Here is a 121,896-nt window from a genome sequence, read left to right on the forward strand (position 1 = left end):
AGATACGTTGAACTCAACTTCTTGCTCTTGGAAGAGCAGGGGATGATACCTCATGGAGCATTCGAAAGGGGATGGCCAGTAGCCGAGCAAGGGAGAGTGTTCCTGGCATATTCCACCCAGACCAGTTGTTGACATCAGGTAGTGGGGTTACTGACAACCAGACACAGGAATGTTGTCTCCATATCTTGATTGGCTCGCTCCGACTGGCCGTTAGATTGGGGATGAAACCCAGAGGACAGGCTGGCTGACAAACCAATAAGAGTGCAGAACGCCTTCCAGAATTGGGACTAGAACTGAGGACCCCGGTCCAAGACAACGTCAACCGCAAGTCCATGGATACGGAAGACGTGCTGCACAATAAGCTGGGCCATCTCCTTGGCAGAAGGTAACTTAGGAAGATGGATGAAATGGGTGGCCTTGGAGAATCTGTCCACCACAGTCAGAATGGTGGTGTTGCCATCTGATGGAGGAAGCCCAGTGACGAAATCCAGAGAAATATGGGACCAGGGGTGATGAGGGACAGGAAGTGGCTGTAGGAGGCCAGACGGAGCTTGCCGCAGAGTCTTGCTTTGAGCGCATACCATGCATGCGGCGACAAAGGCCCGAGTCATCAGGAACCATGGTAGGCCACCAGAAGCGTTGACGGAGGAAAGCCAGGGTCTGACGAGTACCAGGATGACAGATAAGCCTGGAGGAGTGAGCCCATTCCAGGACCTTAGACCGGACCGCATCAGGCACAAACAGACGGTTAGCCGGGGCCCCCCCAGGGTCCAGCTGGGAACACTGAGCCTTGCAGACCAGAGCCTCAATTCCCAAACAACAGAAGCCGCCAAACAAGAGGCAGGGAGGATGGTCTCAGATTCAGAGGGAGTGGCAGTGGAACTGTATAGAAGGGAGAGAGCGTCCAGCTTCATGTTTTTGGACCCTGGGCGGAGCACACCGGGGCTGCCTGGAATTAAGGCGCTTGGCAGTGCAGAGATATTCCAGATTCTTGTGGTCTGTGCAGACCAAAAACGTATGTTCAGCTCCCTCCAGCCAGTGTCTCCACTGTGACTTTGTGAATGTTGACCTGTTTAAAGGTCTTGCTCACATCGGCTACCGAGAGCGTTATCACACAGTCTTCCGGAACAGCTGGTGCTCTCATGCATGCTTCAATGTTGCTTGCCTTGAAGCGAGGATAAAAGGCATTTAGCTCGTCTGGTAGGCTCGTGTCACTGGGCAGCTCACAGTTGGGTTTCCCTTTGTAGTTCGTAATAGTTTTCAAGCCCTGCCTCGTCCGACGAGTGTCATAAACGGTGTATTAGGATTACATTTTAATCCTGTATTGACGCTTTGCCTGTTTGATGGTTCGACTGAGGTCCTAGCAGGATTTCTCATTAGCGTCAGGATTAGTGTCCCGCTCCTTGAAAGCGGCAGCTCTTGCCTTTAGCTCGATGCGGGTGTTCCCTGTAATCCCTGGCTTCTGGTTGAGATATGTTCGTACGGTCACTGAAGCCGATGACTGAGGTGGTATACTCAATACCATTGCATGAATCCCAGAACATATTCCAGTTTGTGCTAGCAAAACAGTCCTGTAGCGTAGCATTCTCGTCATCTGACCACTTCCTTATTGAGTACCAGTCACTGGTACTTCCTGCTTTCGTTTTTGCTTTTAAGCATGAGTCAGGAGGATAGAATTATGATGAGATTTGTCAAATGGAGGGCAAGGGAGAGTTATGTATGCGTCTCTTTGTGTGGAGTAGAGGTGGTCTAGAGTTTTTTTCCCCTCTGGTTGCACATGTGACATGCTGATAGAAATGAGGTAAAACGGATTTAAGTTTCCCTGCATTAAAGTCCCCGGCCACTAGGAGCGCCGCTTCTGCATTAGTATTTTCTTGTTTGCTCATGGCCTTATAGAGTTGGTTGAGTGCGGTTTTAGTGCCAGCATCGGTCTGTGGTGTTAAATAGACGGCTACGAATAATATTTATGAGAACTCTCCTGGTAGATAGTGTGGTCTACAGTTTATCAGAAGGTACTCAAGACTTTAATATTAGACATTGCGCACCAGCTGTTATTTACAAATAGACACACATTCCTGCCCCTCGTTTTACCAGACGTAGCTTCTCTGTCCTGCCAATGCATGGAAAATCTTGCAGCTCTATATTATCCGTGTCTTCGTTCAGCCACGACTCGGTGAAACATAAGATATTACAGTTTTTAATGTCCTGTTGGTAGGATAGTATATCGTATATCATCTATTTTTTTTCCAATGATTGCACGTTGGCCAATAGAACGGATGGTAGCAGAGGTTTACTCACTTGTCTAAGAATTCTCAAAAAGGCAGCCCGACTTCCGCCCTCTTTTTCTTCGTCTTTTCGTCGAGCTGAGGAAGGAGATTTTGGACTGTTCCCAAGAAAGCAGTATATCCTTCATGTTGGACTCGTTAACGAAAAAATCTTAGTCCAGTTCGAGGTGTGTAATCGCTGTTCTGATGTCCAGAAGTTATTTTCGGGTCATAAGAGAAGGTAGCAGCAACATTATGTACAAAATAAGTACACAAATCAGTTACAAACAATGCGAAAAAACAAACAAAATACCACAGTTGATTAGGAGCCCGTAAAACGTCAGCCATCACCTCCAGCGTCATTTGCTATCACATTCTTGTCTGGAGATCATCTCAAACACTGTCAGGTTGGATGCTGAGCGTCGCTGCACATCTATTTTCAGGTCTCTTCAGAGATGTCCATGCCGTCCCTAGGAGGGGTGCGTCACTTGAGTGGGTTGAGTTGCTGACGTGGTCTTCCTGTCTGGGTTGGCACCCCCCCTTGGGTTGTGCCGTGGCGGAGATCTTTGCGGGCTATACTCGGCCTTGTCTCAGGATGGTAAGTTGGTGGTTGAAGATGTCCCTCTAGTGGTGTGGGGGCTGTGCTTTGGCAAAGTGGGTGGGGTTATATCCTGCCTGTTTGGCCCTGTCCGGGGGTATCATTGGATGGGGCCGCAGTGTCTCCTGACCCCTCCTGTCTCAGCCTCCAAGGGAATTCTCTTCGATTATAATCACAGCCGTATATATTCCCCCCCAAGCAGACACATCGATGACTCTGAACAAACTATATTTGACTCTTTGCAAACTGGAAACCACATATCCTGAGGCTGCATTCATTTTAGCTGGGGATTTTAACAAGGCTAATCTGAAAACAAGACTCACAAAATTGTATCAGCATATCGATTGCGCAACCAGGGCAGGTAAAACCTTGGATCATTGCTATTCTAACTTCTGCGACACATATAAGGCCCTCCCCCGCCCTCCTTTCGGAAAAGCTGACCACGACTCCATTTTGTTGCTCCCTGCCTACAGACAGAAGCTAAAACAAGAAGCTCCCGCGGTGAGGTCTGTTCAACGCTGGTCCGACCAATCTGATTCCACGCTCCAAGACTGCTTCCATCACATGGACTGGGATATGTTTCGCATTGCGGCGAACAACAACATTGACGAATACGCTGATTCGGTGTGCGTGTTCATTACAACGTGCATTGAAGATGTCGTTCCCATAGCAACGATTAAAACATTCCCAAACCAAAAACAGTGGATCGATGGCAGCATTCGCGTGAAACTGAAAGCCCGAACCACTGCTTTTAATCAAGGCAAGGTGACCGGAAACATGACCGAATACAAACAGTGTAACTATTCCCTCCGCAAGGCAATCAAACAAGCTAAGCCTCAGTATAGAGACAAAGTAGAGTCGCAATTCAACGGCTCAGACACAAGAGGAATGTGGCAGGGTCTACAGTCAATTATGGATTACAAAAAGAAAACCAGCCCCGTCACGGACCAGGATGTCTTGCTCCCAGGCAGACTAAATAACTTTTTTTCACAATTTGAAGACAATACAGTGCCACTGACACGGCCCGCAACCAAAACATGCGGACTCTCCTTCACTGCAGCCGACGTGAGTAAAACATTTAAATGTGTTAACCCTCGCAAGGCTGCAGGCCCAGACGGCATCCCCAGCCGCGCCCTCAGAGCATGCGCAGACCAGCTGGCTGGTGTGTTTACGGACATATTGAATCAATCCTTATCCCAGTTTGCTGTTCCCACGTGCTTCAAGAGGGCCACCATTGTTCCTGTTCCCAAGAAAGCTAAGGTAACTGAGCTAAACGACTACCGCCCCATAGCACTCACTTCCGTCATCATGAAGTGCTTTGAGTGACTAGACAAGGACCATATCACCTCCACCCTACCTGACACCCTAGACCCACTCCAATTTGCTTACTGCCCAAATAGGTCCACAGACGATGCAATCTCAACCACACTGCACACTGCCCTAACCCATCTGGACAAGAGGAATACCTATGTGAGAATGCTGTTCATCGACTACAGCTCAGCATTTAACATCATAGTACCCTCCAAACTCATCATCAAGCTCGAGACCCTGGGTCTCGACCCCGCCCTGTGCAACTGGGTACTGGACTTCCTGACGGGCCGCCCCCAGGTGGTGAGGGTAGGTAACAACATCTCCACCCCGCTGATCCTCAACACTGGGGCCCCACAAGGGTGCGTTCTGAGCCCTCTCCTGTACTCCCTGTACACCCACGACTGTGTGGCCACGCACGCCTCCAAATCAATCATCAAGTTTGGGGACGACACTACAGTGGTAGGCTTGATTACCAACAACGATGAGACAGCCTAGGCCCTACAGGGAGGAAGTGAGGGCCCTCGGAGTGTGGTGTCAGGAAAATAACCTCACACTCAACGTCAACAAAACTAAGGAGATGATTGTGGACTTCAGGAAACAGCAGAGGGAGCACCCCCCTATCCACATCGATGGGGCAGTAGTGGAGAGGGTAGTAAGTTTTAAGTTCCTCGGCGTACACATCACAGACAAACTGAATTGGTCCACCCACACAGACAGCATCGTGAAGAAGGCGAAGTAGCGCCTCTTCAACCTCAGGAGGCTGAAGAAATTCGGCTTGTCACCAAAAACACTCCCAAACTTCTACAGATGCACAATCGAGAGCATCCTGTCGGGCTGTATCAAACCACCTGCCCTCCAGGACACTTTCACCACCCGAGCCACTGCCTGTTCACCCCATTTTCATCCAGAAGGCGAGGTCAGTACAGGTGCATCAAAGCTGGGACCGAGAGACTGAAAAACAGCTTCTATCTCAAGGCCATCAGACTGTTAAACAGCCACCACTAAAATTGAGTGGCTGCTGCCAAAACACTGACTCAACTCCAGCCACAATAATAAGCGTAATTGATGGAAATTGATGTAAAATATATCACTAGCCACTTTAAACAATGCTACTTAATATAATGTTTACATACTCTACATTATTCATCTTATATGTATATGTATATACTGTACTCTATCATCTACTGCACCTTTATGTAATACATGTATCACTAGCCACTTTAAACTATGCCACTTTGTTTACAAACCCTACATTACTCATCTCATATGTATATACTGTACTCGATACCATCTACTGCATCTTGCCTATGCCGTTCTGTACCATCACTCATTCATGTACCTTTATGTACATATTCTTTATCCCTTTACACTTGTGTGTATAAGGTAGTAGTTTTGGAATTGTTAGGTTAGATTACTCGTTGGTTATTACTGCATTGTCGGAACTAGAAGCACAAGCATTTCACTACACTCGCATTAACATCTGCTAACCATGTGTATGTGACAAATAAATTTGATTTGATTTATGCTGCAGTAGTTTATGTGTCGGGGGCTAGGGTCAGTCTGTTATATCTGGAGTATTTCTCCTGTCTTATCCGTTGTCCTGTGTGAATTTAAGTATGCTCTCTCTAATTTTCTCTTTCTCTCTTTCTCTCTCTCGGAGGACCTGAGCCCAAGGACCATGCCTCAGGACTACCTGGCATGATGACTCCTTGTTGTTCCCAGTCCACCTGGCCGTGCTTCTACTCCAGTTTCAACTGTTCTACCTGTGGCTATGGAACCCTGACCTGTTCACCGGACATGCTACCTGTCCCAGACCTGCTGTTTTCAACTCTCTAGAGACAGCAGGAGTGGTAGAGATACTCTCAATGATCGGCTATGAAAAGCCAACTGACATTTATTCCTGAGTTGCTGACTTGTTGCACCCTCGACAACTACTGTGATTATTATTATTTGACCGTGCCGGTCATTTAAGAACATTTGAACATTTTGGCCATGTTCGGTTATAAACTCCACCCGGCACAGCCAGAAGAGGACTGGCCACCCCTCATAGCCTGGTTCGTCTCTAGGTTTCTTCCTAGGTTTCTGGCCTTTCTAGGGAGTTTTTCCTAACCACCGTGCTCCTACACCTGCATTGCTTGCTGTTTGGGGTTTTAGGCTGGGTTTCTGTACATCACTTTGATATATCAGCTGATGTACGAAGGGCTATATAAATACTTTTGATTTGATGTTTTATTGGGTTCAAGTCAGGGCCACTCAAGGACATTCAGAGACTTGTGCTGAGGACACTCCTCCATTTTCTTGGCTTTGTGCTTAGGGTCATTGTCCTGTTGGGGGTGAACCTTTGTCCCAGTCTGAGGTCCTGAGTGCTCTGGAGCAGGTTTTCATCTCATGGAGTCCTTCAGGTTCCTTTTGGAAAACTCCATGCAGGCTGTCATGTGCCTTTTACTGAAGAGTGGCTTCAACATGCCATGACTCAGAGCAGCGGTCTACCCTAAACCCTAAATCTTGTCATGAAAAATGTGGAAATTAAGCATGCTGAGACTAAACTGCTTGGTGTAACCCTGGATTGTAAACTGTCATGGTCAAAACACTGATGAAACAGTAGCTACAATGGGGAGAGGTCTGTGCGTAACAGCGCTGATCTGCTTTCTTGAAATTGCTGTCAACAAAACGAGTCCTCCAGGCCCTAGTTTTGTCACAACTGGACTACTGCCTAGTCATATGGTCAAGTGCAATAAAGAGGGACTGCAAATTACAGTTGACCCAGAACAGAGCAGCATGGCTGTCCCTAAAATATACACGGAGAGCTAACATCAATGACATGTCAATTTCTCATGGCTCAAAGTAGAGGAGCGATTGATTGCAGAGATTAATTGCATCACTACTTCTCTTTATGATAGGTATTGACATGTTGAAAGCACCAAGCTGTCTGTTCAAACATCTAGCACACAGCTCAGACACCCAAGCATACCCCACAAAACATGCCACCAGAGGTCTCTTCACAGTCTCCAACGAATGCGGACAAATATGTGATGAAAAAAGACTTTGCACGATTCTATGGTACAGGGTGTATAAGTTGATATATAAAACCATGATAGATTTAAGACTTTGTGCTTTTCAGCTAAAATTATTATACAGAATTCTTGCCACCAACAAAATATTGAATATTTGGGGAATAAAATCATCGAAGCTCTGACGATTTTGTTGTGAGCATACAGAATCAATAGACCATTTATTTTGGTATTGCCCTTAGGTAGCCTGTTTCTGGTCTCAGGTTCAGGAATGACTGAAAATGCATAGCATTGATCTAAAATTGACCCTAGATGTCACCTTCTGACCTTTATTTCCTTTGTTTTGTCGTTATTTAGTATGGTCAGGGTGTGAGTTGGGGTGGGCAGTCTATGTTTGTTTTTCTATGATTTTGGGATTTCTATGTTTCGGCCTAGTATGGTTCTCAATCAGAGGCAGGTGTCATTAGTTGTCTCTGATTGAGAATCATACTTAGGTAGCCTGGATTTCACTGTTTGTTTGTTCACCACATGGTACTGTTTTCAGTTTCGGTTATTCACGTTACATTTATTGTTTTTTTGTATTTTAGTGTTCAGTTTGTCTTTAAAATAAACATCATGAACACTTACCACGCCGCATCTTGGTCCGATCCATACTACATGGTGAAGAGGAGGAAATAGAACTGTTCAGAGATCTGGAGAGACCGGGTCAGTCAATTACTAATATACTAATACTCCTGGTAAAAGTATTTATCTTTAACTTGCAATCTGTGGATTCCATTCGATTAGATAAATTGAAATTGTACGTTAAACATCACAGCATAGGTAAAAAGATATATGTTGCGTAAAAATCCGAAGAGTGTGGCCAACATAGATAGGTGGGATGGGCTGAGGGTTGGGATGTGGAATTGGAGACAAGTGGGAGTGGAGTTGCTGTGCGGGAGATAGAATAATGGTCAAAGATAAAAGTCAAAAATAAAGTCAAAATAAAACATAATAAAAAGTATGTTTGAATGACACTGAGGGGCAGTGTTTTTACAGCTAATGCCAGTTTGCCTGAGGCTGATGCCGTGCAGGTGTTTGTACACATGCATATATGCACACTCTTGTTCAAATAAACGCATACAAGAACACACACACGTAATAGTGTCAGATATGCACACAAACATACAGTTGAAGTCGGAAGTTTACATACACTTAAGGTGGAGTCATTAACTTGTTTTTCAACCACTCCACAAATTTCTTGTAAACAAACTATAGTTTTGGCAAGTCGGTTAGGACATCTACTTTGTGCATGACACAAGTCATTTTTCCAACAATTGTTTACAGACAGATTATTTCACTGTATCACAATTCCAGTGGGTCAGAAGTTTACAGACACTAAGTTGACTGTGCCTTTAAACAGCTTGGAAAATTCAAGAAAATTATGTCATGGCATTAGAAGCTTCTGATAGGCTAATTGACGTCATTTGAGTTAATTGGAGGTGTACTTCTGGATGTATTTCCAGGCCTGCCTTCAAACTCAGTGCCTCTTTGCTTGACATCATGGGAAAATCTAAAGAAATCAGCCAAGACCTCAGTAAGAAAATTGTAGACTTGCACAAGTTTGGTTCATCCTTGGGAGCATTTTCCAAACGCCTGAAGGTACCACGTTCATCTATACAAACAATAGTATGCAAGTATAAACACCATGGGACCACACAGCCATCATACCGCTCATGATAGGAGACGCGCTCTGTCTCCTAGAGATTAATGTACTTTGGTGCGAAAAGTGCAAATCAATCCCAGAAAAACAGCAAAGTACCTTGTGAAGATGCTGGTGGAAACAGGTACAAGTATCTATATCCACAGTAAAACGAGTCCTATATCGACATAACCTGAAAGTCTGCTCAGAAGGGAAGAAGCCACTGCTCCAAAACAGCCATAGAAAAACCAGACTACAGTTTGCAACTGCACATGGGGACAAAGTTCGTACTTTTTGGAGAAATGTCCTCATCTGATGAAACAAAAATAGAACTGTTTGGCCATAATGACCATAATTATGTTTGGAGGAAAATGGGGGAAGCTTGCAGGCCGAAGAACAACATCCCAACCGTGAAGCACGGGGGTGGCAGCATCATGTAGTGGGGGTGCTTCGCTGCAGGAGGGACTGGTGCACTTCACAAAATAGATGTCTTCATGAGGAGGTAAATTATGTGAATATATTGAAGCAACATCTCAAGACATCAGTCAGGAAGTTCAAGCTTGGTTGCAAATGGGTCTTCCAAATGGACAATGACCCCAAGCATACTTCCAAAGTTATGGCTTAAGGACAACAAAGTCAAGGTATGGGTATGGCCATCACAAATCCGTGACCTTAATCCTATAGAACATTTGTGGGCTGAACTGAAAAACCATGTGCGAGCAAGGAGGCCTACACACCTGACTCAGTTACACCAGCTCTGTCAGGAGGAATGGGCCAAAATTCACCCAACATATTGTGGGAAGCTTGTGGAAGGTTACCCGAAACCTTTAACACAAGTTCAACAATTTAAAGGCAATGCTACCAAATACTAATTGAGTGTCTGTAAACTTCTGACCCACTGGGAATGTGATGAAAGAAATAAAAGCTAAAATAAATAATCCTCTATTATTCTGACATTTCACATTCTTGAATTAAAGTGGTGATCCTACCTGACCTAAGACAGGGAATTTTTACTAGGATTAAACGTCAGGAATTGTGAAAAACTGAGTTGAAATGTTTTTGGCCAAGGTGTATGTAAACTTCCGACTTCAACTATATAGTTGGCATTGCTGTAATGATTTTAGTTGTCCTTAATTTCCTTTGTTTTTATTCTTTTGCATTGTTTGCTGTTCTTTTTTCTTTTCTCTTTTGTTCATTCTCTTGGTTGTTGGTGCATTGGGGGGTTCTTGGGGGTGGGGAAAGGAATTAATTGTATTTTATTTTTCTTCTTCGGGGGGGACTGTGGGACGGATCTTGAATGGTTGAGGGACAGCTGTTGGGGAACTGTGGGGGGATCTTGAAGGGTTCGGGTTCACGTTTTTGGCCTGGTGGGAGATCTGTCAACGTGCCCTTGAGCAGGACATTGACCCTGGATGCTTCTGTGTGTCGCTCTGAATGGGAGTCTGTTGGATGACTGGTATGATGTAGTTGTTGAGCAGCTTCACTGCTAGTATATTGTTTATTTCGGATATTCAATAAAAACATTTTTAAGTTTGCCGATGACACGGCAGTGGTGGACCTGATAGCCTATAGGGAAGATGTCGGAGACCTGGCAGTCTGTTGCCAGGACAACAACCTCTCACTCATCGTGGACAAGACAAAGGAGCTTATTGTGGTCTACGGTAAGCGGAGGGCTATTCTCTCTGCTACTGCACAGCAAACTGTACTGGAGCACTAAGTCTGGGGCCGAAAGGTTCCTGAACAGCTTTTACCCCCAAGCCAAAGGACTGCTAAATAGTTTGTCTGGGTAGCTACTTGGTTATCTCAATTTCCTCGTACTGGTACCCCATGTATAAAGCCAACCTATCATTGCTCATAATGTATTTACTCGTGTTACTATTTTTTACTATTATTATTATTAATGATGCCCACTGCCTCCTTTTGTTCCGCAGACACACAATTAATCAGGACCTGGTCACTGATTGATCCCACTTTTCCCCGCACAAGATTCACCTTCTTTGAGACCCCAAAAGAAACAAATCCTTGTCTGACATACACTTATTATCCCCTTCAGTTTTCAACACCTTTATCATTCCATTATTTGATACTACTGTTCTTCATTCTTCTTCAACTCCACTCAACTCGCGTCTCGAAGTCTGATAGTCGAAATGGCGGCGAGTAGTGCGGAGGAAATGGAGAAGGTTGGAGAATCAACAGCTGTGCTGGAATGTGTATGGGTGTCAGTATGGGTGTCCATTTTTGATGATATGGAAGGGGAGGATTAGGGTCAAGGACCAGAATGGTCTGTAGTGGAAAGACATAGGAAGAAGAGATATCATGATACTGAAAGCAGTGGAGCGCATAGTAAAGAAAGTATATAGAAAGCCAAGGTAGGAAGCAAGAGCAATAATGTTTTGGAGTGGAAAGTGGTGATGGTGTTTGATAAGACCACAGGGCCTCATTTACACCCTATCTGACTAACCAACGTTGTAGAGAAAGAGATAGGTGAAGTCAAATTAGTTAATTGGAAATGGTAGATTGTTAATATGTTGCGTTAGCCAGGCGCAGCAAGGGAAGATTCTGCAAATGGAAAAGCTTAAAGGGAAGAAGATTAAAAGTCATGTTCTCTTATACTAGTGGAGTCATCACTGGTCCCAATATCTATTTCCATAGATAATATTAAAGAAAATGTGAATTGAGGCAGAGTTGAGGTTAAAAGGTTGATCAGTAGGAAAGAGGGTCAAAGAAGTGAAAGCTTATCAGTGCTGCTGAAGTTTGAGTAGGTTTTGCCAGGAAAAGTACAGACTTATTTATTTTAGTTTAAATTCCTGAGAATTTGTCCAATCCCCATTGCGGTATTTTAAATGCCAAATAATGGGACAGTGTAAAGGAAAGGAAATATGTGCCAAGTGTGGAGGTGGACATGATTACGGTGAATATGGGAGCAATGTGAAGGTTAAGTGTTGTAATTGTTGAGGGGAACATAGTGCAGCATTTGGTGGATGCCAGGTGCAGAGAGAGGCTAGAGAGGCTCACAGATATAGAATCAGTCATGATGTATTGTATGCAGAGGCTGTAAGATAGATAGGTGGAACTACAGTGCGGAATGATGGAGCTTCCATGGCGGCTCCTGTACTAAGTGGACCAAGTGTCGGGCTGGTGAATCTGCTGGTCCTGGCATGGTTTCGAGACCTTTTCAGCCATCTTGCACTCATTAATATGCTGTGTCAAAGGACACTTTGATAATAAATGAAGTTAACTTCATAGCTTTCATTGGTAAGGTTATCAACACGACTTGGGTTGTGGAAATCAGAAATGCCAGGTTGAAGGTTATTGTGGATACGGCAAAATAGTTACTGGGGGTAACAGATGTTACTTTTGAAAAGGTTGCAGACATGCTGAATAATCCTAATTGTTTCAGCATGATATAGATTAAGTTTAATGGGTTGGGGGACTTGGGAGGTTGTTGTTTCACTTTGGACATCCACTTCCGCCATGCTCCTTCACCTTGTATGGTGTCTTATTTCCATTGTTAGAGTGGTAACTAATATCTTATAGGGTGTCCAATCAAAAATGCATTTTTTTGACCAATGGGTAAAATAATATTTAAATTGTGTAGATACTACTCTAGGAAAAACAAAGTCCTGAACCTCATGTCTTTACCATAATCTGTTCAAAAGTTATTGGAGTTAACCCTTGTAGGATGGCCAGAATTAGGGTGACTAAATAATTTGAGGCCAGAATGAAATCAGGAAAATTGCATCGCATCAGCTAGAATGGATTCTGTGCGAGAATTAAGGCTAATGGCTACCTGACACGCCTACTTTCCTAATGAACTCCATGTTACTTTACGAATCTGCAGAATACAGAACAATATAGAGGTAAGATGGATATCGATTTTAATATTTTAGTAAACGCTTGTCCTACTAATTCGAAATTCCTGTTCTTTTTAGAAGATTTCTCACAAAAACAAGTGTCTCAGTGAAATGTCAACAGAGCACTGAGCATATCAAGCTTTTTATTTTCAAAGCCTTTTACATTTAATTCAGCTCCTGTCATGCTAATTTTGCGACCCGCAGAAACCTCTTTGAAGACGACGACTAAAAAATGTATAATCCTCAAAAGCTGTTACTAGAAACCTGCACCGCTACCGTCAACAGAGCTCCATGCTTATTTTCGGATGTATTAGGTTATGAAATTATTGCCCAAAAACACTTTTTGGATATAATGCTATTATGTTAGAGAAAGACCCCACTGAACGATTCAGAACCTTAATACTCATATCTTGCCAAAATTGATTTTATACCACAAGGAAGTTAAATTCCATTACTGAAAGTACCAGTACCATTCAAAGGTTTTTCATTATTTTTTTACTATTTTCTACATTGTGAATAATATTGAAGACATCAAAAATATGAAATAACACACATGGGATCATGTAGTAACCACAATTTCAAAGTAGCCACCTTTTGCCTTGACAGATTTGCACAATCTTGGCATTCTCTCAATCAGCTTCATGAGGTAGTCACCTGGAATACATTTGCAACAGTTTTGGAGTTCCCACATATGCTGAGCACTTGTTGACTGCTTTTCCTTCACTCTGCGGTCCAACTCATCCCAAACCATCTCAATTGGGTTGAGGTCGGGTGATTGTGGAGGCCAGGTCATCTGATGCAGCACCATCACTCTCCTTCTAGGTCAAATAGCACTTACATAGCACTTACACAAATTATAGTCCCACTAAGCACAAACCAGATGGGATGGCGTATCACCGTAGAATGTTGTGGTAGCTATGATGGTTAAGTGTGCCTTGAATTCTAAATAAATCACTGACAGTGTCACCAGCAAAGCACAATCACTCCTCCATGCTTCACGATGGGAACCACACATGCGGAGATCATCCGTTCACCTACTCTGCAGTTCACAAAGAGACAGGTTGGAACCCCCCAAAAAATCTAATTTGGACTCAGACCAAAGGACAGATTTCCACCAGTCTAATGTTCATTGCAAGTCTATTCTTCTTACTGGTGTCCTTTTAGTAGTGGTTTCTTTGCAGCAATTCGACCATGAGAACCTGATTCATGCAGTCTCCTCTGAACAGTTGATGTTGAGATGTGTCTGTTACTTGAACTCTGTAGCATTTATTTCTGAGACTGATAACTCTAAAGAACTTGTCCTCTGCAGCAGAGGTAACTCTGGGTCTTCCTTTCCTGTGGCAGTCCTCATGAGAGCCAGTTTCATCATAGCGCTTGATGGTTTTTGCAACTGCACTTGAAGAAAATTTGTAGTTCTTGAAATTTTCCGGATTGACTGACCTTCATGTTTTAAAGTAATGATGGACTGTCATTTCTCTTTGCTTATTTGAGCTGTTCTTGCCAAAATATTGACTTGGTATTTTACCAAATAGGCATATCTTCTGTATATCAACCCTACTTTATCACAACGCAACTGATTGGCTCAAACGCATTAAGAAGGAAAGAAATTCCACAAATTAACTTAACAAGGCACACCTGTTAATTGAAATGCATTCCAGATGACTACCTCATGTAACAGGTTGTGAGAATGTCAAGAGTGTGCAAAGCTGTCAAGGCAAAGAGTGGCTACTTTGAAGAATCTCAAATATAAAATAGATTTTGATTCGTTTAACACTTTTTTTCATTACTACATGATTCCATATTTGTTATTTCATAGTTTGTATTCACTCTTCTAATACAATGTAGAAAATAGTAAAAATAATGAAAACCCCTTGAATGAGTAGGTGTGTCCAAATTTTTGGCTGGTCCTGTATATATATAATAGACAATATTTTATTAAACAATGTTGTATTCCTGACATCACAACTAGGAAATAGTAACTTCGATGAGTATATGAACATGAGCGGTAGGTAGCCTAGTGGTTAGATCGTTAGGTCTGTAACCGAAAGGTTGCTGGATCAAATCCCTGAGCTGAGAAGGTAAAAATCTGTCGTTCTGCCCCCGAACAATGCCGTCAACCCACTCTTTCCCGGTAGGCTGTTATTGTAAATAAGAATTTGTTCTCAACTAACTCACTTGGTTAAAAAGAAACGCGCCAGTGACTAAGGACGTTTGACAGGGGGATGGGCGTTGTCCATCCAGTCATATCTGGAACGGTGGTTGACGTTCCTCGAAAGATATTCACTAGTTGTCATAATGATATATAAACCACGACAATGTCTACAAATTACCGTCTTAAACTGTGATTTCAAACCTAACTATAACCACTGCTAACCTTATATAATGATCAAAAAGTAAATGTCATGAATTTGTACGAGCCAATTTCGACGTTGTGGCTGGGGTAACTAGTGACAACCAAAGGAAAGAGTTTGTAGGTTTCTCTAAACTTTTAAAACCTGCCCGTAGACAGCGTAAACCCCACCCTTTCACTTATGAATAACCACCTCAATTCTCCGTTTTGATTTGCTTTCGCTCTGTCAGTCACTTTTTCCCGAAGTGTCGCCAGCAACAAAGTAGTGTGTACATCACACCGAGGGATGAAGGAAAAAAATTCAAAGGGAGGCGAAAAACAGATAAGGTCACTTTTGCTGTCAGTTAGGTTTTTGATAGCTAGTTTGAGTCTACCTAACAAGCTACGTTTTTGGAAAATGTTACCACAATGAAGAACGTTAGCTAGCCATATTTGGCGTTTTAGCTAGCTAAATGTAATATAAATGGCTAGCTATCCATTTTAGCCAGCTAGCTAACGTTACCGCTGGCGAGTAAGCCATATTTAGCTAGCTAGCAAAAGCAACACACGAGAGCCAGCTTGCTATCCTAGCTAAATAAATAAAACGATTTAAGGATTCTTTTTCGGTTTTTATTATTTTCCTAAATCTCCGTTGTGGTTTGCCGTTTGACAACTAGTTACTCCTTTAGTTAGCTGATGGACAGTTTCACAGACGTTCTTTGTCACTTCTCGGGCGTTTTAAGGTATTGGTTCTGGGGCGGCTAGGCGAAGCAGGAGACTGTACAGATGTGGCAGCCAAGTTTGTCCCCTTGTCTCCGGGACCTGGGTTGGTAAGCACACGGCAATTTAGATGCGTTGGAGTTGATGCTAGAGCTAACTACAACATTTGGCAAGAAATAGATTGTTCGTTTTTGGAGAGAAACGAAAAATATCTAACTCAGTTAGTTATCCAGATGACTGTCAAGTGTTAGCTAGCAAATTCAGTTGTCGTCGCTGGCTAGTTGCTGTCGAGTTTAGCAGAGCTAACTGGGCCTCATTATCTATATGTCTGCTTCAACTATATTTACCCAAACTTGACAGTTGCACGAGACTTGCAGGCTGTGAAATACTCTGTGTAGCTGCTGCTAATGCTACAGTAGCTCGCACACAGGCGTCTTCGAAGGAGGGCAAACTTAATCGTAGGTAACTGACTACATTTGTTGCATCCACAACACTAATTTGTTTTTACCACTGGACTGTCCATTCTGATTTACAAAAGGGATCAGAAAAATTATTTGCTACGAAGGCGCCCACGCCTCATTCAAGTCGGGCTTTTAAATACTGCGGTGATGACTTTAGAATCCATGATGGCTTGTTGCCTGAGCGAGGAGGCGAAGGAGTCCAAACGAATCAACGCCGAGATCGATAAGCAGCTTCGCCGAGACAAGCGGGACGCGAGGAGGGAACTCAAACTGCTTTTATTGGGTACAGTAACATTAAACCATTCTTCCTCCATACACACCCCTAACCCATAATTGAATTACGCAGAAAGATGCCTGAATTATTCAATTGCTGGAATTCGTATGTGATTGCTCTAAATGTCGGAGTCAATAAAGCATAATTGCTGAAGTGATACCATCAGGGCATAAATTATGCTGTTGCTATGTCTAATGATATGACAGTGTATTTGCTGTATAAAGATGTATAGTATGCAAAGCAAGTTGCCCCCAATTACATAACGACTGCTGAAGTAAACCACAGTTTCCATATGTTTAACGTTATCGATTTATATAAAGCCGATTTCACTTTATGATTTGAATGGCATTGAGAAAAACACTGTACTCGAAATCCTGCTACTATATAGGCCCAACACCTATGATTCTACACAAATTATGGTAACATTGAAATGGCCCATCTGTCAAAGCTGTACATTCAACAACCCCAGTGGTGGAGTGGTGCCTGGAGAAGTGTCTATACTGTAAAAGTATTTTCCTATAGTTTATTTTTTCTGATAGATCTTTCAGGTTTTCACACTCACATGTTTGTTGTATAGAAAAGGGACACGTGATGTAAGTCCTCAACAATGCTTCTTATCAAGAGACCATTTTTGAGGTCTGGGAAAAATGGGTAAAAAAATATTTGTTTTTGGTGTAGTTGCTGTTTAATACAATTGCTCACCTATCAAGAGACCCTTTGGCTAGCAGTGTTTGTGCTGTATTGTTGTCCCATTTTTATTTTTAAATGTAACCTTTATTTAATTAGGCAAGTCAGTTAAGAACTTATTCTTATTTACAATGACTGCCTACCGGTGAACAGTGGGTTAACTGCATTTTTCAGCGGCAGAATGACAGATTTTTACCTTGCCAGCTCAGGGATTCAATCCAGAAACCTTTCGGTTACTGGTCTAACCACTAGGCTACCTGCCGCTGTATGTTATGGCAGAGTTTGCAAAGCTAATGCCATCCCGATTGATACAAATCATATCCTTCTACCAAGTAGGCCTACTTTGCAGTCAACATTTTAATTTGGAAGGTTATTTTGGGGAATCCTTAAGACATTTTTATTCAAACAGAGGATGATGACTGAATTACGCATGGCAAAGATTCAACCAAGGCTTCGGACCAAACTTATTCAATACCTGGTTAGCATATCCTTAGCTACCATTCACTGGTAGATATCATTAGTTCAAATTACTTTCCTACCAACCCTACCGGCTACCAATGTCCTGCTGCGAGCTGCTCCATGCAATGAGAGCTGTGCACTCTTGCTGCCTAGATGCTAGTCTATTCCACTGAAACGGTGTGCATGTGAATGTATATTTCACGTGGTTTGTGTAGGCTACTTTGTGCATGATTTCTCTCTTGTACTACATTTTTAATACGGTGTATACCTCCACTACACTACTTTGGGATTAAGAAGTGAAGAAGTGCCCACTGGAAGAAAAAGTGGGTATACAGCATATAGCCTCAATGACACCACTGAACAACACACTGGCTCAGTTGACCTTAGTTCACTCTAGATTTCTCTCTGTTTACCAAAGATTAATTATGTTATTATAGATGTCTATAGTTTGAATGGCAAACTGAAATCAATGTTGCATGCATTACTAGAGCATAGGCTAGTTTACGCTGTTCAGTAAGTAAGCTACAGTGGGTTAAGTCTCATGGGTTCTGTAGTCAGAGCTAATGTCTCTTCAGATTGTTCTTGTGTTTTCATAGTTGGGGGGCAGCAATTTAAGAAAATAATTAGATCAGAGACATAATCTGGAGCTTGGGTCACAATCAGACATCCTTTTGTGCCGCTGTGCCTCCAGGGCTGACATAACTAAGCTCTATCACAGTGACTGTCAGGTTGATGACATGGTTGTAAAATAATACAACATAGTGGCTTCTTGGACAACATAGATTCATCACACAACTGACTTCACCTTGTTCATACTTTTCTCTTACATGCAGAGGAGTGTAGTGTGGAGCGAAGTTGCATAATTTAACCCATTGGTGATGGTAAGTAGGGCCATAAGTTTTACCTGACCTGATAACTTATAACTAGAAACCAGAGTTTTTCTTGGTGGGTTAGGAAAAACTAATGGCCCTAGTAATGGCTGGTTTAATCCTGATGTTTGCTGTAATAGTAGCAACTGACTTCTATAAGGAGTGACCAATGTACAGTATGAATACCAGCATGGACATAGTTTACTCTTACACAGCACTAAAGCTTGGATCAGCACAAAAGCTGGTGGAGTGGACGTTATTGTTGCGCTTATACCGAAACTGTTACTTTTTCAGTAAATTGTTTGGTAGTAGAGTTTGTTACATTCGGCACTTCAGTCAAATGTGTCTCACGTGAAAGACAGACTTGATCCTCTCAATCTGTGCAGCCCCTTTTTATAGTGCAAAGTGTCTACTCTACTTACTAATTCATTGCTAGAGCTGTCTGGGCTGCATTGTTAGCTCCCCACTCATGCTGCACAGAAGTTAACACACTTCAATAAATGCAACATGGCATGTAGAGATGTTGAAACTGTTCATTACTGTTTTCGAAACAATGTCCATACAGGATAGAACACTTTTTAAAGACATTTATTTTTTATACAACTCAAGACGATACCAGTAGCTTCCAACTTTAATTGTAGGCTAACTTTCCATGCTAGTTTAGAGATGAATTCACTACCCTAGTACTGTGATAATATTTCAACCATAATGCAAAATGTTCTGATTTCTAAGATCGTCACCAAAAAATTATTAATTCACTTAGTCTCTCTCAACAAACTCATTCATGTCTGTCTCCCTCTCCTCCTGTCTGGTTTCCACCAGATTCCATAGTCACATTCTGCCTTGGAAATGACATCATTACTTTCTTAGACAGCACACACTTTTATAAAATAGCTTTATTATGCAAATGTTGTTGATCAGTACAATAATGTTCTATCAGTTGCCTATAAAATAAGTCCTAAATGGAAGGGATTGTCATCTCTAGTACAATGAAATCACCTAATACAAGCTCTAACTCTGCAGGCACACACTCCTATTGAATAAGCAGCATTAGCCTGTATTGTGAATAGACCTAGACTACATCTTGATTTACCCAGTTTATGAATAGATGTACCATTGTTATGTAGTTAGATTTGTAAAAAACAAAGTCAAATTGATTCATTAATGCATACATTGCTGTCTCAAAAAAATGGACATACAATTTTTAAAGTGTAGTGATGTGGAACTCAAGATGCCCAACGATTGAACAGAGCAGTTGCTGTCCGGATCAAGTGCCATTCTATGACTTTGGGTAATAAACTTTTTTTCTTTCTTGTGGTATCGCAAAGGTCTTCCGTTAAAGTTCAGATATCAGCATTTTCAAAACGCGGACATCAAATTAACTTTTTAAACTATTTCGCCTGCATTTGAAAGTCTTTTTTTTGGTTCAATATAGGGATCAGGGGTATGCAAATAGTTTTCTTTTACAGAAAATACATTAGTGCAACACATTAGGCAGAAAATAGCTTAATTTTCATCAGATGATGACAGAAATGCAACCCTGTTTGCAACCCTAGCAGACACAAATTAATTGATAGTTAAAAAGCAAGGTAGTTTGTGCAAAATTGATGCGTGGCCATCATATTTAATGTTTATCATAATATGATAGTATGATATATATTTGTAATGCAAATTACAAGAATACTGACTGAACAATTATTCTAACTCAATACATCAATAAAAATCCATTTAGTCTCAAATAAATAATGAAACATGTTCAATTTGGTTTCAATAATGCAAAAACACAGAAGAAAGTAAAAGTGCGGTATGTGCCATGTAAAAAAGCTAACGTTTACGTTCCTTGCTCAGAACATGAGAACATATGAAAGCTGGTGGTTCCTTTTAACATGAGTCTTCAATATTCCCAGGTAAGAAGTTTTAGGTTGTAGTTATTATAAGAATGAAATGACTTTCTCTATACCATTTGTATTTCATATACCTTTGGCTATTGGATGTTCTTATAGGCACTATAGTATTGCCAGCCTAATCTCGGGAGTTGATAGGCTAGAAGTCATAAACATCGCTGTATTCAAGCATTGCGAAGAGCTGCTGGCAAACGCAGTAAAGTGCTGTATGAATGAATGCTTACGAGCCTGCTGCTGCCTACCACTGCTCTATAAAATATCAAATCATATACTTAATTATAATATAATAAACACACAAATACGAGCCTTAGGTCATTAATAGTTTCCGGATTTGACCATATCATTTCGAAAACAAAACGTTTATTCTTTCAGTGAAATATGGAACCGTTACGTATTTTATCGAATGGGTGGCATCCATACGTCTAAATGTTTCTATTACATTGCACAACCTTCAATGTTATGAATGAGCCAGGCTACCTAAACTGCTGCATATACCCTGACTCTGCTTTCGCTGAACACAAGAGAAGTGACAATTTCCCTAGTTAATATTGCCTACTAACATGAATTTCTTAACTAAATATGTAGGTTTAAAACATACTTGTGTATTGATTTTAAGGCATTGATGTTTATGGTTAGGTACATTGGTGCAACGATAGTGCTTTTTTTTCACGAATGCGCTTGTTAAATCATCACCCGTTTGGCGAAGTAGGTTGTGATTCGATGATAAATTGATTTATTTGCTATATTTATTTAGTTAAACTAGCTTGTTTTCCCACCAATTTGGGGTTATCCAATTGTTTTAGTAGCTACGATCTTGTCTCATCGCTACAACTCCCATACGGGCTCGGGAGAGACGAAGGTTGAAAGTCATGCGTCCTCCGATATACAACCCAACCAAGCTGGCGCTGCAGTACAGGGCCCTTAACTACTGCGCCACCCGGGAGGCTAAACTAGTAATATCATCAGCCATGTGTAGTTAACTAGTGATTATGTTAAGATTTGTTTTTGTTGATAAGTTTAATGCTAGCTAGCAACTTACCGTGGCTCCTTGCTGCACTCGCGTAACAGGTGGTCAGCCTGCCACGCAGTCTCCTCGTGGAGTGCAATGTAATCGGTCATAATGGGCGTCCAAAAATGCGGATTACCGATTTGTTATGAACTTGAAATCGTTCCTTATTAATCGGGCATGTCTCAAGTCCACAGTGCTCATTTGCATTTGTGAATAAAAAAATATTCAATTTTTTATAGTAAAATAAATGTTGCAGTAGATGTTTTCTCAGTATTTCTGCCATTTTCTTCATAGCTGGTAAATTAATCACAAGGAGTCTAAGAACTGTGAATTCTATATAGCCTATTCCACCTCGCGCTGCAACACTGCCTGGCTGGGGCTGTGTGCACGTGAAGAACTGCCCACTGGTGTAAAAGTTGGTCTAATTGACTTGAAACGGAAGTCTACTAATGTGAAACTTTGTCCTTGTGTTTCTTGCCCATTCTCATTTTGTTCATAAGCTAGGTAGTTTTTCTATGTTTGAGTTTCAACTGCTAGGGAAAAGACAGCGCTTCTACTAGTCAAGATTCAAATCTCGCAGGCTCAAACATGCCTGAGTCGTGTTACCACAGTAACCTCCTGCCCTTAAAGGGGAAGGTGAACATTCTTGTCTCATCTGTGATATCTTGGTTAAAAGAATCACATCACAAAAAATGAAATTAAACAATATACCATGTTACTTCTTACTGCTAATACATTTGTTTTAGAAACATTACAAAGCATGCTCATATTTTTTTGTGTTGGTGTAATTTTACCTGCAAGAAAAAATGTACCTAGTAAAAAAGTCTTAGTGGTAGGTTTTTAAATCTACCTGCCGCAGTGGCTGGTAGAACAAAAATGTAATTTTATGCCCTGGTGATGATATCGGGTATCGTGATTAGGGTTGCAAAGGGTCAGAAACATTCCGAAATGTTCCATGAAAGTTAAGCCCGGGTATTTTGCTTAAATTCATAAAAAAAGTTAGCTTACAACAGTGACCGAGAAGCTGTTTTTCAGTCTATCTCAAGGCCGTCAGACTGTTTAAACAGCCACCACTAACATTGAGTGGCTGCTGCCAAAATACTGACTCAACTCCAGCCACTTTAATATTAGAAACATTTTTTACATCAATTTATCACTAGCCACTTTAAACAATGCCACTTAATATAATACCCTACATTACTCCTCTCATATGTATATACTGTACTCTATACTAGAGGTCGACCGATTTTTATGATTTTTCAACGCCGATACCGATTATTGGAGGACCAAAAAAGCAGATACCGATTTTACTTGGCCGATAAAAAAACAAATAAAAAAAATCTAAATTTTTTGTTGTAATAATGACAATTACAACAATGTATGAACACTTATTTTAACTTAATATAATACATCAATAAAATCTATTTAGCCTCAAGTAAATAATGAAACATGTTCAATTTGGTTTAAATAATGCAAAAACAAAGTGTTGGAGAAGAAAGTAAAAGTGCAATATGTGCTTTGTAAGAAAGCTAACGTTTCAGTTCCTTGCTCAGAACATGAGAACATATGAAAGCTGGTGGTTCCTTTTAACATGAGTCTTCAATATCCCCAGGTAAGAAGTTTTAGGTTGTAGCTATTATAGGAATTATAGGACTATTTCCCTCTATACCATTTGTATTTCTGTATACTTCTGGCCCCTCCTTGGACACTGTTAACTAACCTCCAGACGAGCTTCAATGCCATAACTCTCCTTCCGTGGCCTCCAACTGCTCTTAAACGCAAGTAAAACTAAATGCATGCTTTTCAATCGATCGCTGCCCGCACCTGCTCGCCCATCCAGCATCACTACTCTGGACGGCTCTGACTTAGAATACGTGGACAACTACAAATACCTGGGTGTCTGGTTAGACTGTAATCTCTCCTTCCAGACTCACATTAAGCATCTCCAATCCAAAATTAAATCTAGACTCTGCTTCCTATATCGCAACAAAGCATCCTTCACTCATTCTGCCAAACATACCCTCGTAAAACTGACCATCCTACCGATCCTCGACTTCGGTGATGTCATCTATAAAATAGCCTCCAACACTCTACTCAACAAACTGGATGCAGTCTATCACAGTGCCATCTGTTTTGTCACCAAAGCCCCATACACTACCCACATTGCGACCTGTACGCTCTTGTTGGTTGGCCCTCACTTCATACTCGTCGCCAAACCCACTGGCTACAGGTTATCTACAAGTCTCTTCTAGGTAAAGTCCCGCCTTATCTCAGCTCACTGGTCACCTTAGCAGCACCCACTCGTAGCACGCGCTCCAGCAGGTATATCTCACTGGTCACCCCAAAGCCAATTCCTCCTTTGGTCGTCTTTCCTTCCAGTTCTCTGCTGCCCATGACTGGAACGAATTGCAAAAATCTCTGAAGCTGGAGACTCACATCTCCCTCACTAGCTTTAAGCACCAGCTGTCAGAGCAGTTTACAGATTACTGCACCTGTACTTAGCCTATCTGTAAACAGCCCATCTATCTACCTACCTCATCCCCATACTGGTATTTATTTATTTTGCTCCTTTGCACCACAGTATCTCTACCTGCACATTCATCTTCTGCCGATCTACCATTCCAGTGTTTAATTTCTATATTGTAATTACTTCACCACCATGGCCTATTTATTTCCTTAACTTACCTCATTTGCACTCGCTGTATATAGACTTTTTGTTTTCTTTTGTTCTACTGTATGTTTTGTTTATTCCATGTGTAACTCTGTGTTGTATGTTTCGAATTGATACGCTTTATCTTGACCAGGTTGCAGTTGCAAATGAGAACTTGTTCTCAACTAGCCTACCTGGTTAAATAAAGGTGAAATAAATACATTTAATTAACCTTTGACTATTGGATGTTCTTATAGGCACTTTAGTATTGCCAGTGTAACAGTACAGCTTCCATCCCTCTTCTCGCTCTTCCCTGGGCTTAAACCAGCAACAGTGACAACGGCCACCATTGAAGCAGCGTTACCCATGCAGAGCAAGGGAAACAACCACCCCAAGGCTCAGAGCGAGTGATGTTTGAAATGCTATTAGCGCACGCTAACTAGCTAGCCATTTCACTTCGGTTACACCAGCCTCATCTCGGGAGTTGATAGGCTTGAAGTCATAAACAGCGCAATGCTTGATGCACAACAAAGAGCTGCTGACAAAACGCACGAAAGTGCTGTTTGAATGAATGTTTACGCACCTGCTTCTGCCTATGCTTGTATGCTCAGTCAGATTATATGCAACACAGGACACTCTAGATAATATCTAGTAAAATCATCAACCATGTGTAGTTAACTAGTGGTTATGATTGGTTGTTTTTCTATAATTTAGCCCAAACAACGACCTCTTTCCCTACTGTATTAATTAATTATTTTGCTCCTTTGCACCCCATTATTTTTATTTCTACTTTGCACATTCTTCTACTGTAAATATACCATTCCAGTGTTTTACTTGCTATTTTGTATTTACTTTGCCACCATGGACTTTTTTTGCCTCTACCTCCCTTATCCAGTTGAAGCTAGGGGGGTGCTATTTCATTATTGGATAAAAAAACGTGTCCGTTTTAAGCGCAATATTTTGTCAAAGATGCTCGACTATGCATATAATTGCCAGCTTTGGAAAGAAAACACTCTGTTTTCAAAGCTGCAAAGATATTATCTTTGAGTGCCCCAGAACTGATCTTACAGGCGAAACCAAGATGCAACTTCAACCAGGAAATGAGCAGGATTTTTGAGGCTCTGTTTTCCATTGTCTCCTTATATGGCTGTGAATATGCTGTGAACGAGCTTATGCGCTCTGCCGTTCCTCCAAGATGTCTGCAGCATTGTGACGTATTTGTAGGCATATCATTGGAAGATTGGCCATAAGAGACTACATTTGCCAGGGGCCCACATTGAGAACTGAGATGGCAAAGATGATGAGAAACAAGTGTGCATCATTGAAGAGAAAAACACCTTGAGGATTGATTCTAAACAACGTTTGCCATGTTTCAGTCGACATTATGGAGTTAATTTGGAAAAAAGTTTGGCGTTTGGATAACTGAATTTTCGTTTTTTTTTTTTTTTGGTAGCCAAACGTGACACAACAAACGGACCGATTTTCTCCTGCACAAAAAATCTTTCAGGAAAAACTGAACATTGCTCTAACTGAGTCTCCTCATTGAAAACATCCGAAGTTCTTCAAAGGTAAAAGATTTATTTGAATGTTTTTGCTGGTTTTTGTGAAAATGTTTCCTGCTGATGCTAATGCTAAATGCTACGCTAGTTATCATTACTGTTACACAAATGCTAGTTTGCTATGCTTGAGAAGCATATTTTTGAAAATCTGAGATGACAGTGTTGTTAACAAAAGGCTAAGCTTGAGAGTTAGCATATTAATTTCATTTAATTTGCGATTTTCATGAATAGTTAACGTTGCGTTATGGTATTGAGCTTGAGGCTACGATTACGCTACCGGATCCGGCATGGCTCCACGCAAGAAGTTCTCACCTCATTTGCTCACATCGTATATAGACTTGTTTATACTGTATTATTGACTGTATGTTTGTTTTACTCCATGTGTAACTCTGTCGTTTTATGTCGAACTGCTTTGCTTTCTTGGCCAGGTCGCAATTGTAAATGAGAACTTGTTCTCAACTTGCCTACCTGGTTAAATAAAGGTGAAATAAAGAAATCCAATAAAAATAAGATTAATGCTAGCTAGCAACTTACCTTGGCTACTGCATTCGCGTAACAGGCAGTCTCCTTGTGGAGTGCAACGAGAGAGAGGAAAGGCGTTATTGCGTTGGACTAGTTAACTGTAAGGTTAACTAGTTGCCACCAATTGTGCAAGTTCATCTACTTTGTGCATGACACAAGTAATTTTAACAACAATTGCTTACAGACAGATTATTTCACTTAACTCACTATCACAATTCCAGTGGGTCAGAATAGATTTTTCTGGATATTTTTTCTGTCATAGTTGAAGTGTACCTATGATGAAAATGACAGGCCTCATCTTTAAGTGGGAGAACTTGCACAATTGGTGGCTGACTAAATACTGTTTTGCCCCACTGTACAGTGGGGAGAACAAGTATTTCATACACTGCCAATTTTGCAGGTTTTCCTACTGACAAAGCATGTAGAGGTCTGTAGTTTTTATCATAGGTACACTCAACTGTGAGAGATGGAACCTAAAACAAAAATCCAGAAAATCACTGTTTGATTTTTAAGTAATTAATTTGCATTTTATTGCTTGACATAAGTATTTGATCACCTACCAACCAGTAAGAATTCCAGCTCTTACAGACCTGTTTGTTTTTCTTTAAGAAGCCCTCCTGTTCTCCACTCCATTACCTGTATTAACTGCACCTGTTTGAACTCGTTACCTGTATAAAAGACACCTGTCCACACACTCAATCAAACAAGACTTCAACCTCTCCACAATGGCCAAGACCAGAGAGCTGTGTAAGGACATCAGGGATAAAATTGTAGACCTGCACAAGGCTGGGATGGGCTCCAGGACAATGTAACTCCAGCTTGGTGAGAAGGCAACAACTGTTGCCGCAATTATTAGAAAATGGAAGAAGTTCAAGATGACGGTCAATCACCCTCGGTCTGGGGCTCCATGCAAGGTCTCACCTCATGGGGCATCAATGATCATGAGGAAAGTGAGGGATCAGCCCAGAACTACACGGCAGGACCTGGTCAATGACCTGAAGAGAGCTGGGACCACAGTCTCAAAGAGAACCATTAGTACAACACTATGCCGTCAAAATGCTTTTAGGCGAAAGCATGAGAAGCTATTATCTGATAGCATGTAACACCCCAAAAGACCCGCAAAATAATTAGCATAGTCGGCGCTACACAAAACGCACAAATAAAATATAAAACATTCATTACCTTTGACCATCTTCTTTGTTGGCACTCCTAGATGTCCCATAAACATCACTATTGGGTCTTTTTTCCGATTAAATCGGTCCATATATAGCCTAGATATCGATCTATGAAGACTGTGTGATCAACGAAAAAAATAGCGTTTTATAACGTAACGTCATTTTTTAAAATTAAAAAAGTTGACGATAAACTTTCACAAAACACTTCGAAATACTTTTGTAATGCAACTAAGTATTAGTAAACGTTAATAAGCGATCAAATTGATCACGAGGCGATGTATATTCTATAGCTGTACGTCTGGAAATAATGTCCGGGTAAATCTCAACCAAAATATCTGGTCGGAGACCGGAAGAACTGCGCTGCCTTGTGTCTGTTTGACCAAGAAACAAATCGTAGGCAAATGACAAGACTGTTGACATCGTGTGGAAGCTGTAGGTATTGCAACCACGTTTAACAATTGGTTGAAGTGGCGTATGGATATATTTTCCCATTTTCAGTGATCAGATTTTCCTGCACTTTTCAATGAAACGCACGTTCTGTTAGTCTCAGCTGTGATTTAACCAGTTTTATAAACTTCTGAGTGTTTTCTATCCACACATACTAATCATATGCATATACTATATTCCTGGCATGAGTAGCAGGGCGCTGAAATGTTGCACGATTTTTAACAGAATGTTCGAAAAAGTAGGGGGTAGGAGTAACAGGTTAACTACACTGCTAAAAAAAATAAAGGGAACACTTAAACAACACAATGTAACTCCAAGTCAATCACACTTCTTTGAAATCAAACTGTCCACTTAGGAAGCAACACTGATTGACAATAAATTTCACATGCTGTTGTGCAAATGGAATAGACCACAGGTGGAAATTGTAGGCAATTAGCAAGACACCCCCAATAAAGGAGGGGCTCTGCAGGTGGCGACCACAGACCACTTCTCAGTTCCTATGCTTTCTGACTGTTTTGGTCACTTGAATGCTGGCGGTGCTTTCACTCTAGTGGTAGCATGAGACTAAGTCTACAACCCACACACCTGGCTCAGGTAGTGCAGCTCATCCAGGATGGCACATCAATGTGAGCTGTGGCAAGAAGGTTTGCTGTGTCTGTCAGCGTAGTGTCCAGAGCATGGAGGTGCTACCAGGAGACAGGCCAGTGCATCAGGAGACGTGGAGGAGGGCAACAACCCAGCAGCAGGACCTCTGCATTTGTGCAAGGAGGAGCAGGAGGAGCACTGCCAGAGCCCTGCAAAATGACCTCCAGCAGGCCACAAATGTGCATGTGTCTGCTCAAACGGTCAGAAACCGACTCAATGAGGGTGGTATGAGGGCCTGACGTCCACAGGTGGGGGTTGTGCTTACAGCCCAACAGCGTGCAGGACGTTTGGCATTTGCCAGAGAACACCAAGATTGGCAAATTCGCCACTGGTGCCCTGTGCTCTTCACAGATGAAAGCCGGTTCACACTGAGCACATGTGACAGACGTGACAGAGTCTGGAGACGCCATGGAGAACGTTCTGCTGCCTGCAACATCCTCCAGCATGACCGGTTTGGCGGTGGGTCAGTCATGGTGTGGGGTGGCATTTCGTTGGGGGCCGCACAGCCCTCCATCTGCTCGCCAGAGGTAGCCTGACTGCCATTAGGTACAGAGATGAGATCCTCAGACCCCTTGTGAGACCATATGCTGGTGCGGTTGGCCCTGGGTTCCTCCTAATGCAAGACTATGCTAGACCTCATGTGGCTGGAGTGTGTCAGCAGTTCCTGCAAGAGTAAGGCATTGATGCTATGGACTGGCCCGCCCGTTCCCCAGACTTGAATCCAATTGCGCACATCTGGGACATCATGTCTCGCTCCATCCACCAACGCCACGTTGCACCATAGACTGTCCAGGAGTTGGCGGATGTTTTCGTCCAGGTCTGGGAGGAGATCCCTCAGGAGACCATCCGCCATCTCACCAGGAGCATGCCTAGGTGTTGTAGGGAGGTCATACAGGAACGTGGAGGCCACACACACGACTGAGCCTCATTTTGACTTGTTTTGAGGACATTACATCAAAGGGATCAGCCTGTAGTGTGGTTTTCCACTTTCATTTTGAGTGCGACTCCAAATCCAGACCTCCATGGGTTGATAAATTTGATTTCCATTGATAATTTGTGCGTGATTTGTCAGCACATTCAACTATGTAAAGTAAAAAGTATTTCATCATTCATTCAGATCTAGGATGTGTTATTTTAGTGTTCCCTTTATTTTTTTAGCAGTGTATTTATCTGTAAATGGAATTGTATTTGTTTTTTACAAAAAAAAAATCTAATCTTTACAGGTAAATGCAACTGGCACTATCTGATGGGTAGACATTTCACTGCAGCTAATGTAGAAGGACAATCTGTGTAACGTTTGCAAATACTGTGCCAAATCATATGTGAAGAATGCAGCGAAGATGTAGAATCATCTGGCCAAGTGCATACAGTTCCCTCAGCTCTCACAACAAGCAACCTCTGACAAAAGTCCCTCTACTTCTATTCGAGGTGAAAATGATGAATCGGACACCTTATCGATAGCAACAGCTCATGTTCTTCCTGGAATCAGAAGTTGTTTTTGACTCAATGGAGGAATGTAGTCAGAATTGCTGATGAATGTCTTGCTCAAGCTTTGTATTCCACTGGTTCACCCCTGATGCTCACAGGCAATGTGTATTGGAAGATATTTCTGAATGTTCTTCGCCCAGCATACACTCCCCCCCCAACCAGATTTACTGGATACAGAGTTCAGCAGAGTTCAAGTGAAGGTCAAGCAAATCATAGAGAAAGGACAATGTATTGCAATCATCTCTGATGGGTGGTCTAATGTTCGTGGGCAAGGAATAATTAACAAAATCCTCTCCACCCCTCAACCAGTATTCTACAAGAGCACAGACACAAGGGACAACCGACACACCAGTCTCTACATTGCAGATGAGCTGAAGGCAGTCAGTGACCTTGGAACGTAGAAGGTATTTGCACTGGTGACAGACAATGCTGCGAACATGAAGGCTGCTTGGTCCTACCCTCACTTCACACCCATTGGTTGTGCTATTCATGCATTGAATCTGCTCCTCAAGGACATCATGGCACTGAAAACAATGGATACATTCTACAAGAGAGCCAAAGAAATGGTTAGGTATGTGAAGGGTTACCAAGTTATTGCAGCAATCTACCTCACCATGCAAAGTGAGAAGAATAAGAGCACCACATTGAAGCTGCCCAACAACACCCGTTGGGGGTGGTGTTGTCGTCATGTTTGACAGTCTCCTGGAAGGGAAGGTGTCTCTCCAAGAAATGGCCATATCGCAGTCTGCCGATATGGACAGCCCCATAGAGAGGATCCTCCTGGATTATGTATTTTGGGAGAGAGTGGTAAGCAGCCTGAAACTCCTGAAACATATTGCAGTTGCCATTGCATGGATTGAGGGAGACCATGCCATCCAGTCTGTTCAGAATCTGCTTCCCGATGTAAGAGAAGAAATCCGGACCACCCTGCCCACTTCACTGTTGCCCCAGGCAGGGGAAACTGCAGTTAAGAAATGCATCAAAAAGTGTGAAGACTTCTGCCTGAAGCCCAAACACGCTACAGCGTACATGTAGGACCCCAAGTATTCTGGCAAGAGCATCCTGTCTGGTGCAGAGATCAAGGCCCATGGTGTCATCACTACCGTGTCTTACCACCGTTGCCTGGATGAGGCCAAATTTGAGGCTTTTTGAGCCTAAAGACAAGCCATTCTCAACAAGGTTGGAAAGTGACAGTGAAGATGAGGCCTCGGTCTGATGTTCAAGAGGTGGACATTGAGGTCAAGGGAGAAGACATGGAAGCCTGAGAGGAAGACAACCAAAGCTTTTGTTTCTAGGCTATCATTTTACAGATGTATGTTGAAAATGTTTGTGGGAGATCATTCAGTATTCCCTTTTGTTGTTCAGTGAAATCATCCAATTTCATTAATGTTCAATTTGTAACTACATTTTATTTTTTCTAATGGAAGGATTTAATTTCAATTATGTCGACTTATGTTATATGGTAAATATATCCAATACAAAAAACATCTCAATTTTAAATGGTATTAATATTAATTTGCATATTTCTGTTAATTCCCATATTCCTTTTAGTTTCCACCTGAATTTTCCCACAAAATGTGCAAACCTAATTGTGATACTGAACCTGGTATCGAAGTCAAAATTCTGATATTTCGACAACACTTGTGTACGTAATGTGAATTTGAAAATCAGTCTTTTGTTCTTTACCAGGTCATATTTTTGGTGCTCAAGAATGAAGTATTAGTCTTATTGTAGATTTACTATTTTATACTAGGAAATGTACAGTATTTTGAAGGTGTTACTGAAATGTTAGACAAATAGGCTATGTTTTGCTACATTATCAGGTAGATTTCCCCTGATCCAGAATGTGTTAAACTTGTTCAGAAACTCTGTCCATGTCTCTACACACACTTGGAACTGCCAGTTTCCCTCTGTTTGCTGCTTATAATTGCATATCTTAATTGGTTCTTCTCAGTGTTAATGAGATTTGTTTGGAAGCCTATTTCTTAGTCTGTTTAAACCATAGGCTTTAATCCGGAAAATCTGGATCATCAAGGTCTTTGTACAAGCTGATCTCTGTCAAGGGGCATTGTTTAAGCATACTAATAGTTTAATATAGACAGCCGTGATTTCTTTTTTGACCACTGCCTTATTAATTCTGCAACAGTTATTGCCAATTCATAAGCCAACTAAGGCATGACGGCCTTTTATGAAAGGAAATTTGAAGAACAAGGCCTAGCTGCTACACTAGCAGTGTGTGAACGGAGGCCAGGAAACCTGGGCATTCTGGGAGATTCTTGCGACTCAAATCTTTTCTGTTTTTATGTTTCAGGTTAATTTAGGAGAGAATATAGTGTTTGGCCTATATCTGGATTAAGGGTGGCTTTTGGGAACATGGGTTTCCAGGGATTTGGATAAAGTTGGGCAAATTGTACATATTTTAATGAATGGCCTTAGGCTGAGTCTACACCTGACATTAAAAATAACTTCTGAAATCCAATTACATTAACAAACCATTCAGATGACAATCCATTCATGGGTGTTGTTCTGCAAATGTATCCCATCTCAAATATACACAGACCTGCCAACATGCACTCATTTTGCGTACCAACTACCCAATTCTCTGTCCATGTATGAGATCTGAGTTAAAAGTATGCAGAAATGAATAGGACCTGATTTTAATTTTTTTTTTCTTTTCTTTTGCTTCTTTGTATAAATAAATCCACTGAGTAAATCGAACATCCCGATTCTCGAGCTGCAACACACAGACATGTATGGAGTTTGTGTCAACGGAAATGGAGGTTAATACATTATTATTCGGCATAACTACCCAGTGTCTCCCCTCCTACTGTTTGTTGTGATGCTGAGTTTGCCGACTGTCAGCTGTACGTAAACGCATGGACAAATCCTTTTTCCACACCGTGGAAAGGTAAACCCCAATTCGGTGCGTGCAATTTTCCTCGTGTGTCTGGTACTCTAAAAAATTTGACAGGGTTGGCAGATCTCTATACAAATACATCTATGTTGTGATCGGCTCACACACCTAGATCTATACAAATACATCTGTTGTGATCGGCTCACACACCTAGAAATTGCTACAAAGCAGATTTAAAACATCCATGTCCGTCAGTGGAGGTGGTCAATCACTATTAGATCCCAAGTAAGTCTGACGATTATAGCATTTTGGGTAACGATTAGGGCTAGGTTTAATTGTCATGCATATGCCCACAGTTACTGTCATAATTATCATTTTAGCTGAAACGTGTTTTGAGCTTGTAATATATCATAATGCACCTTTTCAAAATTGGCTATGACATACCTAATGACTACAACATCGTTTTGGTGACACCCCTGTCTCAAAAAACAGTTTTTACCGCTTGGAACTTTTGGAAATGTAGCTTCTCCTGACTGTGCCATACTGCTGGTAAAATTATTTTACCAACTTTACACATGTAAAAATGGAAAACTGCTATTTGGTAAACTACACTGAGTGTACAAAACATTAGGAACACCTTTCTAATATTGAGTTGCACCCCCTTTTAAAATTTATATTTTTTTACCTCCGAACAGCCTCAATTTGTCGGGGCATGGACTCTACGTGTCGAAAGCGCTCCACAGGAATGCTGGTCCGTGTTGACTCCAATGCTTCCCACATTTGTGTCAAGTTGGCTGGATGTCCTTTGGGTGGTGGACCGTTCTTGATACACACCGGAAACTGTTGATTGTGAAAATCCCAGCAGCTTTTCCCTGTGGGACTCCCGGTCACGGCTGTTTGTGACACAGCCTGGGATCGAACCCGGGTCTGTCGTGACTCTTCAAGCACTGCGATGCAGTGCCTTAGACCTAGCCAGAAACATCCGATCTCATTGAATTTGGCAACTCTCCAATCATATGGTGCAGTTTCATACAAGGGTAACTTAAATAAGGCTTTAGACTGGCAAGCAGTGGACTGATTGTCTTGTCAGATAAGGTTTTGAGACACACCGGTTGAAATATACTCAACAAAAATATAAAAGCAATATGCTACAATTTAAACTATTTTACTGAGTTACAGTTCAAATAAGGAAATCGGTGAATTTACAAATTCATTAGGCCCTAATATATGAATTTCACATGGCTGGGAATTCAGATATGATGTAGTTTACGGAAGTTCATTCTTAAGAATGGTCTGAATGCTCATTTAACTTCATCCAGTAAGCATAACACAATTCATGTTGTTTCCTATTCTACGGGCATAGTGGGAATGAATACAAACAGATCAGCAGAGCTTCTTGTTTTTTCTCTTTCCTGTTATCCATGTGCACATTGTTATTTACCTTATAGCCTCTTAAGCACGGCATAATGCACATTCCTCATGCTAGCTGTTTAATCTATGGGCTTTTGCAATCATCACCTTTGTCTCTCATCCAATGTGCATAAATCTTGATGTATTTATGTCAAATTAACCTCGTTGTCTCATAAGGTGATTTTCAACAACAGTTTTCGAAAACAATCCACCTCCCCACCAGCAGCAGCTATAATAAATAACATTAAAGGCTTGTCATTGGAACTCCTTTCCCCCTCGAGGCCATTCCCCAAACTATTTTTATGTCATATTGCTTCTTTGTTCCGTCATTTAACCTCTTGGTCCTACCTGGCACGCAGGCGTCCCATCTAGAGCTCTGGAAATGCAAATGCGCTACGCTAAATGCTAATAGTATTAGTTAAAACTCAAACGTTCATTAAAATACACATGCAGGGTATTGAATTAAAGCTACACTCGTTGTGAATCCAGGCAGCAAGTCAGATTTTTAAAATGCTTTTCAGCGAAAGCATGAGAAGCTATTATCTGATAGCATGTAACACCCCAAAAGACCCGCAGGGGACGTAAACAAAATAATTAGCATAGTCGTCGCTACACAAACCGCACAAATAAAATATAAAACATTCATTACCTTTGACCATCTTCTTTGTTGGCACTCCTAGATGTCCCATAAACATCACTATTGGTTCTTTTTTTTCGATTAAATCGGTCCATTTATAGCCTAGATATCGATCTATGAAGACTGTGTGATAAACGGAAAAAAATAGCGTTTCATAACGTAACGTCATTTTTTAAAATTCAAAAAGTCGACGATAAACTTTCACAAAACACTTCGAAATACTTTTGTAATGCAACTTTAGGTATTAGTACACGTTAATAAGCAATAAAATTCATCAGGAGGCAATATCAATTCTATAGGTGTCTGTTTTGAAAAAATGTCTTGGAGAGATCTCGACCAAAACATCCGGTCGGAGACCGGAGGGAATCGATTCCCTTGATTCGGTTAGACCAAGAATCAATTGCGAATCAAATGACAAGACTCTAGACAACGTGTGGAAGCTGTAGGCACTGAAACCTCGGTCTCATGTAATTCGATTCACTTTGAACAATTCCTTGAAGTCGCGGATGGATATTTATTTCCATTTTCAGTGATCAGATATTCCTGCACTTTTCGATGAAACGCACGTTCTGTTATAGTCACAGCCGTGATTTAACCAGTTTTATAAACGTCTGAGTTTTCTATCCACACATACTAACCATATGCATATACTATATTCCTGGCCTGAGTAGCAGGGTGCTGAAATGTTGCGCGATTTTTAACAGAATGTTCGAAAAAGAGGGTCGACTTAACAGGTTAAACCTGAACTCGATTGAACTTGAGTTCTATCTAATTCATTCTCACTTCATTTGGAATCTATATTTACTACTGTTGATTCTGTAGTGCACTGTGCTTTGTCGTTACGTTGGCATTTGTGTCACTCGCCTTTGCAACCATTAAAAACACGTCATGTGTTTATATTGAACGGTTTATGATTAAACGATGCAATTCCTTTATACTGCAATTTTTTAACGTTATTTTAAGGTACTTTGTGCAAGCGAATTGGGTTGTTTTTGAGATTTTAGCATTTTATTTTTGAATGCTAGAAATGAAAGCTATTTTCTATATTGTATAGATCAATAAAAACAAACTCTATTAAAATACGTGTCCCTAAGTTGTATGTCATTCAGGGCTCAACATTCGGCTAGAGGAAATGTCTGAATTCAAAGTAGGCTGTTCCATGGTGACTGGGTTGCGCATTGCTAATGTTCCAAGACTTTTACATTTTTAAATACCTGGTTTGCATACCATTTCTGTCCTTAACATTTACTGGTAGATATAACTTGCAACATTTTCCCTACCCCTATCACTGTCTGTCTTTAGTGAGCTGCTCCACTCAACAACCAGTTTTTTTGAGCGCTGCGCTCTCTCTGCCCTACCGATTTTATTGAGGTATATGTGTGGCGCACGTGTAATAAACAGTCGACATAATTAACAGCTTCGGAAATCCATATTTTTAAAATTTATATAGCCTAGATAAAAATTGCAATATTTTTTATTTTTTTTACTGACTGGGATAATTGACTGGCCCGAAACATTTCTGAATCTTCCATGGGCCAGCGGGCAGCCCTGAATGTCGAGCCCTTTTCATTTGTGTTACTGCCTTGAATATCACTAATTGCAAATATTAACAAGGACCTTGAGGTTTCCCTTCAGTGGCAAACTGTTATCAGGGGAGGGGTCTATATTACTATATATTTGTTTTTAGCTAATCAGTCAAATTTGAGAATTACATTGATAATTTGTCTGAATAGTGTTCACTACACATAGGTTGACAGTCTTTGTTACTCAATTTTAATGAGGAAATTACATTGAGCAAAATGATTAAGCATTTCACTTTCATAAATAGTTTTTAAAGGGTTAATGCCCTTGGATTTGAGCATCTGTAAGAATGCCGATGTAGTGGTGGTTTTGTCGTGTTTCAGAACAAAATAAATGTGCTGTTCCTTTGTGCTCTTCTCGGGTGTGGCTGATTTGTGTTAGCTGTTTAGAGGAGCTGGCAGGCCGGCTTAGGAGGTGCATTCCTCGTTGTAGCAAATGAAAGTCACAAGTGAATAAATGTGCACAGAACTGAGCTGGAGAGGAGCAACAGCTGTGTATGAGGTCTACTCTGACTCGCGCGCACACGCGCACGCACGCACGCACACGAATGAAAGTGTGTGTCAGAGTGCATGTAATGTTCTTGTACACATGCCTTTTAGTTAGGTAGCTGTAATTATAGGTCAAGACAGCCACCTAACCCCCCCTGGTCCTACATTTTTGGTGTTATGTAAGACCCTGCTCTCTGGAACAGAAGGAAGTGTATTTAGGCTGCTGAGCTCCAGACTCACATCCCAGGCAGCTTAACTTGTTGATATCCAGGACGAGCTCTCCTCTGGCTAATGAGAGGCTGCTCTGCTGTGAGTGGATTTGTGTCTCCAGCCCCCTCTGCCTCCCACTGGGTGGCCCACCTCTACCTCCCTCCACCGCCACTGTGCCAGGCAGCACATCCACTGACGCACTCCGTCCCTGTGCTGAAACCCTCCAAGGTGTGTGTGTGTGTTAGAGCTGAGTGCCAGGACTCAGAAGTGTGCGTGTTCTCATCTCTCTGCTCTGTGTTCCAGCTGACACATCGACTGCAGAATAGGGATGTAGAGATTCGCCGATATCTATTGGTCCCCGATTTAGAACATTTTAAGATACAGTGCATCAGTCTGCAGACTCCAAACCAATCCAAATGTAGCATGCATCTGTCAGAAAAGCGATTTTCATTGTACCTTCCCAAATGCCTAATATTTTGTGACAACTGATGCGTCCTCTCTGTTCTCCTTCAGTGACAAACTGTGTGTAATTGTGTTGAGTCATTGATCTACAAGTCATTTTGTATGTCAAACAGCCCCAGGCAATATCAGTAGGCTAGTCAAACTGCTCAGCTTCAGGAGCTGACCAATGTGAGGTAGGTTGCCTGTTCCTGATCTCCGTGGTACTTTCAGCTAAAATGGCTTATGTGATATTGGGCTTTATTAGTTTAGAAAGATGTGTAATATGCTATCTACAGTGGCATGAACAAGTATGTGAACCCTTTGGAATTATCTGTATTTCTGCATAAATTGGTCATAAAATTTGATCTGATCTTCATCTAAATCACAGCAATAGACAAACGGTCTGCTTAATCTAATAAAACACAAACAATTATGTTTTCATGTCTTTATTGAACACACTACTGTGTAAGCATTCACAGTCCAGGGTGGGGAAATTGTGAACCCTTGGATTTAATAATTGATTGACCCTCCTTTGGCAGCAATAAGCTCAACCAACGTTGTATGTAGTTGCGGGTCAGACCTGCACAACGGTCAGGAGGAATTTTAGACCATTCTTCTTTACAAAACTGTTTCAGTTCAGCAATATTCTTGGAATGTCTGGTGTGAACTGCTCTCTTGAGGTAAGGCCACAGCATCTCAATCGGGTTGAAGTCATGGCTCTGATTTGGCCACTCCAGAAAGTGTATTTTCTTCTGTTGAAGCCGTTCTGTTGATTTACTTCTGTTTTGGGTCGTTGTCCTGTTGCATCACACAACTTCTGTTGAGCTTCAATTGGCTGACAGCCTTACATTCTCCTGCAAAATTAACGCAGGAATTAATTTCTATCGATTGCAAGTTGCCCATGCCCCGAGGTAGCAAAGCAGCCCTAATCATGTTGCTCCCTCCACCATACTTAACAGTTGGAAGGAGGTTTTGATGTTTGTGCTGTGCCATTTTTTTTTCCTGCACACATAGTGTTGTGTGTTCCTTCCGTACGACTCAACTTTAGTTTCATCTGTCCATATAATATTTTGCCAGTAGCGCTGTGGAACATCCAGGTGCTCTTTTGTGAACTTCAGACGTGCCGCAATGTTTTTTTTGTTTGTTGACAGCAGTGGTTTCTTCCATGGTGTCCTCCCATGAATACCATTCTTCATTGATGTTTTGCGTATCGTAGACTCGTCAACAGAGATGTTAGCATGTTCCAGAGATTTCTGTAAGTCTTCAGCTGACACTCTAGGATTCTTCTTAACCTCATTGACCATTCTGCACTGTGCTCTTGCAGTAATCTTTGCAGGACGGCCACTCCTAGGGAGTGTAGCAACAGTGCTGAACTTTCTCAATTTATAGACAGTTTGACTCACTGTGGACTGATGAACATCAAGGCTTTTAGAGATCCTTTTGTAACCCTTTCCAGATATACGCAAGTCAACTATTCTTAATAGTGATGCAACAATGACATTTTTGCCGATACTGATATCCGATATTTTCCTTGCCCCCCCCAAAAACGATACCGATATTGAACATTTGAGCCCTTTTGCATTCTATTACAGTTAAATAGTTAGACCGCTGCATCCGTGTGTATTAAGGCACTGCATCTCAGTGCAAGAGGCATCACTACAGTCCCTGGTTCGAATCCAGGCTGTATCACATCCGGCCGTGATTGGGAGTCCAATAAGGAGGCGCAAAATTGTCCCAGCGTCGTCCGGGGTATGCCGTCATTGTAAATAAGAATTTGTTCTTAACTGACTTGCCTAGTTAAATAAAGGTTACGCACCACACTGACCAAAAAGCTATGTTGTAGGCATTTACGTATGTCCCCATTACCAGTAAAACATAATCAAAACTAATTACTTTCACTTAGTTGCTGTTCTGTTTCTTTGTTCAGTCATTTCATATTCAACCTGGATTTCTATGGAATGCCATTTGGGTCTTTGCATGTAAAAAAAAAAAAAAAACATTTCAAATAGCACTTTGTCAGAAGCTTGTTGACCAATCAGGACCTGGAAATGACTGCACGTCACATAATTTAACACGTTCATCATTTAACGTAATTATTTCACATGGATTACAATCATATTCCATATGCCACAATGATTCATCGATACGTATGCTATGATCCTGGTAAAGTTTTCCCACGCACCTACAGTGCTGGTCATTAAAAGAAAAGCTAGCTCGTTCATGGATCCCCAAAAACATAGCAAAACGACATTGTTTCAGTAGCTATATAGTTGTCTAGCTAACTATATAGCTAGGTGTTGTGTAAAATAACCTTAATTTATAAGACGTTCTTATTTGATTAATGGCGGTCGGCCCCGTCTATGTGAAGCTAGCCACAATAGTGGACTTTGCGGTTAGCCTTCAAAATAAAAGTGTGTTATTGACAGTGATGCAAATCAATACAAATGGTAGAATTATGCCATAATTTAATAGATCATGCTAAACAAGGTTGGAATGTTATATAAAATCAACAAAAGACAATTTGTTAATTGGACAAATCTGCATGTATTATACTTTAGAATTAAATGCGTTGGGGGCATACTTATTTCACTGTACAGTCTTACCTATAGATTGTGGCTCAATGACATGGTTTCAGTCTACTCCGTGACACCCAGAGAACATTAGCATTGTAGCAGGACTGTGAATTGAGACACATTTATTGCCAACCTATGTGTATTGATAACACTATTCCAGAGGAAAAATAATACTGCATGGTTGTTTGAGAACGTTAGGCAAAAATATATTGGGCATTGAGTAGGCTGATACCGCATTTCATTGTTCCCCAATCCTTAGGCAAAGCTGTACAGTGCAATATGAATGTCAATTGTAACCTTCTGCATCACTTTCAAAGAGGTACTTTTATTTGGAATGCAAACTGCAAATTCCACTATTGTGCCTAATCCTCATTGTGGCTAGCTTCACAACACAACCCGGTCAGGTCGAGCCTCACTATCCAGGTGAAGCTAGCTGGCTGCTTATAACGTTAGCGTTGGGCAACAGGGTTAAGTATCTGGCTAGCCATTTATTTTTATGAACTGAAGTTCAATTTCAATAGGCGAACAAGTGGCTACAAAGCTAATACTTAGTCACAAGGATTTTTAAATCATTGCTAAGAATAGTGAAGGCTCCGGAGGCTGCATTCATTGTAGCTGGGGATTTTAACAAGGCTAATCTGAAAACAAGACTCCCTAAATTTTATCAGCATATTGATTGCACAACCAGGGCTGGAAACCTTGGATCACTGCTATTCTAACTTCCGCGACGCAGATAAGGCCCTGCCCCGCCCTCCTTGCGGAAAAGCTGACCACGACTCCATTTTGTTGCCTACAGACAAACTAAAACAGGAAGCTCCTGTGCTGAGGTCTGTTCAACGCTGGTCTGACCAATCTGATTCCACACTCCAAGACTGCTTCCATCACGTGGACTGGGATATGTTTCGTATTGCGTCAGACAACAAAATTGACGAATACGCTGATTCGGTGAGCGAGTTCATTAGAACGTGCGTTGATGTCGTTCCCATAGAAACGATTAAAATATTCCCAAACCAGAAACCGTGGATTGATGGCAGCATTCGCGTGAAACTGAAAGCCTGAACCACTGCTTTTAATCAGGGCAAGGTGACCGGAAACATGACCGAATACATACAAACAGTGTAACTATTCCCTACACAAGGCAATCAAACAAGCTAAGCGTCAGTATAGAGACAAAGTAGAGTCGCAATTCAACGGCTCCGACACAAGAGGAATGTGGCAGGGTCTACAGTCAATCACGGATTACAAGAAAACCAGCCCAGTCATGGGCCAGGATGTCTTGCTCCCAGGCAGACTAACTTTTTTGCCCTCTGAGGACAATACAGTGCCACTGACACGGCCCGCAACTAAAACATGCAGACTCTCCTTCACTGCAGCCGACGTGAGGAAAACATTTAAACGTGTCAACCCTCGCAAGGCTGCAGGCCCAGACGGCATCCCCAGCCGCGCCCTCAGAGCATGCGCAGACCAGCTGGCTGGTGTTTACGGACATATTCAATCAATCCCTATCCCAGTCTGTTCCCACATGCTTCAAGAGGGCCACCATTGTTCCTGTTCCCAAGAAAGCTAAGGTAACTGAGCTAAACGACTACCGCCCCGTAGCCACTTTAAACAATGCTACCTAATATAATGTTTACATACCCTACATTATTCATCTCATATGTATATACTGTACTCTATATCATCTACTGCATCTTTATGTGATTTGATTTGAAAATGACTGCAGTTTCTACTGGTCATTGTTTTCAGGCTGGTTGTATTGGTGCTAGCTAGGTACCAAGCTAAAGCTAGCTAGCTACCCCAGAAGTTGCAGTCGAACAAATAACGCTTTCTTGCCAACGCGGTATTGTAAGTCCATAGTTTGCTTGTTTGCAGACCTTTTTGTGTTCAGCTTTGACAGTGGTACTGATAGCAGTGATGGTGCTTGGCTTGCACTTGCAAATTCAGAAAACACAACATTCTATAATCGAACGGTGTTTGATGTGTCACATTTTTCAAGAGCTTATTTAATGTGTCAAATGGTGTTATTTGACATGTATATTTTTTGACACGCAAAGACTCAAACGGCGTTCCATAGTATGTGGTGAAGCTAATAGCAGTGACACTATTACTGTAACTCTGGTAGGGCAACATCTGAACAATAGCGCACTTGGTAATGTTAGTGTGTATCGGTGCTCGACCAGTCGCGAAAGCCAACATCACCCATGAGAGAATGGTTGATTATCAAGGGCAATGAATTCCGTTATCTTGGCATTTAATGGATTTTGCCTTTGAATTGTCTCGCTGAAATTATTTTACAAATTACATCTCGACTTGTTGACTGCTCGATCCACACAGCAGACATTGTGGGGCTAGGTTAGGAATGCTGTGTTGCACGTGTAGTGCAACGTTTTACGTCATGTACCTATGTTAGGTAGGTATGTACGTCAGCTTTGACATCGGATTTTCACATTGGCGTTAAACTAGACACCGGGCCGATACCGATGTTGGCATTTTTAGCTAATATCGGCCAATTTCCGATATGTTCACCGACTATATCGTGCATCCCTAATTCTTAATCTTTGGTCTTCTGAGATTTTGTTCGAGGCATGGTTCACGTCAGGCAATGCTTCATGTGAATAGAACTTTTTATATTACAGGGCAGCTCTAACCAACAGGGGGGTTAAATCCAATGTTGTGCTATAAGTCAAATGAAATGTGATTGGTCGTGAACACATTCTGTACCAGGTCAAACCCCCCTTAGCCTCCACAACAATTCTTCAGGGTATGGAAAAGTTTCACAGGGATGTTGGTCCAGTGGTACACTACCTCCACCAGCCTGTACCATTGACACCAGGCAGGATGGGTCCATGGACTCATGATGCTTATGCCAAATCCTGACTCTGCCTTCAGCATGACACAACAGGAACCTTGATTTGTCCGACCAGGCAACGTTTTCCACTCCTCAATTGTCCAGTGCTGGTGATTGCGTGCCCACTGGAGCCGATTGTTGTTTTTAGCTGATACGAGAGGAACCTGGTGTGGTCGTCTGCTGCAATAGCCCTTTTGTGACAAGGATCGACGGGTTCCAAGATGCCGTTTTGCACACCACTGGTGTACTGCCGTGTTATTTGCTGTGGCCACTGTTAGCTTGCACAATTCTTGCCATTCAATTCAAGTGGCTTTATTGGCATGGGAAACGTGTTAACATTGCTAAAGCAAGTGAGGTAGATAATATACAAAAGTGAAATAAACAAACATTACACATACAGAAGTTTCAAAACAAAGGCATTAGAAATGTAATATTTGTGTTGTAACAATGTACAAATGGTTAAAGTACACAAGGGAAAATAAATAAGCATAAATATGGGTTGTATTTACAATGGTGTTTGTTCTTCACTGGTTGACCTTTTCTTGTGGCAACAGGTCACAAATCTTGCTGCTGTGATGGCACTGGAATTTCACCCAGTAGATATGGGATTTTATCAAAATTGGGTTTGTTTTCAAATTCTTTGTGGGTATGTGTAATCTGAGGGAAATATGTGTCTCTAATATTGTCATACATTGGGCAAGAGGTTCGGAAGTGCAGCTCAGTTCCCACCTCATTTTGTGGGCAGTGTGCACATAGCCTGTCTTCTCTTGAGAGCCATGTCTGCCTTTCTCAATAGCAAGGCTATGCTCACTGAGTCTGTCCTGGGGCTCTGTGGGGTGTGTTTGTGTTTGTGAACAGCCCCAGGACCAGCTTGCTTAGGGGACTCTTCTCCAGGTTCATCTCTCTGTAGGTTGATGGCTTTGTTATGGAAGGTTTGGAAATCGCTTCCTTTTAGGTGATTGTAGAATTTTCTGGATTTTGATAATTAGTGGGTATCGGCCAAATTCTGCCCTGCATGCATTATTTGGTGTTCTAAGTTGTACACAGGATATTTTTGCAGAATTCTGCATGCAGAGTCTCAATTTGGTGTTTGTCCCATTTTGTGAAATCTTGGTTGGTGAGCAGACCCCACAACCGTAAAGGGCACTGACTGATTCAAGAATTTTTAGCCAGATCCTAATTGGTATGTTGAATTTTATGTTCCTTTTGATGGCATAGAATGCCCTAGAGGTCAACCGATTTTTAATTTGGGCCGATTTCAAGTTTTCATAACAATCGGAAATCTTTTTTTTTGGACACCGATTTGGCCATTTAAATTATTATTTTTTAGCACCTTTTATTTAACTAGGCAAGTCAGTTAACACATTCTTATTTTCAATGACTGCCTAGGAATGGTGGGTTAACTGTCTCGTTCAGGGGCAGAACGACAGATTTTTACCTTGTCAGCTCAGTGATTAAATCTTGCAACCTTACAGTTAACTAGTCCAACACTAACCACCTGCTTTACATTGCACTCCACGAGGAGCCTGCCTGTTACGCGAATGCAGTAAGAAGCCAAGGTAAGTTGATAGCTAGCATTAAACTTATATAAAAACAAGCAATCAATCATAATCACTAGTTAACTACACATGGTTGATGATATTACTAGTTTATCTAGCATGTGCTGCATTGCATATAATCGGTGCGCATTCGCGGAAAAAGGACTCTTTGCTCCAACGTATACCTAACCATAAACATCAATGCCTTTCTTAAAATCAATACACAGAAGTATATATTTTTTAAACCTGCATATTTAGCTAAAAGAAATCCAGATTAGCAGGCAATATTAACCAGGTGAAATTGTCACTTCTCTTGCGTTCATTGCACGCAGTCTATGATTTGATAGAGCAGTCTGACTGAGCGATGGTCGGCAGCAGCAGGCTCTTAAGCATTCATTCAAACAGCACTTTCGTGAGTTTTGACAGCAGCTCTTCGCTGTGCTTCAAGCATTGCGCTGTTTATGATGTCAAGCCTATCAACTCCTGGGATTAGGCTGGTGTAACCGATGTGAAATGGCTAGCTTGTGCACGCGGGGAGCGCTAATAGCGTTTCAAACGTCACTCGCTCGGAGACTTGGAGTGGTTGGTCCCCTTGCTCTGCAAGGACCACGGATTTTGTGGAGCGATGGGTAACGGCTGCTTCGAGGGTGGCTGTTGTCGATGTCTTCCGGGTTCGAGCCCAAGTAGGAGCGAGGAGAAGGACGTAAGCTATACTGTTACACTGGCAATACACTAAAGTGCCTATAAGAACATCCAATAGCCAAAGGTATATGGAATACAAATGGTATAGAGAGAAATAGTCCTATAATAACTACAACTTAAAACCTCTTACCTTTGGAATATTGAAGTCTCTTGTTAAAAGGAACCACCAGCTTTCATATGTTCTCATGTTCTGAGCAAGGAACTTAAACGTTAGCTTTTTTACATGGCACATATTGCACTTTTACTTTCTTCTCCAGCACTTTGTTTTTGCATTATTTAAACCAAATTGAACAGGTTTCATTATTTATTTGAGGAAGTTAAAATAAGTGTTCATTCAGTATAGTTGTAATTGTCATTATTACAAATAAATAAATCGGCCGATTTAAAAATTTTTTTTTTATTTTTATAAAAAAAATATATATATTTGGGACCTTTTTTTGACATTTTTGACCAATCAGATCCATTTTAGACAGTTGGAAAACTGAGCTAATTTGGGAATCCCGTCTTGAGTCATTTTAGGGAAACACTGGTGCAAGTCCCGAGATCCACACCATTATTGGATGTGGTTGCTGCTTTGTCAGTGATGACCAGTGCATTTATGTGAGTGAGTCAGGCTATTCATATTTACTTTGATAGGGCATATGTTAATTCTGTGTTATTTTATGGCTGGTTTAATGTTTAATTTGCACATACAGCACCTGTTGAGATGCAGAGGAGATTGGGTGGTAAGACAAAGTGTTTGTTTTTCGGCGCACCCAAATAATTGTCTTTGATTTGACACCCATTTTGTATTACCAGCAACTGTACTGACTAAGGCACACCACTATTGAGCACCTGGCTGCCACTGAACTACCTAATTTACTCATCCATAGCTGCTAATGTCCCACACACAGGCCCGGTCCTGGCTGTTCTGCTGCCCCCACGTGAGACAAAAATAATTGCCGCCCTCATGACATTGTCATAAATTTGATCTCCAGCCTATAGGCTACAGAAAGCGTTAGTCTTTCTATTGTAGGCTATTAGCTACATGATTTGTAAATTTGGTGGAGAGGTGTCTTTCCAACGGAATGCTGTTAGAGGGACACTGAGCATGTGTTTTAGCCCCTGCTTTTGATAGTGGGTAGACCTACTGCTTACCCAATCGATAGTTTCATATCGGGAAATGTATTTTTGACAATGTATTGTTTGGACAATATTGCAATATTATTACTTTTGAACGTAGCTTTAGTTTAAGTTCAAATATACATGTGAACTTTCTTTGAAATCATACTCTGCGCTACTTTGCTGTACCTGCACCAAAATTCCAGTATTTTTTACTTCATAGCTTTTTCTCCATCTTTTTAAATAGGGAGACAATTTGTTTTAAGCACTTATTTCCATGACATATCAAAACTCGTTTTCTCATGACTCTCTTCCCATCTGCAGGAGAAATATGGTGAGCATTATGTCTTAAACATTTAATTGCAATCAAATCACAGTATCAAATCGCATTGTGTAGAATCACAATACATATCGTATTGTGATCATATTGTATCGTGAGTTTACTGGCAATTCCCAGCCCTACTAAATTCTATTTTATGGCACACAACATAGAGAATCCTAGATTTGTATTTAATACAGCTATCTGCTTCAGCCAACCACATGCATTTGTTTTGTGTACCAGTAGTCTCACTTGCCATTAAGTATGGCCCCATCTCTCTTGAATGCTCTGAATTGTTTATCATGTGTGAGCTAACTGCTGCTGCCATCAAAATGAATACACCTGATTTTTATCTATACAGAAGCTATCAATAGGACGTTCAAGACAATCTCCACCCAGCTATTAATGGGATGTAGGAAATCTTAGCAACATGTTAATCCTGACCCCGGGATAGCTCAGCTATATCTAGAGTACACCTTTGCCCACAGTTGGGTGAGCTCAGTCTTCCACAGAGGGATAACTCAATCTGTTGCAGATACAGAGACGTGCCTCTCTTTTGAGATGGGAAGCAGTGGCATTGTTTTTTTCAAAGTGGTGTATTATCGCTGTGTTGATGTTAACTGGTGGTGGCTACACTGAGATGAGACCAGTTTTTTGTACCATTGTAATTCTTTGGTGGACCGGCTAAGCATTTTTATTCGGGTCGCGTAAGTCCAAAGTGTACAAATTGGTTTCAATATTTTTTGCATTTTCGGGATGGAAAATGCTTTGTCTACTTAAAAGTTCACCAAAATAAAAGCTATACAGTCAAGGAGAATTGGAAAAATCCCACAGCAATGATTTTATGTTTGGGCAAAAAAATACTGCATTAGCCATGGCAAAATGTGTAGAATTGCAGGAAAGTACCTTTAAAACTGCACAATTTTCTCTTTTCGTTGGCAGAAATATGTAGAATCACAGGAAATGTGCTGTAAAACTGCAACCTTTCTCTCAGCTGCATAGCACAATGAGTTGAATTGCAGGATATTGGCTAAAATAAATGTTTCTCCACACCGCCATGATGGGGACTTCTAAAATTCAGCTGTGCTGACCGCACCCCCTGCCACGCCCACCACATTTTTGATCCAGAAAAACCCTGGAGACTAGAGGGTGTTTGCATTGGAGCTTTATTGCCATGCAAACTAGTGGCCACAGGATTTCCATGTATAATAATCATATTAATCACTAGCGTCCTAGACAGAGCTGAGACTGACTGGCATAGAACAGTTAGTGGTGGAGGCTGTGAGGTCTGCTGCTGCTGAGGTAATGACCGTTCCAGTGGCTTGAAATGAGGTGTCAACAGCTGGCAAGTTGTGGCAACACCATGTCACCAAGGTTGTGGGTTTAATTCCTGCCTGGGCCTCCTACTCAAAATACTGTACAGTATCGCTTTTGATAAAATCGTCAGGTTTTAACCATATTATAGGTTCACCCACATATTATAGGTTCACCCACATAGGTATAGGCCTAAAATATATCTTATTTTCCACTGTAATTTGCACATAAATTCATTTAAAATCCAACAATGTGATTTTCTGGATTTTTTTTTCTCATTTTGTCTGTCATAGTTTAAGTGTACCTATGATGAAAATTACAGGCCTCATCTTTTTAAGTGGGAGAACTTGCACAATTGGTGGCTGACTAAATACTTTACATTTTCAAATGTATTCCCGTTTCTAGTTTGTCACGTCCTCTGCATCCATTTTGCTGTTACGGTGTTCAGAGTTTGTTAAAACCTATTTATTTATTTCAATTTTACCCCCTTTTCTCCCTAATTTTGTTGTATCCAATTGTTAGTAACTACTATCTTGGCTCATCGCTACAACTATCGTACGGGCTCGGGAGAGACTAAGGTCGAAAGCCATGCATCCTCCGAAACACAACCCAACCAAGCCGCACTGCTTCTTAACACAGCACGCATCCAACCCGGAAGCCAGCCGCACCAATGTGTCGGAGGAAACACTGTGCACCTGGCGATCTGGTTAGCGTGCACTGTGCCCGGCCCGCCACAGTCGCTACTGCGCGATGAGACAAGGATATCCCTACCGGCCAAACCCTCCCGAAACCGGACGACGCTAGGCCAATTTGTGCGTCACCCCATGGACCTCCCGGTCGCGGCCAGCTGCGACAGAGCCTGGGCTCGAACCCAGAGTCTCTGGTGGCACAGCTAGCACTGCGATGCAGTACCATAGACCACTATAACCAATTTATTGATATGATTATTATTTGCTAAATGTCAGGCCCTATTGTGCCCTATTCAGACGTGATTAGTTTTACTGTGGGAGGTTGGGTAATGTAATTATGCAGTGTTTTGTGCTCGTGTACATCTGTCATTTTAGTCCCGTCCGTATCTGCTTTGTCAGTTATTTTTTACATGGCAGGAGAGTAACAATTCCAGCCAGAATCGACATCCCTGTTTTTTCTTTTTGAAATTTCAGAGTTTGAAAGGTGTTCCTAGCAGTTTGCTCAAGAAAACAATAACAGATTTGATAAAATGATCTAAGTGCGCCGCATAAGTTTATATATGAATAGGCTACATGTAGCCTATCAACTCTCAGTGATTGCTTTTGTTTGTTTTGTGTGTATGAATTGACCAGTAAAAAATATTGAGCCTATTTAATGCAACCCTTGCTGTTAATAGATTGCAAAGCAGCATACATCTGACCTCTTTAAAAAAAAATATGCATCTAAAGTGCAATTGCACTGTTTAGCGCACGTCTGAAGCCTGGGGGATTTTAGGACTTAAATATCCTAATGATTATGATCACACTTCCTCAATTCAAGTATTATGGTGACACTATAGGAAAGATGGTTTAGAATCTTGGGAATCACCTGGACATTTTGAAATACTGTATATTCACGCCTAGAATTAAAAACCTCCAGGCTTACATCATAACTGTCCATTTGTTGGGGAAAAAATAAAGAATTACAGGGTCAGTTTAGAAAAAAAGAATCCTGGACATTCTGGAGTAACAATTACAACCAACGTTCTCTAGTAATACTAGTCCCGTGCGACTAGGTCTTTGGTCACGTGCATTTGATGCATACATTGGTCAGGTAAAGGGAGCAAGGGTTGAGGGAATATGAAATGTTTTAATGAAATCCCTAATTTGTTTAGTTAACAACTTTTCAATCAGAAATGGCTGTAATTATGTTGTAGCTTCAGCAACACAGACAGCACGATAAACACTTATGTGGTGGTTGCAGCAGTAGGGAGTAGACTGCTAGTCAGCCACTCAGTCTTATTTTTTTATAATTTAAAAAAACATTTTATATATATTTTTAAACACAGCGCACCAAGTCGGAGCCCAGCCCGCACAATCAAATCAATTGCTGGTCGGACTCCCTCTAGTCATTTGTGTCTTAATTATTTAATCAAACTGTGTGCTTAAAGCATCAGACAAGCTCAGTGAATATAGTTGATTAAAAACACAGAGGATGTGTCAATATATGGATAAAAATGCACATTAAATGTTGACCAATCAATTGGTTGAAAGAACAGATGACTCTTAGTCAACCAAGATTTTTTTGTTGTCTGGGACAGCCCTAGTTGTGACAACTGCACTTTTTAGTGGCCTTTTATTGTCCCCAGCACAAGGTGCACCTGTGTAATGATCGTGCTGTTTAACCTGTAGTGACACCCCATCCCGTGAACGGGACCGTTGTCATCTGACACTAATTAGCATAACGCAACGGACAAATCTTCCTAGAAAATATTCCTATTCATGAAAATCACAAGTGAAATATATTGGAACATAGCCTTTTGTTAATCACCCTGTCATCTCAGATGTTCAAAATATGCTTTACAGCCAACGCTAGGAATTTGTAAGTTTATCATGGCCTAGCACAGCATTGTCTTGCTAGCAGCAGGCAACCTTGTCACGGAAATCAGAAAAGCAATCAAATTAAATCGTTTACCTTTGATGAACTTCGGATGTTTTCACTCACGAGACCCCCAGGTAGACAGCCAACGGTAATTTTTTCCCAAAAGATTATTTTTGTAGGCGAAATAGCTCTGTGTTCTCTCTTTTTTTTTTCACCTTTATTTAACCAGGTAGGCTAGTTGAGAACAAGTTCTCATTTGCAACTGCGACCTGGCCAAGATAAAGCATAGCAGTGTGAACAGACAACACAGAGTTACACATGGAGTAAACAATTAACAAGTCAATAACACAGTAGAAAAAAAGAGAGTCTATATACATTGTGTGCAAAAGGCATGAGGAGGTAGGCGAATAATTACAATTTTGCAGATTAACACTGGAGTGATAAATGATCAAATGATCATGTACAGGTAGAGATATTGGTGTGCAAAAGAGCAGAAAAGTAAATAAATAAAAACTGTGGGGATGAGGTAGGTGAAAATGGGTGGGCTATTTACCAATAGACTATGTACAGCTGCAGCGATCTGTTAGCTGCTCAGATGGATGATCAGTGAGATACACCTGCTGGAACGCGTGCTACGGATGGGTGTTGCCATCGTGACCAGTGAACTGAGATAAGGCGGAGCTTTACCTAGCATGGCCTTGTAGATGACCTGGAGCCAGTGGGTCTGGCGACGAATATGTAGCGAGGGCCAGCCGACTAGAGCATACAAGTCGCAGTGGTGGGTGGTATAAGGTGCTTTAGTGACAAAACGGATGGCACTGTGATAAACTGCATCCAGTTTGCTGAGTAGAGTGTTGGAAGCAATTTTGTAGATGACATCGCCGAAGTCGAGGATCGGTAGGATAGTCAGTTTTACTAGGGTAAGCTTGGCAGCGTGAGTGAAGGAGGCTTTGTTGCGGAATAGAAAGCCGACTCTTGATTTGATTTTCGATTGGAGATGTTTGATATGAGCCTGGAAGTAGAGTTTGCAGTCTAGCCAGACACCTAGGTACTTATAATGTCCACATATTCAAGGTCGGAACCATCCAGGGTGGTGATGCTAGTCGGGCATGCGGGTGCGTTTTCACGTTTGGCTGAGAAATCGCCCGAAAATGTTCCAAATGAGCTCCATGATATCGACAAACATGGCATACGTTGTTTAGAATCCATCCTCAAGGTGTTTTTCTAATATCTATTCGATAATATATCCGTCGGGACAATTCGTTTTTCACTAGGACGAATGGAGTAATGGCTACCTCTGTATTTTACGCGAGAATCTCTCTCGGAGCCACCATGTGAACACTTACTCAATGTGGCCGCCTACGGCTATTCTTCAAAATGAAATGCGTAAAACTACGTCACAATGCTGTAGAAACCTTGGAATATGTAGAAAGCGTAAGCTCGTTGATGGTACATTCACAGCTGAATAGGGAGTCATTAAAACGCAGTGCTTTCAAAACCTGGGGCACTTCCGGATTGGATTTTTCTCAGTCTTTCGCCTGCAACATCAGTTCTGTTATACTCACAGACAATATCTTAACAGTTTTGGAAACAGAGTTTTCTATCCAAAGCTGTCAATTATATGCATATTCTAGCATCTTTTCCTGACAAAATATCCCGTTTTAAAAGTAACGTTTTTCCCCCAAAAATTAAAATACTGCCCCCTAACACCAAGAGGTTAATCTGCTTCTTGATATGCCACACCTGTCGGATGGATAGATTATCTTGGCAAAGGAGAAATGCTCACTAACGGTGATGTAAACAATTGTGTACACAGAGAAATAAGATATTTTTGCAACAGGAACATTTCTGGGTTATTTTTTATTTCAGCTCATGAAACATGGGACTAACCCTTTATATGTTAATATTTTAGTTCAGTATAGTTCTAACCTGTGTTTGACTGCTCTGTTGGTTGAGCAAACAGTGATATTGACACACCTGAGTTTCGTCAGTTCTGTGGCAGCTTGTGAAAGCCTTAACCAGATAACCCTCTCCTATGTCACTCCCAGACATGGCATTGCTGCACACTTGTGTGTCCCGTTCTGATCCTCCCTATTGGATCTGTGAGTGAGTCTCCAAATGTTAAATTCATTTAGGATTATGATGTTATGATACCAACACACTATTACACGACATGTAAGATATGGGGCTAGGCCACCCCTTGTGGCCTAGAAAGGCCTAAACCTTTAAGACCGTGTCTGATATGTGTCTGTCTGCGTTGTCAGGTGTCACCAGCGCGGGCTTCGCTTGCTCAGTCCCTGTGTTGCTTTCTCTAAGTTCCAGAAAGAGAAGTTAGACGGTCGGAGCGCATTTAGATTAACCCAAGGAGAGATTGCAAAGCCCACTAGTCCTTTACCCAGTGGGAAATATGTCTATTCCAGTACTGCTAGTTCTGATTAGTTGGGAACCAAAATAGGCAAAATATTAGATTGACATCTAAGTCCTTTAGAAGGAAAAGATTGTTGGGAACGCTCTCCAAACTGGAATAGAGCTGCTCTCCACAGAGAGAGATGCTCTCCCTCTGTCTCGCTCTGCTCACTCAGTGGATACTCAGATTACTCCTCTGATCAGTCAGCGGAACAAACAGAATCTGCTGAAGACAGACGAATCCACCCGGATGGCGATTTCTCCTCTCCGACCCACTCCCTCCCTCCTACCCTCCTGATGCTTATCATTGTGTGAGAGGCACGGGAGAAATGACTGTCATTTGGTCTTGTGGTAAGGCTGCAGCCTGTAGGATCCATGTCCAGGGCCTGAGGAAGTGCCTTGGCAGCGGGTGGTGAGGCCGAAACTTCATCTTAAGTCTTAAACAGAGGCTATGTGAATATGGAGGATGTCTACCAATTTGGTTTAGCCTGTCTAGGTCTTTGACCTTAGTGCATATGAAGGAAAGGAGACAAGAAGAATACACAATGGAAGACTATTGAGATGTAGGCTACCTAGTGCCTACAAGTCTGCTCCACGCAGGCAGGGACAGGAAGCAGCCTTGACCAAGCTGCTGCTGATACACTAGCACAGACAGAGGGGGAGGAGGGACTGGGGGAGGGAGGGATCATCTTGTGACAGGGTCATGGGAAATGAATAAGTAAGAATTGTATATATCAGTACTGCAAAACTTGTTTGGAGCAGCTGTCCAACATTAAGATGGTAATCTTAAATGCAAATCTCCCTGCTGGGTGGGTCCCCAAGTGTTAGGGTTTTGAGTTCCTTTAAAACCTGGCCTGCTAACCGCCAAACCCATTGAAGCCTCCCTGTGAACACAGCCTGGGGCCTCGTATCCAGCCAGTGTCCTGATGACATTCTGTTGAACTGGCTGCCTCATCGCTTCGCATGGGAACATTATGGGAATAATTTACAAAAGGGGGCCTTACTCCTCTACTCTGTCAAATTTACTGCCATTTTTTTTCTCCTCAGTGAGGTAGCCAACCGCAGCCTCAAGTTATTGCCCTCCGTTAGTTTGGAGCAGAAAAGCATCCCTTTGCCTTCGGCTACCACCACAAAATGAAATGGATCTGTTTTGACTTTTTTTTTTATCACTCCAAGCTCATGGTTATCAGAGGTTGAAGCCCGGTTCTGTGGCATGATGCGTCTCTGCTTCACTAATCTCTGTTAACCCCGAAGTAAAAGCTTGTGTAATTTGGTCAGCTGCGTGATTAACTTCTGTGCTCATAAGTGTTAGAAATTGAGAGAACCGGCAACAGTCTCTACCATCACACAATAATCCTTCTTCCCGATTCGTTTGATTGCTCATGCCTTGTCCAGTTCTTCTAATCGCTGACTCCCACACAGTACCTGGTATGACATCTGGACATTTTTACTAGGTCCCTTCACTTCCCTCCCTGTCTCCCTGGGCTGCCTCCAGGGTTCCATTGAGTATCTGAGGTTCTTCTTCATTCAGGAGGATTCAGTGAGAGAGCGGTTTCAAGGACAGTGCGCATGTGAGACTAATTGTGGCCCTCATTGAAGTCAGACCGTCTGTAGGAAACACTGTCTTGTCTGAAAATGAGTTAACTGACCAGCAGAGCTCCTCTCTGAGGAAGACAAACTCCAGTCAGGGCTTTGATACATCAATGCAGCTTTATCACAGAGAGGAGAGTAAAGCATACAGCACTACAACGCACACACCAAAGTATATGTGGACACGCCTTCAAATGAGTGCATTCGGCTATTTCAGCCACACCTGTTGCTGACAGGTGTATAAAATCACGCACACGGCCATGCAATCTCCATAAACAAACATTACCAGTAGAATGGCCTTACCGAAGAGCCGCTGACTTTCAACGTGGCACCGTCATAGGATGCCACCTTTCCAACAACTCAGTTCGTCAAATGTCTGCCCTGGTCAGTTGTGAAGTAGAAAAGTCTAGGAGCAACAACGGCTCAGCCCTGAAGTGGTAGGCCACAAGCTCACAGGACAGGACCGCCGAGTGCTCAAGTGCGTAAAAACACTCACTACAGAGTTCCAAACTGCCTCTGGAAGCAATGTCAGAACTGTTCGTCGGGAGCTTAATGAAATGGGTTTCCATGGCCGAACAGCCGCACACAAGCCTAAGATCACCAAGTGCAATGCCAAGAGTCAGCTAGAGTGGTGTAAAGCTCACCACCATTGGACTCTGGAGCAGTGGAAACTCGTTCTCTGGTGTGATGAATCACCCTTCACCATCTGGCAGTCCAACAGATGAATCTGGGTTTTGGCGGATGCCAGGAGAACGCTACCTGCCCAAATGCATAGTGCCAACTAAGGTTTGGAGGAGGGAGATATATAATAGTCTGGGGCTGTTTTTTTTTCATGGTTAGGTTAGGGCCACTTAGTTCCAGTGAAGGGGGACATTTTGGGGGGGGAATTTTACCCCCTTTTTCTCCCCAATTTCGTGGTATCCAATTGTTAGTAGCTACTATCTTGTCTCATCGCTACAACTCCCGTACGGGCTCGGGAGAGACGAAGGTTGAAAGTTATACGTCCTCCAATACACAACCCAACCAAGCCGCACTGCTTCGCATCCAACCCAGAAGCCAGCCGCACCATAGCATCTCCCACTTGTAGCACACGCTCCAGCAGGTATATCTCTCTAGTCACCCCCAAAACCAATTCTTTCTTTGGCCGCCTCTCCTTCCAGTTCTCTGCTGCCAATGACTGGAACGAACTACAAAAATCTCTGAAACTGAAACTGGAAACGCTTATCTCCCTCACTAGCTTTAAGCACCAACTGTCAGAGCAGCTCACAGATTACTGCACCTGTACATAGCCCACCTATAATTTAGCCCAAACAACCACCTCTTTCCCTACTGTATTTAATTGATTTATTTTGCTCCTTTGCACCCCATTTTTATTTCTACTTTGCACATTATTCCAATGCAAATCTACCATTCCAGTGTTTTACTTGCTATATTGTATTTACTTTGCCACCATGGCCTTTTTTTGCCTTCCTTATCTCACCTCATTTGCTCACATCGTATATGGACTTGTTTATACTGTATTATTGACTGTATGTTTGTTTTACTCCATGTGTAACTCTGTGTCGTATGTGTCGAACTGCTTTGTTTTATCTTGGCCAGGTCGCAATTGTAAATGAGCACTTGTTCTCAACTTGCCTACCTGGTTAAATAAAGGTGAAATAAATAAAATAAATACAAATTCTAGATGATTCTGTGCTTCCAACTTTGTGACAACAGTTTGGGGAAGGTCCTTTCCTGTTTCAGCATGACAATGCCCCCATGCACAAAGCGAGATTCATGCAGAAATGGTTTGTTGAGATCAGTGTGGAAGAACTTTACTTGCCTGCACAGAGCCTTAACCCAATCCAACACCTTTGGGATGAATTGGAACACCGACTGTGAGCCAGGCCTTATCGCCCGACCTCACGAATGCTCTTGTGGCTGAATGGAAGCAAGTCCCTGCAGCATTGTTCCAACATCTAGTGGAAAGCCTTCCCAGAAAAGTGGAGGCTCTTATACCATCAAAGGGTGGACCAACTCCATATTAATGCCCATGATATTGGAATGAGATGTTTGACGAGCAGGTGTCTACATATTTTTGGTCTTTTAGTGTACGCACACACGCACACGCGCACGCACACACACACACACACACACACACACACACACACACACATTATATGCCTATTGATCATTCCTGTTATTAGAGGCTGTAAAAAATTATTCCAGATTAAATACAAGAGGCCCTGGTTGGCACATGGTCAAAATGGACAATGTCCTAAAAAAAAGGCTTATGTCCTCAATCCATCCACCTGACACTAGGCCTATCCATTTTTAGGACTTTCCTCTGACACCGCCTGGTATAGAGGTCCTGGATGGCAGGAAGCTTGGCCCCAGTGATGTGATGGGCCGTTCGCAATTCCCTCTGTAGGCCGAGCAGTTGCCAAACCAGGCAGTGATGCAATCAGGATGCTCTCGATGGTGCAGCTGAAGAACCTTTTGAGAATCTGAGGACCCATGTTAAATCTTTTCAGTCTCCTGGGGCAATTGGTTTTGTCGTGCCCTCTTCACAACTGTCATGGTGTGCTTGGACCATGTTAGTTTGTTGGTGATATGGACACCAAGGAACTTGAAGTTCTCAATGTGCTCCACTACAGCCCCATCGATGAGAATGGGAGCGTGCTCTGGCCCCCTTTTCCTGTAGTCCACAACCATCTCCTTTGTCTTGATCACGTTGAGGGAGAGGTTGTTGTCCTGACACCACACTGCCAGGTCTCAGCCTACAGGGAGGTGGTCAGTCTCATCGTTGTCGGTTGTCATTGGAAAAATTAATGATGGTGTTGGAGTCGTGCTTGGCCATGCAGTCATGAGTGAACAGGGAGTACAGGAGGGGGCTGAGCATGTACCCCTGTGGAGACTTTGTGTTGAGGATCAGCGTGGTGGATGTGTTGTTACCTACCCTTATCACCTGGGGGCAGCCCATCAGGAAGTCATGGATCCAGTTGCAGAGAAAGGTGTTTAGTCCCAGGGTCCTTAGCTTATTGATGAGCTTTGAGGGCACTATGGTGTTGAACGCTGAGCTGTAGTCAATGAATAGCATTCTCACATAGGTGTTCCTTTTGTCCAGATGGGAAAGGGCAGTGTGGAGGACAATAGAGATTGCATCATATGTTGATCTGTTGGGGCGCTATGCAAATTGGAGTGGGTCTACAGTTTCTGGGATAATGGTGTTGATGTGAGCCATGACCAGCCTTTCAAAGCACATCATGGCTACAGTTGTGAGTGCTACTACAAGTCAGTAGTCATTTAGGCAGGTTACCTTAGTGTTCTTGGGCACAGGCACTATGGTGGTCTGCTTAAAACATGTTGGTATTACAGACTCTGAGAGGTTGAAATGTCAGTGAAGACACTTGCCAGTTGGTCAGCGCATGCTCGCACTACACGTCCTGGTAATCCGCCTGGGCCTGAGGCGTTGTGAATGTTGACCTGTTTAAAGGTCTTACTCACAACGGCTGAGCAGAGTGTGATCAGTCTTCTGGAACAACTGGTGCTCTCATGCATGTTTGTTATTTGCCTCGAGGTGAGCATATAAGTAGTTTAGCTCATCTGGTAGGCTCGTGTCACTGGGCAGCTCTTGGCTATGCTTCACTTTGTAGTCTGTAATGGTTTGCAAGCCCACTGCTTGCCTTGTCTTGCTGCTCGGGCTTCTGAGGTCTGAAAGGAGCAGCAGCAGCCGCCATGCAGCCAAGTCTACGGAAACAAAGAGAACAGGTTTTAATGGGCTATTTCATGTTGCTCCCCAGCCTGGCATGTGTGCAAAGATGGCAGAACAAACAGGGTGAGCGGGTAGCACTCAACTGAAGAGGCAGAAGGACAGCGGGAGAGAGAGTGGAGGAAAGGATGGGTATTGAAGAGGAGACTACGTAGAGGGAGAAAGGAGAACAGAGAGCGAGGAGAGCTGCTGAAGCGGTGGAGACAGCCTGGGTACTGGGAGTGGAGAGGATGGCTTGTTGGAGTGGGTGAAGGGCTGATCCTGCCCACTACACATTTTCATTTGAGGAGGCTTTCCTGACAGAGGTGCGACGGTTTCCGTCATATGGATTCTAAATCTCTGGTGGAATGGGGGTGTCTGGTTTGAAGCATGTCTGTTTAATGGGAATATATTTTCAAATATTCTTTTAAGCTGTGTCCACTGAACTGACATGCATGATAGTTACTGACACTGATGTTCAGATGAAGGGAATTCTTTAATACCCAGTGGCCCTCAACTCAAACAGGGGTGTAAAGAATACTAGCTGCTGGCAAAGTAATTAAAAACTTCTAAATTATCACTCGAGTCAGGATGCAACTTTTCAGTGTAACCGTTTTTGCCATGTAATGTTGTATAAAACAAAATCTGACAACCGCGTAGTAAAATAGTTTACCAAGTAGGCTTGTTTGTTCTATGTGAGAGATTCTTATTTCGGTGTATTCAAGTTACAATAGGGAGGGAAACAACATGTATTCTGACAAGCAGTCCATGCACAACAATTTAATATGCAATTGCGGGATTAAACTTTTGAATGCAGTTTTGGAAAATCTATTAGACTTTTGGACTTTGTTTAAAAAATTGGGGTCCCAGTTTTTTTCCCATTGCTACCATTTTATTTATTTACTCGTGCAAGTGGCAGCGTTTTACAAATTCAGTTACTACCGGAGTTTCAAGCCTGGTTTAGAAGCAGCTGCACAACAATAGTGATGGGTCGTTCATGAACGAAAGTTTATTTTTGGGGAATGTCGGGAACCGAATAGCATATGTGAAAGAGCTGTTCATTTGGCTCCCTGATTTGCATACTTTTAATATAGCTTTTTTTACTCGAGACATCGATTATCTGCAGATAAATTGTAAAAACATTCTCTGAAGATGGTAATTCCTAAGTGCAGGAACAATATAGTGAGGTGAGAGCCTCATTCTGTTCCACACTAATTTTTTCAGTGCGTACATTGTTTTTGCAAGGCATCTAATTTTGTCAGGTAAAAATGTCTTAACTCACATTTCACCATCTGACATAACGGTAGGCAATTGTTTAGGCTTTAAATGTACATTTTTTTCATGTTTTTTAAGTTCTAAGACTGATCGAAGAGCTGTTTGAAAGCTAAATGATCCATCTCACAAAAAAGAAAGGGGACAATGGCGTCTTAAAAGGGCAATGACATAATTTGTAGTAGAAACTAAAAAAAATCTAATTTTTCAAGTGAATAACACTGATATATTTAGAGTAAAATTACTAATAATCACAATCAGATGTGTCCAATGGGGTAAATGTAGATGGACAATCCCCATGCTTCAGCTTACAGTGCATCTGGGAAGTTCAGACCACTTTCTCCACATTTTATGTTTACATCCTTATTCTAAAATGTATTAATTGTTTTTACCTCATCTACACACACTACCCCATGAGGACAAAGCAAAAAAAGGTTTTTTTTTGCAAATCTATTTAAAATTAAAAAACAAACTTTTTTTACATAAGGATTCAGACCCCTTGCTGTGAGACTCAAAATTGAGCTCAGGTGCATCCTGTTTCTATTGATCATCCTTGAATTTCCACACATTGGAGTCCACTTGTGTTAATTCAATTGATTGGATATGATTTAGAAAGGCACACACCTGTCCTATGTAAGGTCCCACATTTTGACAGTGCATGGTCAGAGCAAAAACCAAGCTGTGAAGTCAAAGCAATTGTTCGTAGAGCTCCGAGACAGGATTGTTGAGGCACAGATCTGTGGAAGGGTACCAAATTAATATCTGCAGCGTTGAAGGTCCCCAAGAACACAGTAGTCTCCATTCTTAAATGGAAGAAGTATAGAAGCACCAATACTTTTCCTAGGCCAAACTGAGCAATTGTGGGAGGAAGGGCCTTGGTCAGGGAGGTGACCAAGAACCCGATGGTCACTCTGACAGAGCTCCAGAGTTCCTCTGTGGAGATGGGAGAACCATCCAGAAGGACAACCATCTTTGCAGCACTCCAGCAATCAGGCCTTTTATGGTAGGGTGGCCATATGAAAGCCACTCCCCAGCAAAAGGCACATGACAGCGCTGTTGGAGTTTGCCAAAAGCCACCAAAAGACTCTGAAATCATGAGAAACTAGATTCTCTGGTCTGATTAAACCAAGATTGAACTCTTTGGCCTAAATGCCAAGCGTCATGTCTGGAGGAAACCTGGCACCATCCCTACAGTGATTCATGGTGATTGCAGCATCATGCTGTGTGGATGTTTTTCACCGGCAGGGACTGTGAGACTAGTCAAGATCAAGGGAAAGATGAACAGAGCAAGTACTTTAGAGATACTTGATGAAAACTTGCTCCAGAGTGCTTAGGACCTCAGCCTGGGGCGACGGTTCAACCTTCTAACAACCCTGAACACACAGCCAAGACAATGCAGGAGTGACTTCGGGACTACTCTCTGAATGTCCTTGAGTGGCCCAGCCAGAGCCCGGACTTGAACCTGATTGAACATCTCTGGAGAGACCTGGAAATAGCTGTGTACTCCCCATCCAACCAGACAGAGCTTGAGAGGATCTGCACAGAACAATGGGAGAAACTCTCCAAATATAGGTATGCCAAGCTGGTAGCATCATACCCAAGAAGAGTCGAGGCTGTAATTTCTGCCAATGGTGCTTCAACAAAGTACTGAGTAAAGGGTCTGAATACTTATGTAAATGTCATTAACTTATTTTAGCTTTGTCATTATGGGTTATTGTGTGTAGATTGAGGGGGGGAAAACAATTTAATCCGTTTTAGAATAAGGCTGTAACGTAACAATGTAAAGTCCAGGGGTCTGAATTCTTTCCGAAGGCACTGTAACTAGGAATAAAGTGGCCTATTCTGCCCTTGAATTGCGTTCCCATGCAAAACTAGACAGATAGCTAACAACTAAGTCTTCAATAAAACTCCCAAGGCGTGACTTTTCTTTAATTAACATATTGAAAACGCTTGTGAAACGGTAAAATACAGAAAATAATATACTTTATTATTCCATTCACATCGACATACTGTAGCCGGACATTATACATTTCAAGTTGAAGTTGCAAAAATACAAAGCACGTGCTAAGGCACCATGTATCTGGCACGATGCCAAACCATATAACTAATTGTTACTCAATTGGTAATTGGCTAACTCTTTTAATTACTCATGTGCAACCACCTCCGTACAATCACAAAGCATATTACACTAGAAACAGTAACAACTTCAGTATGTTTTACAATTAGTTTACATGACGCACAAGCAAAGTAATACAGCTGACTGCATACATGAAAGGCATTGCAATTTGTGTGAGTAAATGCAACCAACTAACATTGATAAGTAAGCAATTCTATTAATAACAAGATTATCATGATTAGCAATATGCTTGAATCGAACTTAAACAAATATTTTCAGAGGCTGAAGCCTGACAAGAAATAACTGCACTGAAAGACCTGCACCGTAGCGTTGTTTTTAGCTGCTTCTATGCTTGCAGAACGAATTCTCTACTTGTTTTCGTACAGTCTTTCTAAATACCAGAAAGCTCCACTAGGGGGCGATAAACACGAACACAATGAAAATCCATCTTAAGGCCCTTAACCACTGTAATAAAATAATCTGTTACCTTCTAACAGGTTGGCAGCACATGGCCAATAGTAAACAGTAGCAGCAACATATGTATGTTTAAAAAAAAAATAACTGCAGGTAGTCCGGGTAGCAATTTGGTTAACTATTAACGATTTAGCAGTCTTATAGCTTGGGGGTAGAAACCGTTCAGGGTCCTTTTGGTTCATGACTAGGTGCAGCGGTACTGCTTGCTGTGGCAGAGAGAACTGTCTATGACTTGGGTGGCTGAAGTCTGAGTGATGTACTGGACTGTCTGTACTACCCTCTGTAGCGCCTTTAGGTCGTGCCAAGCAGGGATAGAGCCAGTCAAGATGCTCTCAATGGTGCGACTGTAGAACTTATTGAGGATCTGAGAGCCCATGCCAAATTTTTCAGCAAATGTAATCATGGTGTTGGAGTTGTTCGCAGTCGTAGGTGAACAGTACAGGAGTGGACTAAGCACGCACTGCTTAAGGGCACCCTTGTTGAGGGTCAGCGTGGGGAATGTGTTGTTGCCTACCCTGTGTTGCTGCCCTCCCCTGTGTCCCGTCAGGAAATCCAGGATCCAGTTGTAGAGGGAAGTGTTTAGTCCCAGAGTCCATATCTTAGTGATGAGCTTTGAGGGTACTCTGGTGTTGAATGCAGATCTGTAGTCAATGAACAGCATTCTCACGTAGGTGTTCCTTTTGTCCAACTGGAAAAGGGCAGTGTGGAGTGCAATAGAGATTGCGTCACCTGTGGATCTGTTTGGACGGTATGCGAATTGGAGTGGGTCCAGGGTTTCTGGGATGATGGTGTTGATGTGAGTCATGACCAGCCTTTCAGAGGATTTCATGGTTAGAGATGTGAGTGCTACGGGGCGATAGTCATTTAGACAGGTTACCTTAGTATTCTTGGGCACAGGAAATATGGTTATCTGCTTTAAACATGAAGGTATTACAGACTGGGTCAGGGAGATGTTGAAAATGTCCGTGAAGACATGTGCATGTGCCGAGTATGTCTCCTGGTAATCCATCTGTCCTTGTGAATGTTAAGCTCTTTAAACGTCTTAATCACATCAACCAAGGAGAACATAATCACACTGTCATCTGGGATAGCTGATACTCACCAACGTCTGTAGCACCTTGCGGTCAAGTGCCTTGCAGTTGCCTTACTAAGCGGTGATGCTGTCAATGGTTCAGCTGTAGAACTGTGAGGATCTGAGGACCTTCTGCTGGGTACAATAAAAGTTCACTCTAAAATGTGCACACAGTAAAATGCCACAGATGCCTCAAGTTGCGGGAGCATGCAATTGGCATGCTGACTGCAGTAATGTTCCACAGAGCTGTTGCCAGAGAATTGAATGTTCATTTCTGTACCATAAACCACCTCCAAAGTCGTTTTAGAGAATTTGTCAGTAAGCCTACCGGCCTCAACAGCAAACCATGTGTAAGACTGATACGCCAGCCTAGGACCTCCAATATCTGGCTTCTTTACCTGTGGGATCATCTGAGAACAGCAAACCATGTGTAAGACTGATACGCCAGCCTAGGACCTCCAATATCTGGCTTCTTTACCTGTGGGATCATCTGAGACCAGCAACCTGGACAGCTGATGAAACGGAGTATGCACAACCGAAGAATTCCTGCACAAACTGTCAGAAACCGTCTCAAGGAAGCTTATCTGCATGGTTGTCATCCTCACTAGGGTTTTGACCTGACTGAAGTTTGGCGTCGTAACCGACTTTGGTGGGCAAATGCTCACAATCGATGTCCACTGGAAGGCTGGAGAAGTGCGCTCTTCACAGATTAATCTGGGTTTGAACTCTTCGGGGCAGATGGCAGATGGCGTGTATGGTGTCATGTGGATGAGTGGTTTGGTGATGTCAATGTTGTGAACAGAGTGCCCCATGGTGGCGGTGGGGTTATGGTATGGGTATGCATAAGCTACGGACAAGGAACACAATTGCATTTTATCGATGGAAATTTGAATGCAGAGATATCGTGGCGAGATCCTGGGACCCATTGTCGTGCAATTCTTCCACCGTCATCACCTCATGTTTTAGCATGAAAATGCATGGCCACATGTCGTAAGGATATGTACACAATTCCTGGAAGCTGAAAAATGTCCCAGTTCTGCATACTCAACAGACATGTCACCCATTGAGCATGTTTGAGATGCTCTGGATAAACGTGTTCCAGTTCCCGCCAATATATAGCAACTTCGCACAGCCATTGGAGAGGAGTGGGACAACATTCCACAAGCCACAATCAACAGCCTGATCAAGTCAATGCAAAGGTAAATGCCAACTGATTTTCTGATTCACGCCCCTACTTTTTTTTAAACGTTACCAACAGAAGCAGATCAGTATTGCCAGTCGTGAAAACTGATTAATTTATTTAAATTGACCGATTTCCTTTTATGAACTGTTACTCAGTAAAATTTGAAATGGTTGTTTGTTTTTGTTCAGTGTAATATTTGTTTTAACTCTATATAGTTGTTTTGTGGGTGGCACGGAGTAGGCTAATACCCCATTTCATAGTTGAGTGCAATATTAATATCCAATATGGACAATAGACTGACTGGGAAGGTTATTTTCCACAGTCGTCAGTCCTTCAATAAGGGCTAATGTTAATATTTGTGTAAACTTTTGAGAATTGTTTTCTGTGGGTGTCAATGAGTAGGCTGATACCTATGGCGTGTGCATTGATGAAACTGGGTAAGGCTATACAGTGCATATAAACTCAGCAAAAAAAAAGTCCTCTCACTGTCAACTGCATTTAATTTCAGAAAACTTAACATGTGTAAATATTTGTATGAACATAAGATAGACATGTGATTAACAGAAATGGAAAAATGTGTCCCTGAACAAAGGGGGGCTCAAAAGTCAGTGTTTCATTAAGTACTGCAGTGCATCTCATCCTCATGGACTGCACCAGATTCGCCAGTTCTTACTGTGAGATGTTACTCCACTCTCGCACCAAGGTGCCTGCAGGTTCCTGGACATTTCTGGGGGGAATTGCCCTAGCCCTCACCCTCCAATCCAACAGGTCCCAGACGTACTCAATGGGATTGAAATCCGGGCTCTTCGTTGGCCATGGCAGAACACTGACATTCCTGTCTTGCAGGAAATCACGCACAGAACGAGCAGTATGGCAGATAGCAGAACATGCCAGATGGTCATGTCAGGTTGAGCCTGCAGGAAGGGTACCACATGAGGGAGGAGGATGTCTTCCCTGTAACGCACAGTGTTGAGATTGCCTGCAATGACAACAAGCTCAATCCGATGATGCTGTGATGCACCGCCCCAGACCATGACGGACCCGCTACCTCCAAATCGATCCTGCTCCAGAGTACAGGCCTCGGTGTAATGCTCAGTCCTTCGACGATAAACGCGAATCTGACCATCACCCCTGGTGAGACAAAATTGCTATTTCTTTTACAGTCCTGTCTGGTCCAGCGATGCTGGGTTTGTGCCCATAGGCGACGTTGTTGCTGGTAATGTCTGGTGAGGATCTGCCTTACAACAGGCCTACAAGCCCTCAGTTCAGCCTCTCTCAGCCTACTGCGGACATTCTGAGCACTGATGGAGGGATTGTGCGTTCCTGGTGTATCTCGGGCAGTTGTTGCCCTCCTGTACCTGTTCCGCAGGTGTGATGTACCGATCCTGTGTAGGTGTTGTTACACGTGTTCTGCCACTGCGAGGACGATCAGCTGTCTGACCTGTCTCCCTGTAGCGCTGTCTTAGGCTTCTCACGGTACGGACATTGCAATTTATTGCCCTGGCCACATCTCCAGTCCTAAGGCACATTCACGCAGATGAGCAGGGAGCCTGGGCATCTTTCTTTTGGTGTTTTTCAGTCAGTAGAAAGGCCTCTTTAGTGTCCTACGTTTTCATAACTGTGACCTTAATTGCCTACAGTCTGTACGCTGTTATTGTCTTAACGGCCATTCCTTAGGTGCATGTTCATTAATTGTTAATGTTCATTGAACAAGCATGGGAAACAGTGTTTAAACCATTTACAATGAAGATCTGTGAAGTTATTTGGATTTTTACTAATTATCTTGGCAAGACAGCGGGCGGGGTAGTGCTTTAATACTTAAACGTTCTTTACACTTGCTATTTTTTGTGTAGACTCAACATTCTTAAATTTCCCATTGTTGGACAACCGTTAGGAATGTCTATATAAAGATGCAAAAGGTTTGGGACCTGCACTGGTTTGGGACCTTTCACAACTTCCTTCACTCTCCATGATGAGCTCTGCTCTTCTATGGTGCCTGATTCATTTAGTCTCAGGTCTGTAGTCGCAATATGTGTGGGCATCGGGAATGTCTGCACACAATATAGGCCACCTGAGGCTCTTTCTCCGCACATCTCTTCAACCACCCCATGCACTTGTAGCATTATGCACCTGTAGCGATTTACACTTGTGGCATTATGTGCTAAGCTTTAGGTCTCTTGGTAGAAAGGAAACTGGGTTGCCAGGGCAGAAGTTTCACCTGTGAGTGTGTGTCTGTGTTAGTGTGCCCACTAATCGTCTTTGTAAAGTCTTTATTTTCCCCAGGGGGCCATTAATTTTGCAGCACATAGTAAAAACAATGTACAAATTACAATAAATATACTCAAATACAATATATGTCCAGCAATATGTCGACAGGGTAGCTAGAAAATATGTTTTTGTGTAATTGTTTTGGCAATTCTCTCACAAATGTCAGAATAGGGACTAAGGTTATATGACATTCGTATCGCAAACCATTTTTTGGAAAATCTTGATGAAAGTGGCCATTTTAAAGTGCCCACTTTTTAGACCTATAAATGCCTCCTGAAAGACCCTATCATCTGTGAACTGTACATGGTACAGAAAATATATTGGTGTCCTAATACTCTTATAATGTTTACATATGGAATATCTCTAGATAAAGAAAATATATCAAATAAATGTACTAAACATTAAATATCTCAAATGTACCCTTTTTCTTTAGTTCATTTTAGGACCTACTGTATTGTTTGAAACAAACTCTACAGGTACAGTGGGGAGAACAAGTATTTGATACATTGCCAATTTTGCACGTTTTTCCTACTTAGAAAGCATGTCTGTAAGAGGTCTAATTTTTTATCATAGGTACACTTCAACTGTGAGAGATGGAATCTAAAACAAAAATCCAGAAAATCACATTGTATGATTTTTAAGTAATTCATTTGCATTTTATTGCATGACAAAAGTTTTTGATCATCTACCAACCAGTAAGAATTACAGCTCTTACAGACCTGTTTGTTTTTCTTTAAGAAGCCCTCCTGTTCTCCACTCATTACCTGTATTAACTGCACCTGTTTGAACTCGTTACCTGTATAAAAGACACCTGTCCACACACAATCAGACTCCAACCTCTCCACAATAGCCAAGACCAGAGAGCTGTGTAAGGACATCAGGGATAAAATTGTAGACCTGCACAAGGCTGGGATGGGCTACAGGACAATAGGCAAGCAGCTTGGTGAGAAGGCAACAACTGTTGGCGCAATTATTAGAAAATGGAAGAAGTTCAAGATGACGGTCAATCACCCTCAGTCTGGTGCTCCATGCAAGATCTCACCTCATGGGGCATCAATGATAATGAGGAAAGTGAGGGATCAGCCCAGAACTACACGGCAGGACCTGGTCAATGACCTGAAGAGAGTTGGGACCACAGTCTCAAAGAAAACCATTAGTACAACACTAACTCCACTCGCCGTGTTTGGAGGAAGAAGGATGAGTACAACCCCAAGAACACCATCCCAACCGTGAAGCATGGAGGTGGAAACATCATTCCTTGGATGCTTTTCTGCAAAGGGGACAGGACGACTGTACCGTATTGAGGGGAGGATGGATGGGGCCATGTATCATGAGATCTTGGCCAACAACCTCCTTTCCTCAGTAAGAGCATTGAAGATGGGTCATGGCTGGGTCTTCCAGCATGACAACAACCCGAAACACACAGCCAGGGCAACTAAGGAGTGGCTCCGGTAGAAGCATCTCAAGGTCCTGGAGTGGCCTAGCCAGTCTCCAGACCTGAACCCAATAGAAAGTCTTTGGAGGGAGCTGAAAGTCTGTATTGCCCAGCGACAGCCCTGAAACCTGAAGGATCTGGAGAAGGTCTGTATGGAGGAGTGGGCCAAAATCCCTGCTGCAGTGTGTGCAAACCTGGTCAAGAACTACAGGAAACGTGTGATCTCTGTAATTGCAAACACAGGTTTCTGTACCAAATATTAAGTTCTGCTTTTCTGATGTATCAAATACTTATGTCATGTAATAAAATGCAAATTAATTACTTAAAAATCATACGATGTGATATTCTGGATTTTTGTTTTAGATTCCGTCTCTCACAGTTGAAGTGTACCTATGATAAAAATTACAGACCTCTACATGCTTTGTAAGCAGGAAACACTGCATCCATCATCCAGCCTCCATCATTCATGGTAAAAAATAATAATAATCGTACATACCCTGCTGTTCAACTGCATGTGCAATGATGTCCGAGGGGGAAAAATGTGTTATTTCAAGTAACTTCCTCGTTGGAATTTTGCAAATGGACATGGCAGTTTCACGGCTATGGATTCGATCTTAAACAGGGTGACTGTATCTGCGCTGTGAGGGATACAACATATTTCTCTGTGGATAAAAGAGTACCGCAGTGTCTTGGATAGTGGACTGCACTCTCAAACTGAATCTATTTGGGAGCCCCTGGTCTAATCTGTTCATTGTCCTCTCTGTCTACTCAGGCACTGGCGAGAGTGGCAAGAGCACATTCATCAAACAGATGCGCATCATCCATGGGACGGGCTACACTGACGAGGACAAAAGAGGCTTCACCAAGCTGGTGTACCAGAACATCTTCACCTCCATGCAGTCCATGATCCGGGCCTCCGAGACCCTCAAGATCCAATACAAGTATGAACAGAACAAGGTGAGTCTGACTTGGGGATAGGGAGTGGGGTCCACTCATTGGACAATGACCATATTGGTCAATGTATTTCATTATATATCTAGAGGCTACACTAGGGATCACTAATGGGAGCAGCAAATGGTTAGCGGCCAGTCTTGGCTGATTTCTTTTGATTTTCCCATGATGTCAAGCAAAGAGGCACTGAGTTTGAAGGTAGGCCTTGAAATACATCCACAGGTACACCTCCAATTGACTCAAATGATGTCAATTATCCTATCAGAAGCTTCCAAAGCCATAACATAATTTTCTGGAATTTCCCAAGCTGTTTAAAGGCACAGTCAACTTAGTGTGTATGTAAACGTCTGACCTACTGGAATTGTGATACAGTGAATTATAAGTGAAATAATCTGTCTGTAAACAATTGTTGGGAATATTACTTGTGTCATGCACAAAGTAGATGTCCTAACCAACTTGCCAAAACTATAGTTTGTTAACAAGAAATTTGTGGAGTGGTTGAAAAACGAGTTTTAATGACTCCAACCTAAGTGTATGTAAACTTCCGACTTCAACTGTATGCATGTAACTTGGCATTGCATGCAGATATCCATAGCAAGTGAAATTGATGTATTTGAATTAGGACTGGTGAACCGGAGGTGCACCCATCAGGACTTCTATAGCCTAGTCATAGTATAGCCTAGGTGGGGAATACTACTACAAAATCAGCTACGGACTAATTCCCTTCTGGCATTGTCTGAATTCTCATCCACTCATAGGACCGCTCACTGGCAACTGTTGGCTGGCAATCTCCGCATCGAATTGTCCAGCCACAGCTTTATATGTCCTCATCATCAAATGCAAACCGTATTCAAATAGACCATAAAAGTGGCTGTAAACCATGCCATAAAACATAATGGACTGCTACAGCTACTCCAATCTGCTCTGTCCAGATACAGACACTAAGTCACTGCCGAGGAGAGGCCTGAATGTATCAATGGCAAGACAGTAGTCTGTCTTTAGGCCTAAATTGATCGATAATAATCTGTACAAATGACCTAGCCATGTTCTGATTTAACTGATCAGAATGCAAAAATGTGTAAATAATCCTGGAGCACTGTTACAGTGAGTGTGAGTGACACTGTCCAATATTTTACTCTTTTCCAACTGTTTCCCCTATCTGGTGTCCTCTTCCTCCCCCCAGTCCAATGCGCTGCTCGTGCGAGAAGTGGACGTGGAGAAGGTGTGTTCCTTCGAACAGCCCTACATCAGTGCAATAAAGATGCTTTGGACTGACCCTGGCATCCAGGAGGCCTACGACCGCAGACGTGAATATCAGCTCTCGGACTCAACCAAATAGTAAGTCTATTTCTGGGATACACACACAATAGCTACAGTGGTTAGAGATTGAGATTTTTAAATTGAAGAGAATGAGTTAATAATAGTGAATATCATCTCTCCCTGATGCTATTAAATAGTGTTTTGTATGAGAAAGCGAGAGATTTAAAGAGACCAAAAGAAAGAGGAAAAAAACAGATGGAAAGAGGAAGAACAGACGGCAACGTTTCTCATCCTGCTCCACCTTAGTTCTATTTGAACTAACCTAACGAGACCTGAATTTCATGTTTGTTATGTAGAATTATAGGTCTGAATTTGTTCAACCCTAAAATGCAGAGTAAGCACTTTGTCACCATGGCTAATGCTTATAGCTTCCCAGGGACAAAACACTTTGTTGTAATATGACTCAGAATCAATGTAGTGATTAGGCTACTCTGTTTTTATGACTGATAAGGTTATCAGGACTGTAAAAATGAACCCAAATGGTCCACATGAACCATTTTAGGATGTTAAGTTACTTGGCCCTAAAGACTTGAGCTATTGTGATTCAGCCCCCCTAACAGGGTTAGTGATAATTGTTACAAACGGATACTGCCTCCCATTAGTTTGTGAGTAGTAACAGGATACAGCTGTAATATATTAATGTACAGTGCTTTCAGAAAGTATTCATACCCCTTGACTTATTTCACATTTTATCAGTCTGAATTCCAAATGGATTAAATTATTTTTTTTCACCACACAATACCCCATAATGACAAAGTGAAAACATGCTTTTAGAAATGTTAGCAAATGTATTGAACATTTAAGTACGGAAATATCTCATTTACATAAGTATTAACACCCCTGAGTCAATACCTGTTAGAATCACCTTTGGTGGCGATGACAGCAATGAGTCTTTCTGGGTAAGCCTCTTAAGAACACCTGGATTGTACAATATTTGCACATCATTTTTGTAATTCTTCTGTCAAGTTGGTTGTTGATGATGGCTAGACAGCCATTTTCAAGTCTTGCCACAGATGTTCATGCCTATTTTAAGTCAGAACTGTAACTAGGCCACTCAAGAACATTCAATGTCTTCTTGGTCAGCAATCAGTGTAGATTTGGCCTTATGTTTTTGGTTTTTGTCCTGCTGAAATGTAAATTCATCTTCCAGTGTCTGGTGGAAAGCAGATTTTGCCTGTGTTTAGCTCCATTCAGTTTGTTTTATCCTGTACCTCCCAAATTACAAGCATACCCATAACATGATGCAGCCACCACTATGCTTGAAAATATGAAGAGTGGTACTCAGTAATGTGTTGTATTGGATTTTCCCCAAACGGAACACTTTGTATTCAGGACAAAAAGTTTATCTTTGCCACATTTTTTGCAGTATTACTTTAGTGCCTTGTTGCAGACATGATGCATGTTTTGGAATATTTGTATTCTGTACAGGCTTCCTTCTTTTCACTCTGTCAATTAGGTTAGTATTGTAGAGTTACTACAATGTTGATCAATCCTCAGTTTTCCCCTATCACAGCGATTAAACTCTGTCTGTTTTAAAGTCACTATTGGCCTCGTGGTGAAATCTCTGAACAACTGATCGCTGAACAACTCTCCGGCATCTGAGTTAGGAAGGACGTCTGTATCCTTGTAGTGACGGGGTCTATTAATACACCATCCAAAGTGTAATTAAAAACTTCACATTTACATTTAAGTCATTTAGCAGACGCTCTTATCCAGAGCGACCATGCTCAAAGCGATATTCAATGTCTTTTTAGTTTTTTTTTACCAATATGTGCCCTTTGTGAGGCATTCGAAAACCTCCCTGGTCTTTGGTTGAATCTGTGTTTGAAATTACTGCTCAACTGAGGGACCATAAAATTATCTGTATGTGTGGGGTACAGAGATGAGGTAGTCATTAAAAAAATAATGTTAAACGCTATTATTGCACACAGAGTTGCTGCAACTTATTATTTTACTTTCTACTGTTGAACTTATTTAGGCTTACCATAAGGGACTGAAGACTTATTGACTTAAGACATTTCAGCTTTTCATTTTTAATTCATTTGTAAAAATTGAACAAGATAATTCCACTTCGACATTATGGGATAGTGTGTGTGTGTGTGTGTGTGTAGGCCAGTGACTACACATCTTAATTAAATCAATTTCCAAATTCAAGGGGTGCAATGTATGTGATTACCTGTATGTATTTCTGTTTCCATGAGAAAGAGAGAGGGTGTTTGTGTGTACCTGGTTTTTGTCTGTGTGCAGGTGATTGTGCAGCGTCAGGCACACGTGTCATGTGTCCCCCTTCATTCCACAGTTACCTTAGAGATTTAGAGCGAATAGCGACCAAGGGGTACGTGCCCACTCAGCAGGATGTGCTGCGGGTTCGAGTGCCCACTACTGGCATCATTGAGTACCCTTTTGACCTGGAGAATGTAATCTTCAGGTACTGGTGTGAAGTGCTGCCTATACCTCCGCCACTATTCTGCCCCCCCCCCCACACTGCTGCTGGCCGCACAGCCCTGGGTCCTGGTAGCGTGCTCTCTGAGACTCCTTCCTATCAGCAGCTCTGAGTTTGTCTGAGGCCAAATCACTGCTAACTATAACCAAAAAAGGAAAACGGGTATTTAGTCCAGATCTTATTGAACTTGCGGACTGCCTCAATTTGAACTCAATATAATATAATGCAAGGTTTAACAGAGTCTCTGAGAGCTGCTATCAGGTACTGTACTCACTTTCTGGGAGATGATTGGGGGGTTTAGTAGGTGGTAGAGGTGGTAGGTGAAGGGTCACCCCCCAGAGCTCTGAGGAATGGGTTCTCCTGTTTGGGACCGACTGGTCCACTTGCTTTGGAGGGGGGTATCTGCTGTCATGCTTCACTCTCTCTCTCTCTCTCTCTCTCTCTCTCTCTCTCTCTCTCTTTGTCGTTCCTGTCTCTCTTTCTCCCGGTCTCTAGCTATCTAAGCGATCTGGATCGTATTGCTGAACCCAACTTTCTACCAACCCAACAAGATGTGCTTAGGGTTCGCATCCCCACCACAGGGATCATTGAATACCCTTTCGACTTGCAAAGCATCATTTTCAGGTAGAAAGACATCCACACTTTTACTCCCTTCCTAGTGTTTTGTATTTCCTCTGAAATACATAATTGTTTCAATATTCATGTTGACTGTGCGTTGTGTGATATCAGAGAACATTGATAATTTTCTCCCTCACAAGATCAACATGAACACTGATTCACCTGCTGCTTAATTTTTATTCCTCATTGTTGTTTGATCTCCAGTTTTTACCTACCCATCATAATTGTCTCAGGCCCATCAAGTCTTAATTGTCACTATTTAATCCTCGAGATGAACACTGAACAACACTTCAGCCCCTTGCTTTGCATGGTACAATACTGGATGGAGTAGAATGAGCTAAATATCAGTTAGTCATCTGAAGATTTAGTCATCATAACAGGGATGTTGAGAAGCCGTCTACTCCAGGACTGTAACCAGTCTGGTGTCATTATGATGTAACCAGGCATGCTGCCTGTTAGTGTCGTCTGGGCCAAGCCAGTCGAGCTGAGGGAGGGGGAGGCCTCCTGGAAGTGGCCAGGCGGAAGAGACTGATCACTGGGCACCAAGGTGTAGAACAGCCCTCCCCCTCCAAGAGGATAATCATGAGGAGATGAAACCAGCGAACAAGAGCGATTACAAAAGAGTGCAAATCGATAGGAAGCCAGCATGTCAGCCCCTCCTACGCGCAGCAGCGCTAGAAATAACTCCCAGGCTCACAATGAGGTTGGACTCGAGGATCCTTCCATCGCTTCACTCTACTGCTACTGGATGGATAGGCTGTGAATCACTATAAGAACACGTAGCCTATATAATAATATATTACAGAGATATTCCTCAGGATTTAAGCAAATCCAGACGATCCGCATTTAAATCTCAATGAGAATATTTGGCTAGTCAGATGGGGAGAGACTTGTGATGCAAGGAGCCCCCCTCTTCACCCCAACTCAATGTGTGTTAGTGATGGGGTCTGGTGCAGCCCAGCCCGGGTTGTACTCACAGCAGCTGCACAAGGCAGGCTTTCATGAGGACAAAGTACACATGTATGTCTGCTGCGTTCGGCCGTGGTGCTTCCCTCTCTTAATTGCCTTTTTGAAGTGGTTGAGAATGTCATGATTTCTCTGGGCTCATCCTCCATAGGAGAGCCTATCCTTCTAAGTAGGTCACCCATCACTGCTACAGGAAAGGAGGCCGGCTGATGCGAAGGAGCTTTTATTTTAGGCAGGAGTCCTAGAGGACCCCATTTATCAACGCCCCCCCGCTTCTCACTTTGCGGACGAGCCAGCCAGGGATGGACAGCGGTAGCTGCTGCTCACTAGGCTACGAAAGAAACCCTGATCCTCCTTTGATAAGATGGATATAGACTAATAGATCTCTCCCATCAACTAGGAGGATTTCTGAGTTGCATGATGGCTAATCTGATCCATCATCTATAAATGCAAAATTCTATGAAATCCATGAAAATAATGTTTGGAAAACAACTGTAGCGGTATTCCCAAATCCTTGCCTCCACTCTGCACCCCTGTACATCTGTGATGGAGGTGCCCTCTGCTCTCCCATTCTCCCCCCCCTCCCTGTATTCTTTCTTTCCCCCTCTGTATCCTCCCCTTCTCCCGTCTAACCCCCCTTTCCTCTCTCCTTTTTGCACTGGCCTACCTCCCCACACTGCTGCTGGGCTTGTGCTCTGAATCTGAAGTCACTGGCTGACTTAGATGCTGCTTCCAAGCGGGATAATGCCGTCCCGATCTGACCTCTCTGGCACACCTGCATCCACTTAGCTGGGAATGGGCTGGGATGTGGCTCTGCACAGTGCACACCTTTTCTCTTTTCTTTTTGGTTCAACTTGGGTCGTTTAACCTGTCCTTGCACTTTCTTTGATTTACTGTACTGTATGTTGTATTAGTGCATATAATAAGTTATCCAACTTAATTGTTATCAATTTAAGTTATTGATAGCATAATGCATGTCGCATGTACAGTATGTTTACTGTACATGCGTTTAATTTGTTTAATTCTCATACGTTAACATATAACTGCCTAACTGAAAATCCTGACCATAAAGGAACATAATTTCCACATAATCATGTTTTCCAAATAGTTGTATATGATGGTAAACACAATCAAGTGGGTTTGAGTGCTTCTTTGCACTGATGTATTTTAAAAGCAGATCAGAAGGGTATACATCTTATTGCATTATAAGTGCTGTTCCCAATGTAACAATCATTTTAATTCCTTGATATCCATTATATTTTTGCTTTGTTTGACAGTTAACTGTATTCATTGCTAGTTTCACCAAATGATTTAGTTGGATACCCTAGTTATTACCACAATAAAAAATGGTAAACTTGCCATTAATGTCTGAATTTAGCCTAATTTTGAAAACTTCTCTCCTATATTCATCTCTCCATCTGGGTCCTGTCCAATCAGGATGGTGGATGTAGGGGGTCAGAGGTCAGAGAGGAGGAAGTGGATCCACTGCTTTGAGAATGTCACGTCCATCATGTTCCTGGTTGCCCTCAGCGAGTACGACCAGGTTCTGGTGGAGTCTGATAACGAGGTGAGATTGAACACACACACACACGGCACACTGTCATTAGTCTCTTATTTACAGTCATGCGGTAGATAGTAGCTTCTTCTATCCTGCTTGTTTGTGTATGAGTCTGTATTTTGTTTTGTTTTCCATTTTGCTGGTGTCCCTTTGACTGCAGCTCCAGATGAAATGAGGATAATATGATCAGGCTGTTTAGTCATCGGAGAGAGCTGGTTTAGAACAACAAACTGTCTGATGGGTCATATGACAGAGAGTGTTTCATACAGCACTGCACCACGTTGCCAGGCGGAGCAGAGCAGAGGATTTTGGAGGGTAGAGACATCCACATCCTCCTGCACTGCTCTCGCTACTGGATCTACCTGATCTGACAGTAAACATCATGTCACAGGAGCAGCAGAGCAGGGCCCTCCTTACACACAGACAGGATGGGTGCCTCTGCATGGATAATGGGATTATATAATGCCAAAGATCTGCTCTCACATAGACATAACGCAGACCACAGTAAACTCACAAGAGCAAAGTTAATCCTAACATGCGCATTACTCCACCCATTATATTTTTCAACTACATATTTATTGATTCCTCCCCCCAAAATTTGGTGATCTTATTTGGAGGATGGGAGTAATACATCTCATCACTACCCCACCTTTATTTCCTATAAATGCCATGGGAGTCTTTGTAAATTGGTCTCTAGGGTACAATGATATTTTGAAAGCCGTATGATTGTTTCACTAGACAATTTGATTGTTTTTATCAAGTGCAGTCAGGAATTTAAAATTACACTGAATTTAGTTGTATGCAGTGGCAATTGGCCATGTGTTTTCTAACCAGATTATTATTCCTTCTTTTTTTGTTAGGCTAGATTCACTATTTTGTTAGAACTGTTATTAAATCAAGCAGTATCTTGGATTAATATGAGCTCATGAATGACCAAAGTTTTTATTATTTAACTAGGCAAGTCAGTTAGCAACACATTCTTATTTACAATGGCGGCCTACCGGGGAACAGATTTTTACCTTGTCAGCTCGGGAATTCAATCTAGCAACCTTTCGGTTACTGGCTCAACGCTCTAACCACTAGTCTACCTGCCACCAAATAGATGGGTTTGCTCTAGTAGAGAAGGGGTTGTTTCTTCATAGGATAAGTAACATTTACTGTAAAGTTTTTTGGCCCAATAGATGAATTGAAAGCAATAAATTGGTTGATTTTTAGATTATTGAACAGAACAAAATGTTAACACTTAGCATATTTTGAAATGTTTTTGCATGATATAGAATAATGAAAACCTGTTACCTTATTTTGTGCCTGCCATTTGGCTGTAGGCTACTCTGCTAGCAGCTTGCTAAAAACCGCAAGCAAGCTAGCATTTTAGCTTCTCACATCTCCATGTGAAATAATCAGATTTATAATGAAATAATATACCCTGACAAATATTCTTATACTTGCCAGTGCAACCTACAAATTTTTTCCAGTTTTGATATACTGTTGAATGTATTCGCTCCCATGTCAGCAAAAATAGAACATTTATCATGTTTGCTCACAGAGAAAAAGCACATTGCAAGCAGCTGTTTTTACCGTTTCAAAACAGCCTGAAATCACATAGATATTACTTCTAAACAAAATACCTTTTGGGTGGACTTGAAGGCCTCAAAGTTCTTTGGTTTATTGTTTGAACAGTAGCTGTGATTATATTTAGTTATCTATGCAAAATAGACTACTTTGTGCATAGCCTATATAGATCAAATAAAGGAACCAAGCGAGTTCTGACCTTCCTTTCTGTCCCTATCGCTCTACCTCTCTCTTTCTCTGTCAGAATCGGATGGAGGAGAGCAAGGCTCTGTTCCGGACCATCATCACATATCCCTGGTTCCAGAACTCCTCCGTCATCCTGTTCCTCAACAAGAAGGACCTCTTGGAGGAGAAGATCACTTACTCCCACCTGGTCGACTACTTCCCAGAGTTTGATGGTAAACGACTCTTTACCTTTATCCTAGAACCTCTCTGCACTGGCTAATGTGGCAATGTCCAGTACCATGGCAGCTACTGAGGCAAATTATCAAATATAATGCATATGATTTATTTATTTATTATTGGAACATTATTCATTTCAAATTCTACAGGTGTCATGAACAGACCTGAATGTATTTTTGTTAGTATTTAGTGACACCGTGTGGCTAGACAATGAACTAAAATGTAATACAAATTCACACCATTCAGGATTTAAATCGCTTACCTTTTGAGATCATGTAACGTGTCGTCCTTTCAATTTAAAATGTTGTGTGTTCGTTGGTAGCACAGGTACACAGTGATGTGTCCTGTTGCCTGTAGCTTTGGGATAATGTGTGTGTGTACCCCTAGGGCCCCAGAGAGACGCTCAGGCAGGCCGGGAGTTTATCCTGAAGATGTTTGTGGACCTGAACCCTGACAGCGACAAGATCATCTACTCCCACTTCACCTGCGCCACGGACACAGAGAACATCCGCTTTGTGTTCGCTGCTGTCAAAGACACCATCCTGCAACTCAACCTGAAGGAGTACAACCTGGTGTGAGAGAGAAATTGAGAGAGACCTCGCACACAGCACAGAGTACACATCTACACACACACCTGCACGAGCACACACACGCAGACACATTCACCAACATGCATTTACACACACACACACACACACACACACACACTTGATCACACATGCGTAATATATTCCAGGTTCTATTCACCCCTGGTCCCAACATCCTCCTGCTCCTCGTCTATGGTTTAATTGGATGTGTTTTTCCAGCTCCAGTCATTCCCCCCACTCCTCTCTTCCCTGCCCACTGCAGCCTGCATCCCTCCACTGACTTGACTTGGTGGTTGACAGCTCTTATTTGTCACCTGGTGTGGCTTGCGTCTCTGGGTCACCCCTGTTAAAGGAGGGTGGCTTGGGGGTGGGTAGGTAGGTTGGTAGGTAGAAGTCTGTTTGATTTGGTGGCTTGTGTGCTGGTGTGATTTAAAGGAAGAAGAGCTGAGGTGTAGGAAAGCAGGAAAAAGCCAGTGTCCCCCCTTCACAGTCAGGAGGGTCTGTCTGCGGGATGCTGGGGGGGGCTGGGCACCCACCAGTCTGCAGAGGGTTGTGGGTAACTGCATAGAATCGTTGGTGCGGGTGGTGCTGAGGTGTGGGGGGGAAGCTCAACTCTACGTGGTCTTTGAGGTGTGTGTTTTTTCCAAACCTCACGCTAGGCTAGAAGTCACCTTGCACTGTTGAATGTAAAAAGTGTGTGTTACAATCAAGTGGATGCTCACACATAGACAGAGCAAGGGTGGGAGAGATTGTAAATTGATCTGTGTATATTAAGAATTATTTTAGGTGAGTTTATTGACTATTACTATTGCTACTACCGCTTTCCCAATGATGTTAATTAAAGATGAACAAGACCACAGCGTTTCTCATTTCCAAGAGGAAAGTCACAATTATCCAATAGAGGATGTAACCTACATGATTGGAAACTGTTAGTTTCCTTCTCAATCCACTGCTCCCCTGTCCCTCAGACAAAACAATTTACATTTTTCACAGAACCCCTTGTTGAATTGGCAGCATCTTGTAACATTCTAAAACGACAATATGAATAAACTGCAGCTCTATTTAGATTGAATTTGTCATGATTTGTACTCCTTAAAATGCTGTACCATTTGCCAAATGTTTTGTTTACTGTAGATACAATCAAGTTGCCAGTATCAGTTACATCCCCCAAAACTTTTCAGATACGATGAACAAAATCAACTCGTTGGGGAATGGGGTGATGGAGATGACTGAAACCAAATGTGTATATTTACATGTGTGTCTTCTCTCATAGTTGCATTGAAAAGTTTGGTACATTAATTTAGGCAATACTCATTTATACTTGCCGTACTATACCGTTTCTTATGGACAATTGCCTAATTAATTACAATTGTTTGATGGTGTGTTTCTGTGAATTTTTGTTACATTTTGGTTATCTTCCAATGAAGGTAAACAACTTGCTGTACTTGTGCAGATGACATAAAGGAGTAGTAAGGAGCAATAGTTTGTAATAAAGAAATCTTTAGTGCTGCCAGCTAACTTAAGTCACAAGTTGGTCCTCTACACAGTGTCAGTACAGCTTCTCTTTGTTAAAGGTATTGGATATTTTTTCCCTATTTGGCCAATATTTTGAGAAATGGTAGTGATAAATAAGTCTTTTTTTTTTTTTTTTTTTGTCTAATTTATGGACCAGAGCTCTAGATGTTGTTCATCTGACTCTTCCTCCCTGCTTCCATCTAGAAGTGTCTCCATCAGATGGGAGACTGGGAGAGACGGGGTCCATAGTACTGTTAAAAAAATACGATTTTAACGGCATGTGATCTACCTTTCTTTAGAGACATCATACTTTGTAGTTGCAGTTATGTTCTGCTTCAATTTTGAAATTATTTAGAATGGGAAGATTCTTTTCCATTTTGGGTTGGTGCATTATGCAAATAGAAAAAAAGAGACTCATCAGTGGTTGAATTTAACTGGTCTGTGCTTGCATTTTTGTAATTTAAGATTTTAATTTGGTATTGGTTTTTAATCCCATATCTTGTCTTTTGCTTGATAGTTAAGATTCCATAGCTAACAATATGTCGATAGATTGCTATTTTGTCTTTAACGTAATTCAGGTGAGTTTTCATAACTTTTCATTATAAGGGCTACTACTAGCAAAGTTGACAGAGAATTAAAGGACTCTATGGATGATATAGAGCAATAGGTGCAATTAAAGTGAGTGTTAAGAATCAGGGAGCCAGTGTTGGGGTGTGTTGATGCCAAGGGGAAGGCCATTGCCACAGGTTGAGTGCAAACTGTCCAGGGATGCCAGTTGGTGATCATTGGAGGATGAATTCTGCTGGCTATTTGCCTGTAAACTTTGACCAGCCCGTTTGGGCCTGAGCAGAGCCTAGTAAAACCACGAGGGGATCTCATAGCTGCCTGCCTCAGCCAATCTTTAGTGTGCTCTTCCGTTCCCACCTACCATTCATGTCTTCAGCTTGGCTTTAGTCCATTGTTGTGGATGGTTTGTGTTTTATGTGCCCTACTAGTCATGTTTCTATGCTTGACATTTATATACTAAGAAAGACCATGACTGGAAGACATGTGATTGCCACAGTGCTATTTGCACTCCAGAGAGCGTTGGGTGAGAGCGGTTAGGTGAAACTTAACACTTTAGAGCGTTATCATGATGACAGACTTGTTTTTCATATCTTGTATTTTTGGTGGCAAAAATAATGGCCAAATTGAGTGCAGGGTGCCCAAATATTTTTCGCATTCTACTGTACATGGCAAGCACTTACCCTGCAAAGTGAAGTTTGTGCTCTGTTTAAGATCTTGCTGTGTGTTTACAATTACATTGAATTGCAACCTAAGAATGTTTTGCCCATAATGTTGGCTTGGGTATACTTTTCAGTCCCCCTTAACTAATGTCCACTGTATACTAGCCTGGCTGAAAGGTCCAACGTTTACCTTTCCTCTACATTCTCTACCCCAGTTGTTAAATGGTTTGTGCAATTCATGGAAATATCTGTAAATGTTGCTTTCACTGAAGGTGGAAAAGTATGACCTTTTTTGGACTTAATTAAGTGCCACAGTGTTTTAAAAATGTTGAAACATGTTGGACATTTTGTAATACCTTGTCATTTGGCCAACCCACGGTGGATGCGGCCTTGTCGTGAAGGCAGCTTGTGAGTTGTCAGGGATGTTTGGTGTTGCACAACTTGTATTTGAAGGCCTTTCTTTGTTAATGGTCCCACACCTAATACTTTTTATATACCACATTATTTGTGAACTGTACATGAAAAGCAGAAATATGAATGCTTCCTGTACAACTGCAGATGAGGCGTTCAACTAAATTTGAACAGACGTTTTGTCGTGATTGCATATGTCTGAACGGATGTTTTTGGTTTAACTTGTTGAGCTTGTAGGCAAGTTTTGATTTCTCTCAGGAGTACGAAAGTCTCTTGTCAGGGCAGGCTGGATTGAGATGTTGCCAGTGGTAATTCAGATCACCACCAACAAGGCAGCTTGTTTTTGAATTGTTTTAGTGGTTACTGCTTCTCTGCTGCTCTGTTACCTCAAGAAGCACACTCCATCCCCTTTGACCTGTGGTTTACTTTCTTAGGTAGAGTAGGGTTTAGTTCTACACGTGACACTCATGCTGGGCTCTCTTCATGCTTGTAACCCCCAGTGGTTTTGCATTAATTTAGTTACATTGTACACCTTTTGCTCTCTACTGTAGGTATCTGTATCAGCTTGTGATCCAGTGGTTTTGAAGTGTATGATGAGCTATGTGGTTACTTCACTCTAAAAAACACTTTACAAATGTCTGGCGCAGGCCTCCCTCCCTGCTGTTGGCAGATATGAGAATGCTACCATGGGTTTTCTGAGCATACAGTCAGTGTCAGTTTAAACCAAATACATTGGTTTTCTCCACATGTGGACTATGGACAGTGTGTATGTAGCTATGTGTTATGTGCACCCTCTACAGCACACTAATTGAACATCACAATAACTAGTAAGAGAACACGGAAGAAGTACTGTCGTCACTAAAACCAGCACAGTGGGGATCGAGGAAGGGATACACTACTAGAGGCAAGTCCATGCCATAGACTGACTAGCACTACAGTATATACAAACAGTTGCCACCATTTTTCTATACAGTTCATTTTGAAATAAGCCTGTTAAACTTTATTTATTGTAATGCTTTGCCAAGTGAAGGTACCGAAAGAGTAAAATACTGTAGCAGTTGGATTCATCGGTGAATTAATTAATATGGTGTTTTTTAGAATATCAGCTGTCTCCTCTTACTTGATCTTTAATCCTTTCTTTCTCACGGGTCAATGCACTGAACCTGCGCTGCAGCAATGGGACTTCCTGCATTCATGCAACTTACATGTTCATTCAAGCACGTTTTGTTGGTACTATGAGATGTGTATACACTTTTGATGGTTAATGCTTTTTCTTGAGATCCATACTGATGTGATGGATGCACAGAAATGCTAAAAGCTCTTATTGCATCTTTTTGTTTCTTTTGTAAGGCTGATGCATTACCTGAACTCTTGTATTTAGGAGCACTTAATATGATAGATTTTTAAATAAGAGGTTAAATAAACTTTGTGTAGTGGTGTATAAATTGAAAGTAATGTATTTTTTTTCTTAAGTATACCAAATGTAAATTATGTACAATAATGAATGTGCCAATCCCCTTTCTTTGTAGAGCCAGACTCTTAACAAGTGCCAATGTTGTGAAAAATCATAAGGACCTATGTATTTCATGGTCCACTTTTTAAAACAAATAAACACTAAGTATGTGATTAAGATGAATAAATAAATGAAAATGAATGAAAAAGGTGAATTTTATTCTGTATTTAATGATAAACTGCTGTTTTGAAAGAAATCACATTTTAATTGCACGTGGGGGGAGGGGGATAAACTGTATTAATGCGACGCCCTCCAGAAAAGGGACCTAATGGGTATTGATTTACAGTATTTTAGCCATATTTCTCTTTTGTATGTTTCATTTCAACCACTGTTGCCTGAACCTCATTCAAACATGAAAATGATTTTCATAGCCTTCTCCTTTAAAGAAAAAGTATCTGTTTTAAATTGGAATAAAATGTGTTCCTATACTCTGCTGTGTTCTGTCTGTATATTATGAACTCATTTCTGAACAATTAGCTTTTGAAATACAGCCTATGCTGCACCTTTTAATATGAGGCTTTATGATTGAAACAAGAAATCATCCAGAGGACAAACTTGATACATTTTGTGGTTGACATTTGTTGTTGATACCACAGTGGGAAACGATAGAAAACAGAAATTAAATGCAGCTAGTGTACTCATTCAAGGTGGAATTTGTTCCCTTCCACGAGGGGCGCTAATTCTTTAGCCATTACATTTCTGGGATGACGTTTTGGGCATGTTGAGAACTGCAACGTAGAACGTTTCAGATAGAAATACATTTTCTTTTAACACCCACTGCGTTCTATTCCAATTGGCATAGAATATGATTTGTTCTGTACGGTGGATATCTTTGTGGGGCGTTTTGTAACGTCGCAACTTGCCTCAGGAATGGAATGTGGACTCCAGCCTCCGCCACAAATTCGGATTTAGGCCAGGGACAGATGCTGAGCAAGTGTATACTTTAAAGTTTACTGTAAGATTTGTTAATGTTAGTTTTTTTGCGCCAACTGTTTGTTTACCAGCACCAGTTGTTAATAAACGGGATGAATTCAATTTAAGAGGTCCATTTTGTTATTTTTGCGAATTCGAGCAGTTTTCCCTCTGAAGCGTTGTGTGTTAGCGGACATATAGCTTTAGCTGGCTTTGTTGCGTTGGCGAAAACACACGGCGAAAGAAGACCGAACAAAAGAAACCAGGAAAATACCTAGCGTTATCCATAACATTTCTGGTTATATGCATATTATATTTAGCTAGCTAGTGTACTAGTTACGTTACCTATAGACTGAAAACTAACGTTAGCAACAGCGATTAATCATTTTGAGCGACAGCCTTTGAAGAATTAAGAAAGGACCATTCAAATGGTTGAGGTTTGTATTTCATCACCAACGAAAACGAGATTCCAGCTGGTAGCTACTAGGCTACTTTTGTCGAGTGATATACACCTGGACAAACAAGAGATATTGATTAGCTAGCTGACGCCAGCTGCATCACCAATTTTGGGGACAATAACTAGCGTTCGCTAGTGAGCTGGTCAACTCGTGTGATTATTGGCTAGATTCGAGTTTGCAAATACGGACAAAGAGGGGAACAACAAGCCAATATTTTTTGGGGGCTACATTTTGAACACTCATCATTCATCGTATTTGGGAAGGAAAACAATAAACAAGGAATTGACATGATGTTTCCACAATCCAGACATTCAGTAAGTGGATTTAATGTAATATTCGGAGAATCACTAGATTATTTTCTGTATTGAACTTGTTTGTCTGCGTGTGCCAGTTAGATTGTATCTAGTTATACAATGAGCAGACATCGTTACTTTGTATTGCATCAGGTTTTTATGTTTTCAGCATGTCACTTCCATCAAAAAAAATGATCGTCAGATTTAGTTTAAAATCTGAATTAAGCAGACCCCCTGGGGCAATTTGATTACTAAACCAGACATAAATTAGGGCCTATTTATGCCTAACCACCCGTATTATGCTTAGCTACTTGTTGTGCCCATACATTTGTATGCCGTTTGTTGACTGCGATTTCACTGGTTATTAATTAAAGTGGAAAAGAATCATGCTCATTTCCAAGTATTTGCATCAAATTGTCGGTGACACAATTACAATATTTGTTCTGTTCAATACAGAATCGCATGATTTGCATTGCAAATTAATTTGGATTGCAAGGCAGATGGGAAATGTAGAACGGATGGCTATTTTACTGTAGCTACAAGTATACAAGCGCGACAACGTAATGCATACAGTGTAGTGATTACTCGTACAGGGAGCCCCATATGATGACATTGAAGAAGTTGGGGGACTTTGCAGACATGATACAGGAACTGGGGGTAGATTTGGTTCATGTCCAATGTTGAAACATTTAAGATAATTAACTTTCGAAATCAGAACTGCCCGTCTATGATTTGTTGTCAATTTAATTTATAGTTTCTTTGACAGCGATAAGTACGGATGTCTACATGATCCTCTTGACAATACAATACTTAAGTGAAGTATCTACCTGAGTATCCAGAATATACTGAGGGGTAGAGCTGGTACTGGCTTGCGATTCATGGCCTGCAACCCATGTAGTAGGTCTGTGTTGTGCCTTAATAACCAAGTTTCCATCCAGTTGTTACGCAAGTATAGTAATGGCGTATTAATAAATAACATAACACGACAGGTGTTATGGAAACATGAAGTGTCGGTACAATTTCGTTCGACATTGTATCTTTTTGTGTCTGTAAAATTAATTGCATGAAAATTGGTGCCGTAAACCATCACTCGGAGTCACGGGATGATAGGCCAAGTTGTACAACCACAATGTGGGAAAGCATTAAGGGCCTGATTCAGACTTAGGAAATGGACGCTTTTTATACGCACGCCTTTCCTACGCACTTCTCGGTAGTTCTTTTTCAGGCTTACGCGTCGAACACACCGACAGTGTCATTGCATTTTGGTACACCAGAATTACGTTAATTTCCAATGAAACGCTGCGTTTGCCTTGCAGCGTGGCAGACGCAGCTGCAGTGCGTTTACTCTCGTCTATACGTTGGATTTATGGAACCTATGCGTCAAACTGTATGCATAGGTGGCTTGACAGAAATGGTAGCAGAAGTTGAATGCTGAACCTTTGTTGCATACATGTGCAGATGATGCTGCATTCTATTTTGAGCAATGATGCTGACCGGTGTGATCGACAGCTTCATTGTATTTTGGTACACCAGAAGTAATTAATTTCCAGTGGAACGCTGCGTTTTCCTTGTAGCATTGCTGTTGCAGTGCGTTCTGTGTGGTGCATACTTTGGATTTATCGAATGTATGCTCAAACTGTATGTGTAGACGACTTGACAGAAATGGTAGCAGAAGGTGAATGTTGAACTTTTGTTGCATACACATCCAGATGATCCTGTATACTATTTTGCACAAAAACACTATCAGTGTGATCAAGGCATTCGTTACCTTTTGCCGGTGCGTAAATGTTGTTCCCTTACACGCACTTGAATAAATGTAATTCACCTGGTGAAAACCCTCCCACTTGCTGTGTTTTTCCTCATGGAGTTGTCATTCAACAGGGGTTTCAGTACATTTATATAAAGACATCTTTAAAAAAAAATCTAACTTACTAGAGTATAAGGAGAGAACGTTCATAACATTAGGGATCAATGAGAGAAGGCCATGTCAATACACACATTCGTCTCCTTTTCAGCACGTGCATTCACAAATACTCTATTATTTGGGGTTAGGAAAGTATTTATGAATAATTAAAAAACAGGTTTGGAACGCCTTTACACAAAATATATTGGTTTATCAAAAAAATACACTGGTCTGATTCATCCTGAAAAATACCATATTCAACTGTTCCAGCCATGACATTGGAAGGTGAGAAAAGTGTAGAATATGGTTTGAACAGTAGTCTATAAATCTACCTTAATATTCCTCACTTATTGTGGAACTGTGACAACAGTCCAGTCATCATGAACCGTGCTCCAGGTTTAAACTGATACATATGGTCTGCGTTCCATAATGATTCAAATAGGCTACAAGTCCCAAATTATTTCACAACTTGTAATACGTTAGCCTACTATGAACCACTATTGCTAGTGATCCTCAGGAACAGCCACACGAACGTGACCGAGGAAACATAAACAAACAATATATAATGGTGCAAAGTGTAAGGAAAGTAACACGGTTATAAATGCATGCGGGTATAACTGACGGTGGCTACCGATAATGGCTAATACAATACATTGTACTTTAAAAAAAAGTTGTTTATATATATATATACAGTGAAAAAGTCCAGGCATATAAATTGAACATTCTAGAAATCAAATGGGGTGTATCTGTAGACACACATTCATTTCTTTGATCTCCACCTAAAACAAATAGCGGGTGAATAGCATGCTATTGTCATGCTTAAAATCAAGGTCAGACTACGCGTAGAGAGAAATACTTAACTAAGGTCGGACCACCCGACCCCCACCAAAAGAGTTTGATGATGAGCTTGATGCAAATTTCCTATAAATATTCATGGTATTATTTGAATGCTGGTGAGATGATGATCGATGCTTGGCTGCAAGTTATCAAATAAAAATGGTATTGCTCTTATCCATATCTTATAACCTACCCTGTCAACTTTATCAGAGAAATGTCTAGAGAGCATGCGGCAAAAACAGACTGGGCAAGTTTACAATTTATCGCAAAAGTTTTGGCAGTCGTCGGTAGATGGAAACACATTGAATTTCTTGGTACTTTTTATGTGCACTACGTCATCACACACAGCATTTTGTCCTCAATATGTCAGTTACATGGAAACACCTCTCGTGGGAAAATGTGAATATTCTTTATGCATATTTTAGAATATTCACCAAAAAAATCGGTCTCCATTTGTATTAAACCTAGCTATTGTGTGTAATGGAATGCATATTTCCCAGCATGAAAACAACTAAACCTGGTGGGTACCTTTTTATGACTGCAATAGGCCAAAATCTTTTTCCCAATTTCCCATGGTAATAGAAATTGGTATATGGAAGAAAAAAAAATGATTCTCAACCCATGGTCACATAACTCACATTTGTGTACATATTCGGGTAAGAAAGGAACACTTCAGTAAAAGTCTATTTGAAATGTTCACATTACTTTCATGTGCTAAACAAGCAATTGCATTTGCACGGTGTTGGTGCTGTGTAGACCCTGTCGTTCCCAGCTCAAATAAAACCTGAAATTAAAGTTTTGGAATACAATGTCGGCAAAAACTATTACAAGATTATTATGTTACCACGGTGTGCTTGCTCCATAGCAACTATTTGTCATTGCCAGTGCCAACGTAGAAGGGCAAGGAATTGTTTGCTCAGGCTAGAGCCTGGATGTCTCACGATATGATTGGTGTGCCCTTGTGCATGCAGCCGCGGTCTCTGTTCTAAGACTGGCAGTGTGTCTGAGAAGACTGTAACGGTTCCAACCGCTTCATCAGTGTGCAGAGGAGAAGGAAAGAGCTCCTAATTGTGTGAGACACCGAACTGGATCCCCATCCCATTCTACAGAACCCTTCAACTGACTGAGACACTTTCTGTATTTTGAAAGTTATATCTTGAAAACTTGCTGACATGCAAAAAAATTGTGGGACTCAACAGTGCACCAATGAAACAAATTAAGAGGTCGACCGATTATGATTTTTCAACGCTGATACCAATTATTGGAGGACCAAAAAAGCAGACGCCGATTTTATTTATTTGTAATAATGACAATTACAACAATACTGAATGAACACTTATTTTAACTTAATATAATACATCGATAAAATCAATTTAGCCTCAAGGAAATAATGAAACATGTTCAATTTGGTTTAAATAATGCAAAAACAAAGTGTTGGAGAAGAAAGTAAAAGTGCAATATGTGCTAACGTTTTAGTTCCTTGCTCAGAACATGAGAACATATGAAAGCTGGTGGTTCCTTTTAACATGAGTCTTCAATATTCCCAGGTAAGAAGATTTAGGTTGTAGCTATTATAGGAATTATAGGACTATTTCCCTCTACCATTTGTATTTCATTAACCTTTGACTATTGGATGTTCTTATAGGCACTTTAGTATTGCCAGTGTAACAGTATAGCTTCCCTCCCTCTCCTCGCTCCTCCCTGGGCTCGAACCAGCAACACAACGACAACAGCCACCATCGAAGCAGCGTTACCCATGCAGAGCAAGGGGAACAACTACTAGAAGGCTCAGAGCGAGTGACGTTTGAAACGCTATTAGCGCGCGCTAACTAGCTAGCCATTTCACTTCGGTTACACCAGCCTCATCTTTGGAGTTGATAGGCTTGAAGTCATAAACAGCGCAATGCTTGACGCACAACGAAGAGCTGCTGGCAAAACGCACAAAAGTGCTGTTTGAATGAATGTTTGCTCGCCTGCTTCTGCTTACCACCGCTCAGTCAGATACTTAGGTACTTGTATGCTTGTATACTCAGTCAGATTATATGCCTAACCATAAACATGGTGTATCTAACCATAAACATCAATGCCTTTCTTAAAATCAATACACAGAAGTATATGTTTTTTAAACCTGCATATTTAGTTGAAAGATATTCATGTTAGCAGGCAATATTAAACTAGGGAAATTGTCACTTCTCTTGCGTTCATTGCACGCAGAGTCAGGGTATATGCAACAGTTTGGGCCGCCTGGCTCGTTGCGAACTAATTTGATAGAATTTTACGTAATTATGACATTACATTGCACAACCTTCAATGTTACAGCAATATTTAGACTTATGGATGCCACCCATTAAATAAAATACCGAATGGTTCTGTATTTCACTGAAAGAATAAAAGTTTCCAGATTTGACCATATTAATGAACTAAGGCTCGTATTTCTGTGTGTTATTATAATTAAGTCTGATTTGATAGAGCAGTCTGACTGAGCGGTGGTAGGCAGCAGCAGGCTCGTAAGCATTCATTCAAACAGTACTTTACTGCATTTGCCAGCAGCTCTTCGCAATACTTCAAGCACTGCGCTGTTTATGATTTCAAGCTTATCAACTCCCGAGATTATCCTGGCAATACTAAAGTACCTATTAGAACATCCAATAGTCAAAGGTATATGAAATACAAATGGTATAGAGAGAAATAGTCCTATAACTAGAACCTAAAACTTCTTACCTGGGAATATTGAAGACTCATGTTAAAAGGAACCACCAGCTTACATATGTTCTCATGTTCTGAGCAAGGAACTTAAACGTTAGCTTTTTTACATGGCACATATTGCACTTTTACTTTCTTCTCCAACACTTTGTTTTTGCATTATTTAAACCAAATTGAACAGGTTTCATTATTTATTTGAGACTAAATTGATTTTATTGATGTATTATATTAACTTAAAATAACTGTTCATTCAGTATTGTTGTAATTGTCATTATTACAAATATATTCAAATCGGCCGATTTTAATCGGTATCGACTTTTTTTTGGTCCTTCAATAATCGGTATTGGTGTTGAAAAATCATAATCGGTCGACCTCTAATGTAAACTTCTGACTTAAACTGTAAATAAGAGATTTCTGTTTTAATTTTCTTAATACATTTTTAAAAATGTCTAAGAACATGTTTTCACTTTGTCATGGGGTATTGTGTGTAGATTTTTTACATCCATTTTGATTTCAGGCTTTAACACACCAAAGTGGATTAAGTCAAGGGGTATGAATACTTTTTGAAGGCACTGTAGATACAATACCGTTCAAAAGTTTGGGGGCACTTAGAAATGTCCTTGTTTTCCATGAAAACATACATGAAATTAGTTGCAAAATGAATAGGAAATATAGTCAAGAGGTTAGGTTATAAATAATTATTTGTAATTGAAATAATAGTGTCCTTTGCTTTCGTCAAAGAATCCTCCATTTGTAGCAGGTACAGCCTTGCAGACCTTTGTCATTCTAGTTGTCAATTTGTTGAGGTAATCTGAAGAGATTTCACCCCATGCTTCCTGAAGCACCTCTCACAAGTTGGATTGGCTTGATGGGCTGCTCCACAACAGCTCAATAGGGTTGCGATCCAGTGACTATGCTGGCCACTCCATTATAGACACAATACCAGCTGACTGCTTCTTCCCTAAATAGTTATTGCTTGGTTTGGAGCTGTGTTTGGGGTCATTGTCCTGTTGTAGGAGGAAATTGGCTCCAATTAAGCGCCGTCTACAGGGTATGGCATGGCAAAATGGAGTGATAGTCTTCCTTCTTCAAGATCCCTTTTACCCTGTACAAATCTCCCACTTTACCACCACCAAGCATCCCCAGACCATCATGTTGCCTCCGCCATGCTTGACAGATGACATCAAGCATTCCACCAGCATCTTTTATTTTTTTCTGCATCTGATGAATGTTCTTTATGATCCAAACACCTCAAACTTAGATTTGTCTGACCATAATACTTTTTTCCAATCTTCCTCTGTCCCAGTGTCTGTGTTCTTTTGCCCATCTTAATCTTTTTATTTATATTGGCCAGTCTGAGATATGGCTTTTTCTTTGCAAGTCTGCTTAGAAGGCCAGCATCCCGGAGGCACCTCTTCACTGTTGATGTTGAGACGGGTGTTTTATGGGTACTATTTAATGAAGCTGCCAGTTGAGGACTTGAGGCATATGTTTCTCAAACTAGACACACTAATGTACTTGTCCTCTTCCTCAGTTGTGCACCGGTGCCTCCCACTCTTTCTATTCTGGTTAGAGCCAGTTTGCGCTGTTCTGTGAAGGGAGTAGTACGCAGCAATGTACAAGATCTTCAGTTTTTTGGCATTTTTTCACATGGAATAGCCTTAATTTCTCAGAACAAGAATAGACTGATGAGTTTCAGAAGAAAGTACTTTGTTTCTGGCCATTTTGAGCCTGTAAAATAAACCCACAAATGCAGATACTCAACATGTCTAAAGTTTAAAATATATATATATATATATATATATATTTTTTTAAAGGCCAATTTTATTTCTTTAATAAGAACAACAGTTTTCAGCTGTGCTAACATAATTGCAAAATGGTTTTCTAATGATCAATTTGACATTTAAAATTATGAACTTGGCTTAGCTAACACAACATGCCATTGGAACACAGGAGTGATGGTTGCTGATAATGGTCCTCTGTACGCCTATGTAGATATTCCATTAAAAAAGCTGCTGTTTCCAGCTACAATAGTAATTTGCAACATTACCATTGTCTACACTGTATTGCTGATCGATTTTATGTTATTTTAATGGGCAAAAAAATATATTTTAATGGGCTTTTTAAAAATAAAACAAGGACTTTTCTAAGTGACCCCAAACTTTTGAACGGTAGTGTATGTGTCAGATTGGAAGATTTAAACTGGAGATTAAGATGTGAGATGCTCTCTCAAACTGTGAAATGCTTAAAGTAGAATATTTCTCCTTCATATATTTCTATATATATATAAACTAAGTATATTCCAAGTTATGGTGACAATTGTAAGTTTACGCTATTTTACCTTGATTCCTATGCAATTAAGGTGTTATAATTTGAATGGTTTTAAAGCCCTATTCACACAGGGCTAGTATTACTAGAGAATGTTGGTTATGTAAGTATTACCCCTTCATTCTGGGCGTGAAGATATTTCAACATGTCCAGGCGATAACAGGTTACACTGAGCTTGGCTTCCCAAGTTTCTAAAACGCACCAAACCGTCTTTGGTGTAGCGTCGCCATAATATTTGAATGAAGGAAGTGTGATCATAATCATTAGAATATTTTAGCCATCCGCAGTGGAAGACGTCCTAAAATTCCCCCAGCCTTCAGATGTGTGCTCAACAGCGCACTTTCACTTGAGATGCATGTGTTATGAATGATAGAGAACTTGTCATTTCAAAAAGTTTACCTTAGTTGAATTGCTGCTTTGCGATCTATTAACAGCAAGGGCTGCATTAAATATACACTTGTTTTACTTGTGCATTTGGCGATGTTCAATTCATTGTCGCAACCTATAAACAAAAGCATTCACCCTGAAAGTTTATACATGTAGGCCCTTCATATATAGGCTTTGCACAGCACATTTGTTTTAAGCATTAATTTATTGAATCAGTTGTTTTTTTGCTCAAACTTCAAGCAACACCTGTCAACCTTGGATATGTCTCAAAACACAGGGATGTCGAGTCGCACAGGACTAGTAGTATCAGAGGACCTTGGCGTTAGTAGGTTTTTGGCTGGAATTTTCGGCTGATTTGGATGGAACTTAAATTACTGATGTGGTAATTTGTGCACGTAATTATCTCCCCCAATAAACTACTGCTGTGGGTTTAATAAAGTGAATGTGCTTACAGTCCATGCGGTACTGTAGCAGTTACAGCATGATCTCTCCTCTTTCAAGCCCCTGTTACCAGCATCAAGTGTTTAAACCCAGGTGTATTTGCATACATTTGGTTGTGAGTGACTAACACAGATAAGCAAATGGCAGATGATGGATAAAACTAATGCTGCTGTAAGTAGAACCCATGGAACAGCTTGTCGCCCCTGCTTTTTCTCTAAAGCCTACAACTGGGGGTGCGGGGCTTAATCCCTGGTCCCCTGTATCGCCCATTAATCAAACTCCCACCCACCCCTGCTCAATCGCTCACTCTCTCTCACACACACACACACACACACACACACACACACACACACACACACACACACACACACACACACACACACACACACACACACACACACACACACACACACACACACAAGGGTGCCATCTTCACTTTTCTCTAGCCAAAGCTGGCATCCACTCGTCAATGCACTAAAGATTGCACACCCGTTTTAAAATAAAGATTTCCCATGTCTTTCGCTCTCTCCTACTCACCCATACACAACCTCAATAACAAGGGTACAGACATGTCATAAAACACACACAGATATCCTTAGTGGCTTCAATGGTCTCATCTGCTTTGTTTTTTTGATCAAATTAAATGTGGAGCTTGACACACACACACAGCCAGCAGATGTCAGGGCTGCTCATTAGCATGCCGGAGGGCCCAGTGCCCCACCGGGGGGGGGGGCACAGCTATTGACGGTCTGAGTGCAGGCCACGGGTCACAGGTAATATGGATTTTTGTGGGGGGCCACACCGGCTGGTTTTCAAGTGAATATGGGTTTGGGGAATTGGGACAGTCTCTAATTCCCCATCATGAACACACACAGTCTATGCAGGGTATGCACAGCATACACCTCTCCCCACCCTGGGTTCATACGTCCCAGTTATGGAGGACTAACACACGAGACTGGTTCTGCCCCCCAAAAACATTTATTTCACTAAAAGCAATTTCAGTGAGTGCCAACTAGATGAAATGCTAAGGCCAAATAATGTTGAAAATTTGACTTTGCCATTGCTGCAAGTGAGTATGTAAAAAAATATATATTTTGAGCTCCTGGTTAGAATTCATTACTTCTCAAATCCTCAGAGAAGTGAAAGAACCACAGCATTTATATTGTGCTACCTAAAAGAGCTGTTCCTCTTATTATTCAGAGACCTGAAGATTGCAAGAAGAGACACCTGTTACCGCCCATCTGGCTGCTCTCTATGAGTGATGTGTATGTGTGGGGGTAGATTTTATGAGCCTCTGTTTTATTTGTTAATAAATGATTGCATGCTTTGTTTGTGGGGGTTGGCCTTTTGTTGTCTGCATACCTTATTCCTGTGCGTGTGTGTGTGTGTGAGAGGAGAAAGAAAAGGACAAAGTGGAGGATGATGAAAGAGAGAAAGCAGAGCATGATGAGGATGTTTGTATGTGTGTGTGTCAGTGAGGGTGCAAGCAGTATGTGTGGGAGTGTGTGAGGAGGGGGGTTAGAAGTGGAGCAGTGCCTCCATCAGTATTCAGCAGTGGCTGTGTGGGTGGGGGGTGTAACCGCACCCCTGAGCAGAGCACTGGACTGGAACAAAGCGGCTAGGCGAGGGGGTTTTTGATTGGCCAACCCCGGCACAGGCCCCAGACCTGCCAGAACACAGGCACTGCAGAGACCAGACAAGAGAATTAGCTGTACTCTCTCCCTTCATACACGCAAGGCAGGAGAAAGACTTGAGCAACAAAACATCTCATCTTGGAGCTCATTGAAAACCTCAGAGATCTATGGCAGGAAGCCCTCCCAGACTGGGCTGGTAGTGCCCAGGGTTAGGCTGTGGCCCAGCTGGGTCTAACTAGCCAGAAAGCTACCTTCGTTGTTTAGCAGATAGGAGTCAGGGTCCAGAGGGAGCATTTTAGTGTTCCATGCATGTCAGGCCTTCTGCTTTCATTGTCCATTTTTTTTTTTTTTTTCTGAAGCTGGGGGTAATCATTGTACTGCCCTTTTGGACCCTTGTAAGTAATAACCTTGCTTTTTAGAAAGAGACATCAATCACAGGCACAACCACACACACTCTAATCTCACAGCCTCCTTCACCAGGATATTTTTCATCTTGCCCATGGTCTCCAAACCTACAGCCCTGTTGCCCTCACTGCTTTCCTCGCTCGTGACAAATTTCCCCTTGCGTGGCGGTCTCCTTCGGGTTGTTACAGCCCCTGTGCTCTTGCCCTGGCTTGTGTGTCTACTGGTATGCCCTCCTCCAGATTGCATTGTGCGTTTGGACTGCCATGCTTGGCCGGCTTTGCGGTGGGGTGGGGGCAGCCTGTTTGCGAGTGCACTTCACTAGAAGTGATGAAAGTAGAATAATCACATTTTAAAGCATCTTAACAAGGTCAAATCAGCTAGGCTCAGGGTGGGGGGATAACTGCGTCTCTGGAATGGGGGTAAGCCCCAGCCTGGTCCATGGCGATAATAATCAAATTCCTGGCCCAAACCGGATTAGACTCCCTGTTGCTGTGTCTAAGGCCCAGTCCGGCGCATAAGACACAATCCAATTCCTCAGCCCCTAACATGCAGGGGTTAGCCCTGAGCCAGCCAGCTCACTCTACTGGGTACACTGGCTTTACAACCTCTAAGCTGGGCCTTTAGATGGAATTGTTTGTGGGAGCTCTTCTTGGATGGAAGATCTTATCATACGTTGTAGTATAGTCCTTGCTATGTAGGTCTGTGTGCAACGCTGTAACTTTGCTGGATATTGTGGGGGGGCTCAATGAGTTCCGGTGTCAACGTCCCTCTATGGTGGTCCAAGGGCATGTCCCCCCCACACCAATGTTTCTATATTACTTTAAACTGTGTTCTTACTCTTAAGTTCAGAAAGTCACCACCCCACCCCTTTAGCGACATTTAAATGTCAACCCATTATTCTATTTGTATACTCTTTACTAAGCTTGTCTAGTATATGGTCTTGCATAACTAATTTCTTATACCTAGTTAATTTAAATGGAGTCGAGGCAGTCTGAGTCCAGAAACTTCTTACTTGGTTACATCATTTAATTGCTGTATTAATTCATAAAATAATTCAGTGACAGTCAAAACCTAATGCTTCAATATGGATCAAGCAGTAGACTTCAACATGCTCAAGCAATATATTTAAAAAATACATAGCAACAACTCATCATTCACCATAAAGTAAAACACATACACATTCAAAACAGTTAATAACCTTATACAAAGGTGGGCATATAGTGGTACAGAGTGGGGTCAGCTCTACAGCCTCAATTCACTTAAATGCACCAAATACCTGTTTATGCGGGTCACTGCCAGAAATGAAATTTGGGTATATTGTTTTCCTATCTATGGTATCCAGCTTCTCCTGGTGGAAATGACAGACGGCAACAGTTCAATCTGCTTTGTGTCATTGTTAAGCGCAGCCACATCTTCAATCTCCATGACAACCAATGAAATCAAAATGCAGGCAACAACATTTGTTATAGCACTTGGGCTACACTCAGTGAAGATGAGTTGAACTGATAGTGCTTTTATAACTCAAATTCTCACCTGATGACCTGTTCATCCTCTCCCTGCCTCAATGTGAGAGGTGCTCTCTCTCTTTCTCTCCTCTCTCCTATCTTTGAACCCTGCCATAATCACATGACCAAATATCATTATAATGTGAAAAAAATGGATGGCCTTAACAATGATTGGGTTAGCTTATTAACCAGATTTATTTTTTATTAGCTAAATTATTTATTTACTATGTGGCAATATGTATAGCTAGTGTCATGACGTTGCCAGGTTAGGGGTGGTGACACCCCTCCCCCATAAATACCTTTCGCCCTTTTTCTCGCCACTCTACAGAATGGACTCTTGGAAAGCCCTTTGTTAACATAGAGAGAGTATTGTAACATCAAAAAGTTGGGGAAAAGAACAATCTTTAGGTAATCCAACCAGTTGAAAGTATCCGTTGGTACTTATAGAATATGATGTCCGATCAGTTGTCGTCTGAGACATTATTACTGATGATAGGATGACACAAACTGTATCTTGGAAAGTCTACACATTCTAGTTATCAGATTCACATAGAATCAACTTAAATGTTTAAATATGAAACTATTTGTGAAAAGATTAAATGTAGTTTTAGTTTTTAAAACGAGAGAATTGTTTTCATAAGAAAAAAATGCTCAATCAGTGGCCACGCCCACGTGAATAGGCATTGGTTGGAAATGATGAACCAACCCCTTTTCTCCATTTCTATAAGAGCCCCCGTGACCCAATTGACGGTGAACTAAGCCATCCTCAGCGTGAGCTATGGTTTCACGAAATGAACATTGTGTTCCCGAAAGACGTGAGGACTGATCTCCATGTGTTTAGAAGGGTGAATTTCAACGTGGATGTGACAATTGAAATGCTGGAAGGATGAATTTCGACGATACCAGACAGAATATAGCATGAGCTTATAGTATGGCAACTTGGTATGAACTTTGAACTCTTATTCAGTAAAGAAGTGATACATCCTAGACGTCGAGTTATCAGCAGCCGCTGTAAACGTGCGTGGCCTAGGAAAGGATGAACAATCTCTTCGGAAAGACCGGGTACTACAACGTATCCGTTCTACCACAAGACGACAGACTACAACGTATCCTCCCAGAAATATTCTTCAAAGGACAAGGGAGATCTCTGCTGGGCAACCCAGCCTTCCATCTTTGACCAATCTATAGAAGCGCAGCTCAGAGTAAATGTATTTATTGCATTTTCCTTTTCCGAATGGGCAGTCATTTAGAATGCATAAGATTCTGTATTTACGATGGCATAGCTTCATATGGTCCGATAGAGACCCAATCCTTTTGTTTCTGTTTTCCCGCGCTTTCATTCAAACCCAACCCCCTTTCTTTGTGTAACCAGCCAGTTTCAGTTTCGTCCACTAGGGACGTTTTTTTAATGACATAGTTAGTAATCAAAGTATAATCCTTCCTGTGTATATGTAATTCTGTGTGATTATTTAGTAAATAATAAATAAACAATTGTATTGCTGATTCAACTTGTTAGCCAGGGTTCGTGAAGATTTTACGACGTTCAGATGAGACTGAATACGTAATAATAATAATATGTTTAATAAATGACTGCTATTGATATAAAAGATTACCAGGTCTAAGAGGTTTTTTTTGGAAGACAACAGCTCTATAAACATTATTCTGTGGTGCCCTGGCTTCCTAGTTAATTACCGGTACGTGATTAGTTTAATCAGGTAATATTAATTACAGAGAATTGATTTGATAAAATAGCATGTCATATAATTTAATCCATAGCAAAGACACAACACTAGCTAGCTGACTACATAGTGCCAGTCTATTCTGAATTGTACAATGAAGTTAGCTAGCTAGCTATGTAGCCATTCATTCAGTTAGTTCTCAGCACTCCTCCCAAAAATATTATGTCCTGCACTTTTATCCTCTTTGACATTGTCACCTCTATTTAAGGGCTCTAGCTACTTTTTCACTAGAGTGAACACTGACTCACTGAGTGCTGCTCATTTGAAACTGCAGATACTGTGCTAGCTAGCCATCTAACGTTAGCCTAGTTAAAATAGACAACTTAGCATTGCATCAGTTGGTACAACTCTTTTTACACTATCTCATCACCAATAGTTTACTAGTTTCACAACATAGGAATACATTTATGAAATGTTCATGAACTTTTACTCGTTTTTAATGTTCAAAATATTTATACATTGGAACACTCGTGAATATAGCTGCCCAGGGCTAGAGACTAACTATTTTCATCGTCCCAGAATTGTCCCAAAGTGCAATTTCAACCATCCCAAATTGAACATTTGTTGTTTATTTTTGTTTTGAAATGCCAACATGGGTTTACTCATGGACCTAGGTCATTCAGTGATTTCTAAAAGGCTAATAAGAGTACTACTGAAATAAATAAATGGGTCTGTCAAATGAGCATGAAATTGACATAAAAAAATGTGCCTCTAAAAAGGCCAACACTGGAATAATATTCAAATAAAATGTTTCATAAATGGACAGGTAACTGACAAAATAAAACAACTTGAGTAAATGAGGGATACAAAGTAGGCTGTATTGAAAGCAGCTGCTTCCACATGGCTGGTTCGTGGGTTAATTAAGCAATTAACATCCCATCATGCTTAGGGTGATGTATAAAAATGCCCAGTTGCCCATTATTTTGGCTACCATGTCTAGAAGAAGAGATCTGTGACTTTGAAAGACACTCTCAAAGGAGCATAGGGGTTTAAAGTGTGTGGAATTTCTTGTTGAAGAATGTTGTTCCAGCCCTCCAATAGAGTTCCTGACACTTGTGGAATCTATGCCAAGGTGCATTGAAGCTGTCTGGCTCATGGTGGCCCTACAAAGTCACTATGTTTGTTTTTCCTTTATTTTGGCAGATACCTGTACATAAATAATTTGTGTTCATCTCAAAGTGTAGCCTATATGATAAGTCCACACCAATGCTGACACGAGGGAGGCGCCAGAAAATGTAACCAAACTTTAATGAGAATTTTAATTAAATAAATGTAGGCTAAACGCCAGTCTCATGTTTGACAAATGTAATGAGGATAATTAACATTCACTTTTAAAGTCTATATTCTGTTGACCCAGGCCTACTTGAGGCACAGTTTGTTCAGAATGAAATGGTCACGAGCGAAGAGAAAGGCCAGTTACTATTTTGCACTGACCACACCCATCACCCACCTTGCAATCTGAGAGGAGGCAGTCAGCATTTTGAAACTATTTAACCATAAAATGTAATTGTTTTAAAACCTGGAGATTTTGTCATTTTCTGAGGCACGTCTTAGGCCTACCTTTCGAAGTAGCCTTGCCAAAGTCAGACCATAGAAATGTTGAGGATTTCTTTTATAAACACTTCCTTATGTCATTGTAACCAGCATATGCCATTGTAACCAGCATATGCCATTGTAACCAGCATATGCCATTGTAACCAGCATTTCTTTCATGTTCTATTACTCAAATCAAATCAACATTCTTTCATTATTCAACAGCCACTGCTGTGTGCGCATTGGTGTGCTTATAATGTGAAGAAATACATTTATCAACATTTTAAGCTAAACGTTCTGATCTGTGGCATCAACCTCATTTGCATTTTTAACATGTTTTGATGAGAGCCTACAGTGGTTGTATGGATTTTGGATCTATGGTGCCAGAACCATCCCAGACATATTTTCTACGGTACGCCCTTAATTATGATCCCTGTAGCTACCTCAGCGAACACCACAAAGAGAGAGAGCAAGTGCGTGCCCCTGAACTGTTACTGCAGATCAAAGCAATATGTCAGTCGGCTGCCTCTGGGGACCGGGTGCAACCGAAAGCATATTTGGTGGTTGGGGATCCAATCATATACTGAACAAAAATATAAACGCAACAAGTAAAGTGTTGGTTTCATGAGCTGAAATAAAAGATCCCAGAATTTTTCCATATGCACAAAAATGTTGTGCACAAATGTGTTTACATCCCTGTTAGTGAACACCCCCCCTGCCAAGATAATTACTCCACCTGACCGGTGTGGTATATCAAGAAGCTGATTAAACAGCACGATCATTACACAGGTGCACCTTGTGCTGGGGGCTACAAAAGGCCACTCTAAATTGTGTAGTTTTGTCACACAACACAATGCCACAGATATCTGAATTTTTGAGTGAGCGTGCAATTGGCATGCTGACTGCAGGAATGTCCACCAGAGCTGTTGTCATTTTTGTTCAGTATCCTTTAGTTTTGTAGAAAATGAGGAACTGAGTCAGTTTTAAAGCCACATAAAACCAGCAGCTGCCTGGTGCTTTACAGTCTGAAAATGTTTTCAAATCCATCAAACTGATCATGGTATAATATTGGGGATGGGGTCAAATTAACGTGTTTCTAATATTGTGGGGGGGTGTCATGTCCCTGTCCCCAAAGTTACACACATCTGTGTGCTATGTTTGTTTACTGTCGCTATAGGAGTCCATCTAAGGCAGTAAACCATTTGTGTTTCAGGTAGGTTTGTGTTGAGGTTAAAAGTGTTGTTCATATGTCCATATGCGTTAGTAAACAGATTTGCGTTGCGCATCATATTTCCCTTATCCCCCTCTAATCATCTGTCTGTGAGAGATTCCCTTCTGGTTCTGTTCCACCCTGAATGTGGTGATGCAGAAGTTGGTCATGTCAATATCCTGTCATTGGTGAATGATTAGAAACCCCCCACACCTTCCTTTCCTCCTCTCTCGCTCTCTCCTCAGTCTTCCCGTGGAGATGTAAACAGGGAGCCGGGGCTCCAGGAAATGCAATCCCCACACTGCTGTTCCCCTCAGGCAGGATTTACAATTGAGGAGGATGTTTTCTGATGATACTCTGTGTTATTGTCGGCGTGTGTGTGCATGCATGAAGCATAGCCTGTGGTCTGATCTGCCGAGCAGAAACAGGATTGGGTTTGTAATCCTTGTTTAAGATAGACATTATGGTGCGGAGTAGATTTCACTTGGATTATATGATTTTCTTTTTTCAATAGCTGGGCTGGGTGGGGGAGGAGGAGGAAAGGGATGGGTGGGGGCTGCAAATTTCCTGAAATGATGAATCCCATGTAGTCAGTGAAGACTATTGCCCCACCACAGCACAAAGCTTTTTAATGCTTTAATTGCATCTCAAAGGAGTGGGGAAGAATCAAATTAGGGATTGTCCTACATTTTGGAGCTGTGTGTGAACAGTACTTGTGTGCGTTTGTGAGTGAGGCTGTGTAAAAGTAGGCTGGATTTATTTATGTATGCGTGTGCATGATTCATTCCAAGGACTAGGTGTTGGCTTCAATGGCAGCAGCAGAGCATCTTTATGGAGGCTTATCTCTCTCTGCATTGAGACGTGCTGACTTCACAAACTAAAACACACATTTGCGCACTTACACACTCATACTTAAAATACACATTCTCACATGTACGTACACACACGCGCACACATTTTACACTCTCACAGCGAGCAGGCACCTTTTTTCGTCACACCAGATGGCATGTGACACAATATTACGGCAGTATTTCATTAACATTATGTGCATCCATCTGTTGTGTGCTCTAAGGCCCCATAGAGCCTCTTGTTTCGGTCACTTTACAGCACTGCACCATCTCAATAGTAGACTCAGTACTACTGCATGTTTTATATAGCCTAGAGTACCTCAAATCGAATCAGTTTATTGGTTGCGCACACAGATTTGCTGACGTTATCGCCGGTGCAGCGAAATGCTTATGTTTCTAGTTCCAACAGTTCAGTAATACCTAGCAATACAATAACAATACACACATAATCCAAAAAGTGAAAAATAAAAGTTTGACATTTCGTAACGAGCAACATCAGAATGAGCAATGTCAAGGTATATAAATTCTGGGGGAAAATCAAACATCACATGTGGGTGAGGTTAAGGGTAAGGGGCCTACATGGTTGGGGGTGCTCGAGCCACTAGTTGCACCTATCCACAGATCTAGTATCAGATTACCCTACCTCAAACCCCAGCCTTTACCATTTAGATTGGGGGACAAAAAAATATGACCCTGTATCAGTGGTTAGGGGTAGCTTCTACCTACTCCTGGTTGGAGCTTTGTTCAAAGCAAGGCTGACAAACTACTGTGGGAGGAACACTGCCCCCTGTATATTAAGTGTCTGCATACTGTTACACACTGAGGAAGCAAGAATCCCTCCCCCTCCCCAGTCCTAGCTCTGTCTGGGGGCTACCTGCAGGGTCAGGCTGACTATAGCCACGGTTTGCTTTGTCTTTGCAACGGTTGGCTGGATATATGTTAAAGGTTAGATCAATTGGAACTTGGAGCCTGTAGGCTTTGTTTGTGTAGAGATTTTGCTTGGTGATAACGATGATTGTAATGGATGAGGCCTACTTGTATGTAGCGGTTTTCACTTGGCCTCCTAAGTGTTTTGATTGTAGGGAATGTGGCTTAGCATTTAGCCTTCCTTTGTTTTTAGGATAGTTAACATACTGGTTATCAAAAGTCTGTAAATCTTTTCAAAGTTAAAACGGGTTTGGCAAAATCTCAAGTCAGTCAATCTGTCGGATCTGGAACCAGCTGTGTTCTTAGTAAAAGGTGTCTACTATTAGGCATACCTCCTGACGTCACAGTATCTACAGCAAGACGGAGGGTGCACTTTTCCAAACTGGTTGCATTGTTGAAATTATAAGGAAAATAATTGTATTTCAACGTGTTCTAAGTGTTGTCCAAACTCCCAATGTAGTGAGACTCCTTTTAGTGAAGAAGCCCATTTATGATTCATCACAAACAACAATTCTGCAATGTGTTGAATGGGCTTCTGAATGTGACAGGTCATTATTTTGTATAGCTGTTATTATTGCTGCAATTGCAGATTTGCAAAATAATATATGCAGTTATGGCTTGCTTTGAAACTCTTTAGAGTGGGAACATTTTAGAGATTTCCCACTTGACCCATTATGCAGTCTGCAAAAAAAATGACAAAACGTTCCTATTTGGGTTTAAAGCTGCAATGAGTCTGGCACAAAGACACAACTAAACTGAACAAAAAAAGAAACACAACATGCAACAATTTCAAAGATTTTAACAGTTCACATAAGGAAATCAGTCAATTGAAATGAATTTATTAGGCCCTATTCTATGGTTTCAAATGACTTGGAATACAAATATGCATCTGTTAGTCACAGATGCCTTCAATAAAACGTAGGAGAAAACCAGTCCGTATCTGGTGTGACCACCATTTGCCTCAAGCTGCACGAGACCTCTCCTTCGCATAGTTGATCAGGCTGTTGATTGTGGCCTGTGAATGTTGCCCCATTCCTCTTCAATGGCTGTGTAAAGTTTCTGGATATTGGCTAGAACTTAAATGCTGTTGTACATGTCGATCCAGAGCATCCCAAACATGCTCATTAGGTGACATGTCTGAGTATGCAGGCCATTTTCATCTTCCAGGAATTTTGTACAGACCCTTGCAACATTGGGCCGTGCATTATCATGCTGACATGAGGTGATGGTGGCGTTGTCTGTTGCTTATGCCTTCCCATACCATAACCAATGTTCCCTCTTAAGCCGCACACCTCCTCCAGGACTGCCACGCTGAAGAAATGCCAGGCCGCGCAGAGAAAGACTTCATTGTGTTCGCCCCATTAGTTTGTACTATATAGATGTTTTTTTCTGTGAGCGAATCAACATCATAGCAGCCCCTTTTCAATACAAAAAAAAAAATCTAACTGCAAAATTCAGTCTGTGACTTTGTTCTAGGCAGAGCCAAAGCGCAACAGTGTAGAATTCTATTGGCAGGAAGCCCACGAGTTGGCTTTCAATCACCCGTGAGTTACTGCATGTTTCAGAGCAGAGTGTGTGCACATGTATTGATATTCTTTGCTAGTTAGTGGGTAATTAGCCCAATTATGAATAAGTATAGGTCAGCAATGGGGAGTTGCTGCTTCCTACAAGAGCACAAAATGTGTAAGCTACATTTCAAGCTGTCTTTGAAAAGCCAGTCAGGTATAAAGCTTATGTCTTAATTAAAGGGGCAGTGTAGTATTTTTCAGAGGCTTAAATATGCAAATCAGCAGAGGGGTAGCCTACATTATCTAATTCTCTATGGTAATAATAATTACATTTATTTTTAAGTGGTTTCTTGCATCATACAATATACAGTCACCTATTTGGCCCATGGTGTTACAGACCAAGTAAAAACACATTCAAGCCAGCATTGAACACCACATATAGGCTACTGTAGGCTATATCTGTGAAAATGTTATGGGATTTGCTCCATTGGTTTTTGTTGGTATGCGTACATTATCCTTGATAGCCACAATAGTCTATTGGCTACTGTCTATTGATAGTCTTTTGCCTACTGTCTAAAACTGTAGGGGTACAGCCTCAGTGGTCTCTGTAAATGCGCACTGGAAGTTCTTGCAATGGTCATGGTGCACTCTGTTCACAATGTTGACATCAGCGAACTCTCCCACATGATGCCATACACGCTATCTGCCCAGTACAGTTGAAACCAGGATTCATCCGTGAAGAGCACACTTCTCCAGTGTGCCAGTGGCCACCAACGGTGAGAATTTTCCCACTGAACGTCGAACTGCAGTCAGGTCAAGACCCTGGTGAGGACAACAAGCACGCAGATGTACTTCCCCGGGATTACTTCTGACAGTTTGTGCAGAAATTCTTCACTTGTCTAAACCCAGTTTCATCAGGTGGCTGGTCTCAGACAATCCCGCAGGTGAAAAAGCTGGATGTGGTGGTCCTGGGCTGGAGTGGTTGTGAAGCCAGTTGGACGTACAGCCAAATTCTCTAAAATGACATTGGAGGCAGCTTATGGTAGAGAAATTAACACTGAATTCTGTGGCAACAGCTCTGGTGAACAGTCCTACAGTCAGCATGCCAGTTGTGTGACACAACTGCACATTTTAGAGTGGCCTTTTATTGCCCCCAGCACAAGGTGCACCTGTGTAATGATCATGCTGTTTTAATCAGCTTCCTGATATCACATACCTGTCAGATGGATGGATTATCTTGGCAGAAAGGAGAAATTCTCACCAACAGGGATGTAAACAAATTTCTGCACATTTTAGAGATGCTTTTTGTGCGACTGGAACATTTCTGAGATATAGATAGCACTTAGTAGATAGATAGCACTTAATAACATGTGGCATTTATATTTTACATCCACTACCACCACTGCTTGTAAAGTGTAATGACCATACAATACCCACTCGTACTGTTGTCATTTCAGCAAACCATGACACCCACCATCGCAGATTTTTCTGAAATTGTTTCTGTAGTTAGAAACAAGTAAGATTGACATTCCTGATACATTATTTTGTATACTTCTTTGAAAATCTGAAAATGTAAGCTAATTGAATGCATCCAAATTGGCCATTTTAACTTTATATGATTCAAATAAGTTCAATAAATATAGTACCCTACATCCGATTTGGACAAAACTTCTTCCTACCAATGAATAAGATGAGGGATCCCCCCGCAAAATTCTCTAGCCACCAACAGACCCCACGCCAATCCCACCCCAACAACCAGTATACAGTATCAGTTCTCTGACAAGTAGTGTGATGCTGGGGCTTGGAGTATTGCTGCTTCATACCCTGTTCAGAGACATTAGCAAATGATGTCCCTTGCATTATTTACCATGAAGTAGTTTGAAAGTACCAGGTTTTGACCACTAGATGCCGCTGTTCCTGCTATACCACCACACATCTATTGCGCTGGTCTCTTGTTTTTTTTTTATCAACTAGATCACAACATTTCCTTTGCAACTTTGAATAGGAAACTAAGATTTGGCTCATGATGAAAGTAAATTGTGGTCATCCTCACAATTCGAACCAGTCCTCCATAAAAGAAAATGTCACCATGAGGGCAACGGTGACTTTCTAAAACAGTTAGTTTAATGGCTGTGTTTGGGGGCGGCAATTAGCCTCGTGGTTAGAGCATTGGGCCAGTAACCGAAAGGTTGCTAGATCGAATCCCCGAGCTGACAAGGTAATAATCTGTCGGCCTGCCCCTGAACAAGGCAGTTAACCCACTGTTCCTTGGCTATCATTGTAAATAAGAATTTGTTCTTAACTGACTTGCCTAGTAAAATAAAGGTTAAATAAATACATGGGAGAAAACTGAGGATGGATCAACATTGTAGTTACTCCACAATACTAACCAAAATTACAGAATGAAAAGCATGAAGCCTAAACAAAATAAAATATTCCTAAATATGCATCCTGTTTGCAATCAGGCACTAAAGTAATACTGCAAAACATGTGGCAAAGAAATTTACTTTCAGTCCTGAATACAAAGCTTTATGTTTGGGGCATATCCAACACAACACAACAACACATCACTGAGAATCACTCTTCATAAGTCTGGTGGTGGCTGCATCATGTTAAGGGGATGCTTGTCATCGGCAAGCACTAGGACGTTTATTAGGATTAAAAGAAACAATAGAACCAGGTATTCCCTCTAGGATTTTGTGCTTGGCTATCTGCTTTCCAACAGACACTGGGAGACAAATTCACCTTTCAGCAGTACCTAAAACACAAGACCAAATATACACTGGAGTTGCTTACCAAGACATTGAATGTTCCTGAGTGGCCTAGTTACAGTTTTGACCTAAATTGGCTTGAAAATCTATGGCTGTCTAGCAATGGTCAACAACCAACTTGACAGAGCTTGAATTTTTGAAATAATGAACATGCCAATATTGTACAATCCATGTGTGCAAAGCTCTTAGACTTACCCAGAAAGACTCACAGCTCTAATCATTGGCAAAGGTTGTTTCAACATGTATTGAATCATGGGTTTGACTACTTATCTATTCAAGATATTTTTATTTTATTTTCCATCAATTAAAAAAATTACAACTTTGGCATTCAAGTATATTGTGTAGGGTCATTGACAATTAAATCCATTTTAATCCCATTTTGTAACACAATTCTTTGGGGGAAACGGTTGAGGGTGTGAATACTTTCTGAAGGCACTGTATTATTGCACACTGAGTCCATGCAACATTTTTACTTATGCTTGCCATAACAAATGTGTTGAATATTTATTGACTCAAGACATATCAGCTTTTCATTTTTTATTAATTGGTAAAAATGTCTACATAAATCCACTTTGACATTGTGACACTCTCAATTTAATCCATTTTAAAGTCTTGCTGTAACACAGAATATGGAAAAAGTCAAGGTGTGTGAAGGCACTGTATCTGAATCCTATAATTTAAAATGGTAAATATGGGTGCACTCAATTGGCTTAATTTCTCCGAAATGTTTCAACAGTAACTACAGAAACGATCATCTTAGATGGTTTCTGTCAATCCCCATGTGCTTTTTGAGGTGGAACGACCCTAGTGTGAGCCAGGCCAGACTGGTTTTTATTTCACTGACGTGTTTTGATGGTGTCTGTCTGTCTGTCTGTCTGTCTGTCTGTCTGTCTGTCTGTCTGTCTGTCTGTCTGTCTGTCTGTCTGTCCGTCCGTCCGTCTTGCAGGCTTCATCGCAGCAGCTGAAATTCACAACCTCCGATTCCTGTGACCGAATCAAGGACGAGTTCCAGTTCCTCCAAGCACAATACCACAGGTATCCATATAGCACTGTTTCTCACACAAACCCTTCAACCAAGGCTTATCTGAGGGAACTAGGGGTTAAGATACCATCTGTCTGCTATTTGTGAATACTCTGAGCATAACCATATCTCTGTAGGTGAGTGTACAGATTAGAACACTTGAATTCTATTCTGCTATGAGTTATGTTGCGTAAGTATACAGTGTGCGGTACTAGAGTACACTGCTGCACATGGTTCTGTGCAAAAGCTCACTGGAATAACCTACATGATTAGAATATCAAATAAATCACAGCAAGACTAATACATTTTATTTTGCCCCACTGTTAAACCCCCTTCAGAGGCAGATGGAAGCAGGTGAAAGAATATGTATTCTAGGAGTGTGCTGTTGCTCCAGAGGAGAAGACATGAAAATATGACATATGTTTTAAGAGCAAACCAATGGATGTGTGTGTCAGTTCTATTTAGAACCCTAGTCTAGAACTTTGTTCTCTTTCATGTAATAGAAGGCACTGTTATTGATGTTCTGCTATAACCACAACCTAACAAGATTGGCAATTGCTAGATGGCACAAGGTCATTTATTTGACCTGGATTGAGATGTACCGGAGAGTACAGTGTATTGCTCTGTTTGATTCATGACTAAATGTGTGGAGTTCGTGGATCTCATGGTACCCAAGGAAGGTTTCCGCTTTATGGATTTCTAGCCTTTGAAGCAGCAGGGCTACAACTGCCTCTGATTCCCTCCCTCTATTTACCTGTGGTATAGGAACTAGGAAGTGTATTGGCTGAGGTTTTCTTTCCTCCCTGTTCTATTGAGCTTCATCAGAGGAGAAGCAGATAAAAGCCTGCATGTTTGTTCATTGTGTGAAATTTCTGTCTCTGATCATCAGTCCATTCCTAGTGTAGTAGGAACACCTCAGAGCCTGGGCTTTGGTGTGTAATTCCCTAGACAACCCACCGTTTAACCCCCTTCAGAAGCAGTTGAAAGAATACCTTTTCTCTACACCGTATTCAGAGCTTGCATACACGCTGCCTAATGACTTGAGCCGAGGAGCCATAGACGAGGCTTTGTAGAAGGCTGCGTTCAGCCCTTTTAGGGAAATGTTCTGCAGGTGGTCTCCTGAGCATAGTAGTGAGCATTGTAACTGTCACCCCTCCCCCCTCAACATGCATAAATAGATCAGGGAATACATAAATCAAAATAAAGATGACAGCAGGAGCGATTTAGAGGCGGAAGGAGCGGCAATAAAACTCCATCAAAGTGTCGTTTGAGAGCGTCTCTCCAAGCCCCCGGGCCACCTCCACCAATCACAGGCGCACAAAGACAATCACAATCCGCTCTCAGGTAGGGTGGCAGCAGGGGAGGCTGGTTGTCATGACAACCAACCCCTGTGTTTGCGCACGCGCTGCTGCAGATATTATTATTATTTTTAGGAGGAAAAAGCGATTTGGCTAAGTGAAGGCTGCAGGCGAAAGAGGAGTAGAGATGGATGGATGGATGGATGGATGGAGGGAGGGAGGGAGGGAGGGAGGGAGGGAGGGAGAGAGAGCTGTCTGAATGAAATGCGCCGCCCTGAGCACTTGTTTGGTCAGAGAATCTGAGGACTGCTGTTGAATTGTAATGACGTTTATTCTTTAAAGGAAAATATTTTTTTGTAAAAAGAACTCCATTTTAGATGTAAATGGCATAGGACCGAGAAGGGTCCAGACACCTGTTTGTTTTGGTGATTTCACTTGTTTTTGATAAACTTACCACAATCAACGAATCACTTCCTCATTCTCGAGTTGTGCGGTATGAGGGCCCTGAAAAAACATGAACAAAAACAATTGCCTGTGTATTGTCATTCTGAATCTCATCTCTAATCATATAGTCAGTCCCCTATGCAGAAGTTCAGACCGGGTTTGTCCTTATAGTATAAACTTATGTTTATCAAAAACAAGTGAAATCACAAAGGTGTCCGGACCCATCTATAACATGGCATATACATCAAAAATAGAGATTTAGTTGTAAAAAAATAAACAATCATTTAACCTTTTCACTTTGGGCTGAGTTAACAGCGCCGCTGCTATGATCCCATTTGCATCAACTATTTATCCATGTCAGTGATGAAGTCAGAGGTGTCTCTGAGCAGCATTTTCCCAGTTGGGGACAATGATGAGGATTCGCCACAGCTAACGCTCTGCCTAATTTGAGTCTTCATTCACAGTGACGCTGACGGCACAGATCTAGATCCCAAAAACAATCTTAACGTGAACACACCATTATAAACCCTGGTCTGATATTCAGAACTGCTCCCTCCTGGTTAATGTTGATCCACTGGAACGCTCTACAGAGGGGGATGTCAACACGGACGCCTTTCTAATATGAAAGCTTGTGATAAGTGGTGTGACAGTAGAGGCTTGGCCTCCTTTGTCCTGTCACCTCCTGTAACTCTTGCAGCGAGCGCTGTGACATGATTACAGCTAATGGCTGTCTGCGACACAGTGCAGAGCTGCATATCCACGTCATCCACCAACCGTCCGCTTTTTATAGGCAGGACATTTAAATCACTCTGGGAATACGTATGTGGGTATTTTATTAGGGTTTATTTGGGAGGCTTTCTTTCTCTTGGTGGATTGACACCTTGTAAGATCCGATGAGGGAAGGATGAAGTCATTTCCTGTCTTCCTGAAGAGGTATGAGTGATGCTTCCTGGAGCCTAAATATTTTCTATTTTGATCTCTTCTCTGCAGTTTGAAGCTGGAGTGTGACAAGCTGGCCAGTGAGAAGTCTGAGATGCAACGTCATTATATCATGGTGAGGTTTTTTTTGTGTTTGTGTCTCGCTGTGTGTGTGTTTGCCTGTGTCAGCCTGTGTGTGTGCTACTGTGAGTGACCCTGCTCTGTCAATGTCACTTTTTAAAAGGACATTCTACTCAAATGCATTCAAATGTAATGATGACACCACTGAGTACAAAGTATAAGGAACTGTTCTTTCCATGACGTAGACTGACCAGGTGAATCCAGGTGAAAAGCTATGACCCCTTGTTGATGTCATATCACTTCAATCAGTGTAGATGAAGGGGAGGAGATGGGTTAAATAAGGATTGTTAAACCTTGAGACAATTGAGACATAGGTGTGTGTATAGGTACCATTCAGATGGTAAATTGGCATGACAAAAGGTTTAATTAAGTGCCTTTGAATGGGGTATAGTAGTAGGTGCCTGGCGCACCGGATTGAAGAACTGCAGCGCTGCTGGGTTTTTCACGTTCCACAGTTGCCTGTGTGTATCAAGAATGGTCCACTCTCCAAAGGACATCCAGCCAGTGGTCGAAAACAGGTCATTGATGAAAGAGGACAACGGAGGCTGACACACATTGTGCAGAGCAACGGATGGGCTACAGTTAGTCAACTGACAGTCCAGTACAACATTGGTGCCCAAAGACCCATAAAACAACGCATAACTCGTCGTACCTTGACACAAATGGGGTATGGCAGCCGACGACCTCAGCGTTCAACTATTTTCAGCAAAAAAACAAGAAACTGCGGTTCCAGTGGGCTAAGGAACGAAAACACTGGAGAATTGGAAAACATTGCCTGGTCTGAGTGCCGGGTTCCTGCTCTTTCAAGCTGATGGGAGGATTAGGGTATGGACAAAACCACATGAGTACTGTACATGCATCCATAATGCCATGTTTTGACATTACAGGCTGTTGTTTGAATGCCACAGGTAGGGCCGGGCGTTATGACGATACATATCGTGTGACGATAGAAAAACGTCTATCGTTTCATATTATGCTCTATCGTTTATTTTGTGGTGTTGCAAATCACACCCTTTACAGCAATATTTTTTGTCAATCGGATTTCGCTTTGCGTTTTTCACACGTGCCATGTGGAAGGAAATTTGCAACACAAACAAACATGGAGGAGAGTGAACGTGACACAGAGCACAGAGACACGGAGCTCGTACCTAAAAGAGGGGCTACTTCGGTCGCATGGGCGTGGTTTGGGTATGAAAAGTCTGACACGGACCAGAAAACCATCCTCTGCAAAATATTCCGCTGGCCGGTACCGACAACAGGCTCAAACACCACTAACCTCTTTTACCACCTACGCAAGAATCATGTGAAACAGTACAGAGAGAGTACGGATGAGACCCAAAAAAGTACAGTTAAGTGCTCAAAACAAAACCCTGACTCAGACGTTACAAGAGGCTTTTGCCCGCGTCACACCATTTGGCAAAGAATCACGAAGATTGAAGGAGATAACAGCTGCCGTTACAATTTACGTCTGCAAAGACATGGCCCCAATTTACACGGTGGAGAAACGGGTGTTTCGTGAGTTGGTGCTAATACTCGACCCAAGGTACCAAATGCAAATACCTTTTATTTGTTGAGTATAATTCAAAATGTAATAAGAAATAGGCCTTTACATGTGGTCGTTTTATATAAATTATTTATTCATTGAATTGACAGAAAATGTGTATATCGTGTTATGTATCGTTATCGGGATATGAAATGACCGATATCCGGATATGAGATTTTGGCCATATCGCCCAGCCCTAGCCACAGGATATCTGAACATCATTGCCAATCAGGTGCATCCCTCTGCAAATTGTTTTGTTTTTTTTCGTCTCAGGGAAGCTCATCTGCGTGCTTGTCGTCCTCACCAGAGTCTTGACCTGACTGCAGACTGCTGGAAAAGTGTGCTCTTCATGGATGAATCCCGGTTTCAACTGTACTGGGCTGATGGCAGACGGTGTGTATGTCATCATGTGGACAAGCGGTTTGCTGATGTCAACGTTGTGAACAGAGTGCCCCATGGTGGTGGTGGGTTTATGTTATGGGAAGGCATAAGCTAAGGACAATGAACACACTTGCATTTTATCGATGGCAATTTGAATGCACAGTTACCGTGACGAGTAACTGAGGACAATAGTCGTGCCATTCATCCGCTGCCATCACCTCATGTTTTAGCATGAAAATGCACGGCCCTCTGTTGCAAGGATCTGTACACAATTCCTGGAAGCTGAACATGTCCCAGTTCTTCCATGACCTACATACTCACCAGATATGTCACCCATTGAGCATGTTTGGGATGCTCTGGATCGACACGTACGACAGTGTTTCCGCCAATATCCAGCAACTTCACACAGCCATTGAAGAGGAGTGGGACAACATTCCACAGGCCACAATCAACAGTCTGATCAACTCTATGTGAAGGAGATGTGTCACGCTGCATGAGCCACATACAGATGCATATCTATATTCCTAGTCATGTGAAATGATTAGGGCCTATTTCATTTCAATTTACTGATTTCTTTATATGAACTGTTTTTAATTTTTGTTCGGTGTATATTTGGGGTGCCGGTGCTAAATGAATATAGGGGAAACTGCATTCATACCACCCACCACCACCTCTACAGGCAGCAGGATGATTAACACTGCAACAATATTTATTCTAGGATTTTTTTTTTTTTACAACAGGTCATTGAATTTGGCACCATTTTAGTCTAGCAACTACAACATACAGCAATATTGAAAATACCATCTCGCTCTTTTACCTTTGTCTCCTGACTATACTCTCCCACCCCTTTCCTCTCTAGCCCTGTGCCCATCTCTCTCTTTTTTCCATGGCATTGTTCTCAGTCTTTCTATCTCTCTCCTTCCTCTTATGATTTTTCCTCTAGTCTCATCTGTGGTCCTTTTGTCTCTGGTGTTGTCATCCTCTCTCTCTTCTCCCCCCAACACATACTCTCCACCTCTAGCTAATCTCATTGTCTCTGGCAAGGCCCGTGTAGCTGTCTGATTCTGTCTCTAATTGATCCGTTGACTGGCTTAATCTCATCTAATCTGTGCAGCGCTGCACTCGTATCCATCAGCGGATCAGTGTGTGTAGCCCCAGCCTGGTCCACCCTCGCTTAATTGCCTATCGGGTTCCCCTGCTTCGCCGGCTGCTATCGCCAGCACCTCAATTTCCCCAGCACCATAATTGCTTTAGGGACGTGCAGTTTCGGCTGGACAGCCTGTACTCCCCGTCGAGCGCGTGCGTGTTTTTGAACGCTGGAGCCTGTGCCCTCACAGACAGAGCTGGTGATTTAACAGGGCTAATGCTGAGCCACTGGCCTGCTCATTAACACCGAACACACACACACACACACACACACACCATCCCTTTCCGTCTCACAGCGACACAGGAGGACAACGGGGTGGGTGGGTGGGTGTGTGTGAAGGGTTTTACCTGGTGTAACAGTAATGACATGATGCATGAAAACCAGGAGATGGCTCCTGTAGGTGGCTCTGTGGGACAGAAGGAAATGCATATAGCTAGACAATCTGTCTACACTTTACAGGACATAATGGAGTTTCCGTCTTTCTGTTATTATACTGTATAACAACGCCTCATCTTCCTTCTGCTTCACAGTACTATGAGATGTCCTATGGGCTGAACATCGAAATGCACAAGCAGGTAAGTCTCTCTCTGTCTATGTTAATAGGAAACCCTTCTTCAGCAGTGCTGTCAGAGATGGGAATTGGTTCTTATCATCATGCCCCCTGTAGACAGACAGTGAAACATCTCTCTCTGGCATCGCTGAGAAAACATCCCTATTCAGAGGGATTGTTCTAAAGGAAGGAGCAGTACAGTACTGCGCAGGGTAAAGCTCTAGTCTCTGTATATTACTACATGGACAGTGAAGAGTAGCATACTGCTGTCTAAGGGGCTAATCCGGTGCCTATAGATCGGGGGGGTTTTGTTGGGAGGTGGTAATTTATGGGCCGGCTACTGGGGGAGAGCGATGGGCCTCTGTGGACCCGGCCTTATCTGTGACCTTGTCTGGCGCGCTAAAAGATTGACGGCTCCTCCCTGACAGCCACACCGGCAGCAAAGAACACGCAGTGAAAAATCTAGTCACGCACACACGCTCGAGAACATACAAGCTCATACACACACAGTCCCCCTGCTCTGCCTCATGAGTACAATTCATCACCCCTACTCCTTTATCTGGCGGGGATGAAATATTTAGAAAATCCGTGTGTGCGCACTTGTGTGTGGATCCCCAATTATGTTAGCGCGTGTGTGTGCATGCTTTGTGTGCATGCTTTGTGTGTGTGTGTGTGTGTGTGTGTGTGTGTGTGTGTGTGTGTGTGTGTGTGTGTGTGTGTGTGACTGGGTGCAGATGAACTGCGGCAGCATTAGAGGGTTGAAATTGAAGGGGATGTGTAGAACTGAATGTCGAGGAGAATTCACGCCTGCTCTTTCTCTCTCACTCTCTTCTCAATTTTTATATTTCTCCATTTCTATCTTTTTCTTTGTCTTTTTAATTTTTCTCTTTCTTTCTCTCTTTCTTTCGTTCTTCATCCCTTCTTTTCTTTCGTTCTCTTTCTCCTCCCCAAGCTTTCTCTTCTCTCCAGCTGAGGAGCTCCAGACAGTTTAGTCAGCTTGTACTGGGGATATATTGAAAAGGGGTTATTGTTTCTTCTTTGTCTCCCTCCACTTAAAAAAAAATCCCATCCCTGCCAGTTGCAAGACCCCCTCTCCGGTTAGCTTTGAATGAATTGTTCTCCCACCTGACAGAACATTCGGCATTTCCTCTTACTTTCGTGTGTGTGCATCATATTCTTCCTCACATATAGAAAGAGGCACAAAATGCATTTTAAGAGGAGAGTGAGATGTACATGATGATGGAGTGATAAGTGTGGTGTTTTGTCTGGAATGGCGGTGTGTAGTAAATGAATTAGAAAGTAACACAATTAACACTGCTTTGCATATTGGAGTTTGTTATGATAATTACTGCTGGAACGTAAAGTAATATATATGTGTGCTCTTTGGGAGGGTGGGGTGTATGTTGATGTGAGACTGAGGCGGTGTTAAATGAAGCTAAGGGTTTATGTGTTTTATCTCCTCAGGCTGAGATTGTGAAGAGATTGAACGGGATCTGTGCCCAAGTCCTCCCCTATCTGTCCCAGGAGGTAAGAACACCCTCTAACCTCTGACCCCTAACCCCACGTGGTGCCCTGCAGCCTGGAATGAGATCATTCTTATTTGACTCCTCTCCCCCATATGTATCTTCATTCATCATTGCGAGCCCTGTAATGAAAGGGGCCAGAGCGCTCTACTGTGATCCAGATAAGATATGCTAATTTGTGTCCATGACGAGATGACCCATTACAACATGGGAGTGGATCATTGATTCTCTATCAAAGCCCAGCCTTGTGTTAGTGACTTAATAATTGAATGGGTGAGGAGCACAGGGTCAGTGTTGGTAGTATTGAGCCATCTAACCCCCCTGCATGTGTGTGTGTCCCAGCACCAGCAGCAGGTCCTGGGAGCCATTGAGAGGGCCAAGCAGGTCACCCCTCCAGAGATGAACTCCATCATCCGGGTAGGCTGCTCCCTCCAGGATGTCCTCTATGGGTCTGACACTCATCACTATCTAGCTATCAATCCATCATTATGATGATGCATCTGATGCTCTGGGTTTTAATGGAGCTTTATGTTTGGTGCTTTACTTGATGATGATAAAAAGGTATTTGTCTGGAATTTGTCAAGGCCCAGTCGTACATGTTGTGGAATGGATGTGCACAGTTTGTACACTTTTTTTTTTTTGTAAACTTAAATGTAACATTTTAATTCAGCAAATAAAGACTAATGGCATTGACAAAATGATTGGCACCAATGACCAAATGAAGCATTCAAAGAGAAGAACACTCTCCCTACAATCAAACATGGGGGAGCTTTGATACTACTGTTGGGTTGCTTTGCTGCCCCTGGTCCTAAATGTGTGCAGGACCTTGTGAAATCAGTCAATTATCAATGTTATATGGAGCCCAATGTTGTTGTTTTTAAACTGGGTGTCAAAAAAGTTTTTATAAACTGTGACGTTAAAGGTTGTTGGTCATCCAGTAGGACAACGACCCCAAACACACATCAAAAGCACCCTGGAATGGTTCAAGAAAAAGCGCTGGACTGTTCTGGAGTGGCCAGTGAAGAGTCCAGATCTGAACCACATCCATAACCTATGGCAAGAGCTAGAAACAGCAGTTGGAGAAGATTTCTGTAGAAACGTGGGCTAAAATGCCAATAAAAGTTGCAGCAAGCTCATTGGTGGCTACAATAAGCATTTGTTGGGAGTTATCTTGGCCAAAGGCTGTGCAGTGAAATACTAGCTCCAGGGTGCCAATATGTTTATCCATGCCATTTGTCTTAATTTTTTACATTTCAAATTGTCAACTTAAGTCTACAATATAATGTATGATTCTGCGATGTTGAAAATCCAATAACATTTATTTATTATTATTATTATTATATTATTATTAACATTTGGAGACCAAAAGTTGTTTTCAAATTTAACTTATTTTCAAAGAAATAGGTAGTTATTTTAAGAAAAGTGAAGGGCTGCCAATATCTGTGTGTGTGCACCTGTGAGAGCCATATGTACCCATCTCTGTGTCTCCTCTGTGTTTGAGCTGTGTGTGTTGTCCACAGCAGCAGCTCCAGGCTCACCAGCTGTCCCAGCTCCAGGGTCTGGCCCTGCCCATGACCCCTATGCCTCTGGGCCTGAGTCAGTCAACCCTGCCGGCCGTCACCTCCTCTTCAGGCCTCTTCTCCCTCTCCTCCATCCTGGCCTCGCAGGCCCAGCTGGCAAAGGAGGAGAAGGCTTCTCGCGAGGGAGCTGACAGCCACCGTGAGGAGGACGGGGACAAGTCCGACTAGAGCTCCCTCCCGCCCTCTACCGCATATTAACTACCGCTGCGTCAGAGGGCTGTGGTCCTGTATATCTGCTATCCATGCCAGTCCCTCTCCTCTACCCCATCTCCCCCTTTAGTCCCCCGACTTCTACGGCCTATCTGATGCATTTGCCGTCATTCCAACTGCTTCAATTTGTGTACAGTATAGATTTTTTTTACTATCATTTCTTTCATGTATATATCTTTTTATTTTGTATTTTATTTTTGTGATTTGAGCTTGACTTGTCTTTTTGCTCATTTGTTTTGTTTTTCCCTCATTCTGCTCCGTTTATGGCCCAGTGGTAAATGGATCTGTGTTTTTACACCACCCTGGCTGAGCGTCTCCTTCCTCTCTTATTTACCAAGGCCCATCTGGGAGCCTGAATGTCACATAGTATAAGTGGAATAACAAACCAGAAGAGATCCAACAGACAGGCTCGCGTCACCCAGATCTCTAGCCTCTGTTGTGTCAACTTGATTCAGTTGGTTGATGTGGGGTAACTCTCACAATACTGTTTTCATAAACCGACTTTTAGACAAGAAACAGCAAAAACTGTCTGTTAATGTCTTAATCCTAGCGTCAAAATCCTGCATTGATATCAGTGAGAAAATGTTCTGAAAATTTGTTGGCCTCGCTTTGATTTTCAGGTTATGATTCCTCCCCAGGTTAAGGAGAGTCGTTGAAAGATGTTAGTCTCCTTGGTGAAGCGTGTAACTTGGTGACTCCAGTCCCCAGAGAGCCCTGTCTAACCCACTGAGCTACTTTAGATCGCTTCCATGAAAGGCATGCTATCAATACTATCATAAAAGTCTGAATGTACAGATCGCATCGATGATTAACATTGTGCGAGATAGAAAACACCTTCAGATATTTTCTCTCCCTGGTGGTGATGCAGTAGGAGAGTGCACGTTGCCTCTTCAACACTAGAAAGCAGTAAGTCTTTTAGAAAGCAGCTCTGACATCCACTGAGTCACCTCTTTTGAACAGGGATCTCTGGTCTATTCTAGGAAACAGGTTGACATCTCGGTCTCTCATGTTAGGCAGCGGCATAGAACAAAATGTCCACTGCGCCCACTATCTTCTCACTCAAAAGATGAGTCTCTGTAAGAAGAAATGATGCATGATTTAGCTCTCGTATAGAATACAAATACAGCAACTCACAAATGTGGATGCATTGTCCATGGCCAATGAATAGTTTTAAATGAACGTTTTTGATCAGTCATTTGAGTAGATGAAGCACAAATCGCCATTATTTTGGTGTGCATTTACATTTCAAAAAAATATATATATATATTTTCTACAAACCCCAACATGTTTCTCTCAGCCTGTTGGAGAAAGTGTGCGATTATTAGCTCGACCTGTAAGTGCCGCTGTAGGCTAGAACTAAAGGTTGAATGGTATAGAAGATGTGAAGCTGACTGCTGGTTTTACTGTACGATTGGGAAGGGACTGGTGTTATTGTCTGACCGTTGCTTTGATCCCAGCCTGTTATACAGCGTGTGATGTATTGTATGTTTTTTGTATTCCCCTTATATTAATAGACATCCTCTCTGTTTGACGGTGGGTTACACTGTGAGGGTGTAGAGATCTGTGTAAATGTCTTAGATAAAGTGTCACAAGAAAACCGATTTCATAGCCGTATGTGAATGCATTCATTAACCTCTGTAATATAGATTTGAACTTTGGTCAGTCAGTGGTGAGCCTGGGATTGACATGTGGCTTTTGTTTTAAGTCTAATACCGCTTGTGAACAGCACAACTTACTCTTATCGACATAAACAGTAGTGATATGCAATGCGTGTGGGTAGATGCACACAAACGCATGTCTCTTGGAACTGTATTCCTTTCTATTAGCCACGAAATGTTTTAAAGTTTGGTCCACATTTTCTGTGATCAATACACTTGTTTGAATATTATCGCTATGAAATAGAATGAGAGTAAAAAAGCTTTTAAAGATTCCGCTAAATTAACGATGTATTTGTTTAGTAGTGGAGGGCCAGTTTATGTATACAGTTATACTTCTAAAGCTTTATGTGTGGGTGAAAACGCGCTATGGTGATCATTTCACTTATGTTATAAAATACATTTTGCCATGTTGTGAATCGATCAGTTGGGTCTCTCTAACATATCATTCCCAAAAGTCGGGTTTCATAAACGAATACATCCGATAATAAGCACTGAGTTCTGTTGACAGATAGCGGTGCAGGTTTCGCATAACAACTTTTGAGGATTTGACATTTTGTTGTCGTCTTGAAAGTTTCCACTGGTCGCATGAAGCTAAATTGGCATGAGCTGAATTAAATGTAAAAGGCTTTGAAAATACGCTCATTGCTCTGTTGACATTTTGGAGATACACTTGTTTTTGTGAGGAATCTTCAAAAAGGAATAGAATTTTTGAATTAATATGAAAACCGTATACTAAAATAAGAAAGTACTACGTCATGTCTCAAATCGATATCCATATTACCTCTAATTTATGTCCTGCGGCTTCGAGAAGGAAGATGAGTTCAATGGGAAAGTGAGCCTGTCAGGTAACCAGTAGCCTTAATTCTTGCACAGAATCCAGCCTAGCTGACACAATGCAATTTTCCAGATTTTTGACCCTGTTTTTTTCTCTGGCTTCCATTGATTGTCACCCTAATTCTGGCCATCCTACAAGGGTATACACACTCCAATAACTTTTGAATGGATTATGATAGAGATATGAGGTTTGGACCATTGGTTTTCTTAGATGAGTAACATTGTTTTGCCAATTGATCAAAATATGTGTTTTTGATTGGACACCACAGGTATATGGCTGCATCTTCTGTGTCTGTCCTGGATGATTCCTGTGCTCTGTCCTACAGTACTGATGTGACACTAGAGGAAGTGCAGTACGTTGACCTATACCTGTCCCTCTTTAACCCTTGACCCACTGTTTGCCCTTTACCCGTTGCCCTGTAGCGTGAAGCATTGTAAGCATTTTGAGCTTTGTATAGGTCATTTTTTGAATACATATTTTGTGTATAATGGAAAAAAACTGAAGTTCATACTTTGGCCCCCAAAAAAACAAACAATTTGTGTCATGTAATTATAGCTTCATTTAAAGAAATGGTGAAATATAAAAATAACAAACATTTACTATAAATAAATGAAATGTTCTGCAGTAAGGAAGTACTTTTGGTGCCTTTATAAATAAAGTCAATCAAATCAATTGTTGTCTGTCCTGTTTTGTTCTTGTGCATCTTGTCCCAGAGGCAATGCAGTGGAGCTAAAGCGTCAATGGTGTAATGTTACTATACATTTCTCAGTGTTGCTACTAAATGAAGGATGACCTTTTGATGAGTATTACTAACCTAGTAGTCTGTGAATGCCTGTGGAGCATTGAGGTCCCTGTAGTTCATTGACACTCCACACGGCGGAAGTGTTGATTTAAAAACATCCTGTGTCATTTCTACACTGCTGGATAATTGCTGAGGTGTCCCTCCATGTGCGTCTGTCGCAGATGCATGGAGTAGTAGAGGTATGTCTGTTCCATGGCTTTTCCTGATTTGAGGTTTAGCTTCTCACCACCAGATGTTCTGTTTTATTATTGTACCATTGAAGACATTGACTCCGTTGGTACCGCTGCACAACCCTCATGTAGATATCCCATCTATCTGTCAAACGCACAACCCTCATGTAGATATCCATCTGTCTGTCAAACGCACAACCCTCATGTAGATATCCATCTGTC

General features: G+C 41.7%; 2 protein-coding genes across 9 annotated transcripts; both read left to right on the forward strand.

The window, feature by feature from the left end:
- Positions 1-7,719: 7,719 nt before the first annotated feature.
- gna11b (guanine nucleotide binding protein (G protein), alpha 11b (Gq class)) lies at positions 7,720-83,539 on the forward strand. Of its 7 annotated transcripts, none has more exons than XM_035757112.2 (9): positions 15,184-16,230; positions 16,387-16,512; positions 68,802-68,986; positions 70,164-70,318; positions 72,600-72,728; positions 73,239-73,367; positions 75,765-75,894; positions 77,702-77,855; positions 78,247-83,539. In XM_035757112.2, the coding sequence occupies exons 2-9, from the start codon at positions 16,392-16,394 to the stop codon at positions 78,435-78,437; spliced, it is 1,194 nt and encodes a 397-aa protein (XP_035613005.1). In that variant the 5' UTR covers positions 15,184-16,230; positions 16,387-16,391; the 3' UTR covers positions 78,438-83,539. The 7 variants fall into 7 exon arrangements, with proteins under 7 accessions (XP_035613009.1, XP_035613005.1, XP_035613006.1 ...); XM_035757113.2 differs by having other exon boundaries at positions 15,184-16,226; XM_035757116.2 differs by lacking the exons at positions 15,184-16,230; positions 16,387-16,512 and adding an exon at positions 7,720-7,889.
- A 251-nt stretch (positions 83,540-83,790) lies between these two features.
- On the forward strand, positions 83,791-121,374 carry LOC118371592 (TLE family member 5-like). Of its 2 annotated transcripts, none has more exons than XM_035757117.2 (7): positions 83,791-84,795; positions 108,400-108,488; positions 111,207-111,270; positions 114,877-114,921; positions 116,361-116,423; positions 116,762-116,836; positions 117,940-121,374. In XM_035757117.2, exons 1-7 carry the CDS (start codon positions 84,769-84,771, stop codon positions 118,165-118,167), a joined length of 591 nt encoding a protein of 196 aa, XP_035613010.1. In that variant the 5' UTR covers positions 83,791-84,768; the 3' UTR covers positions 118,168-121,374. The 2 variants fall into 2 exon arrangements, with proteins under 2 accessions (XP_035613010.1, XP_035613011.1); XM_035757118.2 differs by having other exon boundaries at positions 83,793-84,795; positions 117,943-121,374.
- Positions 121,375-121,896: the final 522 nt, after the last annotated feature.

The sequence above is a fragment of the Oncorhynchus keta genome, chromosome 26, assembly GCF_023373465.1.
Source record: "Oncorhynchus keta strain PuntledgeMale-10-30-2019 chromosome 26, Oket_V2, whole genome shotgun sequence".
In the NCBI taxonomy this organism is placed as follows: Eukaryota; Metazoa; Chordata; class Actinopteri; order Salmoniformes; family Salmonidae; genus Oncorhynchus; species Oncorhynchus keta.

Coding starts and splice junctions, on each gene's coding strand:
- gna11b (XM_035757110.2), top strand. CDS start 16,377: ATGACTTTAGAATCCATGATGGCTTGTTGCCTGAGCGAGGAGGCGAAG. Junction 68,987..70,163: donor ACAAGTATGAACAGAACAAG/GTGAGTCTGACT, acceptor TCCTCCCCCCAG/TCCAATGCGCTGCTCGTGCG. Junction 70,319..72,599: donor CTCTCGGACTCAACCAAATA/GTAAGTCTATTT, acceptor TTCATTCCACAG/TTACCTTAGAGATTTAGAGC.
- LOC118371592 (XM_035757117.2), top strand. CDS start 84,769: ATGATGTTTCCACAATCCAGACATTCA. Junction 108,489..111,206: donor CTCCAAGCACAATACCACAG/GTATCCATATAG, acceptor TCTTCTCTGCAG/TTTGAAGCTGGAGTGTGACA. Junction 116,837..117,939: donor AGATGAACTCCATCATCCGG/GTAGGCTGCTCC, acceptor TGTTGTCCACAG/CAGCAGCTCCAGGCTCACCA.